At 46.0% G+C, this 142814-nt stretch overlaps 1 protein-coding gene across 3 annotated transcripts; it reads left to right on the forward strand.

Moving 5' to 3' along the window:
• The first annotated feature begins 2210 nt into the window (after positions 1-2210).
• Positions 2211-112965, forward strand: PSD3 (pleckstrin and Sec7 domain containing 3). 3 transcript variants are annotated; one of them, XM_064439388.1, is made up of 17 exons: positions 2211-2478; positions 14920-15028; positions 28106-29180; positions 30578-30970; positions 43990-44196; positions 44294-44374; positions 47568-47680; positions 50295-50353; positions 53514-53603; positions 76263-76306; positions 83998-84191; positions 86677-86747; positions 92849-93006; positions 93891-94035; positions 97225-97368; positions 103384-103524; positions 106816-112965. In XM_064439388.1, the coding sequence occupies exons 1-17, from the start codon at positions 2458-2460 to the stop codon at positions 106834-106836; spliced, it is 3066 nt and encodes a 1021-aa protein (XP_064295458.1). In that variant the 5' UTR covers positions 2211-2457; the 3' UTR covers positions 106837-112965. The 3 variants fall into 3 exon arrangements, with proteins under 3 accessions (XP_064295458.1, XP_064295457.1, XP_064295459.1); XM_064439387.1 differs by having other exon boundaries at positions 103384-112965; XM_064439389.1 differs by lacking the exons at positions 2211-2478; positions 14920-15028; positions 28106-29180; ... (4 more) ...; positions 50295-50353; positions 53514-53603 and adding an exon at positions 66868-67407 and having other exon boundaries at positions 103384-112965.
• Positions 112966-142814: the final 29849 nt, after the last annotated feature.

Here is a 142814-nt window from a genome sequence, read left to right on the forward strand (position 1 = left end):
CTTGCAAGGGGCAGCACCAGCCCTCCCCTCAAACCCAGCTTTCACTCCCAGCTGCCTCCTGGCCCGCAGCGACATTACCTCAGCTCTGCTGGAGAAGAAGGAGGTAGAGCACATCATCTCCTCAGAGACCCAGGTGCTGGGTGGTTTCTTCTTCCATGGCATTAGCCAGTTCAGATGTTGCACAGATGGGCAATCTGCAGCCTGTGCCCCCACACAGGCCTTGGGCCTCAAGAGGCACCTGAAACAGATGGGACAAAACCCTGCTGGGTCCACAATGTGCTTGGCATCTCATCTCTGGGTGGGGGAGAGAGGTGAAGCCCTCCAGCATGTCACCCTGCCCTGCCGGGGCACTGCAGTTCATGGTGTGTTGGCCACAGATGGATGGGCACAGGGCTGCATCACAGGGACGTGCTGCTCCCATGGGTGCCAGGCTCAGCACCAGTACACGAGGCAGAGGCGGATGAGGCGGTGCCTGCGGGCCCGTGCAGGGACCTCTTCCGGACCCATGCCAGCCATCTCAGGGGATGGAAAGCCAGGTTGTCATCCGACTGTTCCCAGAGGACAGTAAGGACTGGATTGGAGGGCTACAGAGCAGGGCAGGAGGCAGATCCTGAGCTGCTCCTGGGATGCGTGGATAAGCACAGCTTGCAGTGCCAGGGAGCCAGCAAGAGGCTTGGGATGGGGAGAGGGGAAGTTGTAGGGGAAAAGTGGGATGCCTTCTGAGATACAGGGTACGCCAGGCTGAGGCACCCAGGCGACACAAGCGGTGCAGCCTCCTGCAGGGTGGCACAGGTGGAAAGCAGGAGCAGCGCTGCTTGGGTAAGTACGGAGCTGGAGATGGTGAGAAAGAGGGGCTTCGGATTAGGAGGGGCAACGTGAGCTCTGCATGCTGCGGCCCTGTTGGGAGGGGCATGGGGAGATGCTGCTGGATGGAGATTAGCATGAAAGACCCCAGGGATGGGGCTGCCACCCCTTGTCTCACTGCCAGACAGGGAAAGCTCCAGGCCAGGGTGCATCACACTTTATGCCTGGACTTACTTCTATCCTGCCAGAAATTGATTTTTTCTTTTTCTCTTGTGCTGGAGAACTGAAAGGCTGAGGTTGCCCTGTGCTGGCAGGCGCGTAGCTCCGGCAGTGAGCCAGGAGGCCGATGAGGAACAAGGCAGGGCTACGCTTTCCCCTCAGCTGCAGAGATGCTGCTGTGTCCGGGTGTGGCACACTTATGTCAGTGATTTCATGGTGATGCACTTCTGCCACCAGGACTCTCCAGAGCCCTTCATAACAGCAAAGCACCTGGCACAACCTTGCCTTCCACATGACACGCAGCTTTGTTTTCCAGTCCAGGGGAAGGAGCAAACGTAAAGTGTTTAGCTAGTCCTTGTGACTTGCTCCAGATTGCTCCAGAAGCCTATCCTCAATTTTGGTGGGCTAAAAAAAATAAAGCTTTCAGCTGTTACTGAACAAAACGCAAATACACTGAAACTACAGAAACTAACATCCTTCTTTCTCCCGTCTGTCAGCTAGTTGTGTAGTTACCTGCTGTAACTGGGCCCTTGAGATTTGGGGGTATTTTCTAAGGTGCAGCTGCTGATGGGGAAGCCCCACTTTCATTAAGAAGGACAACTTGCAGAGTTCCTGGTTAGAGAAATCCTAACAATGTGACTGCGTGCTCAGAAACCTGATGATGCAAGAGAACTTCCAGTGAACTGTGAAACAAATAGAGATGAAAGATCAGTTTTGAACGTTCAGATGGGGTTACTCCAAAGACATCTGTGCTCTTTTGCCTTTTGAAGTCAAGCTGTGAAGGAAAGCCCCAGGGCTGCAAAAGGCTTTGGCTTTGCGTTTGGGTGTTTTCTTTTTATTTTTCTTTTTTCAGCGGCTGCGAGCCACACGGGCGGGATTTAGGCGCAGAGCACGGTCCGGCACGTCCTGGCTCCCGCGGGATTTGGACGCGTCCCTCCCCAGGGCCGCAGCTGTGGGCACGCGGTCTGGGCTACGTTGGTCTCCCCGTTGCTTTGCTAATCCTGAAATAATCCCTCTTTTTTTCATCCCTCCCCCCCCCCCCCCCCCATCTTTTTGAGGAGCACGTGGTGCACTCCGCACCCTTTCCCTACCCCGCTCCCCCCGCCCCGTCCCCCGTCTCCCCTCCCGGGCAGCCCCCCGCCCCCGGGCCCCGCTCCGCCCCCGGGCCCCGCCCAGGCCGCCGGGCCCGCCCCGGCCCCGCCGCTCCGGGCCCCGCCGCTCCCGCTCCCGCTCCCGCCGCGCTGGGGGCGCCCGCCGCTGCCGCCGCCGCGCTGCTCGGCTCTGCCGCCGGGGCTGCGGGCCGGCCCGGTGCGGCGCGGCTGGCCAGGGCAGGGCAGAGCCCGGCAGAGCCCGGCAGAGCCCGGCGCAGCCCGGCGCGGCTGGGCTCGGCCTTGCGGGAGGGCGGCTGCGACCCGCCGCGGCCGGCGATGGGCGATGGAAGGAGCCGGCGGTGCGGTAAGGGGCGGCGGGCGCCCGGCCGGGGCGGGGCGGGGTGGGGTGGGGTGGGGCGGGGCGGGGGCGCTCAGCGCCGGCACTTTTTTCTTCCCTTCGTTTACTTTCACCTTTTTCCTTTCCTTTATTTTCTTTTTCTTTTTTTTTTCCTCCCTTTTCCTTTTCCCCCTCTTCTTTTTCCTTTCTTTTTTCCTTATTTCCATTCCCTTTCTGTTTCCTTTTCCCTTTCCTTCTTGTCTTTTGCCTTTTCCTTCTTGTCTTTTCCCTTTTCCTTTTCCCCTTTTCCTTTTTTAATTCCTCCCTTTTTTCTTTTTTTTTCTGCTTCCTTTTTTTTCTCCTTTCCACACTTCCCTAAGGGAAGAAGAGCTCAGAGCCCACTTCTGCAGCTCCTACTGCTTGGTCCCCAGAGGCACCGGCTGCACTGGGACCCCCACCCCAGTGCTGGGACCCCCAGCCTGCATCCCGTACAGTTGGTTTTCCTTCTGTCTCACTGTAACTTGCCTGTGTAACAAATCAGCACTGTTGCTGCACTGTCAAGCCCTCTTAATCGTACCAAATTCTCAAATTAAATGAGATGATGTGAAAAAGCCAGAGTCTTTGGCTAAGAAGTAGCATTGTACTTTCTGGGGACGAGTGGGACTGAGATGAATTCCCCAAAGGTGTAAAGTTTTATAACATTAAACATACACAGGGATACTGCTGTGCAGTTGTGGTGTTATCTTTGTCCTTGATACCGGCACTGGAGCTACGCTTCTCAATGGGAACGTAAACGTAGGAGTTGTAACGAGCTTGAACTTCACATAAACTCACCGAAGATGCTAACTTCCCATACAGACGCAGTATTTCGGTGCCATAAACAACAATTACCTGGCTCCCACATGGTGCCAGTTAGTACACTGTCAGACAGAATGCATCTATGTGCTATTGAAGTGATTTGGGTGTGTAACAGGCAACTGCAATTACTACGGCTTTTGCAGATTCAGTCACGCTTTAATTCCGTCTGTGTGTAGGGCCATTAAAACAGAGAGAGAAAGTCAAATGCAGTATTTCTAATGAAACTGGTGGCTGCACACCCAGCGTTTGAAGCAATTGTAATAGGCTGCTGAGAATCATCCAAGCCCTTCTGGTTTAGCTAGCAGAAAGAAACCTCTTTCTACTCCAAAGGCTTTTTCATCAGTCATATCCTTAGTTGATGTGTTTCAGCAGATGTTACCAGTTTAATCCTAGCCCTGAATCTGACTTAGCTCTGTTGATTTACACAGACTGAGAGTTTGGCTATAGAGATATTGGTTTGGGGGTATACCTTTGGTAGGAGAGAATGTGAGGTTAAACCATGCAGGAATCCTTGTGCAAACGCTCCCCTTCAGTTATGGCCTTGGTTCACTGCAGCACAGTAAAACAAAATCCTTTGTGGTAGCGGTGATGTTAAAAACAATTCCAAGAAACTTACGTGCTGCTCTCTTCAAAACTTGACAAAACAAAAAAGTTAGGACTTCTTGATACATGAAGAAAATTCCTGCACAAATTACCTGTGTGAAAGGGGTCCTCTCATGCCATTGGTACTTGAGCAGATTATGTGATTTACTACTGCCCTTCTATGCCATCAGATTGAGAAGGAAAAGAGCAGTGAGGATCCTAATGAACATGCTAGGTTTTGTTTTTGTTTTTGTTTTTTTTTCCACAAGAATTTCTTCGCTGTCGCCAAGGTCCATAGCTGAAAGACCTGGATGTTGCTCAGAGTATTTCCCCTCCCCATCTTTCCCCCCCAGAATGGTCCTTTCTATTCTTGCCCATCTTACCAGGAAAGTTTGGCATTTTTTTGTGCAGCTTTGATTTAAGAGATGGTTTGGGGTTTGATTCCTGTGGGATGAAGAGGCAGTCTGTCTGTGGGAGTACTGCGGACCAGTGCCACGGAGCATCTCTGCAGGCAAGTGGTTGTCTCCATGGTCATGCTTTGAGGCCAGTGCTGGGAGCTTCAGCACTGGGGCTGGTGGTTGAGGTGGCACAAGTAACACCCCACATGCAGCTGTCAGTGCAGGGGAAGGATGCGTTGGCCGTGGCTGATAAACTGTGTTTGCACATGCAGCAGAGCTGATTGCTTGAAACAATCCCTGCTCCATGGTGAGACTGACTGGCAGACCTGGGAGCTGGTGTGATTTTTTCTGAGGTGTTACATGTGTTTCCTTTTGGAGTTCCTCTGTGTAGTTGCAAGGGTTCTGAGAGAGAGGAAGAGCCTGGGGTACTGCTGGGTGCTGGTTTAAAGAGCATTTAGAGGTAGCTCAGTGTAGTGGCTTAGGGAAGGGAGCCCAGGCAAGGGAGGGAGGGGGAAGCGTCTGAAGAGTAAGATTAGGCAGGTCCCCAGGGTACCGGAGAGCCATCTGCCAAGCGGCTGTGCTCCAGCAGAGGCTGGGCAAACCTGTGAAGTGCTGCCAAAACTCGAAGATCGGGGCAGTCAGCCACCAGCCAGAGTATCCTGCTCCACGTCAGCTCTGCGATGTGGGTGCTGGAGATCCCTGGGGTGCAGCAGCTGGTGGAGTTGGTTGGTAAGAGGTTTGCAGGCTGGGCCAGAGGAGGTGGGAGCAGCGTCTCTGGGCTCAGCAACACGTGCAGCCTGTTCTCCTTGAAGGGATGTTTCCTCGCAGCTGGTTCCTGATGGAAAGCTGGCCTCTGTCAGAGCAGGGATTTCATGGTCTGGCTCTCCCACCCAGACCAGCACGCGGTCTGGGGGGTTTGTCACATCCCGGTGGGATGTGGGGGTCCTTCCCTTTGGAAGTCTGGCTGAGAGGGGGTATGTGCGATAGAGAGCTTCTCCGGATCATCGCTATGCAGATGAGTGGGGGCTGCAGATGGACAACTTTGTGTCTTAAACATCTGAATCTCTTTCTGAAGGCTCTTTTCCTGTTTGTACTGAGATGAGGTTGTGGGGGGTAGAAATTGTACGCTTCCATGGGACGAAAAAGCTATTTGAGACCTGCTCTAAGTGTCTGCCCAACACTTCCAGTCTGGCTGTATGTATCCCATTCCTCTCAGGAATAGCACTGTTTGAAGTATGCTTCTGTACTGTGTTTCCAGGTGCTTTTTCTGAGCACAGCCACTCCTTGCTCTGAGATGCCTCTTGCTCTTGCACCAGCTCCTGTTGGAGGCCGCAGGCTCCTAGGATGCGAATGTATCTGTGTGTTTATTCTCTGCATTACAAAGATAAGCAAGGCTGGTCGTGGATGGGGCTTAAAAAGCAGGGTGGGGTGAGGGCTAGCCCTCTGGGTGTGGGCTAGGTTGCTACAAGGTTGAACCAGGAGTCAGAGGAGCTCAGGTATTATCTAGCCCTTGAAGCTTGAATTGCTCCTGAACTGACTACACTTCCTGGATGCTGTAAGCAAGCAAACCTGCCGGGGCAGCCGGATCAAGCTGTCCATCAGAGCAGGAGCTCTGCATTTCTACTGCCAACAAGTGCCTCAGCCACCAGCTCTGGCTGCAGGAAGTGTGTGGTGTTTGCTGTGGCTTCCTTTGATAACTGTACGAAAAGATTTTCAGTGCCGCAACCACTGAGCTAAGCCTAAGGAGACCAGGCTGGAGCTGGCTTTTGAGGATGGGCTGCCAAGGCAGAAGCACACTGGTCACTGTCACGCTTGCCAATCACTTCATGTCACAGCCACAGCAATTTTTTTGACACCTCATGAAAGGTCTGAGCAAGAGGGCATAGTCTTGAGTCTGTGATACAGTAGTTTGGGAACAGTAAGAAAGCAACCCCAATGGCACAGATTACACAGTACAAGTACATCCTTTTTGCAAAACTGATGAGTGGGGCTTGCTTTCGCTTCTTAGCATGAAATGGCACAGTGGAAGAGGTGGCTTATCTCCAAACTCTGCTCATTATGTTTTTACAACAGTTTTCAAACAGGAAGTGTCATTGGGGTAATAACTGCATCTCCCAGGCTGAACAAATGCCAAGTGTGGTGGCAGGATGCACTTAAGCTTGGGATATGGCTGCATTTCAGCATTAAAGAAAGAACCCTTACCAGGAAAGCCTTTTTCTCAAAAGAAAGCAAATTCTAGTACCAGCGAGTTCTGGTTTTCATCAGCTTTCTGGTCTGTAGGCTTGCTGTGGCCTACCGGGGAAAAAAGAAGAAGTATTGACTTCTTCACCAGTGGGGCACTAGTGCCAGCTGGCCTATGTTGTGCTGCTTGTGGTGGATGTATCACTTTTGGTGTCTTCTGCCTTCCTGCCTCAGCAGAAACTGCCTGGTGGCTCCTGACCGTGCGCAGAGCCACAGCTGCCCAAGGATGCTGGTGCGGATTTAGCTCACGCTTTCTTAGCAAGCCAACAGTCTGCTCTTGCAACAACGCCTTTTAGGCCCCCAGTGCTTGCACAGCAGGAGGCTTATGTGAAATTTGTTGATGTGTCTTCTAGCTTCTGCCTCATTTGTGCTGGGGAAAAGACGGCTCAGATCAAATTTCAGTCAAATTTCTGATCCTAATAACTTCTGCTAAATCTAGTTAAGACTCAGAAAGAACAATTTAGGTGAAAGCTGTAATATTAATTTAAATAGGTGATATGAAATAATAATGCAGGTTCAATGAGCTATGTCTAAGTTAGAGGGAGATATATACCCCTTTTTGCATGCTCTGTCGCTATGCTGGAGCTCTACAGTTTGCCCTTAATGAGGACATGCAGGTTTTTACTCATTTACAAATGTAAATTCTTCCAGTTGCTCTTGTGTAGAGTGGTTTGGTTTTGGGTGTGGTTTTTTTCTTTGGGTTTTTTTTTTTACTGTTCACTGAACTTGAGGGGCAAAGAATATTTTAATCATGTTGGGATACTATCTTAAACTTATTTAGCTGGATGTAGAGAGTGTACAGCACATGGGAAAGGATGCACCCTGCAAGGTCTCAAGGCTCAGCAGATGTTGGCTTGGATTTTAGAAGGAATTTAGTTGCTTAAAGATACAGATGCAACTTCTGGTAGGCCCATGAGGCACTTCTGAGGTATATCCAAATTTTAGCTTCCATGGCATTGAAATCCATGTGGGGCAGACCTGTAGCCTGTCTAAATGTTGTTCTGAGATACCTAAAGATGAAAGAAGCACACTACCTGCTGAAAAGAAGCAGTCTGTCAGTTTGCTAAATATACTTGGAACAGACTGAACAAAAAAAGTAAATGCAAGATGTCTACTACATGCACCACTGAATTCTCTGAATAAAAGATGCTGTCTTCATGCACTTTTTGTTTAATCAGGCCCCCATCCCGATGGTGTTCCATATAACTCAGGAAAAATACTTGCACCGTGGCTTTTAATGTTTTGGATCTTTTTTACTATCTTTATATTTTATACCTAAGAACATGGTAGTTCATGCAGTGAGCTGAAGCCTACCTCTTACTTGGCTTGCTTTGATTCTTGCACATACCTTAGAAATAATGCATAGACATCCAGAAGTCCGTACAGCACACATCAAAAATCACTGACTTGGCAAACAGAAAATGCTGAGTGACCTTTAAAGGTAAAGTGTAATCATACAGACTTTGAATTAATATGCAGTTCACATTCATGCAGTTACAGCTCAGACAGTGTCAGCCTTTGCATAATAAAGAGCATTTAATTCAGTATAACAGCTGACTGCTTCCTAACAACTTCAACCAAGCAACGAAGCAAACATTTCTTTAAGGGGAGAAAATCTCAAGTGCAGGTGTAAAACAAGACAACCAGACTGAAAACAAATGTTACCTGCAACTGCTTGATACTGCTGCTAAGGCATCCATTTTTTGTCACTGTTCCCATGCCTTTTTCTAAGAAGTGACTCTTTTGCTTTGTTTCTGAATTGAGCTTCTCGTCAGACACTGAACTTTTGTGAAGTCTGCCTTTGAGCGGGGAGAGGAGCTCTGATGGTATCTGTGGCCTTTCAGTTTTGCTCTCTGCAGCCTGACTGCTTCCCAGGAGGCTGCTCCTGGTAAACACATCCTGCAGCGCTGGGAGCGGCAGGGGAAGCCTGCGGTGCCCCGGTGCCTTTTGGTGAATTCCTGGGGTGAAGGTGTGGAGTGCATTGCTGTGAGGACTGAGGAGTGGAGCTGGCTGGACGGTACTGAGCCTGAGGTCTGACCAGTCCGGGGCCATGCCAAAGCCCGTTGAGCAGGTAAGAGTGGCTGGCTGCACCGGTTTGGACCCAAAGTCAGTTTAGCCCAGGATCATGTATGTGGTCATGGATATCAGCAGATGCCTGGGAAGAGTTCAGCCTGGAACTCCATGAGAAGGCTGTGATTTGTACGTATGTTGTAGATTTATATTCCCTGAGCTTGTTCACCCTCTTTCTCTGCTCCTGTAGGATTTTGGTTTCCATGACATTGCCTTGCAGGGAGGTCTGTGTTTTGACTACAAACTATGTGAGGAACCATCTCCTGTTTGGTGTGATGCTGCCTCCTAATAACTTCTTTTGATGTCCTCTGGCTATTGTATTAAAAGAGGTGGTGAATTACTGATTGCTCTTCGCCTTTTCCAGACCCCTTGTGACTGCATGCATCTCTGCCACGTGTATCTCAGCTGCCTCTTTCCTTCAGCCAAAAGTCTTCAATAGTCCAAACTTCTCTGCTGGACAACAGCTATATCCAATGCCCTTGCACAAGCCCTTTCCTTCCTCCCCCACCTCCCAGTTCTCCACACGTCTCCCTGCAACTCCTGAGAGGAATTAGTTTAAAACCCAAGCTGAGATTTCTTCTCTTCCAAAATCTTTGTTAGCATTAACTTTTGGCAGCTGCTGGTGAGATTTAGCCATGCAAAACTGTTCTTTTGAGTCTTAATCTATTTTACTAATGCTTTAATTTAAGAATTGCAAATATGTATATTAGCATGTGTGTGAGGAAAACACAAACATGGAGTATGAGATCACACAGAAGTAAAAACTATAAAACTTGATAGTGGTCTTTTTGTGAGCACTAGCACTCTCTCTGCTCTCTCTGTGCTGCCAGTGCACTAGCTTTCACCAGCTAGCAGGGTTGTTTTAACTCCAGTTTTCTGCATTTCAGCCAGTTACTTAGAAAGTGGCTGAAGAAAAGATCGGTGGAAATAGCCTTTTCAGAACAATTAGTATGACCTGTCAAAAAGCAGTGAGGCTTCCTAAGCTCACGCCCACACAGGAATGGTAACAGTGCTTAAAAACAAGGGCTGGCCACTAGTTGTGCCAGGCTGTTGGGGAGGTTGTCCTCCCCTGACAGCAGAGGCAGAGCTCTCAACGTGTGACTTTAAAGACTTGACGACTGTGTTGCAGCTTGACTCACGTGGTCCTTTTGCTCTGCTGCTAACTTGCTGGAGAAGGTGGTAAATCTGTGGAAACCTATCATTCCTGCCTTTCTTTTATATATTTGTTTGAAGCTAACTCCATTGCCAGTTACTGTATTTCTGGCAGTCTCTGGGGAAACTCCTGGGGTGCAGAAGACAAGACAAAGGTAGATGTTTAAACTCCTCCTGAGAGCATAAACTCACTGTATCAGGGTATATGATAGGCTGCCTAGGGACATTTGGATTTTGTGCTGCTGAATTTGTTGGTGAAGCAATGAGAATGGAAGAAGCACAGCCTGGGATTAGAAATGGCCCAGGAGTGGCTGTGAAGTCCTCCGTAGTTCGCTGTGCTCTACAGGCATCTTGCAGAGCTTTTTCCATCTGCCTTGTAGTAGTGCTGACAGCTCCATTGCGGCTGCTGTGGCATTTCCCCACCAGCCTCTGTGAAACTGCTGGTGCAGGGGCCGTCGCTGGCTGGCAGAGAGCTGACACCCGTCAGCTGCATGGCTGAGGGGGAAGGAGGTCAGCTCTGGGAAAAGGACCTGTGCACATGCCGAAGTGTGCAAAACCGGGGCTCCTCTCAGGCTGCCTCGCGATATGGCTTAGCTGCGGAAACCCTCACCCCAACTAGCCAGCTCCCTCCAGGTTTTCCAGTAAGCCTACAAGTACTGGAGTAACATTTGTTTCTGGGGGTAGAATGGTTGGATTTTATTAAGCTTACAGGGGTCCCTGTGGGGATGCTTTGACCTCTCTGTCCTGGCTCACAGCCCTTCATGAAAGGTCCTTAGACCCCTTCCTGCTAATGTTTTCCATTAGCATGACTGGTCTCCTGCTGTCCAGCATTTTAACTGACTCTTGCTCCATGAAGGCTCAAGCTTGGGCACCTGTCCCATTCTGCTTTTTCCTAAGCACCATTTTCCCAGGTCTCCCGAGAGGAGTCAGTCTGTCTAACAGCATCTGTCCTCTCAGGGGGTCTGAGAAACTCCAGACTGACATTTGCCAGTTAATTATCTGCGCCTTTGAACGCTTCCTCCTTGTTAGCTGTTTTCAAAGAAAACACATGACCGTAAGTGTGAATGATTCAGGAGGCATGGGTTCATGCTGGCTCTTTATGCTCAGACTGACCCGTTCCTTATCCCAGCAGCCGTGGAGAATGTCATCTCCTTCCACTGCTACCCACAGAGATGGAGTCCAGCTCTCCTGTCAGCTCAGCTGCAAATGGTGGTGAGAGAACAAGACTTTGGTATTCCTCAATTAATGCTCTCTGAGATGTAGGTATTAAAAAAAAACCAAAAAGAAAGGCCCCAAGAAGAAAACAGTCTGTCCCAAAATAGGCTCCAACCAGAATCAGAAGAGGATGCTTCGGTGCTTTCCTTTCCTTTCATGGAGAAAGGAGAAGCATTTTCATCAGGCTTGTGTGATTTCACCATGCCTATCTAAAAACCACTGGGATTTTTGGGGGGCAGTTTGAGGGGAGTTCGTGACTGGAGTCAAAATCAAATTCATCCAGAGAGAGACATTAGGCTTCAGGAAAGGCAGCAGCCAGCTCTCATCAGGGGCCTGCCTAAAGTTGCCTCTCAGGGTGAATTGTGGCAGTGGTTTCTCCTTGCAGCTACAGACCCTCTGCTCCAGTTCGCACACTCAGACAGCAGAGAGGAGCAGAGGAAGCATGTGTGCTTCATGTCAAGCTGACTTATCTGTCCTTGGCGGCTCCCGCTGGAGGAGCAGGATCTCTGAGGTCTTAGCATCCTACTGCTGGCTCAGTTCAGTGCTGAGAGACGGATTCAGCAGTGTCGCTTCCTGTGCTAGCCTGAAACCACCAAGAGTGCTGTGGGCACATCCTAAACAACCTCTGCTCCTTCAGCAAGGGACAAGAGCCCAGCAAGGTGGGATCTCTATTGATCCATGCCAATGCCTTGTGTGAGGTCAACAGAATCTGGGCCAGTGTGTTGGCAGGAGGTCTGAAGGGTGAGGACTGCCATGTCTGAGCTAACACAGCCTCATGAATGTTATACAAAATTCACCCAAGAGACAAATGCAGCCTCCCCAGCTCCTGACCAAGATATATGACCCAGAGAAGTAGGCTTGATCAAACATGTTCAAACAGGCAGAAAGCACTGCAAGGTGGTGAACAAATGGGCAGGAACCCGGCTGCCACTTTGCCCACAGCGTCGTCAGGCTGAAGAACAGTGTGTATGTGGCTCATGAGGAATGTATGTACAGCTGGGCTGATCTAAGGGGATTGATGCTGTGAGTGAGCATCACCCGCTCCAGCAGTGACAAACACCAGATGCATCAAAGGTGGTGGTTAAAGCCCTCTGAGGGAAGCAATTATGAAATGAGCTGACCTGGATGCAGATCTCTTTGCCCTTGAGCTGAGGGAGAAGGCTTAAGCAGGAGTTTCATATTCCTTCCAATCTTGCTTGTACTTAATCCTTGCTAATGCAGCTTGGAAAGCACTGTGGACATTTGTCCAGCCCTTCTCTGGGCTCCCTGTTTCAGGGCGTGATGATTTCTGCAAGGTTTGGGTGAGTGGCAGATTGAAAGAAGAAAAAGAGAGCAGATGTTTTCTCTCAATTTTCTGTTTTTGTGTTCTTCTTCTGTGTTTTGGGTTTTTTTTTCTTTTTATGTCTCTAAGGAAGGACAACAGTAAAACAATAGTCTTAAAACCCAGCTCTGACCTCATAGCATTCTCATTCTCTCTCCCTGTTACTTTCTCTTTTTAAAATCTCTTGTTTGGATGAAGTATCATAAATCTATCCTTAAGCCTGGATTGGGAGGCTCTGAACTGCTTTACCTTTACACATTCTTATAGTGCTCTGACAACCTAAATAGATGTTAGGTTCAGATGTTCCTATGCACAAGCCAGTATCTGTAATTCTCATCAGCAGTGTTGAGCACTTCTGAAAATGAAGTTATCCCCTTCAGACACCAAGACAAAGGTCTTGCAGTCTCCACTTAGGCACCTAACTCTGATAAATTCTGCCCTGTACACTGAAAAAACCATTAATTTAACCATTAATTTCTGCCTGTTATTTGATGATGCAGGGCGTGCTGTGACCTGGACTCTTCTTCATTGCTTTATGGTAAGGTACAGGCAAATAAAGACCCTTGGAAAATGTGTTTTCTGGCAGGGAAGCTCAGTGCAGCAGATGTCTGTGAAGCCTCGAAGAGCAGGGCTGAGGGAAGGAGGTACTGTGTCCCTGAGGTGTGTAGATCAGAAATTCCTGACTGCTCAGGAACTGGACTGCTCTGTCCATTTTACTTTCCATTTTTTTTTAATCTGTGAGTGGGATTTGGCACCAGCTAGTTGTTTAGCCAGCCCATCCCTTCGCATCCCATCTGGGTAGGCTGAATTTTTTTCTGGGTCTGTAAACTACTCCTGACCAGGCTACTGCAGACTGAGAGCCTTTTCCTGTGTGCTCTGGGTCCAGTTGTTTCTTTTCTAGTCCTTCCTGCAAAGGAATCCAACCCTGTAAAAGCAGGGGAGACATGAAGGCTTCTTCCAAGCTCGTTTCATCATGCTTGTGATAGTCATCTTTGCACTAGAAAGCCCTTCATCTGTTCATCATGTTTTTCCCAACGTATTTGGTAGGCTAGTGTTAGCAGGTCCATCAAAAGTACCTGTTGGAGTCCTAGTGATGAATAGCTGGACCAGTGAACAGTCAATAAATATATCCAAGACCCCCACGTAACATCTACTGCCCATGTATTACAGAGTGTTGGACTAAATCCTGCAGAACTGGTGCAATGCAGAAAGGTGGGAGAAGAAATGGGAGTAAAAGGCCAGGAAAACCTGGAACAAAACAGTTCTAGGGCATGAGGCAAGATAGTTATTTGTCAATATGCTCTTGGAAGAAAATGTAATTGTTAGAGAGCTGGCCTTGGAGGAATGTATGGATTTGTGATTCCATCCATCTCTGATTAAAGGGCCTTGACTCTGTGTTCCTGTGAATTATGTGTCTCCTGTACTTTGAATACATGTTTGTAGCTGACGCTTACCCTAAGGTGTTTGGTGGAACTGCATAAAAGTTATTGTCCAGGGAGGCAGAAAGTTCCATCTGGCTTCTTTTTTTTAAAGAGTATCTTTGTAAGCTAAGGCCTTTGCCGATGTGAACCATGTAATGACTTGCTATGCTGTAACAATTGACTGCCTCAAACATAGTGTATAAATATAAAGGTCACTGAAGAATTTATAGAGTTAATGATTTATTTAGTCTGTCACTTCAGACAGAAGAATTACAGGCTGTGTCTTACCCAGCTGGGAAGAAACTTAATGCTGACTGCAGACAGTTTTTCACTACAGTTTGGTGCTGGTTTGTGCCTTATCTTGGAGATTTGATTTGTCCCCACCTGTTCAGAAAACTAATTTTTATCTTAGTCCTGCAGCCATTCTGTCCTCTGAGAAGCTGGACCTTTACTGTGTCAAACTGCTTCGTATGAGTAGGAAGTGGTGGGAAGGTGCTGGTGGCACCAGGATGCTCAATCTGTCTCTAGCTGTACCCCAAGGTGCTCTCCTGCTAGCCAGGGAGACCACCCTGTGCTCCCTCCCTGCCTCCTGGCTATGGAAGCAGGTTTGACTTGTGTGGTATGGTTGTAAAAACAGGTTTGGCTATTGTCCTGGTCTAGACAGCAGTGGTCAGGCATGGGCCAAACAGGGACCATCAGACAGCATTCGCCACACATTTGCATACCTTATTCTTTTTCCCATTTTAATCATCCTTGTTGTAGCCCTTGCTCCTCCCTTTCTCTGCCTCAGTCACTTCCCAAAGAAACAGCCTCCTCAGTTTTATGGCTTTGCCTGGGTCCCGGTTTTGCGACAACCATACTCAAATTTGCTATTTCTGCTACTATTGTCTAGCCATTTTTAACCATAACTGGTATTACTGAGATGGTTGCCCAGTGCTGCTGGCCATGTGGGTATGCCAGCTAAAGTTGTGAGGGGTCAGGTGCTCTAACATCACTGATTAATACTGAAATGCTTCGGTTCCAAGGAGGAGAGGTGAGGTCTTCAAAAGCACTCTGAGTGGCCCCATGTCTGCTTTGGTTGATCTTGGTCGTGACAGAGTTAAATGAATGCTTTGAAAATCCTACTTGACAGCCCACCTGAAGGGATTTCATGTTCCTGCTGCTGGTTTCACTAAAAAGTAGATAAGCTTTGTTTATTTTGACTCTACAGGCAGAAGCACTTGCGTGGGATAATGATGTATCGGCTCATGCCCAGACTGTTGCCAAGGCCAAATATGAGTTTTTATTTGGCTTGGAAGAAGAGAAGCCTTCAGAAATGGGTAAGTGCTATTTATTACTATTGTGTGCAAAAAAAAAAAAAGAAAAAAATTTTAAAAACCACCCCAAAACCCGAATGTCTTAAGCCATTCAGGGTCTGATTTGCAGAATCTTCCCGCTAATGATCGCACAGGGGCTTGTTCACTGTGCTACGCTGCCCCTCACCAGACCACAGTGTAAGGTCCGGACCAAAGGAGCCCACTGGTTTGGCCCCAGAAAATGACAGCAGTTCCCCGTCTTACATCCCCACCTTTCTCTTTGGCTCACCCGGGGCATCTTGATGTGACAGTGGGGACTCATATGCTGGAGACACGTTGGCGGAGGGAGTCTGAGCACTTCTCTGCAGCAGAGTCGTTTCAGCCACATGTTCTGCAACTGCACGTGCTAAGACACGGCCGTCTCTGCCTGGAGGTCCTTTCAGGAATGCCCTTCGTGGTCTACCTGCTGCTCTTCCTACAGCTAGAGGTAGATAAGATTTTAATTTAGATACTTGAGGTAGTAGCTGAACTGCTCTGTCTTCTGTAGTTAGTAATTCAAGAAATCCAGGTGCAGTATCTAATGTTATGCCTAAGGATCAGTCTTGTTTCAGTTCTTTTCTTGTAAATAACAGGGTATTTTCTACCTTTTCGCAGCCCAAGCTTAGAAGAAAAGAAATGTAGTTACTATACCTATTTCTCTTGCCTTGTTGTAATTATCAAGAATCCCTGCCCTCTTTGCAAAAGTATTTCCTCAGGCTGTTCTCTTTGCACCTTGATCCTTCCTAATTGTACACTTTCTGGAATGTCACTTTTAATTAAAGAAGAGTCTTTTCTTGCCAGAGAAGGGCAGCACTTTATACAGAAACAAGCTGTGTAGCCTCTTCCACTTCCATAAGGCAGAACTGAAGTCTGAAAAGTAAGTAAATAGTTTCTCCCTGGATTTTCTAAGATTTGGTCTTCCACTTGGGAAATCCTAATTGCAGTGTGGAGGGGAAAAAACCCAAACCAACCAGCATGTCCTCATTTAGGAATTCTAAAAACTTTTCCAAATTGCCACAAAATGTGTATCAGGTTATTACATGAATCATGATGACCTCATTCCTTGTTTGGAGAGACACAGTGTGAGAGCACTGTCAGCAGGCGTTAGTACATTTCCGGAGATTGGCATTAAATAAAGTATGCTGTGTCTAATAAATCCAAGTGAATGTATTGTAATTACTAACCAAAACAATTATCAAATGTGATGGGTATTCTGAGCTGACTGATTACTGAGTCCTGAAATAAAGCCAGATATATTGGCTTATGTGTGTACTTTCCTGTATTTTTCCTGTGCTACTTCTTGCCTTGTTTCTGAACCTCCCTCTCTTCCTTTATGAATCAGAAACTACCATCAGGGGCTAACACACAGTGAAATGCGAGTGACTTCAGGGGAGAGCTTCCAAATATGTAACAGTGGTTAACATATAATATTTGTGAGTTGTACCTGAAAACGGGGTGATATTGTGCCTACCCAGACTGGCTTCATGCTGACACAGATAGATGCATCCTCCTCCAGGAAGATGTTTGACCGCAATGGATAAATGAGAGTGGTGCTGCCCCTTCTGCTTTTTTTTCTTCAAGTGAGCAGGTTTTAACTGCTTCTTAACTGGAGATAAAGGAGGTCAGGGTTCTATGCACCAAATCCTGGCTTCCTTTGATTTGACATACGTTGAATACGCAGCTATGCCTGAAATTCTCTCTGTCCTTCTCTGTGCTAGACAGGGAGGGGAAAAACACCACCAAAAATCCAAACCAACCTACTACTTTCTAAAATTGCCTTTAAAAGAAAAAAGACATGTTTTTGTGGGCCAAAGTATGGAAGATTTCAAGCAAATGAGTGACAGGGACTGGGCCAGATGTACTGGTGTTTAAACTTGATCAGGAGAACAGCTTGTCACTGTGAGCAGTAAAGTTGAACTTTAATTTATCTAACCCAAAACAGTTTCATGCGTGCCTTAGCTGGCCTCAGAAACTGAGAATTTAACACATAAGCTACTGAACGGCTTAATAAACAGGGGCTGCATCCCTGTTTATCCTTTCCCTTTCTGTCACAACCATATTACTAAAGCCCTGCTGGATGCTGTTGAGGGTACAAATATTTTAATTGGATACTGAAATACTTGCATTGGACAAGCCAATTCACAAAGACAGAAGAATAATTGGGGGTGACTGTAGCAAACACTTCTGTTTGCCTAGATGGGAGATGGCAGACTTTGTTAATAAGCTGCTGTATTGATTTTTACCTTTGAGGTTGAAGTTTGTGGTCATTTTCACAGGTGAGAGGAGGTTAAAAAAAATGAGATGCCTGTAGAAGAAGTGCTTCCCCAATGATATTAAAATGCTAATAAAGCTGCTACATTAAAAACAATTCATTGTCAATTCTCTCCTTTGCTGCCCTCAGTCTGGTTTTATCTGGGATATTTGTGATTCCTGATGTACTCATGTGCTCTTGTCTTTACTGCGTGATGCCTCTTGTCTGGCTCCTCTCCTCTCTCGTCTGTTGCCCATCCTCCTGCCTGGGATACATCACTCAGAGCAGAAGCAGGTCCAGGCCCCCGGGACCCTCATTGCATTGCGGGATGGCTCGGGGCCATATGTCTCCCTGCAGGCCCCTGCTCATGGGGCTGCTCCTCGCTACTGTAAGAGTGGGGAGGATGCACCATGTGCAGCCACGCGCCTCTGTGCTGCCTGGCTGCCTTTCTCAGTGAAACCCCAGCCTTCTGCCTTCCAGCAAAAGAAAATGTTTTTTTGAAAACTGAATTTGGCTGGGTTGGACAAGACAGCCTTGTTGACATAAAGGGTGCTTGTATATGGAAACATAGCCTCCTCTGGAACCAGCTGTGGAACAGTGATCTCTATTGAGCAGACTTCTCTTTATGCTTTGGCATGCTACAGAGTACTGATTTGTATGAATTTGCAGTTAATACATTTAAATACCAAAAAGAAAAAAAAAGTCCGGACAATGTGACGTAGTCCTTAAAAGTGCTTCCTCGGGGAAAAAAAGTGGGGGATGCTACAAAATAATTGCTTAAGTAAACATGAAAGCCAAGTACCCCATAATTCCTGTTATATGAGAAAATAAATCCAGGACAGTTGTCAGGAAGAAAATAGCTTATGAAGACTCATAACCAGTCTTTTCTCTGATGTTTCTAGGAGGAGAAAGCTTTCACCCTGCCTGTGTAACAGAGGGTTTAATCTCATCATTCACAAAAAAGCCCTGTACAAATTGTCTCTGGGTTGCTACGCAAATCTGGTCCTTCCCAACAGCTGCTTGAAGAAGCTTGTTTTTGAATTCCTGGTGAAACAAATAGCTTTTCGGAAAGCCTGTCACTTGCCGTTTTGTGTACAGTGAAGTGTAATGAGGCATCTGAGCTCATTTAATAGCTTGCTTCTGCCAAAAGAGATGGTCCCAGCTGCACGCTGCTAGTCTTGTGCTCATCTGTTTTCTTAGCAAGCTCAAAAAAGGTTTACTTTCTCCTGGCAACGTGTGCTGAATCACCTCTGCAAGGGGTCAACCAGAGCTGACACATGAAAGAAAACAAAATGCATGCTTTAACCTGTGCAACATACCCATTCCTGAACCTGAATCATGGAAATTATTGTGTTTGCTGTAGAATTTTGTTAACTTGCTTCAGGAGTGTCCTGGTTTAGCTTGGGTAGAGTTAAATTTCTTTGTAGTAGCTAGTATGGGACTATGTTTTGGATTTGTGCTGGAAACAGCGGTGATAATGTGGAGATGTTTTAGTTGTTGCTAAGCAGCACTTACACTGGTCAAGGACTTTTCCAGCTCCCCATGCCCTGCCGGGTGCACAAGAAGCTGGGAGGGGACACAGCCGGGACAGCTGAGCCCAACTGACCCAAGGGATAGTCCATACCATATGATGTCATGCTCAGTATATATATAAAGCTGGGGGAAGAAGGAGGAAGGGGGGATGTTTGGAGTGATGGCGTTTGTCTTCCCAAGTCACTGTTACACTTGATGGAGCCCTGCTTTCCTGGAGATGGCTCAACCTGCCTGCCCATGGGAAGCGGTGAATGAATTCCTTGTTTTGCTTTGCTTCCGCGCGCAGCTTTTGCTTTACCTATTAAACTGTCTTTATCTCGACCCATGAGTTGCCCCACTTTCACTCTTCCGATTCTCTCCCCTGTCCCTCCAGGGGGGAGTGAGCGAGCGGCTGCGTGGTGCTCAGCTGCTGACTGGGGCTGAACCACGACAAGGACAAAGGAAGCACACAATGGTTGATATTTTTTTGTTACAAGCAAAGCCTTTTCAAGGCCTTATGATGCTGATTTAAACAGCCTTGAGAAAATTGCCCCAGTAACTTCCTGTAAAATGAGTATCACTAACTTGTCCTTCACTATTCTGTCTTGCTTTCTGTCTTCGCTTGCTTTCTTTGTGTCAGTTCAAGTCATGCATGTCCAGCTCCACTGCATCCTCCTTGCGTTGCATGGATGTGGCACCTTCCTGATCCTCACTCTGAAAGCTGCCCTTAGACCACAATCACTCACACGTTGCATCGTTCTCACACTAGCCCAGATTGCTGACTCTAGTTTCACCCAGTGCTTCACTTTCCATTTTGATGCACCACCCTTTGTCATGTTTTCATCTCTTGGTCCTTTCATTTCCAGGCAATCCTGGAAGTATGAGCTCCTTGGTCTGGTATCTTCATCCGCAGCTCTGCTTTCCTGAAAAGGTGAAAAACTGCACTTTCTGAGGGTTGAAGGACTGCCTGATTTTCACATTCATGTTGCTTAATTAGGGTGGACAGAGCTTGTGAGGATGGGTCATCATTTAGGAACATGTCCTGCATGTAATGTTCATTTAAGGGTATGTCCTGCAACATTTACCAGGGATACATGCAAGACTGGAATCTAGAAGGCTCAGACCTGTGGTCCCTCCCTCCCCCCTTAATTAAAATTCCATCATCCTGTTGTGTGTAGTTGACTCTGCTTTTTCTTTGTTTTCGTTTCTAGTGTCCCACTGCATTTTCTGACACACTGAAGACCTACAGAAGTTTTTAAATAATAGTGTGTAATCAATATGTTTTCTTGTAGATATCCCTGATGTTTGGTGTTGGCACTGATTGGTTGGCAATGATGCAAAGAGAAGATTAATGTTTTAAATTTAAGTCTCCAGCAGTACTGTATTAAAAGGTACTTTTCTGGTTGAGTTTGTGCACTCCAAGATCACCTCTCCAGCACCAGCTCATTGACTGGCCATGCTGAGTGCTCTTCTTTCACTACAACGCAGAGTAAACCAGGTGATTTTGAGCTACTGCTTGGTTGCTCTGAAGAGCAGCAAGCTCTTACAGTGCTGTCAGAAGAGCACATCTGACTGACATGGAAAAATTAATGCCGGTGAAGTACAGTCTGCACTGTACTCTGTGTCTCGGCTGCATGAGGTGGAGCTGTCTTGCTGTCTCCCCCTTTTAATTTCTGAGTCCCACTTCCCTGGGCTGGGCAAAGCTGGGGCACGCTCCGGAGCTGTCAGGTGTGTTGTGATGGATGTCTGGGTTTCCAGTCCCAGGGAAAGAAAAGCTAAAGAGGCATGAGGCATTATGCTAAGTCCCTTGCTCTGCAGGAGGAAACTCAATGTCTTGTGACCTGCACTTGAAAGCTAGATAGTTCAAGTTATCATAACCTACAGCTGCAGGGAGGAGATTACCACATCCTCAACTTGGTAAACAACAGAGTTGTTTGAAGGCCAAGGGTTTAGTACAATTAATCATTAAAACATGGGCTGTTTGTTTATTGTTTTTTAAAGGTGCAGAATTAAGCCCTCAGAAGTTAGGAAATGTCAGCGTTAGGGCAGTAATTACCTCCCTGTCTGTGGGCTGTCAGCTGAAGCGAGAGCCATGCTGACTTGAGCGTGCAAATATTTGGAGGCCTGGTGATGCTGGCAGCCTGTTGGTGGTGTCCAGCCCCTTCAGATGCTCTGAGCACACGTGGTGTAGGCTGAGCGTGGCTGAAGCTGGCAGGGCTCAGAAATACCTTCCTGGTGGCGGTCGGGCCCTTCCCTTCTGTCGGACAGATGGAAAATGATGCATCCAGGTCAGTGGGCACAACAGGAGAGGCTCAGCCAGCTGACTTGGCTGGCTGTAGGCAGGTACAGTGGGGCACAGCTGCATTTTTGCTTGTCACTGTGGGCTCCTCTCCTCTCCTGGACTTCAGCCCCATCACCTGGTGAGATAGGCAGCATACCAACTCAAGCCCTCCATTGTGTTGTAGCCTTGATTCATCTCTGAAGCTTTCTGAAGGAAAAGATGCATGTTATCCTGCTGCTGGAGATGGCTTGATAATGAACATGGTGAAAGCATTTAATTAAAATTACATGGATAGATCCAGTTCTGGTCTGGTATTGCACTGAAAAAGTGTAACACAGGATACAGCAAGTGTTTTTCCTGTTCGCAGTGCACCACTTTAACAAGTGCCTTCTGCTCTAGACCCCTGCAATGTTTGTTTAACTCTGTCCAGCTTCCTGAGGAAGGGAATCTCACTCACTCTGTGAGCTTGCTGAAAAGTTACCGTGCAATGGTCAGCTGTGCCTTTAGCAGCAAATACTCAGCCTGGGAGATGCATGTCTTTTAAAAAGATTCTTTAAAAAGACAATATTTTAAATATGTACCATTAAGTACAAGTGGATTCAGAGAGGCTGTAAAGTCGTCGTAGATGCTGCAAGTGTCAAAGCAGTTGTGGGCTCTCGCTGCTCCAGAGGTTTGCTCTTTCAGCTGAAGGCTCTTACAGCTATCACTGTGTGTATCTAGACTTAGCTGCTTCCTTTCTAAATCACAGCAGTAGAAAAGTAGAAAATTTTGGATTCTTTCTGGATCTCTCTTTTGAATTCTGGGTTTATAACTTTTCCAAACATAAGTCTTCAACCAAAACTTGAGATTCTTGCAGCCATGTCACTCCAGGGGGTGGGGCTTTAAAGAAGAAAAGTGCGTTAAACATAGTTAAGACTCCCACACACTTTTACATCAGGAGAAGGAGCCCAGATACTCCCTTTGTATTCTCTCCTGTTCTCACTCACCCTAGCAGCTGTTTCGCTCTACTCTTTTGCTTTCCAGGGTAATGACTCTTGGGACTGAGCTATCTCATTGACCATCTGTGGCCCATACAGCAATTTGCAGTGGGTAATCCCTCACACTAAACCCTCCCCAGCACGTGCTGCATGTTAGTTTTGGACTTGGTCATGTTCTGAGCTCACTGTAGGCCTTTGAGCTGCTGCAGCGAGGTGCCATCCTTCCTTCAGCTGGGAGAAAGGTGCAGGTGTCCCTGGAGAACTCTTAATTCGGTGTGGCTGGGGCTATGCAAGTGCTCCTAAACCCGGTTTACTACTGGGAAATGGTTAAAATCTGTGGGGAAAAAAATATGCAGCTGAGTCACAGCATCACTTACCTAAGGCATTCCATCAAGAACAGAGTTAGAAGGTTTGCAATTGTAAAAACCTCACAGACACACAGTGTCCCCAGTATTTTGCTTTCTTAATGGCCAGGATTTACTTTCTTAACCTTGCAGTTTGACTCTCTTTTTTTTAAGCCATGACGACTCAGGCATCACATCATCACCTGACTCCAGGCGCTGGGACTTCGCTAGCGGAGAGATTCGTGATGAGTTTACCTGGTGTGGGCATGACTGTCCTGTGGCAGACTAATGGTTCACCTAACACAGCCTCTGGTTGCCCAAAAGCCTCAGAATTTAGGGAATTATGCAAGAGTAGCAGCGAGCAGTACTTTGCTGTTAACCTCTTCCAGTGTGCAGCAAGCTGTGGGTACGGGATTTCCTGAGTGACACACTGCCCCTGGGTGCTCGAGGGGGATTATTTTCTTCCCTGAACTGGTCAGTTGAATTTCTGGGTAACCCTGAGCTGCTGGCTGCTGCACCATTGCCTGGCTGTTCAAGCACGGTGGGTGCAAGGTGCACGCTGCCTCTGCACACTGCTGGGACTGTGTGAAACCTCCTGCTGACAGAAGCAGGGGCCTCCTCCAGTCATCTCTTTTTGGGTTGAAGGATCTCAGCCAACACAGAAACTTCTTCTGCATAGGCTCTGCCTTATCTCTTGTCCTCTCCATCTTCCCTGTGTGTTTGCTAAGGCAGCAGAGGCACTTAACCAGGGCTTATTTTCTACGCAACCCTCTCCTACCTCTTCCCTCTTGCTCCCTCCTCCCTGCCTTCACTCAGCTTCCCCATTTCCACCAGCTTGTTTTTACATAATGCCAGTGTAACTCTGCAGGGATGAAGGCCTGGCTTCATTCCCTGGGAGAAGCAAGCTGCCCAAAAGCCTGGAGTGGCTGCAAGCTGCAGAAACCCCTCTGCCCACTCCAGCAGAGTCGTTTGCAGTCCAGTTCAAAAGCATGGTGCTTGCATTATGCTAATCCCCCGGCTTTGGCTAATGAAGGACCTCCACCAGCCAGGCAGGAGCTATCGCCGCACGGAGAATGACATCATTTGGAATAAGAGCTGCTGCACAAGGCTGCCAGTGATTGTGCAGCATCCCTCCCCTCTCTTAGGGGGAAGCCGCTCTTTCTCGGCGTACGCAGGCACAGCTTTATAAGTTGGAATAGGTTTTGTTACCACAGAAGTTGTAACTCGAGGGAGTGCAGGACGAGGACACACGTGTGATCCCCCCCTCTGGCAGGCTGCAATAATGACATAATGCCACAAATCCTGCAATTTGTTCATTAAGTGCTGTCACCTAGAGATTTGTTTCCTCTTAACACATGCATTGTTTTTACTTGCCCTAATTTGTCTTGTACAAATAATGGCAAGAAATGCCAGTACCAAGAAGCCATAACCAGTGTGATGCTGCATGCAGGCGCACCCACGTGCTGCTTGTGATCGGCACAAGGAGCTGCAGAGAAATAAAATGCAAGGTGACTGGGCTGCTTTGTGAAACCTTTCAGCTCAATAATGCCAAAATGCCGTCAGGCGCCCTGTGCTCTGAAAGCAGCACACGACTCAGCATCGCCATTCTGCCCATTTCTTCCATTATGGACATGGTTAAAACAAACGGCAGCTAAGCACAGTCGTCTCCCTGGCATACCGTCAGGCAGCCTTGCTGGGGGAAATTTTTTCCCCCCCCTGCAAGCTGCCAAGGTGGACTCCTTAGCTCCTGCGATAGACTGAATGAGACTGCAGTTCCCCCATCAGTTTCATAATACTCAGAAAGCATCCATTTACATCATTGTGTGCAGTGCAGGGCAGCAGCTGCCAGGAAATTTGAAACTATTTTGATTCCAGTTGACTAGAACAGCAGCAATTGAATTAGCTGGTATCGCTATAGATAAACTGATGATCTGTGCATTTTATTTCTTTGACCAATGGGTAACTGCTGGAGCTACAGTAACCTCTGTGAGTAAGGAGACTGTTCAAGCAAATCTATCTAATTTCTCGAGCTAGCTTATATATATATATATACTATATAGAGACACTCACACCATTCTTTTGTAAAATGTACCTGTAAACAAAATGTCTGTCTATGCTTGTAACTTGTGTTTTGCTTCCTAGAATTTCCTTTTATTATGCTGTAGACAAGCTTGCTTGACATGGAATGGTTATTTACCTATGAAATATCATATCTATGCCTGATTTAAGTCATGAATTCTTTCAACGTCTAGTCATCATAAAGGCTGCCAACTGCTGTTAGGTTATATTTGCCCAGACTCAGATTCTAGCCACTCACCCCCTTTCGATCTTAGCTTTTTCTCTCTCTGTTTAATTCTTTTTTCTTTCTTTTTTTTTTTTTTCTTTGTTGAAAGAAGCCACCTTCAATGCAAAGTAGAAATTGGTGTTACCTGAGAGTGTGTGTCCTTTCTTTGTTTGTTTGGTGATGGGTATTTTTTTCCCTGCTCATCTTCAGTGCGGTCCTTAAATTTTGTTGTTGCCTTTCTAGCCTTGTTTGTAATGCAGTCATATTGGGGGATGGGGTTGGACAGGATATGCCAGTAGCTGCAGCAAGACATGATGCTGTGGTGGTGGATGGGAATAAGGGAGGAGTTTCCCTTAAAGAGCTCAAGCTCCTCAAAGCTGTGGCACCTGAAGTAGCTCTCTGAAGACTTTGCACCTTTCAGGAGTGGGAAGCAATTGGTGGTGGTTTGCCGCCAGGACTGGAGACCTCAGCAGTCATGTGCATGGTGGTACCTGCTGTAAGGGGGACAGGCTGCTGCTTTGGTGTCATATGTGGTTTTTTTTTAATCAGGCAGCAAATTGGGCAATGTTCCTGCAGGATGCTGTGAGGGCAAGAATCCCACTGACTTGTGCTCGCACGTAGTAGCAGCAGCAGTCCTTCCAGAGCAGGGCTGCTGGCACCTCACTGTAGAAAGGGCATTAAATTTCTGCTGTGAAAGTGCTCCTCTCTTGCCCAGGTGAAACATGGCTTGCAAGCATGGCAGAGAGGAATACCTGTGTGCATGCTCCCTCCTCCTGCATGTCTCTCTGTCCCTGTATATATGTGTATATCCCTTATAGCTGTACCTCTACTGGAGTCTGCTGGACTTGTCAGAGGGTAAAGTTTGCTTGGGATGAAGTTCAGGAGAAGTAAATCAGAAACTTGCTCGGGATTGCTTACCACCCTCAGCAGCAGCTGTTGGTGGCAGATGGGGACGTGCGGCCGTGCATTTAGCATTCACTGCCAGGAATAAGGCCGCCTCTGTTTCCTTCATGTCAGTTCAGAAGCTAAGATAGCAATTAGCAGAGAGAAGCCTGGCCCCTTGGCCGGGTCTGTGTGCAGTGCCTTGTCAGGGCTTGGCCTTCAGCGCATGTTGGCTGCATCCCAGCCCCATGGGGGGCCGGCAGGGTGATGCTCTGGGCTTCCTTCCAACGATGTGGGTTGGAGGGAAGTACAGGGGGTCCAGCTCCTGGGGCACTATGCATTGCCTTGCTTTGGGATGTGGCCAGAGTGTGTGGCCAAGGCAGTGGCATGGCCAAGTGCTGCCCTGTGGTGCTGGAGGCATGAGGTGATCCGAGCTGAGCCACCTCCCACTTGCAGGTCTGCAAGCTGAGAGTTGCTGTAGGTAGAATTGTATCTGCTGGGAAGGGTTTATGTTGGCATCTATAGTGATGGACTCCCTGTCAGCAGTTCTTCTCTCTTAAAAAGTCCCATCTCTGGACGCATGCTGGGAGAGCAGCAAGCACTAATGCACTGCATTAGAGCAGAGCAGGGCTGTGGGTTGGGGAGCCAGGGCCTTTTGCTGGCTTGGGCTAGTCCTGGTGAAGGTGTAGGGAAGTTGCAGCCACACAGCATTGTTCTCAGCCACCAGTCGGTCCTGGTGGAGGTGTGTCCCAATGGCAACCTGGTCCCTGTGCCATAAAGTGGGTGGGCTTGGGATGCACCCATGCACTGCGTGGCTGAGTTGTGTGCAAAGAGGGCTTTGAGCACTTAGAAAATGCACCACGCCTGGAAACACTCAGGTGGGGAGAAGGACCTCACTCTTTTCTTTGGACTGTCCCAGTGCACCCTCACCTGTGTGTTGGAAACCTTGCCATGAAGGCAGGCAGGTGATGCAGAAGCGGACAGGGTATCCATGCTCCTCACAGCTCCCTGAGACTTTGCAGCAGAGAATAGGTCCCTGCTTTGTCCAGTCGCTGTCCTCAACAGCAAACAAGTCATCTAGATGAAACCTGACCCACTGAAATTTTATTATGGAATGATTACATAAACAGCACGGAGATATCTGGAGAACCTGCTGGGGAAGAGGCTGTGGTTTGGCATGGTCCCTGTCTGTCCCTTTGATCCTGCAGCACACACAATGTGCGGTATTTACCCTGTGGCTAGATATGCTGGATAGTGAGCTGGCAGGTGTGAACTGCTGCTCCTCTTTACAAACCACTGGCAGATAGATAGCCACATTAGTTCGGTGCTGAGCTTGCATTAAATTATCCTCCCTTTCACCTTGAACTCAGCCTATCATTAACCATAGTTACATGGCTTCCTCCTCAGAAATGGCTTGTGGCCAGTGGCCAGCCTGCTCAGAGTGGAGATGGGCGTCAGTTTGCAATGCAGCACCTAGAGATGCACCCTGAGCGGGGCAAAGTGTCCAAGTGCAAGTTGGTGTCTGGTTTCAGAGCTGTCACCCCTGACGTTTTTCAGAGTAGGTGTTTGGATCTGGTCCCCCTGTTGTTTTAAAGCACTTTTACACTCCAGGGCAGTTTTTTCCAGAAGGGTGCAGCAAATGCAGCTGTTGCTGGGTTGTTTTTTTTTTTGTTCCAAAAGCTGAGTTCCAACTTGGGCCATAATATAAGGTGTCCAAGTATCTGTCATTGTGTCATCCATGACGTTCCTCTGAGGACAGCTGGTTCTCTGTTACCCCACAACAATGGGAGCCACTGGGTGCTTGGCGCTTGGAAAATGAAACTATCTCTTTTTGCTCCTGCTTTGTTTACATCAGTTGGAAAAGCAGCACAAGGAGGGGAGGGTCGGCAAGCTTTTTGCACAGGGTGAGTTTGCTGCAACAGAAAATGTGAAGTGCTCGGTATGTGTACATCACTGCAACACAACCTTCAGTTACCTGAGTTATTAAAGGAAAAGGGTAGTGCTGGCAGAAAGTTGAATTGCTCATTAATTGCTCTGTAATTTAGCTAATTGGTTTTGTCAAGGCTGTGGAATATACAGGGTGTGGCTGATTATCTTCCTAGTGTTTCATCTTTAAAAGTGAAAATGACCTAAAAACTTTTTTTTTAAATAAAAGCAACATGTATGGTGCATGCTGTAGATGGATGTCAGAACTCTGAATATCTACTTGCTTCAGCCTTTGCGCCTGGCCTGCGGCCTCAGACTATTCGTGGGCCACTGGGACCCTTTCCGAAGTGTAGCAGACATTTCTGGCATTCCTTCCTTGGCAGAGCATGCTCCCAAAGTAGGGCTGACCGAAAACTCCTATGTAAAAGGACCAGCTCTGGATAACTGCAGTGTGAGAGTGTGCAAAAGTGAGCTAAACTGAACGGTATTTTCCCTGCAGGGGAGAATGTAGCTCTTCTGTTAGGAGAGGGCTGGGAAGGGAGGTCAGGCTTTTTGCTTATGATGCGGTAGATGATAAACCCACGTTGTCTTTTTTTTCTGTGCAGGTAGTGGCCATGGAAGCAGCACTTTGCTCCCTCATACCATCATCAATGAATTTCCAGAATATGGCACTGTAGAACCAAGCAGAGATGGGCTGAGGACTTCATCACCACGCCAGGCAGAGCCTTTGACACACAGTGCAGAAAGACGGGACAGCCACCACCGGGTACCTGGCAGGCCCCTTCCTCAGCATGCGGTTCCTGCAGATGATTTGAGTCCTGATGCTGGGGCAGCGCAGCTGCACACTCCAGAAGAAGGCTTGCAACCTGCGGGTAACCTGCCAGAGATTATGAAAATCTCTCGACGGCTGGAAGCAACAAAGGTGCAAGAGAGAGCAAATACTTCTCCTGATTCAGAGACGCAAATGGAAAAAAAGAGCGTTACTGGCAGCCAAAATGTGCAGGCAGCCAGAGAACCAGTTCCAGCAGGCCAAGAAAAACCCTCAGACATGCCTCTTCCATCTGAACGAACAGCTGAGGAAAAAATGCATTTGATCGCAGGGAAAGATCTGGCTGCAATATGGACTGGAGAAAAGCAGTCCGAATCCTTGCAAACCATCAGTAATAAAGCTGAGGAGGTCCACACAGCGCAGGAGACAAGCTGTCACAGACCATCTGTGAAAAACCTGGAAGCAGCCAGCAGAGTGGAGGGGTGGGCGCATTTTGAGGAGTCTTCGGCGTACAGTCGAGGCAAAATGCAAATGGGTCCTGAGAGGAGGCTCTCTAAAGAGGCAGCTGTGAGCAAACATGTAGAATTTCAAGGGGTGGAGATTTTATGGCTGCAAAAAGCTGAGGAGCAGAGAAGAAAGAAGCACTCGCTGCTGGAGACTGTGTCCTTGGAGAGGAAGGCGTTCCCCAAAACGTCCAGCCACCCTGTGCCACCAATGGTCTCCCCGGCCTTGGTCTCCTCACCAGACAGCATTTGGACCGAGGTCTGTGAGGACCCAAGGCTGGGACTGACTGTCTCTGGAGCCAGTCCTCTGGCACTGCTCAGTGAAAGCGGGGAGGATGAAGTTTTTGTGAAGGACGAGAAGAACCGTGGCGAGGAGGAGATGGCTGTGCTAGCGATGGGCCAGGGCAGGTGAGATGGCGCTTGCGGGGGGTGCAGGGGGCAGACTCTCTCATCCCAAGCACGTGGCTTGTGGCTACTCCTGGAGGAGCTAATGACAAACAACAGATGTTTGTCTGCTGCCTGCAGCATGGTGGCAATGCTAGCAGTTAATGCCTGGTGGTGGCTAGTGCATGAAGTTGCAACTGAACCCCGTCCACACCACCTTGCTGAAGTTTGAAGTCCGCCTCAGGTTTGGAAACGTAAAGATGTCTCTTGCTCTTTGCAGAGTAATGGCTGTGTGACGAAGCAAGTGTAGTTGGGGTCTGGACGTAGCATATGATTAAATGCAGGCAGCATGCAGGCCTGGCCATATGTGCCTAGCCAAATTTTTCTGGTTTCAGGCAGAGTTTATGCAAGAACATTGTGAGCACCTCTGAGAGGTTGGATAATAAAGACGTTTTACGAAGGGCCTTCTATGTTATATGAGGGTAAATGCTGTGATGTGCTTTCTATATTACCTATCCGTGTTTATATAATTTTATCTATAAATATATTGCAAAAATATATTGCTTTTTATAAGACCATCCAGGTTTGCTCAGTTTTCTTTCCTGATGCACATCTGTTACAAAGCAAGGGGTCCCACTGGTGTGCTTTGAGCAAACTGTGCCTGCTCTGGCCTGGTGGGGTGTTTGCTGCTGAAACCACAAGATCTCAGCAAGGAAGGTGCTCCAACATCTACACCTCAGGATCCGTGAGGTTTTACTTTGGCTAGTGTGTGGGATCACTCAGGTGGGCAGCACTGATGCCTGGCACGTGCCTTGAGAAGCCCTGCAGTATTTGGTGCAGGAAAGAAGGCTCTCCACAGGGGGATGCTGTATCTTCCCCTGTGCATCTGCAAGCAGGCCAAGTCTTCCCCTTTCAAATCTGTTTCTCCTGGCTCTGGGTTTTTAATTGCATGTGTTTCTCTTTGCGTTTTGGAGGGATTTCCTCCAGCCTTTTGCTGAAGACTGCAGCCCTACGACTGCAGAGCCAGCAAACTGTCCTCTGCAGGCAGAGGCCCCATCTGGGTGCGCATCTCCAGCCTGTGCAGCCTCTGGCATGGCAGTGGTGCTAGCGGAGACCTTGCACATTTGTGAGTGCTCTTCTCCTTTGCCCATGAGCAGCTGATGTTATCAGCTAGGTAGGCTCCCCACCTGCCCCTCTCTTTTACTCAGAAGATTGTTTCCTTTTATGTCCCCAGGGAGGGAGATGGTGCCAGTCATGAACAGAGGTGGTGCAAGGAGAAACTAGCATTTTACCTGCAGTGTCCTCTCCTGCACGAAGCCTCATTGGCCTTTCTGTTGGCAAAGGTGGAAGGCCAGGACGTTCACCCAGAGGTCTAAACCTTGCCCCCGAGCTGAAATGAGCTGTTTCTGATTAATTTCCAGGATAATGGAAGAGGGGGAAGCAGCCATGGGAGGATATGAAGATGTTCTCGGGCAGAGGCACTCCGATGTCTCCACTGATCTGTACAGCTCACAGTTTGAAAACATCCTAGACAATGCATCTTTATACTACAGTGCGGAGTCGCTGGAGACGTTGTACTCGGAGCCCGACAGCTATTTCAGCTTTGAGATGCCACTTACTCCCATGATCCAGCAGCGCATGAAGGAGGGCGGCCAGTTTTTAGATCGGACATCAGCCTCGGGGCAGCCAGATGTCCTGCAGCTTCCCCATGATGGGGAGGTGAAGGGCTGTGGTGAAGGCATTGCCAATGGCTTAAGGGACGTAAGCGAAACACTCTTCAGAGGAGACGTCACGGAAATCCCTCGTTCGGAAAGGTAAAAGCAGTGGGTGAGCTTTCTGTGTGCCTGCTGATTTTTCCCCAATGTCTGATTACTTCAGTGGACTGTTGCAGAGTGTAGTTTTGCCTCTTTCAACACTGCAGGTTTTCTACACAGAATAATTTCCAGAGTAGTAGAGTGAGCTGCAGGAGAGAAGTGAGCTGTCCAAACCTGCCGTTCATTAGAAAAGTGCAAGTTTACAAAGGTAATACTTGTAGGAGATACTTCTGTCAATAAAAGGCTGGCTGGTATTGTTGCATCTCTGGGACCTGTTCCTGGAGGAGTTAGTTACCAGTTACAGTCAAACCGTGTTCAGCTCCAGTTATACCTGAAAGTTTTAGAAGCAATTTTAGGAACAATGACACCCTGTGCATATGGACGAGTCGTCCAAATGCAGTTTGTGATTTGGATGGGAAGGATATGTCTCTGGGAATAGCTCTTGAGGTCAGTGGGATTTTTGCTGGTACTTCAGCTGGGACTGGGTTTTGCTCCCACCTCCTTCATGGGATTAGGGACTGTTAGCTGCTTCTTTCATTTGTGCACTAGTTACTGATTGAGAGAGGATGGAGCACTGCAAAAATGTTAACTTCTGTTTAGGTAAAGGGAGAGATAAGAAAACCTGTTAAGAGAAGAGTCACATGAGAAGCAAACTAGGCTACGTGGTCAGAAAATACTGTGTAATTGTAGAAACTCTATGAGCAAACTTTCCTCATTGTGTGTTGTCAAAGAGGATGGGGAGAGTGAAAGGCAGCAACAGGCAAAGTGGGGGCTTGAGTCAAAAGCAGTAATCTGTGGAGGGGTGAGGGACCTTGTGAGTGACAAGGATGGCTAGGGTCTCCATACTCCAGACACAGAACTTTATCTAAGTCCCTAAACTCTTCGCTTAGATGGGGCTAGTCTAGCCAGAGCTTTCTTGGGAGTCAGTGATGGGAGGTCTTCTATCTGTTTTGTTCCTTTTATGCTAGTGTGAAAGAAGTTCTTTGAGCAGAAGTAGTTTTGCCAACTTTATGGGTTAAGATACAGTTTGCCCTTAAAAGAACAGGCAGGAGGACTTAGCAGTCTAAAATGTTTTTTTCATCAATCCTACTGGAAGAAAGGTGTTTAAATCTTAAACCCTGAGCTACTTGGTGCCAGTAAGTGACTGCTAATCTGCTACAACCGGTGTGGGATCAGAAACTGAGGTCAGTCCTGACATTTGCAGCTCCCTACATGTACTGAAACTAGAGATTGCCGTAAGACTGGGTGGTGGAGGACAAGCAGCACATACAGACCCTCCTGTTACCCTGTAGCTGCAGCATCTAGTATCTAAAACATACTGTCAAGTAAGGCTCACATCAGCTCATCAAGATAAAAGTTATCACGAAGCAAGGTGAGCTTAGATAAAGCTTAGAGACACATTAGGTGCCTGCCTAGTGTGGATTTCATTAGGAATTAAGTTAATTCTAGTTTAACAGCCATAGTAATAAACCCACAGAGGATTTAAAGATTCTTCTTTTTTCCTCCTTAATAAAAAAAGGAGAAAGAAGTGTCCCTAACAGCAGGTTTGTTAGGAAGCTCTGCTGTTGCAGTCCGCAGGGCCCTGTTAGGGATGAGCCCCAAAGGCTCGCGCTGTTGTGGCAGGTGCTGATAAGCTGTAGTTGTAGTAGTAAAGCCAGCTGCAGATGCGCCCAACAGGGTAATCCTCCAGACAGTAACCTTATTAACCATCCCCCACCCCGATATTCTAATATCATGTTTTATTGCACCAGGGTACAGGTGACTGACAGATTGTGCGTGCTATATTGTTGGAGCCAGTGATGGATCATGGTGTTATCATGTGTGGGTGAGGAGCACTGTGTGCATGCTGGGGACTGCATGAGATTTAGTCGCAGAGGGGACAAAATGGTGTGTCACTCTGATGCTCAGGTGGTCCAGAAAAAGCTGCCTGAGCTGTGGGTACTATTTCTAAGAGTTTGCATGCGTGGTTGTGGTGCCTGAAGGAATCCCAGGCTTGTTTTTTCCACTGAAAGTCCATGTGCATGATACGCGTGTTGTTTCCTACGGTGCTGCAAACCTGTGGTTGCGTTGGGGCTGTAGTTTGCCCTGCGTAGGGCCTGGCTGGTGCTGCAGAACGTCACGGGGCGCCTGCTGAAGTGGTCCAGCTCTCCTGGAGAACGAGGTGGGGAGGGGAAGCCCACCGCCCTGCCAGACCCAGGCCGCGCTCCCTGGCCCTGCGTCCCGCAGCCACCGGCAGGAGTTCGCAGGCAGCAGCTTGCCTGCGATATATCGCAGAGCCACCGGAGGTCTCTGTGCCCTCTGCGAAGCTGCTGGCTCTCCCTGCAGCCACGGGCTCCCCCGCTCGCTCTGCCCACCTGTGGTGTGAAGTCACGGGAGGGTGGGTGAAGGCGGGAGAGGGGGCGCAGGCAGGAGAGCAGCTGGAGGATCCCATCCTGTTGGGATGGAGGTAGGTGTGGGGTCTCAGCATGTGAATAGTGGCAAACGCGAAGCCAAGTGGGGGAATTTGGGATGCGGGGGGCTTGGGAGCAAAGCAATGCAATCTGGCAGCGTGGCACAACAAGAAGCATAACCCCCCTTTTCCAGGAACGGTGATGCCAACCCAAGTGAACAAAACCCAAAACCTCAGTAGCTTCCTGTGCTGTGGTATTTCAGTGACATAAAAAAATGCACGGGAACATGCATGGGGAGAGAGTACACTTCCAAGTACCAGCACTAATTTATGGGGGACACTGTGAAATACTGGCAGTTCTTCACTGCCCTGTACAGGCGGGGAGGGCAGATGTGACAGCAAAGAGTTAATGGTTTACACCTGGAAATTGAAAGCTGTGTGCCAATTAGGAACTGAGGAGCAGGTGCTCACCATGGCCATATCCTCCTGACAGCAGGTAGCTGAGCAGTGCAGAACCTTTTGCGTATCTCTGGAGGGATCCTGAGCGTAACTGGTACATGGACCCTAGATGGCGTGAGGTTTTAATGCAAAACACAAGGAAACCTAGTCTTGTAATAAGCAGGAGGGTAACATCCTTCTCCTCTTAGGAAATCATTGGCTCTGGGAGGGGTCAGCTCTGGTATGTGAAGGCCAGTCACATGCCTTCAGAATTTAAAAAAAAAAAGTGAGGAAAAAAAATGATTAGAGGCTTGCAGGCTGCAAGTTCCTATGGGCTCCTGGGTCTCTGCATGTTTCTTCCCTGCCGTCTTCCCTATCAGCTGCTGGCCGTGGCTAAACACAGTAAGTCCTGGTGAGAGCTGAGAGCTGTGTGACCGTGCCTGCTCTGACAGCCACTACTGCGCTTCCTTAGGGCAGGGGGACGTCAGCTGGCTCCTGGGTTTTTCTGCAGGAAAAGTTGGCTTGCTTTTGCAGGTAGTCCTTTCCTGGCACAGTTTAGGTGCCCTTTGTGGTGTCTGGTGAGTGGAGGAGGGGTGCTTGGGGAGAAGGGCATGCAACTTGTCTTCCTTCAGGAAGGGTTCCAGCTCTTGGTGCCTTTTGGGGAGTTAAATCTTTTTCCAGGTATGTAATGATCATCCCTCTGGGGAAAAAGCAAATTTCTGGAGCTGAAGTAGCCTTAAGATGGGTGTGGGAGACCTGGGGGAGGAAGGCGGATATGTGAGGTTTCAGAGCTGAGGGACAGCCTCAGGTGTATCAGGGCACCATGGGGTTCCTGTGAAATGTGCTGAGCCACAGGTTGCCAGTATAATGAAACTCTGCAGTAGTAATAAGGAGCTTACATTTGGGCTGTATTTGGTCCCCTTGCCTCCCTGTAATCCCTGTAGAAGTGTACTGTCCCTGTTGTTGCACCCGTGCCCCAGCTACTGCACTCCTCCATTGTCACGCCGGTGGGTTGTGTTGAGATGGAGCAAGACTCAGCCTTGGTATATGGAAGGTTAGTCTTATTTGCAGAGGCAATAAGGAAGAGTTTGCAAGGTGCTACCCAGACATCGAGCCTGAGTTTGCATTGCCTGAACTAGGTGTAATCATTTACACCAAATCAGAGTGGGAGGAAGGAGATGTATTTCCAAAGCAGTAAGATATACCTGAGGGGAAAGTGAGTTATCTTTGCTATGTATACAGTGAGCAACAGAGCATCATATTGTCTAAAAGCAAAGTATTAAGTTTTCTCAGTGATGATCCCCAGGTTTCTTTTCTACTTTCAGACTTCAAAGACAGAATTTCTTTTAATCTTTCTTTTTTGTGCATTCTTTATATCAGACTTCCCATTCCCTCTTCCCTTGTATGCTTCAGTCAAAACAAAAAATGAAAAAAAAACTTGAAACTTCTGGCATTTTTTTTCCTGAGTTGTCTTGGAAGGTGTGGTCTTTGTTGGTAGGACATCGCCCAAGATTTTTCTAAATCCGGAGAGAAAAGAAAAAAAAATCTGTATTGCAGCTCCTGATCCTCAAAAATGCTAAATATTTGCCACCGGCCATCATCTTCAAAGAATTGCTGGTGCTCAGCAAATTCCGTAAATCCTGTTTTGTTGGGTTTTTTTTCTTTCTTTTCCTACAGATGCGAACACAAATTTAGTCACATATGTATTCTTTTGTAATTTAAGGTGGGAAGAAAACAAAATCCCTAAAGCAGTCTGGTAGTTGTCAGAATAGATGCACAAGAACACAGACTGCAGTTCCGAATGGCTGCCAGGTTACTCTTAACGGTCAGGGCCTCTCCTAGTAATTCCCATAATTGTTTTCTTTCTTCTGCATATGGGTCATTTCCACCACTTTCTTAGCTGGCGCTCTGCTTATTCCTTCTTTGAGACAATAAACATTGTTGACAGATAAACCCAGTTTTGACCCTTTTCTCCAGGCTGGTTCTCTAAGTCTCCTCCCAGTGTATCACTAGCTTTGCATGCCAGTTGCACTTCTGGTTTTCAGTTTGCACTCTGGTATTTTTGTCCAGGGTAGCTTGTGTTTGATTTTCAGCGTAGATGTGAGATTCAGTACTTGCATACCTAACACATAAGCTTTATTCATTGATTTTATTAGTCTCTCCAACAGCAACCTGCTAGAACTTTTTTCCCCTTTGAAGACTCAACTTGCGACCTGGTTGGATTTTTTTGTTTAATGTGAAATCTGCCAAGATCCCTGTGTTCCTAGGCTGACTTTGTTTTGGCCTTTGGACATGTCACAGCTCATGACAAACTCTGGGACCTTGGAGAGCTAGGGCTGTCAGAAGGTGGCACTTCATATTTGCTGCTATAGATATGCCCAGGATAAGGAGAGTTATTCAGAGGAATACCACTGGTTTTCCTAGAAGAGTGAATGTGTCAAATGCATCTGCAGCCAGTGAGCAGGCAGGTGTGTGCTGGAGCCCATTTGCCTGCACATGGGCTACTGCACCTGTCAGTGGTTGAGCCACAGCTAAGCACAACATGCTGACACAGGTATGTTAAACCCAGGTAAACATGAAGTGGCACAATCTGCAGGGGTAAATTTCTGAAACCGGTGGCGTTTTGGCAGCTGAGGATTTGCCCCTTTGTTGCACAGTTTAGTAACTTAAAAAATGTTAGGCCGCTCTGATCACCTTGGTACTCCCTGCAGGAAGGTGGCATCACTTTATCAAGGTTCTGGAAATACAGCGTACGAGTTTGCTTCTGCTCTGGCTAACAAGGTGCTTGCAACATGAGTTTAGTGAGAGTTTGTAAAACTGATTCTAGTTCCTAAATAAACCATTGTTTTAGGGAAAAAAAGGGCTGCTGACTTTTCGCCTCTTCAGTTTCCAGCCTCCTCTGAAAATAAAACAAACAAAACAAAAATCCAGGAGCTGACAGAGACAGAAAAGAAAATGAAAAAAAGAAGAAAAAAAAGTGGAGCAGCTGATTGGTTCGCTGCACAAAGCGTCTCAGTATAAAGCTGTCAGCAGCTCAGCTTCTAAGCTGGCATCTGTTGGCATATCTCCATTAAAGTCAAAGCCATTTAGGTCAGGAAGCCTTCATTCACCAAAATCGAGGCATCTCTGCCAGCTCCGATTCAGTCCTGAAGTTCAGCCTGCTGTCTCATCCATTAGCCACGACTGGCTGTCAGTCAAGCCCCTCTCCACATTGTTGCTGCTTAACTCTCTTTGTCTGTCCGTCGGGATAGAGAGAGGCAGAGCTTGGCGGCTGGCAGGGAAGCATAGAGGCATTTGTAGCTTTGGATGTGACGCGGCAGCACTGGTGGAGAAGAGCAGGGCACGTACCGTGCAGACTCCTTGCTAGCACAGCTGGCTGAGCTGTGGGTTGGTTGGTGGTTGTTTTTCCTTTATTGTGGAAATCTGTCTTTTATTATTATTGATTATTCTTTTTAAGGACAGGGAGTTCATTTCGCTGCATGGTTGCAATGTAAAGCTACTGGGTGATGCTACTGCCAGCACTGAAACGCTCCATCCGCACATCTGCAGGGGAGCCTTAACCAAAAGGCGTAAACACCCATATTTTTATGCATCTTTTTGCTCCCTGTAAGGAAGACCAGCTGGACCAGTGGCCCTGTTAATATGCACTCCCTGGGACAGTCTCCAAACAGTTAAACTGAGCCCAAGCAAAGGGGGAAGTACTCAGCTGGCTTCCCAGTTTTGCTGCTGTCCTGGAGGACCCTGCAGGAGCTGCGTGGGGAAAAGTCACACTGGAGCTGAGCACAGGGATGGCTCTTGGCACTCACAGCACGCTGGGGTGGGTGGGCTCGGAAGAGAGCCCAAGGGCTCCCGAAACGCTCAGGGGCTGAGTGTTTTCTGAACAAGGTTACGGGTGTGCAATGCATTCTTCGGGTCTGGTTTTTGCTCATGTCTGGGGGCAAGTGGGCTGGATCCTGAGTGTGGGACTATCCTGATATATCCAAGAGACCAGTCTACATGTCAGTGCCTCTGTCAGAAATATCTATTGGGGGGGGGGAGCCCTTGGACACCCTCTTTGGCAGAGGCCAGGTTTTCACTCTCTAGGCATGGGGGCATTAATGTGGCAAGAGTCCCTTTGTGATTACTGACCCCTGCCACAGCAATGTAAGGAGCCTGAGGTCAAAAGGGAATCAAACCTGAAGTATTTTTAGTAAAACATTTGTACTTCAGGTGGCAAAGGGCCAGTGTGTCTGTGTAATAAAGGACACGCTGTCTCTCGGAAGGGCTGCAATCCTGTCCCTCTGTGTGGCAGGACTTCTTGTCCTAATGCTGTGATCCTGTAATGATACTGTTTGCATTTGCTGTATTGCAAGTCTAACAGATATGGCATTTTCTGAACGTGTTAGCTGTTAGTACTCTACTTATGGTCAGTGGGAATTCTTTTAATCAAAGAAAAAGGCAGGTGATTACAGGGAGCAAGAGGTTATTTTTAAGCAGCAGCATGCATTTCAGCCTCTGAAATTGACTTTGCTTATGCATTTTATTGATAACCAATAGAAGGTTGCAGGGCTTGTTTGTTTATTTTTTACTTTGCTCCTCTCTGTGTGATGTGACAAGGCTGAGGTACTTCTAATGGATCCTCAGTGGATACTCTGGGTTGTAGAAACTGTCCTCCCTTCGTGTGTCCTGGCTGATGCTGTGCTTGAGACACCCACTGAACCGAGCTGCACCAAAGTACAGCTGTGTCAGTCCTCAAAGAGGGATCTACTTCAAAGTGTGTCTTTGAAGAGAATCCATACGTAGGACTTCAAAGCTGATTGAACCATTTGGAGTAAAACAGCACAGTGAGTCATCTGCTAGGAAAGGGCATTATTTTTATTTTTATTATTTTTCTCCCCTTCCTTTCTCCCCTTCCTACAGTTGTATCTTGGAAGAGCCCTGGAGGTGGAAGTAACTGGCAAGGTAAATTGTTGCTTGATGTGATTTTGTGCTTGCTATCTCTTGGCCCTGAAGTAGCTGGTTCAGAGCTGCAGCAAAGCTGCAGCAGAGCTGTTCCCAGCCCATCTGTGTGGTCGGTCATTTGTAGCAGGAACTGACTCATAACGTCCCACTGCTGCTGGGTTTTCTTCGCTTTCTCTGGTGGAGTTACTCCTTTCAGAGTCAGGCTGTTCCAGCACAGCTTTTCAGCTCCCGTGAAACAAAATTCAGCCTGTGCTGCGATTGTTTCTGGTCAGCTCTGAAATGTGGAAGGGTGTCACTGGCTGAGCATCCATGTCTCTCTGAAAGGTTGTAGGGCAGGGATTTGTTCCCTCAGGGCAGGACTTTTCACAGAATGAAGTCTGCTCCCTGCTCCCTGCTGCAGTCTGGGCTGGTGTCAGGGGCGTCCCAGTGCTCCTTCCTTTCTGATGTCCCTGCCACTGTGCAAGGTGAGAGCTGCTGCTGAGGGGCTGTTGAATTAGAAATAGCGTGCTCTTCACAGCCAGAGTTGATGGTTATGCTTGAGGGGATGGTGTCCTCTGTTTTGGAAGCAGGAGGAGGAGGAGGCTTGGAGTGAAGGCCTTTAATAAAAAACAGGGCCAGCACAGTGATGCAGAGGGTGATTATCAGCCCCAGCATGGCTCCCCGGCGGATGCTGTACCCCTGCTAAAAACAACATTTGTTCTGGCCCTAGCTTCAGCAAGCCAGAATGCCTCTCCACCCTTCCTTATTTTTAACATTGCTGCATTTTGCTCTGATGGACTTCGCTGGCAACTGCCTGACTTAGCCTGCCTTGAAGTAAAGCTGATGTTAAAGGGTTGCAGATTTATTTGTGAGAAAAAGTTGGTATTCCTCCTGTTTCCTCCTCCTCTTTTTCCAAAAAGACCTGGGAAGGTCCCAGCCCTGTCTCATGCAAGCTCCCCCTGAAATTGGTGCATCCAGTGTGCTCTCTCTAGCTGTGCACGCCGAATGGATTAGCGTTTCTTGGGGAAGGGGATGATGTGCATCTAGGGGAGACAGTGTGCTACAGAGCATATGCTACGCTTCAGTCCAGCAAGAGCTGCAGGCACTGGCAAGCTGGGATTGCTGACATGGCTGGGCTGAGGACAGCACTTAGGCTGAGTTGTCACACCCTGTCAGCATCAACCCCAAACATCTTCTCTTTGTTAGCAGCCGGGGCAATCGGTCCATGCTAGATCTGAGCTCTTCTCCCATTAAAAAAAAAATGCTAACATGCTTTTTTTCTTTGGGACAAAACAGAGGATTTTTTCCCCATGGATTTGCTATAAAATGAAGAGCATCCCACAGTTTAAGGCACCTGAAACTGCAGGTACCCATGCTGAGGTTTGCAGTTGCAGCCTAGTAGACTGAGAGAGTGGACCACTTCTCAGTGGTCCTGAGGTGCCTGTATTGTTACCATTATTGTTACTGGCTTTGCTCTATTTTTGTCTGGAAGTTGCAGCCATTCTGCAGCCATACACATTGCTGTGGAGGGTTTCAATTTTGGTGAAACCTAGGATGGCGAGGGCAGGGAATAAGTGAATCTAGAATATTCTTAAACAGATCAAGTGTGCTAAGTGCTGACCATGACACAATTGAGATACCTTGGCATTGGGACCTAAATCACTGTAGGCCTCTAAGTTGATAATGGAATAAATGAAGAAAACAGTATAAAATGTTTCAGACTCTGCCTAGCTGTTACGGTGTGTTATGGGAAACCAGCTTTACAGATGTTACTGTCTGCCTGTGTTTCGTCCGTGAGTGTGAAGGGGTGGCTGCTGCTGTTAGAAGGTATTGAATTGAATTTACCATAGCAGCTCTTTATGGAATTGCTGTAATTTCTGCTGGATACGGTGGTCACATCCTCTCTGCATTCACTGTGTGAACCAGGGGATGCTTTGGTAGAAGGAGGGAGGATGTGTCAGGAGTGCGTTGCTGGGGACAGAAATAAGTAGGTCTAAGGACCTGGTTTCTGGCTGCAGCTCATGCACTGTGAGACCAAGGAAATCTGTTTTCTTGTAGCTTGTGTTTTCTGATAGCGGAGATTAATGTAAGAGTCTCTGGATGAAAATCAGCAGTCGTTGCTGTACAGGCAATTACCAGTAGTATCGTTACTGTCCCTTTTGGCCTTGAATCCAGGATTAGGGGTAATATAATCTATTACATTTTCAGCCTACTTTCATCAGTGGAGGTTTCTCATTTTTGTGTGATAAAGAGTAAAGCTGCTTGAGAAATCTGTGTCCAGTCTTGCTCTACATCACAAAGCCCTTTCTTGGCTCTGTTTAGCTGGTAATGCTGCTGTGGACTCTTTACGTGTAGAAACTGTAGGCTGCAGAAGACAGACCTCTCTGCAGCCTTGGTTGTTTCTAGTCCTTTATTAGAGTCCATTATAAGCACTTTACAGAGGGAGGCAAGTATTACTATCTGTGTTCAGCAGCTGGGGAAACTGAGGCACAGACAGAAAATGGTGCACCCAGAGAGACTGGGAGGTGAGAAGAGGTGTCAGCCTTTCCCCTGAGTAACAGTCCCCGGACCCTGCTAAAATGACCTGTCCAGAAGGCAGCTTGCAGCAGGTGTGCACAGGGTATCTGTATTTCCTGGGCTTTCAGTGATGTGGGCTCACCACCTAAAAAACTTGAGAACTGAAGTCTCACTTTAATGTTAACAATCTGACATTTTCCCTGAACAGGAGACTTATTTAACAGACAATCTGTATCATTGATTTGATTGCCTTCTTGTACTTTATAAGTAATTAACTGTCGGAATAACTGAAGGAAGCATCCCTTATTCTTTGACCTGTTACGTGTATAGGGACCCCCCATCAAGCTGAAGTTTTAAATGGAAGAGGTTCTTATGCAGCCCCGTCAGCTAGTTTTGGTGAGCCGGGGAAAGAGCTTCTTGCTGGGTGTTCCTCCTTCACATCCCAGTCGCTGCTCTGAGAGGCAAAACAGAAGCTGGGAGCTGCCGTACTGTTTATTTCACTAAGTGGTAGATGCTGACACTTCCTTTCTTTCTAAACTTATGGTGGTTTGCGGTAACATTGATTCTTGTAGTGTGCTGGTTCCTAGCAGGGTGCAAATGTTTCTTGTCAGCTTTGGCCATCTTTCAGGGCTATAAATATTGCCTTTAATAAAGAGCAGTGGTGAAACAGGGCTATGATTTATGAGCGAGGCTCTGCAAGTTGGCATGGCTTTCAAAGCAGCATTTGTATGTGGAAGGCTCCATAGATGTGTTAGCTCACCTGGTTATCCTTTGCTCTTGTCAGTTGTTAGAGCTGGGAGTTTGAAAACAGTTGTGCCTGATTTGAATGGACAAAGTGTTGTTTGGGGCATGTGTCAGAGGACTCTGGAATTTTCTTTCTACACAAGTTTGGAGTAGACCGAATTTGGAGAGTTTGTGACATTGGCTAGTGCTTTTGGAAAGGCTGAGGAGGCATTTCCCACAACAACGGTATCAGGAGGGGCTTTTTTGTTTTCTAGGATAGCTGGTGGTCAGTGATGTTCATGCTGTTGTAACTGCATTTACATTATTAATTCCCTACTAGAGCACTGAGACTGAGGCCCTTTTATTATAGCACTTTATTATTTACAATGAAATAAATGCAAAATCAAATCCCCAGTCTTTGTAGGAACGGTTTAGATGTCTGTTTCCCCCAGATACTTGATAAAAAAAGTTGTAACCTCAGTGTGGATGTGATACTTTTGATGTTATAGCAGCACTAGGAGGATGGAAACAAAGATGAAATGGGCAATTCTCCTTCCTGTAGGAGCACTGCACGCATTCTCTTAAATCGTGCATGGGAAGAGAGGTAGGGCACAGGTGATGATTTGTGTGGAAGGAGGCATGCAGAATAGCAAAGATTTTTGTTTTAACTTCACATTATATGAAAATCTCATCTTTAAAGGGTTAACAAGTGGCTAGTAGACTTTTCAGTAAATGGCTAGACGATTGTTACTGGAGCACAGCTATCAGTTGTTCTAACCTTGGCTTGTCAAGCCCGAAGATTACAGTGGTGTATGAAACTGTGGTATGTTGAAGTGTTGTCTTTAAAATAATTGTTAACTCATTCCACTCATATCTGCCCTGTGCATGACCCCTGCTGATCGTTCATTAGCCTTGTGTAAATGAGGATTTAGTGGAAAGAATTTCTGTATAATTTTTTTTTTAATATAAATGCTGTCATGCACACACAGAGACACACACACACACACAGAGAGCTGAGATTTTGGAAGAATTTTCATGCCGGTGTCAGAGAAAAGCTTTTCCAAAGTTAAAAGCCTGCCTGTGTGCATGGGTGTGTATGTGGGGGTATATTTCTGGTGTGGAGGGCCCTTGCCTCTTTGAGGGGAAAAGCAAAATAGGCACACAGCTCAGCCAGAGCTTTCCTTCTGTAGTAGAGGTAGGAGGAATCTATAAATGCATGATTTATGTTAAATGCCCTGGGATTGCCGTGCTGAACATCCTGACTTTGAGCAGCCAGTGAGGAAAACTATTGCCACCCCAAGGGAGCAGGAGGAAAGCAAGCAGTTCTCCAGGCTGGCTTGGGTGGCTTGTGTCTCTCTCCCGTTCCCCAAATTGGGTTCTTTGCTCTGAGTCCTGCCTTTTCTAACAGTGTCTCCCTGTGGGATGCCTGCTGCTTATGGGCGGCACAGAAGCCGCTGAGACTTCTGCGGATGTTATTTTAGATTTGGGGAGTTGTATTGTTTCCAGGACAACTGGGGAAGAACGAGGAAGGGACTTCTGCCGAGTCAGCCTGGAGCTACTGAACACCCTGGCTTGCTTGCTGCATTTTCCCCTGGAAAATGGCTAATGGCCTACTTTTACAGTGAACCTTCAAGCCAAGCAAGTGATTGGGTTAAAAAAATACTAGTGCAAGAAGCAAATGAGAAGCACATGTTGTCAGGTGCAGTTGTAGGCTGGAAATAACAAACAGCTCTCTGAAGTGAGCACAAGTTGTGGACACTCAGCACTCAGAAGGTTAGTGCAGAGCAGAATGTTTCTGGGCTAGAAAGCCCATATTTGGGTCATATTTGGTGTTTTAAGTCTCTTAACCTCTGATGAGTGCTAAATAAATGTCCCTGTTCTACACAGCTCCTTCAATTAAGTGGAATTTGCTATATTGTGTAATCTTGTCTCTGTACCATTAATTGCCTTCTATTCTAAGAGGAATTAAATCCTTCTTGAAACTGTAATGTCATCCTATTTTTCTTCTTTCCATATTCTTTCCATCTCATAGCAATGCTGAACGGCAGAGTGTGGTGTTAGACTCCAGCACTGCCATGGGGAGCAATGAACTTCAGGAGAAAGATGGCACCGGGTCCTTTGGCCATGATCTCAGCAATGGCAGCAGCACCAATTTGGAAGCAGCCAGGCGCCTGGCTAGGCGCCTCTACCATCTGGACAGATTCAAACGCTCCGATGTGGCAAAGCATTTGGGTAAAAAGTACGTGCTGACATGAAGCCTTTGGCCATGTTCTTCTTACTGATTCTGGAGGGGTTCACTCTCGAATGATAACCTTTACTTATTTGTTTGTTTAAAGCAACGAATTCAGCAAGCTTGTGGCCGAAGAATACCTTAAGTTTTTTGACTTCACAGGCATGACGCTGGACTGCTCGCTCAGGTACATGCCCATTTGCAGACCTTTACATTCTTGTTTTAGTAACAGTGCTGTTTGCTGTGTTGTCCTGATTGAAGTGGTTACCCTGTGGGGGCTTAAGGGGGTGAAGAGTGGGATGCGACATGTTTCTAGGATGGAGCTTTTCTGTTCTGTTTGGCTTGGTGTGCTGCTGTAGTCCAGAGTGTTATTGGAGTGGTGGCATTTCCTGGAGAGAGAAGTCTTTGGGTGGACCTGCTTAGAGATGGTCCTTGATGCAGAGGAGATGGAGAAAAATGGCCAGTCACTTGGTAAACAGGGGACTTTTAGTCTGCCAGGTGCTGCTGGGGAATGAAGGTGTTGCTCATAGCTGAGCCACACGGACTTTTTGGCTGATGCCTTTTGGTGCTTACTCTGCCCGACTGTAGTGCACAAAGCCAGGGTCAGGGTCTGATGTGGCTGGGCAAGCCCTCCTTGATGCATCCCTCTGAGGCACCCAAAAATGTGCAGAACAGCAAAAGCTTCCACATGGAAAATGCAATTGAGAGTTTGGTAACTGCCAGCGTGGGCGTCTGAAAACCCAGCCCTTCAATTTTCCTTCCTTTTTACACTGCAATTAGGCCTCAACAATGTTTGTTTTCAGTATTTTTTTTCTGAGGAGGCAAAACACCAAGTTTGTGTAGCAGTGGCCTGTTAGCGTGGTTGCTGGTGTTCTGGTATTTAAAGGGTTTTAAAGTGAGTTTAAATCATTTGGCTGAGGTTACTCAAGTGCGTTATTGTTTTTCTTCTAATGATGCGAAACCAGGAGGTTCACAGGCACTTGCCAGTCCCCTTGCAAATGCATTTCCAGGGTGCTGACTCCAGGAGACCATGGCAGACCCCAAGAAAAGCCCAGAGTTCTGCCTGCCAAAGGCGGTGGAAAGGAAATGCGCCTGCGGAGGAGTGAATCGCCTGCTCCTGCAGCAGGGGGATGGGAGCCCAGACAGAGCGCTTGCTCAGCACAGGGTGGGAGCAGCCGGGGTGGAGGGAGGTCTGCTGCTTGTTCCAGGTTTTAGTAGCCCTGAAGCACAATGCTAAATATACCCATCTTTTGAATTGTGAACTCCAATGCCTAATTGCTTTGTGGCACATATTTAGGAGGTCTCTGCTCCCGGTAGATCTTCTGTTAATATTAATAGTCATGACCTTCTCTAAAATATGCCCTGGCTCGTGTGGGACTTAAGACATGCCAGGGGTTTGCTGAGGTTTCAGGGGTAGCCGCAGCAACTGCCAGCTGCACGCCTGAGTGTGCAGCAGAGGCTGGGGTCAGAGCATCGTCCCAAAGCCTGGGGGAGCCAAGGCGTGCTACCTCATGCTTGCAGAGGGCGAGAGGTAACCGCCCTGTTGCTGCTGGCTCACTGACAAGCTGTGGTTTGTTAAGCATTTTGGAGCCTATGGCGGCAGCCCAGACCCAATGCTACCCCCAGGCTATGGGAGGCCACTGTGCAGTGCACATCACTGTCAGTGGCAAGTCTGGGACATGGAGAGGGTTGTTCCCTCATCATCCTGCTCTGCTTCCACACCTTGGAACCATGTTGCCCACGCATCTCCTGAGTGCATCTTTCATGTTCTCTGCCAGACCACAGGAGGGGAGAAGGTGGGACTGCTATTCCAGTCCCTCTCAGAGTCCATCCTGGTCCTCCTTGTGGGCAGAAGCTCATCCCCATGGCCCTTGGCCACAGCATCATGCTCTGAGAGCGAGGGACCTGCCTTGTTTATTTACCAAATGTGGTTTCATCAGTTGCCTCTCCAAGCTGGCTTCCAGGGCGGTAAAGATGCTGGAGAGGGGGAGAGGTGTAGGTTAGTGGTGCCTGGCATGGGCAGAGGGTGTTATAGGAAAGAGCCCGAGCTGGAGGAGGGAAGATGTCTGGTTGTCAAAGTGTCCCATGGGGGCATGAGCTAGGAAGGGAAGAGAAACCCTGTGAGGGCTCAGTTGTATCTACTTGTGAATTGGGTTATTTGCAATACATTACATGTGAAATTAAGTTATTGCCAGGCAGATCACACGCTGTATGGGTGTGAGATCATTGCAAGTACAGCCTGTATCTGACCTTAAATCAAAAAGAAAAAATTAACTTTTATTTGTGCAGGCTAGATAGATGTGAATGTTCCAGCAACATATTCCATGCCTCTCAGATCTGGTATTAGTTTCAGTCTCATGGGCTATTTAAAAATTGTCTATTAGGCACTCAATTTTGTATGCTGTCTTGCTTCCGACCCAGAAGGTTTTTGTTTACAGGCTTTTCTTAGAAGCATCCTGACAAGTGAGTGTAGGCTGATACCATTGAGGTCATCTCTTGGCTCCAGATGTGGGGATTTTGGGAAGTGCAGAAGTTCTTTGGCTGCGAGGCAAGCTTTTCTAGCAGGAGGAATAGCGGCGTGGTTAAGAGGTGGGGTGGTTAAGTTTCAGATGAAGAGTGGAAGATGTGTGTGTGTGTCCCACCTCTTTGCACAGGCTCACTGACTGTGTGTAATGAATGTGCCCAGGTGTGCACCAGCCCTGCGCCCTGGACTGTCATGAACAAGAACTCAGGAGGGCCAGGTTGCTCCTTCTACTGTTGAAGCTCATTGGGAGATTTTGCGACTCTTCTGCCCTCTTCCCCAGATGTTTTCTGCAGGTCAGATAGTCACGCTGCCCTCTGCAAGGTGACTTGACTGGTGTGGTCCTGGCCACCCTGATAGATGGTCCTCCAGAAGGAGGACTGCACATTTGGTGTGGGCTCTGAGTCTTCAGTGCACCTGCTTGCCTTCACCACCTGGAGTAGCTCCTCTGATTTGGATGGAAGTAGTGAGTGCAAACTTAAAAGGTGCAGGGGTGACAGAAATTAGAAAAGGACAGAGAACATGGATGTCTGTCATGTATAAAGAACACCCACTCTAGTTACTTCCCAAAGAAAAATATTAAAAATAAGAACAGCTCTTTCAAATTATGTAATTGCTTTTTAGTTTGTATATTCTGTGGCTGAGGCCAGTGGTAATTTAACTCCTGCTTCATTTACTGTTATGTTGGGATTAACTGCACACAGGATAATAGCCCGTTTTCCTAGAAAGGCTTCTTGGAACCAAATGTCTGGCATGTGCTTATGTACTTCTTGCTGTGAAGTGTGCTTTGTTCTGTGCACTCCGTGAGGCAAAAAAGATATTTATGACTTTAATTTCACCTTTTCTGCTCTTCTTTCAGGAGTTTCTTTAAAGCCTTTTCACTTATTGGAGAAACTCAGGAACGAGAGAGAGTTTTAATCCACTTCTCCAGCAGATACTACCAGTGCAACCCAAACACCATTTCTTCTCAAGGTAACTTTGTTTCTGATGTGAAGGTCTTTGGTTTTCTCCTTCTTCCTTCTTTCTTGCCTTCAGTAGTATGCATGGTGTGAGCCTGGGAACTGAAGGTGTGTAGTTGCCATGCGATACTTTAGAGACTGCCTGTGGTGAGCATCAGAACCTTCCATGTTCTCCACAGGTAATCATGGTAAAGCGGTGAAAAATCTATATTTATTCCGAGTCAGGAAAGATGTTTAGGCCTCCTCAGTGTAAATCCTCAGTTGTAGCATCTCCAGATTTTAGTGTCCTCAGCTGTGGTTTCTAGTCTCACTGACTTCCAGCGTGTGTGGGTACCTGTACTCTAGTGCTACGCACGTGGACAAGAACAGGTCCCTTCTCAGGAGGAAGAGAAGCTGTTCGCTTTCCATGCTCCACTCAGAGTAGTGTCCCTGCATGCACTGGCAGCAGGCATGCCAGTTCTTGCCAGCTGTGGGGGGTGAATTTTGGGTGCTCTATCCAGGCCCTGGCATGGTTTCATCTTGACTAGCTAACATCAGTTGGAGTGCTGCCTCCTTGCCAATGTTTTCAGTTATTTTGGAAATGGAAGGGGGAAACAAACAAGCACATGAATCAAACCTGAGGAAGGTGGCATGGAGAAGAGGATGAACTGTCCGCTGGCATAGCTCCTGCATTCAGCCAGCCATGCCAGTGGAGGCATGTGGCCCTGTGATTACAGCATGGGCTGATCATACGCTGAGAAAGGGAGGAAGGCTGGGAAAGAAAACAAGCATGGGCTTAGCTGTGCCTTTAGTCTCAAGTCTGAGTGAGAAGGAACTGCTACACATGGAGGTACTGCCACACTTCCTTACCCCTTGCTCTGTGACCTGCCCCCACTGCAGTGAGGTGATGTTTGTCCACTTTGCCCCTGCTCAGCTTCACTGGCTGGCATGCTGAGGAGGGGAATAGGTAGCAGTAAGACAGAATCTGCTACCGTGCTATCTCTGTCCCCTTCCTAATGCTTTTCTTGTTTCAAGACACCGCAGGCAGTCAGGTAGAATAGGTGTGTGATGTCCAGACGGAAATAATGGCTTGCACGTTGATGTGGCAGTTTTACTCTAGTCCAGAGTGCAGGAGGTACATTGCCACTTCTAGGCCTGAGTAAGCATTTAGATTAAAGAAAGTCCTGCAGACTTTGGCCAGGATTCTACATAATTTTGACGCTGTATTTCTACTGTCAGTAGTCAAGTGCTACACTGCAGAAATCTGGTGGTTGTTCATTTCGGTGCAAATCCTGGACTGCATTTGCCTTTCTTTTTCACCCTTTCCCTTTTCCACCCCCTGCATGCATTTGCAGTTTGGAAATGAGAGGGCAGGCTGCTCTAGAGAAATGCATAGATCTGAACTGGAGCACCACAGCCCCAGATTCAAGCTGCTTCAGACTTACTACTGCTAGTGATCGTGGTTCTTGCCTCATTTCATGCTCTGCTACAGTTCAGCCGCATTGCTTGGGTGCTAGGGCCTGCACAAATGTCGTAAGAAAACATGGTCTTTACCTTGGGGAACATCTTTTTTGTAATGGCTTAATCTTGCACAGGTTTAAGCTTGTGATGGTCACACTGAGTGTGAAATATATCCTCATCCCCCGTTTGTCTTCTTTCGCAGCACAGAGGGACTTGTGCATGGTCATTATTTGGACTTTGGTACAAAGATTTTTACGTACATCCCCCTGTAGTGTGTGCATGTCTCATAAATGACACTGTGTCCTTATGATACCCCTGTGAGATAAGGGAAGGTGGCACAATGTGTTTATGAACAAGAGAATGGAGAAAATGTTTTTCCTAATGTGTTCCTAAAGTTTGGAAACTGGCTAGAGGCACCTGGATTTTCAGAGGTGATAAATGGCACCATGGGAACTGTCATCTTCGTCTGGATTTCTGCGCAGCCGATACATTTTGGGTTTTGAAAGGGGTGCCTGGAAAATGAGAAGTATGAAATTGGTGTCCACTCTTGCAAATGACAGTCTACACTGACTTTCCCAAGTCTGCCACAGTAACTCTGGGGATGGAGCTAGGGATACAATCTGTGTCTTCTGGCTCATTGTTGAAGGCCTTTGCTACAGGATCACCTTAGTAATTTCTGGAGCTCTCTCTACCCGATATGGAGCCAAGGCAGCATAAATAACTGACTGAAGTTCTCCAAAATTCAGTCTAATTGAGCCCTGAATGAGGGAGGAGGCCAGAGGGGGAGGAAAACAGGATACTTTGCTATATCCACTATTCACACAAGGATGGGTGTATTTTATTCTTCTCTTTCTGCACTGAGAAGAATGAAGAAGAGGGAGCTGATTCAGGCTGTGGTATTGGTATTAGCAAGCAAAGGGTGACAGTGTGGTTTTCTGCCTAGTTTGCCTCATCCATGGGTGCTGCAAGATAGTTTTGACAGTCATTAAAAGATGAAAGAAAGGCTGTTCTGGCTTGGCAGCTGTGGGATGACCTCACTGTTCATTTATTTAATTATGTGTATTTCTTGATAAAACAGATTCTCATTAAGGGAACAGACTCTATTAGGCTATGAGGCTCAGTTTCAGCTGTTCTTAAAGGTCCAGTTGTGTGCTTGCATGTGACTCTGGTTATGTCTCTTTCTGCAGATGGAGTTCACTGTCTCACGTGTGCTATGATGCTGCTGAACACAGACCTGCATGGCCATGTGAGTATGCACAGCTTTGTGTAGACTGCTCCCATTGACACTGTGCTTGGGGGGAGTGGTCTTCCCATCAGCAGAGTCCCCTGGCTGGTGGCCTTCTCCTAAAGCACCCCTGCAGACTGTGGACAGTGAGAAGGCTGCAATCCCAGGCTGTGGTCCTGGGCAGGGCTTTCCAGCATGCCCAGATCAGTCATGTGTAAGCCTGGCATTGTGCCTAGCTTTGTCATGTGTGAGGATGCTCCTTGTCCTCAGGCCCCTGTCTTTGTGGTGTGCTTCCCATCCTTCCCTGGTTACAGCAGCTGGCCCTGGCTGGGAAGCTGTGGTTGGGATTGGCTTCCCCTTTCCAGTATGTAAAATTATTTGGGAAGGCAGAATAAAGAAGGGAGGTGAAGAGGTGCTAGAAAGGTCATGAGGGGAAGGTGATGTTTGCAGAGGACAGATCTGAGCCAAGAGGGTGGACTGGGGATGTGGGCATCCTGAGTAGGAACACTATGTTCCCCCACTGCATATCTCTCCCCACTGCCTTCCCCGGAGGAAATAGTATTCCAGTCTGAGTCATCTTAGTCACACTGGTACAGGGTGCCAGCAGCCCTAGGACATGTATTTCAGCACCCATGGTACAATATGCTTGCTATGCATTGTATTCTCTTGCTGATGGGAGGCTTCCTCTGTCTTAGAGTCAGGAGGGAGAGGAAAAAACACAGGGAGCATGGCATGATAGGATGCAGGAATGGTAGCTTCAGCCAGGTGGCTTTGGGGCTTCTATCTGGCTGAGACCCTCCACTGCACTGCCAAGGGCTTTTCTAGGATGGCCTCAGCTGGGAATGCTTACACAGCAAGGGTGGTGGATTGGGCAGCAGGGGATGGAGGCACCCTGTGCCTGTCTCCAAGGGCTGCTCAACCCCTGTGGGTGCATCTCTGTGGTGGGTGCAGGTAATGAAGTTGAGACTTGTGTGTGCTTCCTCAGAGGTTTTGACACCCACCTCCTGTTAATTGCACACCTTTGTCTGAAAATTGTAAAAGTGTGAGGGAGAAGGAAGTAGCAACAAATTTTTTTCTCTGGAGGCTGAGCCTTCCCCGACTGAGGAGAGTGTCAGTCGTGCAGGAGAGGTGAGTAGAGGTACAGGAATGTGCCCCGGTGTGCCTCTTAGCATACACCACTTCTCTTGAGTACACCTGAGGCCGCTGGCGTCGGTATCCCACGCCCCAGAGTGATGAGCAGCCAGGGGCACCTACTCTCCAGCCTGCCTGGCGTTGCAGCCCAGGAAGGGAGAGTAAACGGTTGTGCGTCAGCCTGACAGCATTTCCGGTCCCTCCCTGTGATGCTTTAGTGGGCCCTACTGTCTTCATTAGGTACTTGAGTAAATGATCTGGCTCTGACCTATCGTTGCTGCTGATGGTTTGCAGCTGAAGCTAGGATGACTCTGGCAGTCTTTAGTGTGTTGTTATATGTATGCAGCTGTAATGTTTGCCAGACCCCTGCATGTGTCTTTTCTCTCTCTCTCCCTCTCTCTGTGTTTTCCTGTAATTTTGGTCTTCCTCTTACTGCTTTACATTTTTCCACATAGGTGGTAAGTTGTGCATTTTTGACTTGGAATGCAGCCCCTTGCAGATATACACTAATTGCCTGTTTCCGAACAAAGATAATGCTCTGACCCATCCTTAGCATGGTTCTGCTAGAGCAGGAAGCAAATGAGTCACAGGGCTTGTCTATACTGAGCTCCATTTGTTGCTGACATACTGATCATAAGTGCAGACTCTTTTATTTCACAATAAGCTCAACTGCTTGTAGGGCTGTAGTTCAGCTGCTCTGCCTTCAGTTCATGCTTTCCCTTAACCTTGTAGAGAAACTCTTACTTATCCCTTTACTTATCCTTGTTTTGCCACATTTCATTCTCTTTGTAACTAAATGATTTTTGCTAGCTGTGTCTTGGAGATGCATGCTTGCTTCTCTGCAGGGAGGTCATCACCCAGACAGTGATGCTAGAGACTTTTAAGGTGTTTGCTGGTGTTCCATCTCTCCCTGATTATACCTTATGGAAGGGAAGTAGAGGATGTGCAGCCTAAGCTGTCGTGTAACTAACATTGAATGACCTGTATTACTGACTGGTGCCCTTCTTTGGGCTCCACTGCTAAGTTGGGCTCTTGCTCCTAACCCAAGTCACTGTCTGTACACAAAGCTTTTCCACTGTATTTCTGCAGCTACAACATACCCTGGCCATGGAGAAAGTTGTCTTCACCCCCTTCTTCTGCCTGGAAGCAGTGGCATCCCCAAAGATACCTTGGTCATCACAGGGCCCTGTTTTCCCTCTGCCTTTACCATGTCTCACAGCTCATCCTAGGCTGCTTCACTTCCCTCAGATTTCTCCTGGCTCCTTTTTCACCAAGTCAGTGTTGTCATTGCTGCCCGCTCACAAGGCTCCCCACCTGCCAAGCCTGGAACTTCTAGCACCCAGGGGACCAAGTACAGACACCTTCTCTGAGGTGTGCTGAAGACTGGGATCCAAAAACAGTTTAGGGCAGCCTCAAGCTTCCAAATGGAGCAGTTTGGGTCCTACATGAACATAGCTGTTCCTTTCCTGTTTGTGGCTCAGTTGAACAACTCCCACTCTGAGAATTAAACAGAGAGAAAGAAATGAGAGCAATCATATGGATATGTCAAGGTAGCCTCAGCCTGTGAAACAGAAAAGGTAATGGCTGCTCCTGGGCATCTTCAACTCAGGGCAGTTGCTGCTGGAAGGGAGCATTGGAAATCATAAGAGAAAGGTCTGGAAAGGGCCCCAGTCAACTGTTTCCTTATGCCCTACAGCAGGATCAACTAGAGCTCTTCCATCAGAGGCTGGTAGAGCCTCTGGAGACATGGGGGTGTAAGGCACCGTGCAGATACCAGGAAGCTTCATTATCACCCTCTTCATTACCCTCTAGGGTTTATCTGTTTTTCTTTTCAGATCGGGGTATGGGACTTGGGGTTCAAATGCACCTTCCTTTTTCTAACTATATTCACACAAGGATGCTTGTCTCTGAGTAATGTTGGGAATGCCTTCTTAGTGCTGCCTGCCTTGGGCTTAAAGGAGAGCAGGGAGAGGTCGCTGATGTTGCTTATTTACATCATTTTGGAAAGCAGCATGAATATGATGCTGTGTTTTTCTGCTATCCCTTCCAGAACATTGGGAAAAAGATGAGCTGCCAAGAGTTCATTACTAACCTCCAGGGGATGAACGATGGCAAAGACTTTCCGAAAGGGCTGTTGAAGGTAAGGAATGAACTGTGGAACATGGGTTTTGTTTTTAGGGAGAGATGGTTCAAAATAGAAAACCCTGCTTGCATTTTCTGAATCTTAATTGTCAAACAGGGCAAGAGACAGTCACGTTTCTCCTCCCAGAACATATATAATATATGGGGTGTTTATTCTTTTGTTTTCCCTCTTGCCTTCACTTGATTGTGATAGAGACTCTGCAGCATGGAGAGGCGAGACTGAACTCCAGGGGGGCCAGCTCCAGAGCCGTGTGCCTTGTAAACTCATGTGGTCATGCTGTCGCAGAGTGCTGTCTCCTGGTTAAAGCAGACAGAAGCAGCCAGTTGGTTCTGGCTGTTGAATACGTAGGAGCTAATCCTGAGCTTGGTGTATCTGGAAGGCGTGTGTGTTTTTTCATCAAAGGTGCTTTGGGGTTTTCACATTAGAGCAAGAGATGTAATTTCAGATTAGAATGGGTTGTCTGCCACAGGCTGCTTTGCTTCAGGTTTTGTTCATTAAGTTTGTGCCAGGAGTTAAATCTGAAGAATGGGGAAAGAGGCTGAGCAGGATGAATCTTGTTTCATTGTCAATAGTAATGAGAATGTTTCATTTCTCTTTTGTTTGATTGCTGGCATGAAACAGCAGGCTGTTTGAATGAAGAGAGAAGCGCATACACTAGAGTTCATAATATTTTTTTGGTAATGGAAATAAAAATGAGAGGTTGCTGCATTTGAGAGCTGACCCAAAGCCTACCAAAGTAAATCAAAAGAATTACTGTCTCTTTTGCGGGTTTTGTGGCAGGCCCATTGTGAAATGTGGATGTGCCTGCATAGTTACAAGTATCAGACTTCTAGTATTGGTAGTTTCTTCAGATTCTCCAGCCTCTTTGAGGAGCTTTTTGTTGGGCCCTCCTGCCTCAGTTCTTACTAAGGACTTAGGAATATAAACTAAATCCCCTTTTTTTTAGATTTAATGGCTTTATTTTTTTGAATAGGGGTACAGAGTATTCATCTGACAGCAGCAACACCTTTTTTTTTTTTCCCAGGGAATCTGATTTCTCACTCTGCCATAGAGAGATGTGTTGAGATTAATTTGCCAGCTAATTACAACCCATATTGAATAAATAGGTCTCCAGACTGTGTTTAAATAACCTTCTGAGTGTACTGATGAGAGACTTCCACTGGTACTCACCTGCTGTTTATTTTCCTGCTGACAAAATTACACAGTTGGGTCTGTATCTTGGTGTTTAGTCCTGACCTGCTAAGTCTGCCTGACTCTTTGCCAGCCCACCCAAAGCAAGGACTGGGGCTTGGGATTTTTTGGATGTAGCAGGACAGAGAAACCTTGTGTCAATGTCCTTCATCATTTGAGGCTTTCTGCCCTTTTCTGCGTGCTGTCCTGATGTCTTGGGGACAAAGCTGGCACCCAGCCTCAGTCTCTCATCTGGCTTGTCTGAAGATTTGCTGATGATCTGCCCCTTGTTTTAATTTATCAGTGGAGGGGAGTGGAGTGAGTGGCAGTAACTGTGCATTCCAATAGCTACATTGCTGTGCCTGCAGCCGCCACCCTGCCACTAGATATGTGATTACAAAGACTTAGCAGAAATTAAATTTGCATTAGTCTCAATAAATTAAATTCACAGAGCCCTCCTACAGCACGGCGCCAAAGTGCATACGGCTTGCCAGTGCATTAGGAGTGTAAGTAAGGAGCCCCGGTGAGGCTGCGAGCCATCTCCCCGCGTCCTTCCCCAGCTGCCTGGGAGAGGAAGGACCGCGTCCACAGGGTGGCAGTGTGCCCCTGTGGGAGTGACGTCCTGAGCGCCCACTGGTGAATGGCGCAGACCCGTGGGGAGGGTAGTGGGTTCTTCTGCCTCTCCGGTCTTTCTGCTTTCCCCTCGTGGCTCTGCTGCCCCCCTGTATAAAGCTCTGCAACTCTGCCAAGCCCCGGAGGAAAGCTGAGTGGTGCTGGAGGCGAAAGAAGATGGGGGGAGATATTAGCAAGTGCTTACACCTTAGCAGGTGATGTTCATCCAGGGTTTGGGAAGCTCTCTGCAGCATTTACTGTGGACCTAATTGGCAGAGTCAGGGGTGCAAATACTGCTTGTGCTATCCAGGGCAACCAGCAGACAGGCAGAGATTAAATGTTGCCTTCAGTCAATCCCATTACCCTTAGTGCTACTGAGCGCAGAGCGTGGCCCTGAGCGTTTGTTTTGTCTGGATGGGAAAACAGCCCTTCAAGGGGCAAACATCAACATGTGAGAAGGGATAGTTTTGTGTTCTGTGTTATCAGCCTTAGAAGACCTCCAACATGAGATCTGATTGCTCCTTTCCACTCTCATGAGGGAGCTATCTCTTTGTTCTATTAAGTTTTTCCCCAACAATAAGGATCCTTTGGTAAACACCATAAGTCCTTCAGGGCGTGATTATTGGTGTGTCACTGATAATGCTTTGAGAACAGAGATTTTACTCTGGCTAGAGAATTAAATGAGAAAATCTAATATGATCTTGCTCACCTTATGTCTTTCTGTCTGTTCATTAATGCTGAAAAGACTTTTGCTTTTGTACACCCATCTGCACAAAGATTCATCTCTTTTTCTTCTTCCTTGTTCCTTTTGTCAAATCTGAGGTTGCTTTGAAAGTTGGGTCCCATAAAGGCAAAAATGCCAAACTGACTAAAAAGCGTGGGTTTTCCCATGGGATCTGCATGTAGTATTCATATATTCAGTACTTTGCCAGGAAGGCAGATATATATACCTTCCCTTTTATTCCATCTTAGCTCTGATTCGACCATCTATCACGCATCCCATTAATCTGCCATCGGCTGCTAGTAAAAACTAGATGTGGAGACAGTAGCCTGATTTCCAGTTATGTACTGTCAGTACGTGCTGACCTGAGAGTGGTAGTTTACTTCAGGGTTCCTGTATGTCTTCAAACTGGGCATACTTCAAACGGCATCCAGTTCTGGGCTCCCCAGTTCAAGAAAGACAGGGAACTACTGGAGAGAGGCCAGCAGAGAGCTGCCAAGATCGTCAGGGGTCTGGAGCATCTCTCTTATGAGGAAAGGCTGAGAGACCTGGGTTTGTTCAGCCTGGAGAAGAGAAGACTGAAGGGGGATCTTATCAATGCTTATAAATTTCTAAAGGGTGGGTGTCAAGAGGATGGGGCCAGACTCTCTTCAGTAGTGCCCAATGACAGGCCAAGGGGCAATGGGCACAAATGGGAACACAGGAAGTTCCACCTAAACGTGAGAAAAAACGTCTTTATTTTGAGGGTGACAGAGCAGTGGAACAGGCTGCCCAGAGAGGTTGTGGAGTCTCCTTCTCTGGAAATATTCAAAACCAGCTTGGACGTGCTCCTGTGCCTCCTGCTGTGGGTGTACCTGCTCAAGTAGGGGGGTTGGATGAGAGGACCTCCAGAGGTGCCTTCCAACCCCTGCCATTTTGTGATTTTGTGGGGCAAATTCCTTGTAAATGAGAACCAGCATCCCAAGCTGTGATTCTTGTTGCTGGTGTAAATCAGGAGCATCTATCTCTGTGGGTCTAGCTGGTGTAGAAGGTGAGTGAGGTCTGTTAAATCCAGGCAGATTAATGGTGATGAAAGTGATATTTTTCAAAGGCAAGAAAACTTTCTGAAACTCCTGTCCTTTGACTTTGAGCTGTCAAACTCCAAGCACACAAATAATTTTGTGTTGTGTCAAGCTGTGATCAGGCAAGGTGATCTGAGTTTCAGCTTTGAACTTATGCTTTCCTGTAGCAAAGGTCCTTTTGTCCTGGTGAGTTGAAGCCCTGGAAAAAGTGCTAAATACCAAGAGTTATGACTGCCCATGTTCTAGTTAGCAAAGCAGTACTCTGCTGTGGATGGGCTCAGTGCTTGCTCCTAAGGTTGATGATGAATCACGCAGTTACCAGCATTTACAGGTGGAGATGAGTGACAGGTTTACCAGGACTGAAAGAGACAAAGAGACCCAGTTGCAGCACTCATCTCCTCAGAGTGAATGTGCCTGACATCCTGGATTAGCTTCCACAGGTGCTGCTGCAGATGGTGAGGGAAGCTGGAGGAGAGATGCAGCACCACCATGAGCGAGAGCCGAACACATCAGAAACAGTTAAAACAACTAAGTCCAATCTGTGGGTTGTTAGCCTAAGAGAGTCATGACCAGAGACCATTGTTTATTCCTATAGAAAGGGAGGCCATGGCTAGGGTCTCCCTGCTTGGAAGGGAAATGAAATCAGTCTGGGGCAATGTCAGGAAACTCATGATTACAGCGTAGGAGCAGTTTATCTGCAGGCTGGTTCCTTCTTCCTGTGCTTATGCCAGCTTTAATTTGGTGCAGTGATACCATCTTCACTGATGATGCTCTGGGTTTGCATTACATGACCATAGCTCTCTTCAAAGCTGAGCTTAATGAGATTGTCTGGAATGAGAAGAGGAGGAGAATGGCTTGGAAAGAGCCTAATTTTGGCTGTGCACGCTGGCTTAATTTCCTGTAGGCAGTGCAGTCCCCATGAATGAAGTGCTGGCCACTGTGTCTTCCTCTTGTCACCTTGTGGCAAGGTGTGCAAGACTCGACTCAAGTAAAGTGGCAGTGATGCGGCCTGCCTTTCGCAAGGAGAGAAAATGTCTGCCCTGGCCCACAGAGCCTTCAAGGAGTGGCATCTGAGGAAATGGATCCCTGCTTTGGTTAGGCAGTGTCTCGGGAAGGGTACTGTGTTGTTAGGCAGTGTGCTACGTACCACCTGTCCATATTGTCCTGCATAAGTAAATGTCCTCTGTATCTGCAGTGTCTGAGGTACCTCATCCATGGACTCAAGGGCATCACCTAACCTATGACGTGGGCTAACACTGGTGGGTGTGTTCCCCACGACATGAACACAGTGTTCATGTGAGGGGTTTGTAGCTCTCAGAGGAGTGTGTGTCTTCTGGTAGGAGGTGGTAGCTCTTTTCTGATCCATCATGCTGTTGGGGACCCTATCCATCATGATGAAGGACCTGGGATGCTCTACAGGGTCGTGGCTAGAGCCACCCCAGCAGGAGCTGCTGATGGAGGTAAGATGTCTGTCCTGTGTAAAAGATCTGTTTTCTTAAAGGCTGTTTTTTGGCTAGGCCTTATGTCCTGGAGAAGCACTGTAATGAAGTGACCAAATTAAGTGGGAGTTGCTGGTGCTGAACTCTTCTGAAGGACCAATCCCCCTTAATTTACTAAATGATCTGTATTCTTGATCAGGATTGCTGGGATATGTAATTTCCTATAGAAGATGCAAGGTAGGGTTTATCTCATTTTGCTGTCAGTTCCCTGCACTTTAATTAAGGATATTTTTTTTTGCCACTGTCTTTCTGCCTCCTGTCTTTTTTTTTAGTCTTTTTCTCTTTAAAAGCCCTCCAAAATAAGCACTCAGTTTAAAGAGCATTACTGGCACCTTGCTTCACCCATTCGAATCATTTCAGGTATTTAGCAGAGAGAAGGGAGTGAGCATCAGGTGGCTAACTTCCCCCTGCCCCATTTACGCAGAGGAAATCACACTAATCACGCTGCTGTGTACACCCTCATTGTTCTCATCTGCAGCCTCTACGCTTCCTCCATTTCATGGCTGAGGCTCTTTGGCAAGAAATTCCCACCTTGCTGGTACTGCTGAATGGAGATGGGAGCCTGATGAATTCGGGGAGACGGGAGCATGCGGCAGCATGGTAGAAGGGCCCCAGGAGGACAGCGTTGACTGCTGGAGCACCCTGTGGCTGCGGGCAGAGGAGGGGGGTGGAGGGGACCAACTGTCTGTGATCCACTAAAGAAGCCAGAGCTTTGCTCAGCAGGAAGAGGGTTTGCCTCCTTGTTTCTCCCCCAAAATGAAGTTTTTCCTGTTAAAAATATTTCTGTTGGGATAATGTTTCTGGGACAGCCATTTCTTATCTGTTTAAAATGAAAGATCTGTTACTGAAGGCCCCTTTCAGCTGCTAGGAGACAACAGAGTTAATCTGGCAGTATAAAAATCAGGGAATGCAGGATAAAACCATTATTCCTTGTCTTAAACAGTTGTTTGCAAAAGCATACTTTCCTTTTGCTCTCCAAAGGGCCACAGAGCCATAGTGACTGAAGGGAACACCTGGCTTGTCTTCACTCCTCTCCATCCTCAGGGTGAACCTTCCTGCTGCGATAACCTTTGTTTCCTTTGGCTTGCGATTTTTTGGGTGTTGTCATTTGTCCTGTCTAAGAGTAATAACCAGTCAAACAAAGCATGCCCATGCAGAACCGTTAATTAAACCAGGTTATGATGGTAGGTGCATTGCTTTGGGTCCCATGAGTAACGGAAATCCTGACATCCCCCTGATCTGTTGCAATGCAAATGCATTTTCTTTTTGTGTTCCAGGAACTTGCTTCAGTCCATATAAAGGGAAAAATCTGAAATCTGTGCACTTTTCTCAAGTCAAATAAGCCCAGGTATTTTGTCAAGAAAAGCAACATAAGATAGTAGCAAAAGCCTGATGCTCTCTACCAACTCTCTGTCCCTGAGCAGAGAAAGTAGAACTTTAGAAAAGGCTTAAAACCTAAAATTTTGTAATGGTGATGCAGGAATAGTCTGTGTGGTCTAGGGGTGGTAGTAGGGATTGCTTATTGTGCTAGAAAGCAGCCATTACAGGACAGGCCTGTTTCTGCTTTCATGATCTGCATTTCTCCGAGTTATTTTTGCTCCTCCAACCTTTCACCTCTTTGCTTTCTGATTGTTATTCAAAAGATCTCACCTAGCCCACCAGGCTTTTGTGTCAGATAGGAGTGAAACCCAAGCAGAGTCAGCTAAGAATTTCCATTACTACTAGCTGCAATTATGTGGCTCAATACCAGGCTCCTAATGAATGTTTGGGGGTTTAATTTTCATCTGTGGAGGCAAGATCTCCATAGTGTCTTGTCCAGGTTGATCAGGCAAGCGAATCATTTGATGTTTCGCTTCTCCAGCCTGTCAGATAGCCAAGGCTGTCAGTAGTCCCCTGGCTTAATGGAATTTGCTTAGCAGCTCCTGAGGATGATTGTCACTGTTCAGAGCTTCCCATTTTTTGTGCTGTCAGACTGGTAGTCTCCAGGAATGATGCACTCTGCCACTTTAAAAGAGGAATTTGGGGCTCTTTTCAAGCTGGGAAATCTCTAATACAATGTCACACATACATTTTGGTCCCTATGACATATTACTCCCACCTCTATGTAGGTAGAAAACAAATTCTGAAAAACATTCTTTGATCTTCCACCCACTGATCTGCTTGAAATTTAAGTTCTGTGCTGCAACTCGAGGGAAGGAGGAGTAGGAATATAATTTATACCATATTTAAAAAAAAAAAAAAAAGAGAGAAGAGGAGAAAACATTACTTCTACCAGTTTTAGAATTATTGCTATATAAATCTTTGGTATTCCTTCCTTCTGTTTGTCATCACACTTTTCAAATGACATTGGTCTATTCTCTCTCTGACCCACTTACAGTGTTTTCTTTCAAGAAAGACAGCTACGTTGCTCCTTAAATTGTGATTTATTTTTTCTTCTTCCTTTCCTGTGATGTAAAATGGAACATTCAGTTTCCTTCTGAGGTAACGCTTCCTTGGGTGATGAAGTATACGTAAGATCCTGGTAGAAACACTGCAAATAGGTGGCAAATCCAAGCCACTGATTTTCTGCCCTGCTCCAGGCAGCTTCTGGCAGTAGTCGTGAGGGTTAGGAAGGATTTTTCCTGCTTTTGGGGCAAGACAGCTGGCCATCACTCCACAGGTACCTATATTTGTGGAGGAAAGGGATATCAAAGGTTATGCCTGTTTCCCCCCATGGAGGTGCTCCTTCCTTGGTGCAATGCTTGCAACTGCAGGTGACACCCATGAGAAACATGTGTGGTTCTCAGCTTGGATTTTTTTTGTTTCCTCCCTTTTCCTCCCTTTTTCCTTTTTCCTTTTCCTCCCTTTTTCCTTTCTGTTGTTGTTAGTGTTTGGTGTCTGAATCAGAGGGAAGCATTGAAGGGTGGTTGTTTTTCTTTTTTTATGCACATCTCTGGGGGAGTGCTGGGTGGCATGCGGGGTTTATTTTGGTGCTGTTGACTCTAAGCACACTCACTGCAGGGACAGAGGCAGGGGTTGTTTGCAGCTGATCTGAGAGAGTTGGTAGGCTTTGCACCAGTGCTTGGTTCACCTCCCTGTGGGGTTCTATCACAGCTGTGCAGAACTGTAGGTTTTTGGTGCTTTTACGGATTTGTTCAAGGTGCTGCCGTTTTCTGTAGCTACATTTGGCAGCTTTAACTTAAGGAACTTGGTGGTCTGTGTTAGTTGGTGCCTACTATGTGACTCAATTAATTTCTGTCAGCCCTGTTGGCAGTAGATGATAGTTCCCAAAAGGAGGAATGCAAGGGGAGAAACTTTTTCCCCTGGAGACTATAGCGCTTTGCCAGGAAACACAACATGTGCAAGAAAATGAAGATGGGTAATGGCATCTCTTCACTTGCAATGCTGATCAGGATAAAGGAGGCATGGTTTCTTTGCATCCCTGTTGTTATCAAAGAGCTTGTTTTCATTAAACCTGTAGTCTCCCACCATTCTCAGCAGGGCACTTATCTTAGGAGTGGTTTCTTCTGGCTCAACATGCAGCATGGATCCCAGAGAGGTACAGAGATATCAGGATTGATTTGGTCTTCCACCAGCCAATATGGTTTGTGACTCTGCTCACTTTTAGGGGCAGATATACATCCCCTGAAAAAGCCAGTAGCGAAGATTTGTGTCTGACCACAAGCCAGCTGGTTGTGCATGTGCTTTTAGCCTGCTTCTCACGTAAAATAAAACAGGCTTCAGTTGCCCTCGTGGGCTCATAGGAGCAATGCTCATGTTTTCCTAGTGCTATGAGTTGATGTGCTTTGCTTCATGGTTGAGGTGGTATAAAAGCACATGCTTATGCAGCTACAATAGCCTAATTGACATGGGATAGCTTTGGGCTGTAGTAATTTGACCATTTTCCATTGTAAGGATTACTTTCCATATTGTAAGGGAAATCAGAGTGATCCCCAGAGATTCCTTCAGAGCCTATAGCACAGGTGTACGTACTACAATATAAACCACAAGAAAATGAAAGAGTCTTTCTCAAAGACATCAACCGGTGGTTTTTTTGCTGGTAAATTCAGATTGGGATAAAACCCAGCATCTCTGTAAATGTCTGGTAATAATGTATTGTGGTTGGTGGTGAATGGGAGTCTCTCATGGGGAAAGCTAGGTGGATAAATTTGGTTAATAATTTTGAAATTTTCTGCCAATATCCATCATTCTCCCACTATACCTGATGTTACCCTGGTAGGGTCCTGTTGACCTGGTTGCTTATGCATGTAAAAATGAAGTGGTTCCTCTGGTATTTCTGCTGTTTACAGGGATGGCAGTTGGAGGCATTTAGATTTAATCTTGATTGTCAGCTTCCCCTGGTCAGCAGACCTCAGAAATTATTATCTGAATATCACAGGAATGTCAGTTCAATAATGTTACTGTTGATCAGTTGTTGAGCTCTAGCTCTGTAGCCGACGTGTATGAGTAGCTTATCCAGCAGAATTAACTTTCCCCTACTTGTCTGTTTTGGGGAGAAGAAAAAAACAAGGACAAAGGAAGACGGAAAGCAATCTTACGAAACATTTAATGTTTTTTATTTAACGAATAGTATTTAATAGCAGCGTTAAATAGTGCGGCTTTTCTGTGCTACACAAATATGTTACTGGCTCTTGAGAGTATATTTCAGGTAATTGGGGGTGGTGGTGGTGTTTATGTATTTTGTTGGCTTTTGTTGTTGGTATTTTTGTCACTAGGATCAGGCTTGAATGACGCTAATGGATTCTTGTGGCTTTGTGTGAGGACATTGGAGTTCTTCAGACACAACAACATGGTCCTTGGGTTTGGTCCCTAAAAGCCAGTATTGATTTCACTTTGAATTCCACAGCTTTTCTTCTTTTGTTGTTGATTTGCTGAATGATGTTAGGAGGACCAAGCAAGGACTGAGTATGTTTGGCCTCGTGGGGAAACGACCAGTGGGAGGAAGAGAAGAGAAGGACCTTATTGCACAACAAGTTGGAATGGCTGCCTGTTTCCTCTGTGGCTGGTAATAGTGCCTGTGACAGGTGAAAAGTTTTTTGATTGCTTTAAAAAGGTGAGGTGGAAGGAATAGTAGAGACTCTGGTTTTCTCCTCCTGCATCTGTTTTCCCAAAGTTTCAAATTCTCCTGCTGCTTTATGGGTCGCCATCCTTTTGGTCACCCCAGTGGTGTCACTGCACTGCTCAGACTAAATACTGACTGACTGAATATCTGCATTCTGCCCCTTCACCACGACCTCTTTGCTAGCCTCTGATCAAAGGGAAGATCATGGCTTCTTGACACACCTGGAAGGTCCCATGGGTGTGGACAGCTTTGATTTTTCTGATATTGCACAGCTATATCAGCCCCTCTTTCAAAAAATCCCTTCTATCCCTCTATTTATGTTAACAACCCACTTCTCCCTCAGAAATCCCTGTTGCTCAGTTACAGACAGAAATCAGTCCTGTGTGCATGCTAATTTCTAAAATGGTGGGATTTCTCTAATGTTGAAGAGTGATCTTTCTCCAGAAGACGACAGTTACTGTGTATACAGGGCTACTGGCACAAGATTGTATTATCACTTGTAGATGAAAATCGGGCACTGATGAAATCTGAGCTGAATCCTTGAGCTGAAGACATTTAAGGCATGATCTCAGGAGGCTCTCTCTTTTGGAGAGTGTGAGCTGAGAGAGAAGTGTTTTCCATACTCCACTGGAAAAAAAATTGAACAAGATGCAGCCTGTCACCTTTGGCGTTTTGGACTGCCGCTTGGTTACAGCTGAACCCAACCTGTTCCCTCATGAATTAAGGTTCCTGTCCTGCCTGAGGATCTGCTAACCTCAGCTCAGAGGATGCTAGGTGGAGAACTGCTGCACTTAGGCAGCAGCGATGGTGCTGTGCTGTGGGCAACAGAAGAGAAATGTTGCTGTGATTCAGTCCAGCTTGTGTTCAATAATGAAATTGCTCTGCGTAATTCACATTGACCTAGGTCTGTGTGTGATATTTAGGGAATATAATTATTTCAGATGTGTTGAGGGTGCTGGGGGAGGTGGCCTTATAAATCCAGAGCAAGAATAATCTGCTAGGCAGGGGACTGGTAGGATAGGGAATGATTTGTGGCCATTTACGTAGCACCTGTCGGGACCTGCTGCTTAGCTCATCTGGAGCTGTTTGATTGCATTGAAAATTTCCTCTAAGAAGAGAGTTTCTTTGAAAAGCTTTTCCACTAGCAGGGGATAATTTCAGATGGGTTAAGTAACATAAAACCTTTTCTGGGAAGTGGCACAAGTAACTTAGAGCGTGCAATTGCTTGTTGCCAGAGAAAAAAAGTCCTCTGTTCCTTCAGGTACTACCTAGCAATGACAGGTTTGTGTAAAAAGGCTGGAACATGTCAGGGATTTGATCTTAATGTGTGAGATTGGGGTGGGCTTGCTAGACCTGACCGTTGTGGAAATGAGAATGCATTTTGCTTGTCTGCCAGGTGGGAAGAGGTCTGTACCTCAGGCAGGGCAGAGGCAGAACCTCTGGGGAATCAGAAGTTTGTCACCCCAGGAACAGTTTTTATATCGATACTTAGGTCGCTTGTTCCCTGTTCTGCTGACCCTTGTGCTTCAGCATGGTCCACAACGATTGCAATCTGTGGGTAGGGTTTATATCTGTAGCATACGTGGGGGGTAACACAAGCAACGGGTGACTGCTGGCCGAAGAGCTGCTGCATGCTGGGGAGGCAGCAATGTCTTTGATGAGTAAAAATGTACTAGACTGATTATGTGGCTCTCTAGTCATTTGCCCACTAAGGATGTAAATCCCTATCGCAAGAGGCTGGGAAGGTGTAACCAGGGGAAAAGCCCACTCGATTAATCTGCTGCTTATCTATTCCAGGGTGCTGTCACACATGTGATATTGGGTGAGCAAACTCTCGCTCTGCCTTAACATGGCTCAGCTGACACTGAATGGGAGTCATGTGTGAATGGGGGCTGGAGCCCCTTCACCCAGCCTTTGGCTGCCTGATGGGTTGCAGTGTGGGACGTTCGTGCTAGTGTGCCAGGGCAACAACCCCTCGTGCCTGGCCACATGTGCAGATTTGCTGTTCCCTGTGAGTCACAGTGCAAGTGGGACAGGAGGCTCTGTTGTCCTCGCAGACTGTGACCCTGCTGCTGCTGGCCGTGCCCTGCCTGGTGGGCTGGCGGCATGGGGCAGGTTGCTGAACCTGGTGTTAGCCTGCAGTGAGGTCCCTGTGCCACACAGTCTTCCAGCTCCTCGTGCTCCCTCTGCACAAGCTGTTTGCCTCTTCAGGGTTCAGGATGATGTCCCCATTGTCCACTTCTGCCCCAGCATGTGCCGGTAGCTGCCATGACCCAGTGCTGAGCAGAGCAGAGCTCTCTCTCTCTCATCGGAACAAGTTGCCATGGCAATGCAGTCTGCGGTGCTCTGGGTCTCCAGGAGCCAGAAATGATGGTGGTTTTGCAACATTGAGGTAAACATCTCTCTCTTCCCTTATATGATGCATCCACCTCCGGTAAGAGTGCTGGCTGCCATTGGCACCGGCCTCCCTTCGCCCCCTGCGAGGGGGAGAGTGGCTCCAGGCGCCGGGAGCTTGCCTGACCCTTGGAGCTGGCTCGAGTGGGTTGGAGCAGTGCTTCCAGCACACGTGAGCCATGGCAGTGGCCCTCCCACTGCTGGGTGGTGTGGGTTTCCCACTAGGGAGGAACAGGGTACCGCTCGAGAGCAGCATGCTAGTGGGGTCAGCCACTGGAGCGTGTGGTTTCCTCACGGAGGGGTACAGCTACAGCTCTCCTGATGCTGATGGAGGGAGAGAGGTCCCCAGCTGCTTGCTCACAGCTCTGCCATTGGTTTGCACTGGTCACCTTGGGAAAGTCACCTCTTTTCCCCTAAACCCCTCTTAGTGTGTGAAGGTGGCCTTGCTCTCCCTTGCTCCCTGGGGAGGCACCCCAAGGGATCTGGCTAATGATTGCAAATGCTTAGAGTTGTGGAAATTTGCTGGGGCATCTCTCTGGGGCTTGCCAGAACTTCGTTATAGTGCTGTGGGTTTTCACTTCTTTCGCCAGTGCTTTGGGAATCCATTAGTATTTCTCACATCCAGAAGCCTGTAGCTGGCAGATGATTGAAGACTCTTTTTACGGTGTCCTTTGTTGTTGCAGGCAGTAATGAGTATGGCAGACTGTTGCAGGCAGGGAAGTGTGGCCGTGTGAACTGAAAATGAATCTCTTGCTTGATCTGCTGGCATTTGTTCCAGCATCTTTCTCTCCACCTCTCTCCCTTTTGCTGTTGGTGTGTGTATGAAGGGGGAGTCGATGCTGGAGGGGAGTGGAGCAGGGGAGGAGTTTCTGTCAGCCTCTTTTTTTTTTTCTTTTTTTTTTTTTTTTCTCCTGTCCAGTGACGTGAGCAATGCCTGGAACAATCAGGCTGGCTCCAAACAGTGTGCCTGAAGATGCTGGAGAAAACAGCTTAGTGCGCTTTAAGCAAACACTGATTGCTTGAGCCTGGGCTCTCCAGACATATCATTTTCCAGTTCCTTTGTAGGGGATTGGGAAGTGCCATTAGCTTTCTTCTCCTGCATCCCATACACTCACTTTTGGAAATGATCGGAGTTAACAGTGTTCAGAGCACCAGCAAAGTCCGGGTGAGAGCCACAGGTTCGGTGAAATATTCCCGGGAAGAATCTCTCTGGCGACAGTCCCATCGGTCAAAATCTATGAAAATCTCCAACTCCTCTGAGTTTTCTACTAAAGAAAGCAAGGTAAATAACTAAATATTCATAGTGTTTCTCTTTGCTAGGAGTGGAGGTTGTGTTGTTGAAAAGGTTATGCTCTGCAGGAATTAAGGGCTCTGGATGATCTGCAGTGATCATAGAATTTTTGTCAGATCAGAAAAAAAAACGTCTATGCTTGAGGAGAGACTTGAAGGTGAAAAAGGTCTGGTGTGTGATAGTGATTGGGTCTTAGAGGAATGCCCTGTCACTGAGCTTGCTGCAATAGTAAACAGTGGAAACTTGCTAGTGAGAATGCTAATCGGAGCTCTGCTCTCAGGAAAGGTGCCGGAGTTGGCAAGTGATGTCCTTGGGATTATCTGTTTAATGACAATTATTTTCCATAGAAAAACAGTTTTTGTTCCTTCTCTGTAGCTCTGTGGTTTAGTAAGTGTGGGTGCTGTAAAAATATCATCTCACTTGCATGCATGATTAAATATTGCCATCAAGTATTTATTAGGAAGGTGTCACTTATGCATTTATAGGAATACATTAGTGTATTGTAATGGTTGGTAGCCCAGGCTATGCCCAGCTGCTTCACTGGCTGTGTGCAGCATCTCCTCGCCCAGCCCAGTTGTTCTGTTCGTGGGCAAACAACCCCCACTCCATGCAGTATCGCTTCTTTCCTCATTCCCCGTTCCCGCTCAATAACGGAGGGGCACCTGGGAACCCCTGGCAAGAGCTTTCATAGATGTCTCCCTCCCAAAGGTGCCCTGTGTCTCCAAGGGTTGGATGAACTTTATGCAGTGACTGAATATGCCTCTAATTTAATTCCTGTTGCAAATTGATTCTGCCTTGGGATTAGAAGATATAACCATTTGCAAAGGTGTGTTGAACAAGGCAGAGATACCTCAGAGCATCAGCCAAAGACATTTAACCATGTCTTGGGTCCATGTGCATGCCAACAAGCAGGCACATACATGGATCTTCCCGTCCTGTCTGTTTCCTAAATCTTGTATGTGTCCTAAGAGAAGCCTCCTCTGCTATGGTGAAATGATCCCAATGGTGCACAGTAGTTCCTAGCAGATCACTCTCCGCCAGTTTACAGGTTGTATGGTATTTCAGAGCCTCAGCTGCAGAGCTTTAGTCACAGAGTAATGCAAATAGAAATAAATGAAGTATTGTATTCAGTCCCGTTTCAGGAACCTCTGTTTTGAGGGTCTTACTGACCATAACCAAGAAATAGTGTACTTCTAAGGTTGAGGTAGAGAAATAGCACGGGCATCATTCTGGGCTGTTGCTACTCCAGCAAATGCCAAAGTAAAAGCTGCATCTTGCATGTGCTCTGGGACCCTGCTCTTATGATCGCTTTCACCCGAGGCATGGGGATAATTGCATGGTATCAGTGGGAAGATTTATGTATTAAAAGTGTCTGCATATGGCAGAAACTTGGGTCTTCTGTCACTGGGTGAATTGCTTAATCTCTGTACCTCTGTTCCCTCTCCCAGGCTTTGTGTCTGCTGTGTATGCGTGGTGTAATGTCCTCAGGGCAGAGATTTCTCCCAGGGATGGTGTCTGACACAGTCAGCTACTGTAGTAATGAATGCTCTATGTTCGTCCCTCTGTGGAATTCGCATTTCTGCCTCCTGAGTGCTGTAGGTTATTGTGTGAGAGATATCCACTTCTCCTCCTTCCTAGCTCAGTAAGTTGGGAAGCATACAGCAGCTTTGTTTTTATTGTAGTAGAGTGTCCTTATTTCATACAAAGGTATTTGTGTCTGTGGAGCATCTAAGATCTGTAAGAGCTGTGTTGTGGAGGGCTGAGAAGATACCTAGATGCCCATCAGTGACGCCTGCCCAATAGACAAGATGACAAGTGGCTCTGCCACTGATTGGTCTTGTGATTTTGGGCAGCTCTGTTGTTTCCATATGTCTGTTCCCCCTTCTGTTCTTTGTCTGCCCATCTATTCTGCTAAGATATCATTGATTTAGAGAACTGATTTATATTTGAGCTTTAGCTCTTCTATTGTGTTGGAAGAAGAGACCTGGAAGTTGTTGCCAATGAGTAGTGTTGCAAAGGAGGTCTTCTTATCAGTGTAAGTCTCTGAGTATATGCTTGTACATCACCTCTCATGAAATGTCTTCAGTTCTAGGCTGTGCTTTCTGGCCAATGGTGCTGTGTAGATACCCTGAGGCTTGAGCAGGCCTTGATTTGTAGACTTGTCCTCTTCCATATTTCTGTGGGTGTTTCCCCTTTTGTCTCTGGACTGCCTTGTATTTTATCTGCTCCCCATACAAAGTAATTGCAATGCTCAAGTCCTGCTTCTGTGACTGCTTCAGCTGACTTAGGGCAGGAGACACATTTAACCCATTTGTGCCTCAGAAACATACCCCTCTGATACTTTGCACTTATGTGACTCAGCCTATTTTGCTGAGCTAGAGAGTATTACATATGCTTATGCTCTAGCCAGTATGAACAAGGCATCAACATGGTGCTTGCGTATGAGGTCTGCCTGCTGCCAGTGTCAAAGAAGCTAGGTAGCCCAAGGACCCATCATCTCCCTGAAAAACATCAAGTAGTGCTTCTGTGTGCACATATATACACATATACACACGCGTATACAGGCTCCACTAGGTGATGCCTCCAGGTGTGTATTATCGGCAGGTATCATGGCCTCAGGCCAGTAGGAGAACCTGCAAAAAGGATATTGTGAATTGATGTAGTGTTGTTCTTGAGAGAGTAGGCTCAAAGCCAGGCTGCATGCAAGGTGAGTCAGAGGACCTTAGGATTGTCTGTGTGACCCAGCGTGCTCAGCAGTCTCTCCTTCTGACAGACTCTGTTTTCCTGCAGCCATGGACTGAATTGCAGAGTGCCTCTGCCTGTCCTGCCTGCAAATGCACAGGGCCAATAAAACAATTTCTGAAATAGGCTGTGTAGGTGCTCCACTATCAAGAAACACTTCTCTAGCCTTTTCTCTGTTCACCTATAATTCAGTATGCTGCCTTTGCCAGTAACATTGATGAAACACTCCAGCAAGTACAGAACAAATCTTTTCTAGCAATCCCCATGTATCAGTTTTGTAGAGGATGCGTTTCTTGTATGGCATTAATTTCTTGGCTCTTAGGAGCCTCAGCTAACCATCCTTTTCTGTTTTGTAATAATATATCTGGCACAATCTTTCCTTCCTTTTTTCTTTCTCCCCCTCCCCCCTCTTCTCCATACAAACCAGATTTTCAACAGAGGAGTTTCTCTTAGAAATGTTCTCCTCCAGTTGGTGACGCACTTGAAATTCCCTGGGTGAAATGATCTCCTTTCCTTCCCCCTAAAACATTCCTATCAACCCTATCTCCACCCACACCAAAACAACATTCATCGGTTCCATATGCTGCTGAACAGCTCTGTGCTGTTTTATGAATAATGTATGCCGGCTTGTTAGAAGAACGTTTGTTGTACAAACCAGTGGAATTCGAAATTGAGAGTGATATCAGCAGACGTGCCATGCTGTGCACTAACCCACGGGCTTCCTGGGGTACTACTCTGGCATCCTTGCTGCATCCTCGTCAGAAGGGGTAAAATGCGTGAGACATCGAGGGCATGTGGGCTTTGAGCCTGGCAAGGAGCTACAGGCACTCAGTGATCAGAGTCCTTATCCTCGCCTCGCCAGGTGTTACAGATCTGTGCATGAGGAGACGAAAATTTCCAGATCTGGATTTTGAGGGAGGGTGGGAAATAGGAGATGGAGAAGTACTGTAGATCTGTATGCAAGCAGCAGTTCTAGGGGAGGGTCAATCCTTCAGGTAATCATCTAAATAGCAAACTGGGAGTGGTACATAGCAAAGGGTTGCACCTCATCCAAACCTGGCAGAAGGCCATGACACAGAGGCATACCCAGCTGCAAAGGATGGGCACATTAACACCTATCAGGACTGCGCGCAGACACCTGTGGTGTCTGGTATCTGTTGCCTCTGCAACCTGTTCTATTTTTGTAAGGTTCTGGTACTTTTGTTTTTCCTCCCTCCAATAAACCATTTTTGGTGCAGGCCAGGGCTGGTGCCTGGCTGACTGCTGTGGTCCTGGGGCAGAGCTGATGGACCGGTGCTGAGTGACTGGGGGAGATGCTGAACTTCTGACTGAGCACTTCTGACTTCAAAGCCTGTGTATGGCTTTGCCCAGAGTTTTGACTGGGGCTTCCTTGGCTGCCTGGGGTCAACTGTGCCACTACCAGCTGGAGGTGAAGAAGGAATTTCCCCAGGCAGGGCTTCTTCTGACAGTGGTTGCAGGGGAGGGTGGCAGGGGCTTGGGTCAGAGAGCACAAGTGCATCCCTGTCCTGGGGACTGCAAAAGCCACCTGGGGCATCTCCTGTAGTGATCAGATGGTCATTCCCCAACAATGACTCCAGAAACTGGGGTACAACTGCATGTGAGCAGAGAGCCTGGGAAACAAAAACTGGTGAAGACAGTCTGGGTCATCCCTTCTGGCTCTCTGAACTTGCTTTTGGTTTTGCCTTTTTAGCTGCTTATGGCAGGCATTTCTGGCTCCTTCTCTTTTGTGCATGGAGCAGGTATAAGAAGTTCCTGCCGTGTATTCCTTTCCCCCTTGGCAGGCTGTTCTGTATAGGCTACTGTGTACAGAAAGTCAGTAGTCTGCTTCAAGAGCCAGCGCTACGTTCCCTTTTGAGCGAAGGGCTCACAGAGTGCACCAGTTCCTTTTGCATCCTGCTGGCTGGGCTTTGGGGACCCTGTGCCTACTTGTTCCCTAGATTATTTGCTGAGATGAGTATCTGGGTAATCCATTACATCTTTGTCCCCATGTGCACACCTGGTTGTGCCTTTCTTTTGTTCACGGCTTCTGCATGCAGAGGCTGAGTCACAGCATAGCTGGCAGCCGGCAGGTGCTGAGAGCAGCCTGTTTAAATGGGTCCAATGGTTTGTGCATGTGACAAGGTTTTGAGGGAGGTGAGGATGGTGAATGACCTTTTTCTTCTTGGCAGCTTTGTAGAATAAACAGGAGTTTTCAGAAGCAATTGCTGCATAGTTTTGCTTCGCTTTCCAATTGGAATAAAGCACCAACTGGTGAGAGCTTGTGAAAGTCTGGATTTTTAGTTGACCTACGTGCTTACCAAAGGGAAGATGGGGAAGGAATTCAACAGCTTCTTACAGAGCTACAGGCTTCCACTTAAAAAAGGCAGTGTAAGTTTCTTGCCCAGTTTATGAACAAACAAATCCCACAAATATATAATAAATCTAATTTTTTTTTATACTGCAGCCTGCTAAGGATCAAATTGGAGCTGTAGGAAGAGCATTGGAATTAAAATAAGCAAGGTGTCTAGGATGTTGCCTTCTATCCTGTTTTATGCAGCAGTTAATTTCTTCTATTCTTCCTTCAAAACTGCATTTGTTTCTCCAGGGAGCTTAGAGCAGTGCCAGGCCTCAGGTGTGGTACACCCAGAGATCGGCAATTCTCAGAAAAGGCAAAGTTTGTAAGGAGTAGGTTTTTGCGGTCTGGATAATAGAGCTTAAGAGCCGAAGCAGTGAAGTTGGATACTGCTGAGTGGTTGGTAGCTGGGGGTATGGATCCTGCCTATGGTAGCCTTGGGTGCCAAAAGAGGTTGAAAGTCTCTCCGCTTTCCAAGTGGTATCGGTGCAGCTTGGAAGGTGAGAGCCATGCAGTACTCATTCTGTCATTCCCTGCTGTGGTCCAGCCTCCAGTTTTCTGGCTTAGATAGCAAATTTCCCAAGCACTTCCCAGGCTAGCAGGTAAGAAGCTGTGATTGTTGTCAAACTGTAAGAGTGCTTAAAATCAGAGGGTTTTTTTGTGGTTTGGTGTTTTGTTTTTTTTCCATTTCCCAGAGAGAAAACATGAGTTAATAAAACCTGTCCTGCAGCTAGTTAAGTATGGTGAAAGTCATGTCCCTACCATAATCTCTGATCAATTTTGTTGCAATTTAGTGAGGCATTTAAGTGCTTGTCTCCAAGTTTGTTTGATTTAATAACACTCCGGAAAAATGTCTACTGAAAAGAGCTGCTGTCTGAATCAGGGCCTTGGGAAACAGCCATGAAATAAATGATAGAGCAGGTGCTGGGCTGTACATGTCTGCTACTGGTTGCAAAACATGAGAGGAGGAAATTTTTCTTCTCTAGATCATGCAAGAACCCAGTAGACATCGGGAGAATGTTAAAGTGTAAATTGCTTTGGAGAAGGAATGTAAAGCAGCTCTAAAAGGCTGGTGAGTACAGCAGTGAGTGCGCAGCCTGGCAGCAGCCTCTGCTAGAGAGGTGGGTCACAGAGCAGGCAGGAGAACTCGTGTATCTCCATCCCTTGAGAGGTGTGCTCACTGAGGTCTCACTGAACACGTCTGGTAGACACACCAAACCTGCCCTGTATACAGCTGCCCGCGCTGTGGATACTCTCTAGGGTTTTGTCTTTCATCTTTGTAAATAGCAGAGACTTTCTGAGAGGCTATATTTGATGCTCTGTGGGGGATACTGTGTCCTTCGTCAGATGCATGCCATATGACTGGTTTGCTGTCTGTTACTCCCTAAAGAAGGAAGATTGAGTCTGCCTTATTAGTAAAGATAGGGATGAGCACATGTCACCCCACAAGGCAAAACCCTGGGGCATTTGTTGTTCCCACACCAGTCTGGAGTACTGCTTTTGTATGTCCTGCTCTTTGGCTGTAGTGATCCCAAGAGACTTCCATAGCAGCAAAATTGCATATAAAGCAGTACTGCACAGGGCAGGTGTTTGTTTTCAGAGGTTGTGAACCAATCTTGTAGGCATTTGGGCCAGAGGGCAGCAAAAAGCATTTTTGATACCCCAGGCCAGGCTTTTGCTATGTTTCAAAAACTCATCCAACCAGCTGGGAGAAAAATGCTGCTTCTGAAAAAATGGGGAGGCAACTGGGGAAAAAATGCAGCCTCTTTGCCTTATGTGTGGAATTAATTTTCTAGCCCCAAATGTAAGAGGAAATTTTAATCATAGTAGGAAGAAGAAGGCAAAACAAAGAATAAGAGGCGGGCTTTGGCCAAATTGTTAGAAACATAGTGGCTCCTAATAGAAAATAATGGGTAACCCCAGGGAATCAGTGTCAGCATCGGCTTGTGAAGAAGAATTGAGGGGCATCTAATTCTGCTGGCTGCATGGTAGGAGAAATGTTAGCCCTTTCTTTTGCTTTCTTCCTGCAGGGTGGTCTTAAAATCTCTTGATAGCTCTCACCTGAAAATTAAGCAAAGTGCCTACAAACTGTCAGCAATGCCCTTTCCTTTGCCTTTGTCTGGCTGTTTGCCTTTGGATCAGAGCTTCTTATACAAGTTTGGAGAAGAGAGGATAAATAGCAATAGACAGTGAAAACCCCAGCATTGGAAATATGTCATGATATTGCTATAAGTAGCGCAGCAAAGACCTGTTAGTGGTGGGGACCTCTCTTTGCTGGCTCAATATAAGTAGGATGTGGGATGATTTCTCCTGGTGGTCATATCTGTTCTGTTGCCCTGAGAAACCTACTTCTATGGTACACTGTGACTAAAAGTTGCTGCATGTGTACCATCAGCGTGAGGCAATTTTTACCGGTATGTTTGACCTGCTTGTGTATGGTTCAGTTGAGCCAGATTTTCACAGAGCTGAATATTAAGATCTTCAAATAGACTGTGCAAGATTTGGAAAGGAACCAGTGGATCACAGCATGAGCAGTGGGATATGCTCATGGGATTCTTGTTGCAAGTTCAGCTGTGGCATATGCACAAAACTAGTTTCAATTCTTCAGTTTTCCAAATTATTTTTGTTTTGGGTCAGAGTTAAGGCTATTTAAATGCTAATGTTTCTGCTGAGCGTGTCATAGCTATTATAGTATGTGATTTTCAGGCTTGTTCATACTTGACGTGCTACTTTTTGGTAATCATGTGCATCAACAGTTCTTCTACACGTTAACATATTTTGAGGCTGTGTAGGAGTTATGTGCCAGTGGGAGTAAATCTAGCTATGTATATAAGGTAAATTACAAATGTGGATTATAAGTGTGAGAATCAGGGACATTCCATACCAAAATACTTCACTTGAGTCAAGTGGCCTATTTGAAGAACTCCATTAGCTTGTAGTAATACCAGGCATTTATCCATTGTATTCATCAGCTACTGGAGGGCTGAAATCAGATACACTTACCCAAGTGATGTACCTACTTCCTCAGAACAAATCCATCCCAACTGTCTGATATACACGCAGGCTTAAGTCAGCCTCCAGACCCTTTTTCTTTGCAGGCTGGTATCAACAACAGAATTGTGACCTTTGGTGTCAAACATACTGGCATCTTTCCTATGAATTGCAAGAGTAATGATATTAGCAGGCAGCAGTCCAAGACATTGATCATCAAGCATGAAAGCTGGTTACTGTTAATTTTCTGTTTTGCACTTAGAAATGGAATGTGTTTATGTTTGGGTGTGTGACTGGTGAAGCATTCAGGTGTCTGTGAGGCTCAGTAGCTTTGAATAGCTATTCTGGCATAGTTTTACAGTTAAGCCTATATTGTGAAATCTTGGCCCCATTAAAGTCAGTGACAAAAAAATCTCACTGACTATCGGGAATTAAATTGGACCTTGAATTTCAAGGCTGTAGTCGTGTGGCTTTTGCAAACTTAACAGGGTTATTTGAAAAAAAAAAAACAAACCCAAACCACAAACCCCAAAAACCTGCATGAGAAAATGGCTGTAATCTCAAACCCTGCATTTTGGTATTTTTTTTCCTTAAATGAGATTTCTGCTCAAGACTTTTTCATTACCATGAGCAGACATGATACTTCCTTGATCAGCGACAGCTCGCTTGCTGGTATTAGTTAGGTAATTTTCCTCAGCATGTTAATGTATGTGCAGCAGGGGTCAAACAATAATCCCATCTCATTTCTCTCCCTTTGCAGGCCCTCTACAATTCAATCAAGAATGAGAAGCTGGAATGGGCAGTGTAAGTATACTGCATAGAAATTAGGAGTTTAAATATAGTACCTGTGTCATAAACTGTTTATACATCCTGTGTCACCATCTGAGTGGGCTCCAAAGCCTACAGAAGATAGCCAGTGTATGTAATGAGTTTGCTTTTCTGTTAATGAATGACCTGGCAACACTGCCTCATCTGTTTCTCCAGCAAGGGGAGTTGTTAATGGTAGAAGCCAACTGCATTTGTAAGGAAAGAGGATGTTTCATTTAGTAGGAAACTTCAGCCTGAAAAGAGAGAAATTAAATCCTCTATTGTTCTATGACTACATAAATAAAACAGAAGTTGACTTCTGCCATTATCTTTTAGTACATTGTGTCAGGACCACTGAGTAGGAACACACGTCGTGGATTGAGTTTCCTTCTGTTGGTTTATTGTCTTGGTTTGTCTCCTGATTAATTATGGATAACTTGACAACAACCTAATATGAAAGATGATGAATTGGACAAAGTCTGATATTCCTTGTCCTTAGCTGCTTTCAACAGGCTAACACTTGTTAACTACGGAAATACTGCAGACAAGAAGGAGCTTCAATTTCTGACTGTGTTAAATTGACATTTCTCTGTGCTTAGGTTTTATGTAGTCTAGGCATGCCAGCAAATAGCAGAACAGTCTGCTTTAGATTTTGTTGCTTGCAGAACAGTTGATTTTGGTGTAAAATAAAAGAATGATGTCTTTTATCTATTTTGGCACTACAAGGTGTTTACCTGCATGCATTTTCATATCTGAAACCTCACCTTTGTGAGAACAATGTGTGTCTGGACTGCTTGCTCATGCACCTTTTGAGCTAGAAGTCCTAACAAGTGCCATAGGTCTTGCAGGCCCATTGGCTTCTGATCTTGCTTGTTTTAAGTTAATCACCTCCAAATGAATTTCTTGTTAGTGTGCACATCCTCACTTACAAGGGCTGCTGGTCCCAACTGGGATTGCAGCCCCTATTCAGAAGTGTGTTAGATAATGTCAGAGTAGTGAGGAGGGTGTGGTGGTAAGGGGAATCACCAAGAAGTGCCATCTCTGATGAGCCTCATAAGAAGCATGGTGGGAGACATTTTCCCAGACCGTGTCTTGGACCTGGAATATGCTGTGTGAATCTTACAGGTCACTACACCAGAGCTGTTTTGAAGACACTCTCACAGGTACTTTCGACCCAGCAGAATCCATTATGTGACTGTCTTGATGTCAGAATTTTCATCCAGCTCTTGGCAAGAGACCATACTGTGTCTAATACACTTGGGCAGCCTCCAGGTGGGAACTGGCTCATGCCTGGCTCTGCTCCCATGAGCTTCAGTCAAGGTGATTTATGAGATAGGTTGCCTCTGTATAGGTAGTGACTGCCTCAGCATTTACATAGTCCAGTCCTTATCTCTTGCTAATGAACTTTTGGGGGAAAATGGGAGCAGCCTGGAAAAGGGAGAAATCAGAATCCTCCTTAAATAAGGCTTTGGGATGTGGCATAAAGCCACCTTCTCCCAGCAGAATGCTCAAAGTGGTCAATGGTCCTTTCCAATCTGAAACTCAGACAGATATCTGGGACTGATGTGACAATTACTTTCCGTGCTGTGAAATAAGCTCATTCTGGGCGTAGTCAAAGAGATTGTACCTTTACCTTTAGGGCTAGCTGGAAGAGGGAGCATGAAGATGTCTTTCCTCACTTTTACAGAGGCATGTGGTTGGTGTAATCACCCCAAGGAGCCCCAGGACTGCCTGAGCTACAGGGAGGAGGCACATCACTCTTTTGCTCTGCTGTCGTGATCTGCAGAGAAATGTGGATAGGAAGGGATATACAGGGAAATGTGGATGGTCAGTTTTGCTGTGATGGGTTTGAGGAAGATCCTTTCTCATTTCCAGAGAATATCCCTTTGCTTCCCTGATGCAGTTGGCAGGGGAAGAAGTGGGAGGTAAGGCAAAGGTGGAAATAGGACTGCAAAACCCAGCATAATCTCCCTTGCTATGCTAGCAAGTTGAAGGAGGTCTTTCCTCCATCCAGAATCCCTTTGAGGATCTAAGACTCTCTTTTAGGAGCTAAGCAACATTTTAAGAGCTTCTTTGGCAGTACGTTATGTGGTGGATTAATGACTGTCAATAATTCCATAGGCAGGGGAGGGTAATGGTGATATGTCAGATGGGGAAGACTGCTACATGATTTTTATCTTACTAGTTGTGAGCTAGGTGTGTCATCATCCTAAATGGTTTGCTGTCATATTTCCAGTAGAATTACAGTCTGATCCAAAGCCCACAGAGAGGAAAGGCTACCATTGATTCCAATTTTGTAGTCAAGAGGAGTGGCACCTTAATCGGCAGATGTGCTCCAGAGACTTTCAGTAGGAGTATTCACTTATCCTTTACGAACAGGGAAGCACAAGTACCACTCGGGAAGAGAGAATTGCATTACAGTTCTTCTTCTGCAGTAGTTCCAGGTTCAAGTTCTCCAATAGGTTAAAAGAAAATCACATACCATGATCTGTAAAATAAACAGATCTGACCTCAAATTTACCCTGAATTGGTGACTGTGGGATCCTGAATGCACGCTCCTACTTGGAACTGCAGCCCCCAAATTTTTTGGTTACTTTGATTTTTTAGTTCTTTTTTTTTTGTTATTCTTAACATCCCTTTAGTCCCACTGTCCATAATGTTACGGCCCAGGTTTTGTAAATGTTTCTCATCCTTTGGCTTTTGCACTGAACATCATCAGCCTTAAGCTGAAGAAGAAAAATTAATTTGATTTCAAAAGCACCAGAGCTAAATATGTTTTGTTTGTATGATGTCCACATGGAAATGTGGTGGTGAATATTATTGTTCTCCATTGTTTATAATATTATGTCTACTTCCGATTAAAGGTGATAGGAATAATAAAATCGTCATCTTAAAACAGGCTGAAAGATGATGTAAAATTAACATATGAAATGCCAAAGTGCTGCTTACAAAATTGCAAAAACCAAATGGTTGCATTTGAGCCAGTTGTATCCTGAAAGCTTTCTCTCAGAAGAACAGTGTAGTTTTCAGGAGAATCATGTGGTTTTGACTAATTGATGATACAATTTTCTTTCCAGAGAAGTTTAGACATGGACACAGTATATTATTTTTTGTTTTTCTGGACTGCACTGAAAAATCCTCTTTCCACCCAAACTGAAATAGGTCTTTGAGACAGTGATGGTGGGAAAAGGCTGCTGCCAGACCCTTTCTGTTTCCTGTGGCAAACTGTGATGCTGAAGCCAGGGTTGTTATAAAGACATCTGTGCCGAAGCTTACCTTTTTCTAGGTCAAACCCAGGAATCTCTCCCTGTTATAATTAACTCTTCATCTCCCACGTTCTAGGATGTTTCCTGTTTGTAACTTCATGATTGGTTTAAGAGAGGGGTCAGGTGGTAATCACCTGGCTCTCCTTTCTTCTCTCCTCCCTTTGGGAAAGATGCCAAAACTCCTCTCCACTGGTTTCTCAAATGAATTTCCTAATACAGATGCTATCAGTTCCACAGATTAATATAATTATATGTTACAAATCAGAATTTTTTTTTTAAATGCCAATTTTTAAACGGACAAACCCAACCTTTTGCCATGTCATGGAAGTTTTCTATTTGAACAAATGCAGGGATGAAGCAGACTTTTAAAAATGAAGGGCTTGACCCTGTCTTTCCAGTTTATTTTCTTCGAAGTTTTCCAAGTCAGAGCCTCAAATCTTACTGTAGAGTGTACAGAAATGTTTTTGTTACTGAGAGAACCAGATGGTGGTTTTCTCCCAGAAGACAAGAATGCGACTTTCTTGTATAGGGTCTTTTTGGGGAGAGGCAAAAATGTATTTCTTCATCAAAATGGCAACACCTGCATTTTTGCATGTGTTTCAAATCTGTATGTTTAAGAATATGAGACAGACTCTTTCTGGTTGTCAGTGATGATGCATTTGTGAAAGAAAACATTGCTGTTTCAATGCTATGTCTTCAAGTGATAGAGCAAGCAGATTCTAACTTTGGTGTGCTTGTTCTTATGGGCAGGCAGTGCCCAGGTTACTGGTCTGTCTGCAGGTTCTCTTTCAAAGGGACAAGCTAAGGGAGGCTGAACTCACGCTGCTTCTTTTGGGAAACCTTGCAAATATCAGGTGCCGTAAGTAGCATCTTGGAGAACCTCTACAGGTGGCAGCCTTTTGGTATCACCAGTACCCTGCAGAGCAGAGACTCCAGTAGATCCCTCTTTCTGTGGATGGAAAGTGGGACCTGCAAGAGGGTTCACAGACATCGGCCCCTTTCAGTCGTCAGAGAGGAGTCACCATAGGATTCAATTCCAAACCCAGAGCCAGGAATGATCTCACTGTGCTTATCAAAGACAGAAAACTTCTTAAGAGTTCTGCAGACCTAAGTGGACCTAAGTGATGATGCTTTGCTAGTGAAATGAGTGTTGGAACCAACATGGGTTTTTTTCCCCAAACGCACAAGGACTGTATTGTTTCCTGTACCAAAAAAAGGAGAGACACCAAGCCTGCCCCTGACAAGGACCTGAGCTCTGCCTGTGTGACACTAGATCTGTGACTCTGAACATACCTGCAGAGACACCACCCACTGACTTTTACCTCTGCGCCACTGGAGGCCTTCATGCTGGGGATGTAAAAGAACTTGAATCATCTGTGAGAGCCCTCTGAGGATGAGGAAGCATTCGCACCCCCACGCGCTAGGGTTTCAAACAAAGATCAGTTGTCAGGTGTACCTATCCAGAGGCCAGCTGAATTTTCTGCAGCTTCTCCTCCTAAAGGCTGATGAGGAATAAGCTCAAATAGTTATATCCTTGATAAAGCCTATCCAGGACCTATCTATTCAGCCAACTTTGGAGGGTATGTAAGCAAAGTCTAATACCTGAACTGTTTTGCTACTTTGGAACTCCATCTAGTCATCCTGCTTTCTTGTTTATGCTTGACCACTGAAACAACATGGAGTATCTAAAGAAATGGGTCCCAGACCCCCTAGTTTCATTTCCACTGGTGTTTCATATTCAAGATCAAAGGGAGATAGAAGCTCCTTCTAGTTCTATTTTCTCAGCTGTTTATCCATTTTTTGTTCTCTGTAATGAGTTCCCTTTGCCTCTCTGGTTCCCTTCAATGCATCTTAGACTGGCTTGTGCATCTTGACCTCATGCATCTTGTCAGAGCACTCAGCTCTCACAAGTGCCTGAGGCTTCTGAGTGTCAAGGATGTCCCATTTTCAATGACAGATTAAAGGACCAATTAAAGGTTTGTTCAGTGCTACCAGTAGTCATGACAGCAGATGCCATTTTGTCCTTGTCTACCCTGTCTGCATTTTTCTTTTGAAGAGTTCCTGTTTAATAGCTGCCCCAGAGATGCTGAGTTTAAGAGCACTGCCCCCAGCACTAGTGGTGTCCAGGATCCTCAGGACTGCTCATCACAACACCTGTGGCTGCTTCGATAAGGGCACTGGCACATTCCTGCAGGACGGTTGATCAGTATAAGATAATTCACTCCCAAAGCTCCAAAGGAGACAGCATATTCCAAAAAAAAAAAAAAAAAAAAAAAAAGCTAAGCCATTTACTGCAGTAGGTCTCTGCTGACAAGGAGAAATCCATGCTGTCCTTGGCTGAGATCCCAGAATTCACAAGGCACTTCTCTGTGACAAATCAGCCCGAGTGCTTGTGCCCTTTGAGAGATTTTAGTCTGGATTACATACCACAGACTGCTGTTGAGAGAATTTGCTCCTGGATTGGACACATATCTAAGAAACATGTCACACAATGGTCCAGACTTGGCAGCAGCTAGTAAGTGTGGTAGGCACTGGAAGGGTGAGGACAGCAAAAATTGTCAGAAATTTCTACACATTTTCAAACAAAGCATGCATGAAGGAATCCTTATTGCTTTGACCAATAAAAAGTTTTTTTGCAGATCTCTGTTCTGCAGTGGGAAAACACGTATCAATAGGCTGAAAGATGCATGGACTGCTCTCCCTTGCAGTAATTGGGTCTTTAGGTAAAAGCTTTTTTCCTCTTAATCAGGAGACCTTGCAAGACAACACTATGACGGTATGGTGCACCACCCTGGCTATATGTCTACAAGTAAATCAAATGACTGACACGTTTGTGTGACTGTCAGGTCGAATGTCGATGTGTAGTGTCCATATCCATGCTGTTGAAAAGTCTTATTCTCTAAAAGAAGATTCTTGCCTCTATACTGCCTTTTGGGGTGGTCCTTGACTATGCTGATTCCTAAACGGTGTCTGGAAATTGTTTGGGATTGTGCTGGGCTGAGACTATGCCAAGCACAAAGTAATATGAGGTGATCAAAGTCAGATAGCTGGGAACATTACTTCGCGCTTCTGACTTCACTAATATAGCCTCTGTGTCTCTGGATATGGTTTCCTTGTTGTCAAACCAGTTTAGCTTTGTATCTTCTCAGACTGAGTTATTCCCCAGAGGACCATTTCAGCAGAGATCAGGATAATGCAGATTGTCGCCCTAGCCTGCAGTTCTTGGAGGACATTTCTTTGCATGGTCATTCTCATAAGCAGACATGGTTGCAGTGTGTCCCAAAAGGAGCTTTTGGACTGACACATGCCTTGCCAACCCTCATCTGATACATGCCTTTGAACGTATGCAGGTCATTGGAAGGTCTGCCTGAGCTTGCTCTGCCTGTGATCATCTGGGTCCAGTGAGGTGCTGCAGCTTGAAGTCCACCCCCCATTAGCCATTATTACACTCAAGTGACGATGATTTTTTCTTTTTTTAGTCAGGTGCTGGTCTTAGATGCATTGCTACCATGACTTTCAAGTGACTTCATCCTCCCTGACACACCTTTGCCAGTCACCTGGAGGGGAATGTGTGGGGACTTCAAAGGATGCAGGGCTGCTCTGTAATCTGACACTAGCTGTGGTTCCTTCAGTTACACGGTCCACACAGATTCAGTGACCTGTTGTTCTCTGAAAACCATCCTCCTACTCTTGTGATGGACACCCTTTGTTTTCTAGGTTGCCTGGTCCTTTTTGCCTGTGGCTGTGATGAGCAAAAAGGCATTTATTAGTCAGGCAATACTTGTGACGTGCTGAAGTGGGTTGCATTGTTGTCCGCAAGAGCTGTGTTGAATACATTGCCCTAATAAGCAACATTTTGAGCAGCATTTTGTTTCTAAAATACAGATAACATAATTCACCTAGTGTAGTTTTTATTTTTAAATTACTAGTTTTATGCTAGTCTGCAGAGGAAAATAAAGAAAGGGAGGTAGAGTCTGTGTTTTATATGCTAAGTTAAGGGGTAAGCCACAGTGATCTGTAGTAATCTAATTCTTTTCATCTACATGTGAACTCATGAAGAAATTTGAGATTTTTCAGGAGAGCCCAGCAGGCAAATATTTCCCATTTTAGCACTAAAGTAAGTAGAATTAAAAATAGGTGAAGTTGGAGGACACAGAATATGTGAAATCCTGCCTTTTGAGACTGTAAGAGGGAAATCTGGGCTTTTTTTTAAATCCAGCTCCTATGTCCTGTGCTGGTGAAGTAGGTGAACTGAAGCTTTCCTATAATCCCTCTATACGTTGGTACATATCTATGTTTCCCTCTAAATAGGGTCACCTATAAACAGAGAGGTATATTTTGACAAGGAGTGTGTAAGAATTACTGAAATGATACTTTGCTGGTCAGTTCCTTGTTCATGTTTGGTTTTCACTGCTTTTTAAGGGATGAAGAAGAGAAAAAGAAGTCTCACTCAGATGGTACAGATGAAAAGGATAATGGGAGCCAGACGAAGGCTGTCAGTCGGATTGGCAACTCAAATAACCCATTCCTGGAAATCCCTCATGACCCCAATGCTGCTGTGTATAAAACTGGATTTCTGGCTCGGAAAAGCCATGCAGATATGGATGGAAAGAAAAGTGAGTATCTTTCACTCTTAACATCTCATTTTCTTGTTATCTGTGCGCAATGCCACTTACAATGAGCCCATGTGCTTCTCAAGGCAAATAGCACTGCTTCATTAGGGGAAATTGCAGCAATAACAAACAATGTAGCAATTGGATTATCACACTCTCGCTATTAGGCCAGGATTTACAGTGTTCAGTCCCATTTGCAGCAGCTCTAGTGCATGAGCATAATGAGTAATGTGATACAGCAAAGCAATGTGACTTGTTTGTGCCAAAAGAAAATGAATCTCATGGTTTACAGAATAGAGAACAATATCAAGTGAATTACAGTAGCTGTTCTGTAGTAGTTTGGTAATTCTCCTTTTCCTTATGTGACACTGGATTGTTTCAAATCTCCCCTCCCTTCTGGGTCTGTCTTTAAAGAAAGGCTGTTCTTTAGCTCTACTTGGAAGATGCTGTAACCATTCCTTTCCCTACTTTCCCAGCCTTGGGTCACATACTCAGTGAAGTTCAGCAACTTTTGGTAAGGTAACAGCCAGATTTATGCCATGCAGTTCCTCCCTGCCCCTTCTTTGTAATAATCCTGCTGTGTCTCTTACTTTAATTACCCTCTTTCCTTCTTGTCCTGCTTCTGTTTCTGTTGCACTAATTATCGAAGGCTTCTGACTTGTGTGTGTGTGTTTTGTTGTTTGGACATCTTTGTTTTCTGTTGATGTTCTTGGAAAAACGAGAGGCTACTCAGAGCATCTGCATTTTCCCCGATCATTGCTGATGATCACCTACTCATGGTTCACACTATTGGGCTGAATCCTGAAGGCAAAGTCTGACTTTGTGATGGGTTTCTAGTAACTGCATCTCTCTCGTAGCTGGGCTAAGCTCTTTGGTGTTTGCATGTTTTGCTGGTATATTTTAGAAGGTACAGTTGGAGGTTGGTGTTTTCGAGCTGGAGGCTGACAGCTGGACAACTAAATCAAAACAGACATGTTGAAATCAAACTGACCTCATTCTTTGTGATGACTGGATATTCGAATAGGTTCCTCTTTATTAAACTTCTGTTTATTTAACCTTAATAAATAATTGTATCTAGTTGCCTTTATTAAATTATTTCTTTAATTATAAGTAATCAAAATTTCTCATTATTCAGTACATTGGATGTTGGCATTTTGAGGATAATCCTTTTATGAGTAATATAATTAGGGCCATGTTTTCAGAATTTTCTGTACATCTTAGAGGTCTGTCTCACATTGTCATGCAGCTCTTGAAAAAGTTACATTCTGACTTTCCAGTTGCAAATAAAATGAAACTCATTTTTTTAAAAGTTATTTAGACCTTTCCATGTTTCATTTCCTAATGGAGTTGTGGCAAGGCAGAGATCGGCTTGTGTGGGATTGCTAATGATGATGTGCCAGCATGTTATAAGTATTTTCTCAGGAAAAGAGTACTGAGGGCTAAAGCAATTAGGCAGTCTAGAGGAGAAGGATGTAAAAGGGGCCAATGGATGGAAGATGACCTGAACAAATGCTGGTTAGTAATAAGGCCAGTCATGTGAGGTGAGAATGATTAACCTCTGGAGCAAGGGACTGATAACCTCTTCACCATCACTGGCTGTCTTCAGATCAGAATGGAATGGCCTTCTGAGGGTGATGCTTTAGTCATGTATGGGTTATTAATTTCGGTATAGAGGCAAGTAGATTTTGGTCAGTGGTGTGTGCTTGGTGAAGAGTGAGCTTAGATGCAGGCTTCTGGTCTCTGGCACTGTAACTGTACAGCCAGTGCCTTCTGTCCCTCTATTGCAGCTGAATTTCAAACTGGAGCCTTTATGCTGAATCCTCCCTCCCTTCCCCACCCCCTGTTTCTAGGAACTTGTGGGCTGTTGTGTTGTCTCTGTTAGGTTCTTCAACCTCTGACTTTAGGTCTCTTCAGAGGTGATTTTTTTTTTTAAAAGGATTTTGTTTCACTCCCGTCTGCTTTCTCTTCTTCAGCTTCCCCTGTGGCTGCAGGAGGAGGGAAGGGGACCAAGAAGCCACATGACTACTCAGTGCCAACTTGGGTGTGCAGCAGTGGCAAGGGGGAAGGATGCTCTTGAGAGGCACTGCTTTCTAAGCAGTGTCCCGTTGGTGTTGAGCAGTGCCTGCCAGCCTGCTATGGCATGGAGAAAGGGTGTTTCCCTCTGAAAACTCTGCCACAGCACAGAGCTCAGACCTAGCTGTGTAGGGGCAGTGTTCACCTACCTACAAGAGCATAAAGATTGGATCTCTCTGGCCTGCTTTCTGCATTGCTGCTGTTCTCTTCTGATCCAGTCCAGGGCTGTTGTCAGGGTTGTTTTATTACTCTCTCACACAGCAGGTATGTGTAGGCACTGTGCTGAGTTGCATTGTCCTTTGAAAAGGAGAGTACAAAGGAGGTTTAACACAGGACTAATGTAGCTCTCCTGTTGCCTAGACAAAGTGTAAAAATGGATCCGAGTTAAATGGGTTTTCATTTGTTTTCTTTGCAGCTCCCCGGGGAAAGCGAGGCTGGAAAACCTTTTATGCTGTGCTGAAGGGAACAGTCCTGTACTTGCAGAAGGTAGGAGAAATCACGGTCTTTTGGAAAATAATTAAAGAGGGATAAAGCAGCAGGAGTCCTCTCCGCTCTCACAGCCCACCTCCAGGCTCTTTCCCTATGACACACAGTGTAGCTGCACTCTTTCTGCCCCTCACCCTGTTTACACACACATTCAGGCATGAATCCTTTCATTGACTGCCTGCCCATTTTCACACTTTCAAGTTCAGTTCCATTGTCCCCATCCACATGTGCACCCTATCAATTCCAGTTCATACCATTGCTGTCACTCGTGGCTATAAAAATAGCTAGTTTACCAGAAAACACAGTATCATCTGTGTGTCTTGCAGAGCTTCGTTTAGGCTACTTTTAACATTGTATTTCATGCATATGACCACCCCTCCTGTAAGGCTGTCCTCGTTTTCCCATCTTTTCATGGTATACTTTTCTGCAATGCCTGCAGGACCAGCTGCAAAACAGTTGCAGCTTGGCCTTGGTATGAATATGCAGCTTCTGTTCCATAGCACAACTGAAGGATAAAGGGATACTTCAGCCTGCCACCCCCTGCCCCCAGTCCAACACCCCCCCTGCCCCCAAAGCAAGATGAGGCTGTGGTTTCTAACAAACTTTGCTCCTGACAACAAGAAGTCTAAAAAAAAACCAAACAGGTTTCAGCTAACTTTCAAGTCTTTTGGTGCAAGCTTAAAGAGATTATAGTACAGTGTTAACTATTCTTTTGGAATGTGAAATGCGACATTTCACAGTATCACAACATATGAGTGACAACTGTCAAAATCAAATAAATAGTAGCAACCGAGTAGATTGTTAAGGTCCCCCCATCAGAGGTGAAATATTCATGGAAGAGGTGGTATGTGTCCAGACTGCCCTGTATTGTATAAGTATGCTCCTTTGAAAGCCCTTTTACATTTTCACCGTGTTTTGCACCTATCAGGAGTGCAGGTTCAAATGCATACTGCTGTTTCCTCCTCCCCTGCTGGGGCTTTCTGAAGTTGTTGGTTTCACTGGAGCCAATCTGGATAGTCTCTGAGAAGGGAGTGAGTGGTCTGGATCAAATTCTTACAGCATGAGGTTGACAAGGTGGATACTCTGGATGCAGTACCTTTTTGAGTGGGCTGAAATCCTGAAACAGACAAAACAGTCTGCTGTCAGGAGGGAAGATTTGGGCTGAAAGTTGGATGTGATGTGCTCAAAGTCAGTGCGAGAGACTAGAACCAAGTCTGCTGAATTGTAGCTGAGCCTTCCTTTTGGTCCTTTTGCTGGCAGCAGGTTCAGGTTTTACTAAAGTGGCCTTCATGGCAGGTTTGTACTTGCCCTTTCCTGGCTGAAATGGAGTCACCTGCTTTGACTCCTGAAATAAGTTATCTTTAGTGTTCACCTGAAAAGACTGCATAGTTCCCTAAGAAGTAAGGAGGCTCCTTGTCCATAACACATTACTTAATTTCTTATTTGATCTTAGAGGAGGGATAAATAAGCTTTCAAGGGACGAAATGGAGGCGCTGTATATTTTAGAGTCTTAATTAAATATGTTTATGAGTGTCACTAGCATATTAGTTTAAAACACTTTCTATTTGACAAAATGTAGAGTTGCTGATGTAGCATGCAAATTTTCTACACAATGTTGCTCTTCCCACTCTCGCCCTCCACCCTTTGGAAGCAAGGGAGTAATTTAACATCTGACTGCATCTTTGAGGAATGGAATGCATTGCTGAAGTTCTTGTTCTTATTTGTTCGTTATTTGTGTCTCTTGCACTTGTCACAGCACATGAATTCAGTGATTACAGGGTGGTTACTCTGCAAAGCTGCACTCTCCCACTTGGTCCTGAAGACATTTGCACTGAAGCCATCATACTGTAGCACCATGACAATCAAGACTTTTACTTTAGTGCCGTAAAAGGTTGACAGAGGGTCCTGATGGGAAGTGACTCATTCCCAGAGTGATGGGGCAGCTGTGAGCCTCCCCAGGGTGCCTCTGGCCCCTGCTCAGCCATAGTGCCTCATGCTGCAGCTGTGAAACATTGATTTCTTTTCAGTTCCAGAAGGTCCAGCAGGGCTTTGCTTCAGCCCTGAAATAAACTTTGCTCTGTTAGGGACATGGTATCACAAAAGTTGAGGTTGCCAGAGTTTTATAACACACAGCTAGAACAAGCTGTTATAGTGAAAGTTGCTGAGCTGTTGTTTCCCTTTGCAGTATACTAGGAGACTGAAATTAACCTAATTTCAGAAAGTTCAGCAGCATTTTAGAACTGCTTTACTTCTTTATAGAAATGCATAGCTCTGGCAGTAGTCATGGGCAAAGGATTTCCTTGCCTCTGTTTGCCTTCTCTCCTGATTATGGAGTGCTATAGGGCAGGATGCATTCACATACGCTCACGCAGACACACATTTTTCTTTTCTCTCTCATTATCTGTATATTATCTATATATCTGTGGAGGTAACGTCTGTGATGATGGTTTCATTGCACTGAGTGTTATTCAAGGAGGGAAGAGAGAAATCTCACCATTCTAGGTGCTGTATACACACAAACACATGTACAAAGCTCTGCACTATTGCTTTCTGTGTTTATCTGTAACTCAGCTGTTCCCTCAAGACACTACTGTAATATAAATATTATTTGTAGCAGCTGTGATTCCCCCAGCAGGCAGTGGGATCCCAATTCTGTTGTCATTCTGTTTGCATACCAGTCCAATTCTACTTGTTGTGACATCAAAGTCCATGTATGAGAGTGGCTTGAAAATGGTGGTCACTTGAGATTTACTGGGGAGTTTATCTGGGCGGTCATGTCTCTGTGCCCACATTTTATGGTTGGTTTTGGTTTTTTTTTCCATTGGAACTTTTCCAGTGCTAATTCCTGTGCTGCATATTGTTTTATTTTTAAATGAGTTATTTAAGAGAGTTGGTTTCTGAAGTAGTGAGCACAGAGGCCACTGGAGGGGCTTAGTGGAAGTGTTCACAATTAGCCAACTAAACATGCCCACACAGTATTATATAAAATGAGAGGTTTGACATGCTTGGCATGTTGGCCCTGTCTCTGAGCATCCTCAGGCCAAGGTTAATTTCCTGCCCTCTGTTCATAGCAAGAGGAAATTGCAAAGTAGGAGCTTGACAGAATGTCTGTTCACTAGGCTGACATGAGATGTGATGTGCATACAGAAGAGAGGTTTATAAGGAGAGGACATAAGGCTGACCTCACTTCCTTGCTAGAAATTGCTTCTGAGCAAGCAGTGCAGTACATGTACCTTTGTGTTTTGTTTGGACTCTTCTGTGACGTTTGCAACGTCTTCACTCTTTGATGTGGAACTTTATAATCTTGCAGGCTTTCAGGTATTTCTATATGACTTTCCTCAAATGTGTTTCCTTTCTTAAAATATAAAAAAAGAGAGAAAGGCCAGAATGATGTAAAGAGTTTGTGATGAGGCTTTCTGAAAGAGAATTTTGCAGCCATCACGTGGAACTGAGTGGAGATACCCACCCATGGTACACTGGCTGATAAAAAGCCAAATGCCATTCTCTGGTCTATCAAAAATGGATTTAGAAATATGCTGACTCCAGGTCAGCAGGATGTGGGAAAGTCATTCTCCAGAAGTCTGAGAAAGATGAATTCAGCATGTCATTGCGTTGTGTGCAGCACTCACATCAGCCTTCAGTTGACAGAGAGGTCACAGTTCCTTTTTGGCTCCTCATATATTTCTTGCCACTGTCTTGGTCTAAGTTTAGTAAGCTGCCTTCCATTTCAGCTCAACCTCCATGCTGAAACCAGCACATCAGAGCATGTGCTGTCCTTGATGGCACAGGAGATATGGATATTCGACTCCCCTAACATTCCCTGCTAGTTGAAAAGAGTTGGAGGCCTTAGAGGAGGAATTTTGACAGCACATTCACATCCTTTCAGCTTTCTCTGAGGCTGGCCAACTATGTGGGGACATTTCCGGTATGCTGATCAGTGCCTTTGGAGAAGCTGGCAGAGCCCCAGCTGTCAATGTAGATTGCAGCCAGTTGATCCGGTGGGATTAGCGAGGATTATCATGAATGCTCTCTGTCGGTAAGGAAGGGTTCTCAGCCCAGACTGCTTCTGGGACTGCCCAAATGTAGAGTTCTTCTGGAAAAGGTTTAGACACCAGAGTGGGTTGTGGACATTGGATGCATCTCACAGAGGAAGCTGGGAGGCAACAGGCAAGGCGATAGCTGACACTGTCTCTCAGGATTAACTTGAGGGAAGCCAGAATATCATGTTTCTGAGCCTTGCCTAAGTTCATTTCTTGGCCCTGAAGTTTTACCTGTCTCCCTGGATAACGGAGCTAGTCATTTCCCCCAAAACTATCACCAAATAAATCCCCTTTTGAACCTGTGAAGGAAGAAGCTTGACCCTGGAGTCTTGCTTCCTCCATTTTCAGGATGGGGCTGGGTCAGACATTGGACATTGGACAGCCCTTCCAGGTCTTGTCCTTCAGCTAGGGATTTTTCCCAATCTTCCTTGAAGAAGTGTGCCCTAAGCAGGAGTAGGCAGAGTCCATGATGATATGGAGATCCCTCTAAACTTTGCTGGGCCTCAAGCTATGAGAGAGGAAGGACATTTGGTTTTGCTCACTACCAGACCTCAAAAACCCTTTATGTCACAGATGTTAAGGTTGAAGATGGCCCTTTGGCCGTATGTGCAGCAGTTCTCTGCCTTTCTGCTAGGCCTGCCAGATCTGTGGTGAGTTATGCCTTTGTCTGGCCCCAGGTAGAGGTGGTGCTGCGACAGTATTGCTAGTTAGCTGCATCTCCTGTGGTGTAGTGTCTGCAGCAGCAGCAAGTTCTGGGCATGCACTAGCTGGACCTCTGTGAGGAAGGATGAGACGTGGCAGAGGAGCAGGATGCTTTGTCTTCCCTTCTGGGAGACAGTCTCCACAGCTGGTGACTCCCAATCCACTGAAACTCATCCTGGAGACCCCTGATGAAACCCAGCGTAGCCCAGAGCACAGATGCCTTCGGCAGTGGTGCAGCTGCCTGTGGCTGCACACCTGGTCTGTGTGCTGCCAGATAAGCCCTGTAAACCAACTAATGCACGTTAACCAGCTCTTCTCTGGGGTCGGTGCCTCTCTGGTTTTTAAGATAGTGCTCACCCTGCACATGCTGTGTCCTGCACCCTGTTGCCCGCTAAACCCCATCTCGTAACTCTTGTGTTCAAGTGGAGGCATCAATAGTTATCATGCCTGCAGGGAATTATTACTCTGTTTTGGATCCATCACACCCTTATCCTTGGTGGGTGTTCCAGATGAGACTGATTTCTATGATGTACTAAAGGGAAGAAATAGAGTTAATTTAGACTGCTTTGGCCTCTCCTTCAGAAACTTTGCGTATGCAGCATTGCTGGCAAGTGACATTTTCTTGAAAAAGCTCCTGGCTTTCCCAAGCCATTTGTAGTAGGTGTTCTTTAAACTGAACTTGTGGCCGCAGCACAATTGCATCCTCATCCATCTTCTGTCACTCAGGAGATCAAAGACTCCCAGGCTCGCTCTTGCAGCACAAAGGAGTTTGACTCTGTGCTTCTGTCATTTGGTGATACTGTTGTTGTGTCAAAAACCTAGATGCTGCTGTGCTTGCCATTTGAAGACCCTAAGCACAGAGATTTAAAGGAGGTTTTTATATTTGCTTTGTGGAGATTGATAAGGAGGCTTCCCCACTGTGTGAGGGCCTGCCTAGGAATACGTACTCCGAGTACATACTTTATTTGAGAAAAATAAAAATTGAGCAATGGAGATTGAGAACCCAAGCAGGAACCAGCACCTGAGCAGTGGAGGTGGGGAGCTAGCCATGAAGGATTCCTGAAATGAAGACAAATAGTCCACAGCTGTGATGATAGTCAAGTACTTCCTGTTTACCCCTCTTCCTTTCAAGCAGATAGTGGAGCTACTTCTCTCCCTTGCAGAGATTAAAAAAGAGAAAGAAAGAGAAAGGAAAAGATGTTAAAGGCAGTGGAAGCTGCAAGTGCTCAAGTCAGGTTGCATTCAGTTCATATGCTTTAATACTATTCATGACTATGGAACAAGGTTTTTCCCTAGGTTAGAGAAAAAGGAGTAGCACATGGAGAAATAAGATGCCGTTTTCCCCCTTAACTCCTGCAGGATGAATATAAGCCAGAAAAGGCTTTGTCGGAGGAAGATCTGAAGAATGCAGTTAGTGTGCATCATGCGCTGGCATCCAAGGCAACAGACTATGAGAAGAAACCCAATGTCCTCAAGCTTAAAACAGCAGATTGGAGGGTCCTGCTTTTCCAAGCCCAGTAAGTGCTTTCTTCTGATTTGTCCCAGTTGTTGAGGAAAGAAAGCAGTGCTGAAGGGTGGGTAAATTCATGCCTGGACAGGTTAAAGCAGAGGCTTAAGAGGTTCAATCTGTTTATTTGATCAGAAATAAGATTAAGTAGTGATTTGATTAGAGTACACAAGTAGTTCATGAGAAAGAAACATCAGGTTTTAAAAGGCTTTTTAATCTAGCTGAGAAAGGCGTAACAAGATACAGCAGCTAGAAGCTGAAGCCGCAGGAAATTCAATTTGGAAACAAGGCACAAACTTTTAACAGTCAGGGTGATTAATCATTGAAGCAAATGACCAAAGGCAGTCTTGGACTGTCTGTCTCCTGATGTCATCAGGTCCTAGCTGGATGTATTTCTAGAAGATACGCTTTGGTCAGAAACAAAGTTACTACTTAATACAAGAATAATTTGATTAAGTTCTTCAGGCTGTGATATCCAGACAGAACAGATGACCTGCCTTTTGCTTCTGACATTAAAAACCTGTGCAGAAGTCTTATGCATGGGCCCTTTTCTACTGAGATCCATGTGAAACCTCCTAGAGATCTGTAGTGTCCAGCGCAGCTGAGACCTTAGAACATATGTCTGAATCAGGGCATTGGATGCTCTGTCACCTGTGTCATCTGGATTGGATTAGGAAAAGGTGCATGCTAGGATGAGTTAGGGACCTAATCATGAGCCAGCCTGTGACTGAGATACCTGACACTAACCACTTCCAACGACAGACCAGAAAACTGAACAAGTCTAAGACTTGCCTAGTTCTGGTTGTTTTGATTTTTAAAATGCCATTGAAGGGGTGGGAAAGAGGTAGAGGAAGCTGAGTCAACAGGTGCTTAATATGTGGTTTTTTTCCCCAGGAGCCAAGAAGAAATGCAAACCTGGATCAACAAGATTAACTGTGTGGCTGCCGTCTTCTCTGCACCGCCATTTCCAGCAGCAATTGGCTCCCAGAAGAAGTTCAGTCGCCCACTCCTGCCAGCCACCACTACAAAGCTATCTCAGGTGAGCTGTTCTTATATAGAGGGTAGGTGATGGAGATTTCTCTGGTTGGCTGGAGACTGGACGTTGGTCCTTGGCTTTGTTTTGTGGCTGTCACCACTAGCATTCCTAGGAGAAGGAGGCTTGCATGATAAATCTCTGCTCATTTCCTGATGCAAGATGTGAAGTGCAGGGAGAGAAGGAGCAGACTTGAATATAATTGTTTTATATTTTTGCAAAAAAGAAACAATCACCAGAGTTCCTAGTACCATATATAGAATTTTCATCCCGTGGTTATGGCTCTGCAGAGGACATTTCAAATACTGTCTGACTGGTGTTTTTTTGAATTTGAGTGTTTATTGCCACTCATTTCAGAAGAAATGGACATATTCCTAGTCTTTGGCTTATTGGGGTGATAAAAGGTGATAGCTGATGCATCAGGCAAGCTTCAGTTATATTTCTCCCACAGTACTTTTCCAGACTCCAACCCTTCTCAGCTCAGGGATTTCCTGTTTAATGTATATTTATAAACTGTCTCTTACATTAATGTCTTCTGTCTCCCCTTGTGATCACATAAGATTTTACCTCTACAACATCCTGTGGCAGGGAGTTTCACAGCTCTACTACTCTGTGTCTGATGCTTGTGCCCATAGCTCTTTGTACTTTGGGAGCTGTGATGCATGCCTGCAATTCCTCCTGCACTTGCAGGAACATGATATTGATAGCGTTGATCAGGTTGACAGAGCGGCAGAGGTGACAGATCCCAATCCTAGCTGTGTACTTTATGAGTAACCTCCTGTAGCTTTTAAAGTTCTCTGCCCATGCTGGATTGCTTCTTAAATGCATTTTTTTTGCCATCTTCATAGCTTAGCAACACTCCTTAGAAACCACTATCTCATAATCTGCATTTCTCTAAGGGGGTGGGTTTTTTATATCGCCCCTGCTTTTTCCCTCTCCATGGCAGTAGCATTTCTTCTTACAATGTGGTGACCAAATTTCTATCTTCTATTCTAGGTTAAAGTTTAAAACATGTCTTGTACAGGTTAATACTAACTTGTCTCATCCTTGTGATTCTACCTTTCGCTCATGCATACCTTTTATAAAATACTGTGTGGAGCTTCAATAATTTACGCCCAGTCACCAAAAAAAAAGCTTTTTTTACTCTTCGTTGTTCCATGTGATTGTTCCATTTAGCATGTTGTTTCCTAGTTTCATTGTTTCTGCTTAATCTGGAAAGGAAAAAAAAATAGAACACAGCCCATGGTTTGTGTCTTGAAGAAGGGGAGACATGAAAAGTGGAATAAGATAAGCTGTTTTAGCTAAAGGCAGAAGAATGTTAAATGTTCAAAGCAGATAAATTCAAAGGCAAGCAGAAACATGTCTGCTTTTATCTGTCAGTGTGGAAAAGCTGCCAGCAGGCTGCTTCTCATTTGGCAGACAAAAAAATATGAATTGTCAAATCTCTATGGTTGCTGTTCAGGATTTCGTGGGCTGAATCATGATGGACAGTACTTCTTCAAAGAGCCTATTCCTGGTCAGGCAGAAGTTAGGATGCGGTGAGAACCTAACATGAGTGAGGGATGGAGGTTGCACATGACAGGTTGTGCAAGATCATCGTACCAAGTTTGCTTTCAAAAGCAGATCAGTGTCTGATCTAGGTTAGTCCAACCAAAGAGGGATGTGACAAAGCTATATATAAAGGAACAACCTGTCTAGAAAAGATCTACTAGGGTTTTTTTTTTCCTTTTTTCTGAGAATGTGCATGCACACAGAAAAGCTCCAAAGGACTGCTGCCCTGGAAATTACAAATGCTAAATTAATGGCTGCTTCAAGACCTCCTGTCACCAGGCTGTAGAACTCACTGCAACAAGCTGTCACTGGGACCAGAGATTCAGAAAATCCTAAAGAGTGATTGGGCACTAACAGAGAGAGCAAGCAGATCCAGGGTAGTTAGTTAACAGCAACAAGAATTTTCGGCAGCCAATAGCAAGTGGTTTGAGCCCTACCATGTTTAGGCGGAGGCAAATTATCCCACGTTTCTTTCTTCAGTTCTCTTGCAAAAGAGTTGAAACACAAGATTAGCTGGGGCTTAACTATCATCCTCTGTAGAAGTTTTCTCCCTTTCTGCTCTTTTCCACAGCTCCAGCTCAGGGAGCTGAGAGGCTCAGCCTCTGGTGTGACCCACATTTCAGTGCAGGCATGTCCAAGCTAGGCTTGAAGCTTCAAGCTGTGCAGCCACACCACTGGAGGACATCTACTGGCAGATATCCCTTCCTCTGAGGCTAGCTACATGCGCAGGAGCTGAGCTGGGTACCACCTGCTGTTACTGGATCTGGCTAAGTCACTGAGATCTGCGTGATCATGTCTATATTTTGGACTTAACCTAATTCAAACAGAATTTCAGATCCAAGCCTAGAAATGGCCAGAAGGCCATGCTGCAGGAGCTGGAAACCTTCTGAGTCAAGGGAAGGTTAGCTGACAGATGGACTGGAGGAAGTGAGCAGGCCTGGGATTATGATAAAGGAAATTGCCTAGAAAGGAGGAGTAGCAGCTCAATCACTTTCTCCAACTGCACAGTGGGATAAAAGCTGGTAGCAGCTTAGTAAAACGAGATACCTTTTGGGGACTGGACAGCCCTTCCTCTCCTGGATGCATTGTATTGTTCTGAACAAATGAAATCCACAGACCAGCAAGCGTTTTGTAGTGCAGAAAAGGAAGGATGGGCCCTGATTCCATGTCCTTTTTGTCCTGGAAGGAACTACTTTTACATCGCAAAGACCTGAGGCAGGGTCTTCACCTGTCTCATTCTGCCCTTTGTCTGACTACATACACAACAGCCTTAATTAATTTGCCGAAAAATGTATTAGAGCAGAAGTGTCATGTTGTCAGTAATGCTCTGCAGCAAGCTGCTTCCATTGCTCTCAGCAAGACAAGGGATGACAGGTTTGCTATCGTTCCCAGTGGCATCTGCTAGCTGATGAGTTTTTCCGCAAACTTGGCCACTTTGCTTGGGTGCCTTTAATAGAGCTGTTGAGGACAGACCTCTGGAATAACAGACCTTATCAATCTAATTAAAATTAGTTAAAGGAAAGAAGGAGAGAAAGAAAGAGAAAAAGTAATTACTTGGTATTATTGTACAGGGGTCTCTCTATTTTCCTTTGCTTACGGAATGTTTTAGATTCTGTCACTTAAGTGCCTAATGTGTTTCTGAAGGATGAACAGCTGAAGTCGCATGAAGCTAAGCTGAAGCAGATCTCCACTGAGCTTGCTGAACATCGCTCCTATCCTCCTGACAAGAAGCTCAAAGGCAAGGAAGTAGATGATTACAAACTGAAGGACCACTATCTGGAGTTTGAGGTATGTATGGGAAACATTATTATTTTTACTTTTTGGGTGTGGACGGGGTAGCTATTTTTATACTTGGATACAGTCCTAAAGTTCTGCATTTTTTACCTTCCTTCACGAAGGAGTATGTTTTCATTAGACAGATATGTCACAGTAATCCCAGAAGCAGTGATGTGACTCTTCTTTCTGATAAGGACTTCCTGCGACCTTAGCCATGAATTTCGCTCCTCATCTATAAAATGGAGGATGAAAATGTGACAGTCTGTCCTTGCCTGATGTATCTGTTTGAAGAGATGATAAAGTCTTCAGGCAGGAACTCTCTTGTGATGTAAGACTATGTGTTGCCTAGTGTGTCGGCACCTCAATCTTTATGGAATGACTGCATTCTACAGTAATGTGTTCATGATAATTGTCTTCCAGTGGTGTGTTCAGAAGGAACTGCTCTTCTAAAATTACTGTGATAGGCATGCCTCATCAGAGCCATCTGTGTTGTGTATCAGTGAGCTGGACGTCAGGATGAGCAGGAAAAAGGCAGAATTAAAGATCACAGGATTGAGTGATGCAACTTAGGCAGCTGCATGAGGAGATTGTTCTGAGTATCTGACAGCAGCTTTCATCCATCATGGTGTCTGCCACATTGTAGGGCTATGTGGGAGGAGGTCGGCAAACCAGCAGATGCCTGGTATTTTTCACCTTTGAGTTTTTTTCCCCCCAGAACTGTGAGTCAATGTTGCCTTGGGTCTGAAAGGATCCTACTCTAGATAGGCGCTACCTGGCAAGGAAGATCCATAGTCTGAAGAAGAGAAAAAGCAGATAACACAAAAGTCAGAGAGACCACCAGAGGAGATGCTGGAGGCAACATATGCCTCTAGAACTGAAGTAAGCCTCCTGCCATGTATTATAAGAGTTTCTTTTGGAGGACCTCTTTTTACTCCTGTGCTTGACTGGTTGTGCACTTTTGCTTCTGCAGAAGGTTGTAACAGCTGTGTTGGGTTTGACTTTGCTGTAGTTCTGGGCTGCATTGTGTACAGTCATCTTGAGATGTTTTGCATAGATGTTTTGCTACTGTTTTGTGTAGGGAACACGGTTGGCCAGTTTGTTCTTCCACATCCCACATACCTGAAATGATCTGACCAACAGATGAATAAGAAAGTGGTGGACAGAGCTGGCAAGTAAAGGGTACACAGTGATGTGAACAGGAGAGATTGCATAATCAATAGCAGGGCTGAAGTGAGGTGATGGGATAGCTCACATGACTGGAGTGCTGCCATGAATGGATACAGGCTTTTAGGAAAGAACAGACAGGGATGACAAGGAGGGAGGAAATCACCCTTTATGTGAGTGAGTAGCAGGCACAAATCAAACTTTGCCTAAGGAAGGGTGATGAGCCAGCTGAGAGCTTGTGGGTCAGGATTACTGGCCATACCAAGATGGGTTATGTTGTGATGGCTGTCTGCTTGGCCTTTTTTCAAAAAAACCTGGAACAAACCTTGTGTTTACAGGCCCTGGTCCTCATGGGGAACTTCAACCACCCCTATATCTGCTGGAGGGGCAATGCAGCAGGGCACAAGCGATTCTGGAGTGCATTGACAACAATTTACTAACACAGGTGACCAAGGAGAGGCGCTTTGCTGTACCTCTAACTTATAAACTAGGAAGAACTGGTTGGGGACATGAAGGTCAGGGGCAACCATGGCAGCAGTGACCACGAGATGTTGGACTTCATGATCCTGAAAGAAGAGGTCAAAGTAAGAAGTACGATCACAACCCTGGACTTCAGGAGAGCTGACTTTGGCCTGTTCAGGGCACAGCTTGGAAGAATCGCATTAGATATGGACTTGGGCGGAAGAGAGCTTTGGGAGAGCTGGTCACTTTTCAAGGATCACCTCCTTTAAGCTCAAGAGTGGCTCACCCTGACAAACAGGAAACTAGGCAAAGATGGCTGAAGGCCTTCATGGATGAACACGTTGCTCCTGGCAAAACTCCAACATAAAAAGGAAGTGTGCAGGAGGTAGAAGCAGTGGCAGGAGGAATAGAGACACAGTCCAAACATGTAGGATTGCATTTGGGAAAGCCAAAGCCCATGTGGAGTTCAATCTGGCAGAAGATGGGAAAGGCAAGATTAAGGGTTGCTACAGGTATGTTAACAGGACAGGTGGGGAAAATATGGACCCTAGCTGGGGGCCGTAGTGGGGCAGGAGACCTGGTCACAAAGAAGAGGGAAAGGCCAGGGTACTCAATGTCTTCTTTGTCTGGGTCTCCACTGGTAAGACAAGCCTTCAGCAGTCACAAGTACATGAGCCCAGTGGGAAAATCTGGAGCAAGGAACACTTATGCTTGGTGAAGGATGATAAAGTTAGGGAATATTTAAACTGGACATACACAAGTCCATGGGATCTGATAGGATTCACCCATGAGTGCTGAGGGAACTGGATGATGTCACTGCAAGGCCACTCTTCATTAACTTTGAAAGGTCATGGTGATCAGGGGAGATTCCTGAGGACTGGAGGAAAGCAAATGTCATTCCTGTCTTCAAGAAAGGCAAGGAGGAAGGTCCAGGGAACTACAGGCTGGTCAGCAGGTTCTTCATCCATGGGAAGGTGATGGAGCAAATTCTCCTGGAAATCACTTCCAAACACATTAAAGACAAGAAGGTGATTTTGAGTAATCGTCATGACTAATGTGATTGCGTTTTACAATGAGATTCTGGCGTGATGGATGAGGGGAGAGCTGTGGATGTTGTTTGTTCTTGACTTTAACAAGGATTGTGACATTGTCTCCTCTAACATCCTCGTAGACAAGCTGATAAAGTGTGGACTAGGAAATCGACAGTAAGGTGGTTTGGAAGCTGGCTGAACAATCGAGATCAAAGGGTTCTGATGAATGGTACTAGTGAGTTTTCAATACTGCACCTGGAAGTACAGAGCAAGCCACACTCTTCACTCTGTAAGGGGTCTTGTGCAACTTGGGAGAGCAGAGTTTCTTGGCTTTGGGTCCTTGATACAAAGTTTATTTTCTATCACTTCAGAAGCATGATAAGTTAGGGTGAAATGTAGGCTGGAGTGTTAGATGATTTTAGAAAGATTGATGGAGAGGGAGATTGTACTGTGTTTTTTCTATTTTCTGTCAATTTCATCATGGCAGTCTTTAGAGGAATATTCCTCAGGTATCTCAGTACAAAGCAGAACCAGGAAACAAAAGATGTCTTCTTCCCTAGTGAGACCCTTGAACAGCAATTGAACTGTGCATTTCAGATATGTGATCAGCACTGCAAGAATGCTTGCCGAGGCAGACAAGTGGTGGCACCAACTTCAGTTGTGTGTGAGAGATGGTGATTCAAGGTGCTGCTCAGCACAATTCCCACTTGGCACAGATTTTGCAGGTCGTGTTGAACTATCAATAGGTACTAAAAAAAAAAAAAGTGTGCTGTATGAAAATCCTGAACAGAAACTTTCTCCCAGTTTTGGGGTTTCCTCACCTTCCCTTCAGAAGAAAGTCCTGTCAGGGTCAGGCAAGAGCTGGTGACAGACCTTGCTGCGTGGGGTCAAAGCAAAAGGGCAAGAGGCAGGTGAGGCTGCATTTTGTACTTGGCTCTTTCACGGTGAGACTGCAGACCAGACCTTGCATCTGTGTATAAAGGGCCATGCTGACACATCTCCAGAAGCACACCAAAAGGGCCTGCGGGTCCCAAAGGAAGCAGCATAGTCCCATTATGAAGGAAGAAACCAGATTCTTTTTACATAGGCCCTTGTAATTCCTTTTTGTTTACCCACAGGCGTTCCCTTCATTCTTGTTCCTGATGAAAGACAAGTGAGATGATGTTTCCGTGTGAGGGGAGGTGAACCAGGAGGTGCCTGGTCCTTGTTCAGGAATGCAGCCAGGAGCATTTCTTCTTGCTGGTGTTTTTGCTTGTGGGCACCAAGGAAGGAATGTTTCCTCTTTGCTTGCTGTCTGAGGAAGTACTGCTCCAGGTGATCATTGCTCATTGCAGCAAATTTATGGTTTGAGAGAGGTCTTTTGAGTGCTGTCAGGTGAGAGGATGGCTACCTCATCTCCTGTTTATTATATGCATTCAGTCTTCAGAGATAATATTGTTGCAGAAGCTTTTGAATGGTTTTTAACTTTTGTGTTTTTGCTTTCTTGACAGAATTTTCCAGGCTAATTTCTTTTAAGGAAAAATTTCTACCAACTTTAATACCTAGCTTCAAATGTCAGATCACTAAAAGAGAAAGTTTGTTGCGCCTGAAATTAAAATAGAAACTTCCAAATGCATTGCTTAATTGCAGTAGAAATCACAGGCCCACAAAGTCCAGGGCAAAATGGCCATTGGCAGACATGCAGGGCAGAAACTGGTCCCGGATTTCCATTCTGACTGGTGGGTCTTGTGACGCTGGTGGTGTTTACTGGACCAACAAAAAGCAGAAGTCAATATGGCAGACAAGTCACTCTCTTCCCTGATGAATATTATGCTGATCCCAGGCGTAGAGCACTGGCTTGCCTTCACTTTTGCAGAGGTGTCCCGTTCGTTGTGTGATGAGTCATTCATCAGCCCGGTGCATCATCATCAGGGTTCTGCTTGCTGTTTCTCCATTTCCTTTTTTATTGAATGACACATCTTACCTGCTTCATGTGTTTGTCTCTTACATTGTGGAGCTGGAGCTTCAGATATGGAATTGATGATAATGCTTCTTTATTTAATTTTTAGGTGGATTCTTTTATGATCTTCCCCTATGAGGTTTTGTTTATTCAAAGGACTCTTTGGAAACCCAGTCACGTTCTCTCCTTTTTTTATCCTTTATATTCCACACTTCAAAGCCGTTACCAAGCTTTTTGACTTCCTGCCCTCGAATAAGTGCTATTACCTGAACTTTATTATTTTATTATAAATTGGAAGAATATTTCTTAAACACTTTTTCCTCTGTCAGGAACATAATAGTTTGGCAAGTGTTTTCCCGCTTTGAAATCTAAATTAATAATCAGTATGGGTGTTTATGTCCTCCTTCCTTGGCCCCCAGCCCACTGAGATGACCTTAATTACAAAGCCTGCACCCAGTCTTTAGTGGATATGTCAGGGGGAGGTTATTAAACAAATCCTGGGAGGTGGGTTGCTCTGCTCTCAGGGCCTCCTGCCCCAGCTTCTGTTTTTGAGGCTCTGCAGGGATCTTCTGTTAATGTACCCTCATTTTGTTGATTGCTGAGATGTTCTGTGCAGAAAAGATGTTGTTGTGGCACACAGAGCAAAATCTTCCTGTAGGAGAGGGAAAGCTCTGCTCCAGACAAGGAACAGAACAAGTGGGCATGGGGCACAGTAAAGCCATCTTTTTCCAGTTGAAAAATACAGGTGTCTGGACAGAGAGCAACCTTAATCATTCACCATGAGTGGCCCTATCAGGGGAACGTGCCATGCTGCTGTCATAGCCCTCTCATCTGCTCCTTTCGCAGGCTCAGTGGTGGCCAAGCTGGTACAGTCTAAGCTTAGCAGGACGCTGCTTTTGTTTCTCCCCTCTGGGCTGAGGCAAGGGAAGCAGGACCTGCTGGCAGGAGTGGAGGGTCACAGGGGTGAGCTATAGCCAACCAGAGAAGGGTTTTTGTTGTCTCTTAGTTTGCTGCACTTTATCTCCATGCCTGCGTGGGGCACATAACATTTCAATATGTGTGAGCACAGAATGTGACTCAGCGTGACTAAGGTCAGCAAGCTCTCGCTTAGTGTTGTTACTCGGAAATCACCATGCACTCCAGCTAGCTGGGAGCCACTCTTCAGCAGAGCACCAGGATTTGTGTGCTGCAGAACTGAGTGCCTCTAATTGCACAGCAGCCCCAGGCTCAGCCTGCCTGAAATCCTTTTTGTACAGTGTAATTTACATTAGCCACCATTGTTCATGTCCACATCAGGCACCATTGTTCGCATCCATATTAGGCTCCTGGCTTTCAAGGCCAGCAGAAACCATTAAGTTACCCAGACAGTCTCTCAAGTGCTTCTGCAGAATTTCTTCCAGACTCATTCAGGCCTTTCTTTTCATTTCCCAGAAAAATCGCTATGAGATTTACGTGGGCCTCCTGAAAGAAGGGGTGAAGGAGCTGCTGAGTGGAGGAGAAAACGATGCGCCAGGACTGAAGAAATCCCACTCGAGTCCCTCGTTGAATCAGGAGTCTCCAGTTAGTGCCAAGGTGAAACGCAATGTCTCGGAGAGGAAGGACTACAGGCCAGAAACACCCAGCATTAAGCAGAAGGTCACTTAGGGTGGAAATGACAACTAGGGGAACAGCCATGCAGCAAAGTACCGGTGGTCAAAATTTTTTCATTTAATAACCTGTCATTCACAAAAAATAAGTGCATCTGCCTGAATGGGGTGTTAGTGACATTTTCTATTGTATATTTTGCTGTTTCTGTGCAGATTGTGGGAGATGTCTTTGCTCCTGCTTTGCTTTGCTTTGTTAATTTATCATTTAGCAATTGAAGCATCGGGACTTTTTTGTGTTGTTCTGTTTCTAAAGGAGCTGGGGGAGGGGTAGAGCGCTGTGACGTATATTCTGTCTCTTCCCCATTTATCTCCTCCCATCGGCACGTGGCTTTCATCTCTCAAGTCACTTGTCACTTTATTTACGTGGTGGGTGGGAAAGTAACTGGACAAATGCTGCAGTGCTGTGAATGTGAGCTGTAGCTGTGAGAAGAGCTGTGCAAATGGGCAGCTGCAGAAGGTTGGCTAGAGCCTAGGGTGCTGGGAACACTGGTTTCCTCACAATGCAGAGCATGTGGGTACTGGTACTTAGCAGCAGGTGCTACAGCGAATAGTCACTGCTGCTTATTGTTATTTTGTGGACCCATGAGTGCGAAGGAGTGAAACCTGGAAACCTCTGGCAATGCTGGGATGACAGCATTGGAATAATTTGTTTGCTTCTTTCCAAGCATAGAGTCTTCTGAGTTAGCAGGCTGGGGGGTATCCAAACCTGTGCTGTCTCTGTGGTCAGGGAGATTAGGGATTACCCAGTCAGAATGAACCTGGGCTTTAAATTTATTTGCAGAGGAGGCTGCTGTAGATGTCAGCCATTAGCATTGTATTTTAAAGACAAAGGGCCTCTGTGTAGTTTTTAACTATACGCTCTCACTTAGCTGCTATATAAAGCCTTATGATATATTGTGCCCCGATGCTCCCCCTTTCAGGAGTTCCCTTGTTGGTGTGCACAGATAGGTGTTTGCAATTTCTCTGCTAGTGACAAAGCACTTTGCCTTTTCTCTTCAGGAAGGGATTCTCCACAGCTCTCTGTTTTCCTGCTTTAGCTCCCATATAGGTGGAAGAGGCTGATGCAGACTGGAGAAAGGGACAGACCTGTCCCCACTGCAGGCCAGGGTTTGATGCCGTCCTGGCTCCTCTGTGCCTGGAGGCCAGCACAAGGCAGCTCCAGGTTTGGCAGATCCTACCCTCTACCCTCAGGGAACCAGCCCACCTTGCAGCTCCTGCGTACCCTGCACCAGGCTTTCAGAGGGTAGTGCAGGACAGGGAGAGACCACCGTAGGTAGAGCTTTCCGTACCTGAAAGCCCCTGTTTGTGCCACAGGTCCCTGGGGTGGCCAGCAGTTTTTAGGCACAGGGAGTTGAAAGGTGGTATAGAAATCATTTTCCTGCTTCCCAGGTCCTGTCACCTGGGTGGCATCATGGCTCTGCAGATAGTTCTGGCTCACCTGTTACTTAACACCCTGGGTTTTAACCTCGAGGTTAATACTGGCCCACTGGCCAGGTGTCTCAGACAGGCGTCTCCCATTTTGCCTTGCCGTTCCCCTATGCGGAGTACTACAACCAAACTGGCTTTTCCCGCAGAGCACCTTGGGAGGTAATGTTGAGGGCCAGTTGAAATTTGTTTGTTGCTGTTATTTTTGTTGTGCCTAGCACAGGGCAGCCTTCCTGACGGATATAATTCTTAATTCATAAAGAAATGTCAAGATCAATGCAAGGACTGTTTAGAAGTGAGCTGGTGTTTCTAGCCTAAGTAGTCGAAGGGCCACACATCAAAAAAATTACCACCTGAGTGGATTTGTGCTCTGGCAGACTTCATGAAGGGTCCAAGTCAGTTAATACAGCTTGTTGAACTGTCAGTTCAGTGGGCAGGACAGGGAGTGATCAAAGAGAGAAGGGCCTTAATAGGCACCTCATGGCTTACCTCCACTACTGAGGACCACCATGCAACAGCTTTCCCAGTGTTGTGCTTGCTGTTGGCTGTAACATAGATGTTGCACTCTCCGATTCTGGGAAGTGTTGGAGCAAATCGATCCTTGCAGCTGCAGCCTGGCAGCAAAACCAGATGGGACTGTTTCCACATGTGATGTTGGGATGCACACACGTCTGGCATCTGCCACCGAGAGTGGCCGTCCCATGCTAGAAGTAAGGCGGACAGCCCCTAACCCTGGCAACATTGCTAAAAACTGCAATGCAGAGTCCTGAACAGAAACGATCAGCACTTCCCAAGTGCTGGGCCTTTAGGAGTTGTGCATGCTTAGAGTGGAGCAAATGTTCAGTCCTCTTCCTGAAGAAGGGAGATGCCTTTTGCTGCTGGAGTCAAAATGATGTGGTGCAGGATGCTGTATCGGGACACTCGGTGTAGGCAGGTGCATGGTAGTGCTCATTGGGAGGGATTGTTTGAATTGATCAAGTGTCATAGATCAACAGCTCGTGGAGGGGAAACAAAACCAGGAGATCCCTGCAGCTGTTGATCATGCTCTGGTGGTTTAAAACAAACAAGCAGAAGAGATAGAAGAATAAATTCATTTGGGTAATGCCGAATGCACATTTGAGAAGAAAACTTGTACTGTCTGAGATAGTGTTAGGAAGCATGCAGCAGAAACAACTAAAATGTACAGATTTGTAAATGGGCCTTGCTTGGCTGTCAGGGTGGGGTTGTGTAGATGCGTTTTTTGAAGGCAGGCTCTGGAACATGCCCAGCAAACAAACCCAACATGCCCATAATCTTGTGATTATGGAGTTCAGTGCTTTAAAAGGCAAAGAGGTGACATTTAACTTTTTTTTTTCCCCTGGCTTTTAAAATATTCTGGTTGCTGTAGACTGCAGTTAAATTGCTAAGCTCAAAAAGAAATCATTCCTGTAAAATGCATTTCCCAGCTTTGATACAGAAACTGGATAATTCCTCTCCAAAGTCATCGCAGGAGATGATTTGAAGCAATAGGAAAGTCAAAAAGTGAACTGCAAAAATTTTTTTTTTCCATTTTTCATTATTTATTCTCTATTTCCATGTATACTTGTAAACGGATTAGGGTATATATTTGAAGTATCATCTGGGCTTAGCAAATGCAGTTTTTAACTGCATTTTTTACCCATTAAACATTTGTTGAGCTTGCTGCACTCTTGGTAAGACTGCTGAGGTGTGCACATTAGTTTACTGAGACTTTGTTAGGTTCTGCTCAAGTTTTAATTAACACCATTTTGCTCTGTTGCTTTACAAATTCTAGGTATCCCAGACACCCATGTGAAAATGCACATTTCGGAGGCCAAGAAAAAAGGTGATCCTGTTGTGAATGCTTAAAGCTCCTGGACTCCCTTGGGAATAGGATCATCTACTAAGCAGTACTGTAATTTGCTTTTCTTCCCCCTGATGCTATTGTAAAGGGTGAGGGCAGGTTCTGATGCTGTCTCAGCAGTGCATCCAGCCCTCCTCTGGGACCCACTCTGCTCCTGACCTTGGTATCAGTGGAGCAGCCTGCAGCTTTCTGGGGGTGCTCAGTGCAAGCAGGAGTTGCGGGCAGACCACCACAAGCCCATGTGCGTGCAAGCCAGCCTTTGCATTGGTGCTGCAGGGAGGTGTCATCCTTCCTTGTTATCCTCCCTGCTGCAGCGTGCAACCGTCGCTCACCAAAGCCTCTGCCTGTGTGTTGAGAGGGGAGATAAAAGGCGGGAAGTAGGATGGGGGCAATGGGTCCTTGCATCCCCCCCTCTCAAGATGCAGACAGAGGTCCTGGAGAGACCCATCCTGCTCTGAAGCATTGCTGGTTGCTCCCCCTCCATGGGCTGGACTATCTCCTCCCCCCAACTTGGGGAGAAGGAGCAGGAGAGGACCTCACTGCATCTGCACCTGACAGCAGAGAGGCAAGAGAGGACAAAATTGCCTTCCCCTCTTCTCCCTCAGCAACCATAGCAGGTGAGATACTTTCCCAAAGCCAAAACCATACTCTCCTCTGTAAGCCAGCAGGATGGAGAGGTCTGGTTGAGATGGTTTTCATTCAGCAGCAGCTGCGAAAGAGACTCTCTGGGCAGGCTGTGTGTTTATGTGCGTCTTGCACATAAATCACGCATGGACCAGTGAACATCACTGCAGCTTTTTAATCCAGTATTTATGTTGTGTCTTTAATTGATGTAGAGAGATAAGTCAGCCAGCAGAGTGATTAATGCAGTGTTGCTGGGGGGGAACGCTGTTCAGCTGCAACGCTGACTCAAGACAGTTTTTCGTCTATAGCCAGCCACTTGTAAATGGTTACCAGAAGCTTTCTAAGGGCTTTTAACAGCTCATCCCTTAAGTGCTTTCCCTCTGATCCCACCTGCTCCCAGGGTTCAATCTGTCCATGTTTGGGGGCTCTCCTGGAGAGCGGTGCTCAGAGCAGCCCTGCTTTGAGCAGGAGCTTGGACTAGCAGACCTCCAGAGACCAGAATTGTTTGGTGACTTTTCACAGTTCTAGTGCCTTCTGGTAACAAGGCCGTTCCTCTGGCTTGAAACGGTCAGTAATTTTGCCCTTCTCCAGTTGGGGCATGAGGTTCTCGCTTGAGCAGCCCCTTCAGTGAGGAGGTCATTGTGGCAATGAAGAAAGTCGAAGGTGGCAGGGTTATCACTGGGCTTCTGGAGGTATTGCATGGCAATGTCGTTCTTGAAAGCGGGCAAGGCTTTTCTCTGCAGAAGACATACCACTTACCGTGTCTGCATTCTCCATCCCTAAATCAATTTTGGCCTTATCGCAGTTAGTCTGACAGCTCCTCCTCCTTTTCTGTCAAGCTGCTCCTGTCTGTCATCTTAGCACCTCAGCTGCTTCTGTATAACAGGTCTCCTTCCTTCCATGCTTGCAGAAATCCGGAAAATTTGACTGTCCCATCTTGCCTTGAGAAAACCTGCTCTGAAGCAGCGCTGTGTTGAATGGATAACCCTGTGAACAGCTTTTTCATTCTGCTTGTTGGTAGCCTATGTTTCCAGCCACAGTTATAGCTGGGAGGTGCGAGACAGAGTTTCAGACTGCCATGATCCTCTACTGTTATGCTGCAGGGACGCAAGGTCCCCCCTCCCACGCTCAGACCAGACACTTGTGACATTCCTAGTCTCCTTTCCAAAAGTCTTGGAGGCAGAGGCAACCCATGCTGTGGGGAAACTTTGAAATGCTGTTTTGCAAGGAGTTGGGTACTTTCCAAATCAGGCCATACATTTTGCAGCTTTTTGGGGAGCTGTATTTAAAAAAAAAAAAAAAAAAGCCATTTTCAACCAGTGCCCCGCCAAGCACAGAGAGATGGTATCCAGGTTGTCGGAAACACCAGCTGCTTTTTTAGAGGCAAAGGCAGTATATGCATCTTATCTCAAGCAATCTTCCAGCTTGCTACTTGTTTAAACTTTCCCCAGTATTGCTCTTCCCAGGCTCTGGGACATCATGTCTGGTCTGAGAGGGCAGTTACGAAGTCCACATTTCTCCCCAGAGCTCCCCAGTGTGTCTTCCCAGCATCCAATATCTGGGTTGCCTAGAGGGGCAAGCCAAAGAAGCTGTCTCAGAAATTTCTTTGAAAGAGCTGGACTCCAGCTTGTGCTTTTTAAAGGATATTTTTAGTGCATATAGAAGCAGTATGTCTGGCCCCTTCCCTCCTCTCTCCTAGAGCTCTCCCAGCAGCATAGGTGTAGTACAGTGAGCTGCTACACCATGTGGGGCCTGAAGACTTGCTCCAGCAAGAAGAGGCTCTGTCAGCCTCCAGAGAAATGATATCACCTAAGCCGAGTACCAGTGTACAGGACAACAATACTGTAAGAAGACAGTCAGAAAGCCAGTGCCATCCTCCATGGTTGGTCACCTGCTGGGGACTGTGTGCTCAAGTGTTACCCTCAGAGCTGGGGCTAATGAGGAAATGCTGGCTTCCTTTTCCACCTACACTGTGCTGCTTGATGAACTGTCCCTACCACCTGCTGCTTTCCTCCCTTGTGACAGCAGCATCCTCATCCAGGGGTGCCACAGTCCTGTTGTTAGGAGGCTGGTTTAAACAAGAGCAAAGAGGACAGGTCCCAGGGAAATGTGTCTGGTATGCCCTCTGGGAGCGTCTGCCCTCCTGTTGGCAACATCCTGTTGAACAGTGAAAGGAGGCAGGCTCAGCCCTGCCTGAGAGAAGGTGCCTTGCTTGCCTGTATTGTTAGCTGCAGAGGCTGTATTTTAATTATTTATTAGAGCACTTCCCTTAGCAAGCAACAGCTTTCCCAAAAGCCACACCATTCACCTAACTTTGCTCCTGTGGTAAGAAGGAGCAAATTTAGGCCAGCCCAAAGTGTCCTCTGCCCTCCCCTTTGAACAATGAACTACTCTATAAAATTATAAATGTTTAAACAATGAAGGACCTCCCATGGCATCTGCTGTTAAATCTTTGCCAAGAGTCAGCTTGGGTACAGGCCAGAGGTTTATTTGGACTGAGAAGTAGTACATCACATAGCAATGCAAGGTTTGAAAGTGATACAAAGTATAAGGGCAGGATTTTTCTCTGACATAAACCATTATAATTAGTAGCCACTCTCTAGCAGTGGTCCTGTATGTAACTCACCTAAATGAGACCAGCACAGCAAGATACTTTCTGTCTAAGCAGGCAAGGTTTCAGCTTTGCCTTGGGCCAAGTGAATATCCTGGTGTAATGACAAAGCAGCTAGCCAAGCTGCCGTGGAGACTTGTTTGATGCAAAATCCTCTGACTCCCCTGCGCCTCTTGACAGAAGAAGGGATATTGATGATATCCAGTCTGTGTCACTGCACAGGGCAAACTCGATCAGTGATATAAGTCTTAAATCACTTACACGCTTATGAAAACCTCATGCTCAGTGCTGTCAAATTCTGAAAGACTGTAGGATGAGAACAGGGGTGGGTTGTGTGGGTTTTTTTTAATTTGTACATATTCATGACAACTATGTCCTCTTACTTGAGGCTGGGATTATAACTTGACTAAGAAAACAGAGTTTTTTGGCAGTTTGAAAACTTCAAAATCACTACTCTTTGCCTGAGGTACAATCTGAGGCTTACATTACTTGGTGAACGTGTTTAAGTGATGCCTTTAGATGTGTGTATGTATTTCATAGGTATAGTATGGCTTCTGTGGCTCAGCACTCCAAAGCCTGCTGTTCTTTTCTGAGGCTTATTTTGGTCAAAGCACTTAAGCAGCTGCAAACTTTGTTAGGATGCTTGTTGTTCTAGTTGTTCTCAAATTAGATTAAACAGTCATCAGGGCTTTCGCAGATTTAGGGTATCCCTTGAGCTGCCTTGATCTCCATGTGTTTGTCCACCAGTGGCTGTCTGTTGTTCTGCATGTTGAAAGCAAAGGCATACATATTTGAGAGTCTAAGCAAGGATTACTGAGTGGGATTTTCTGCTAGCTCAACAGTGGGCTAAGTCTCTGTTGATGTCAGTCGATGCCTGAACTGGGAGCATCCATGCTGACTTCTGAAAATCACACTCTGGGGATCTAATACACAGCTTTACTTCTGAAAATGTTGACCTCGCTCTGTGAAAATTCAGCAAGGGGACATCATGTCCAAAAGTGTCCAAGCAGGACAGGTGCCTGTGATGTCTTCTGTAGATACAGCCGTACAGCAGTAGTGAGGGTTTCATTCTGCAACTGTACAGATTTCCAGAAGAATGTCTGGCTCATCAGCAGGGAAAAGAAAAGCAGCAGGGCTGAAATCTCTCTCTCGGGCGTCTCATATGCCTCCCAGAGGTTTTCCTTGGGAGGTTTAAACAAACTTTTAACAAGTTGCTGGTCTAAGTAAAAAAGACATATGGAAACCCCGTGGGTTTTCCTATTGCACTCTAGTCAGGGCAACACTAGCATTATCTGCATTATCCCTGGAAAGGGGGAGCAAAGCCTGAGGGTGGGATTCTTACCTGGAGTCATAAAACTCTTATCATGCAGTTACCTGGAAGCACTTGAGCAACCTCAGTGAAGCCATGCCTTTGTGCTTCACTGGACCATGGCCAGAGTTTATCATGTCTTGCAGGACTGAGATGAGAGTAGACTGTAGATCAGGATGAAATGAAGAGGGACATCCCCATCACCTTGCTTTGGGTGAGCTGTAATCCTTTTCCAGGCGCTAAACTTCTCTGCTGGGTTACCTGCCTCCCATGGTGATGTAGTGGGAAGATGAGGGTAAGCACTGTTGCACTGAGAGTCACAGTTAGGAAGCGTCATTTGCCCTCCACCTGAGCTGTTGAGGAGTTTTCCCTTAGGCTGAGAAAGGGGTCTGAATTTTCAGTTATCGTTGTGTGGTACCTATATGGGAAGAGTAACTCTTAGTAGTGGCAGTGCAGAAAAACATTTTGCACATGTATGTATGCACGCCCTGTGCATCTCTTGTGTGCAGACTTAATCTTACAGAGCGTGACAGCAGTCCTTGCAAGACCTTTCCTCTGGGTGGCCTCCTATCCATTTTGCCAAGTGTACGAACCTTCTTTCTGATAACTTTGAGCTCAGTTTCTTCTCATCACCGAATCGTTGAAGTGTTTTTCATGCAACACACTAGAGACACAGTCCTGGTCTCACTGCTTTGTGGTAACTTCCTAGTCTGCTGCGAAGCAGCATTGAGGTAATCACTAAATCTTTTCCAGCAGCGTGAAATTTGCTGCTCTGACTCTTGGGGCGGTCATTGTCTCAGGTTTGAGGCTGTCCTACCACTAGGGCACCCTGTTTTGTCCCTGGGAGCATGCATGGCCAGAACAGCATACCCCTCAGAGGTCAGAGTCAGAACTGTGCAGGCTTAAGTCAAGTCCTGGACCATGGGAGGTGTTTCCATGTGCTGCTGATGTCCATATGGACTCAAACATATACTTGCTTACATAGAGATGCTTTCCTGAAGCAGATTTGTCACTCTTTTCTACAGGTACCACAGGATGCCCTCCCTTATTCTGCTTCATGTAACTGGTACTAGAATGATCATTTCCTGATAAATGAAGGCACTTAATCAGTCCTCTTCCCCTTGGAAGAAGGACTTTTGGGGATATTGTTATATCATTTAAAATAATATTTTGGAATTTAAGTTTACATTGCTTTATTTTTCACTTGAGGTGACTGTATATAAATATTTTCCTCTATTTTATCATTGCTGATAAAGTAAGCCTACGGTATACAGACAAATAATTTGCCTTTGATGTATTGAAACTGTGAGATATAAAGTAGACTCCTCTCTTGTGTCCATGTTCCTGACTATAACTCTGTTCCTCTGTGTTTTTATAAGTTGGACTACATGTTGCTTACGGGCAACAGAGAGCCTGCAAGCTTCCCAATAATTTTTATGTTATTGAAATCGAGCAACCCTAGTGAAGGATCTCACATATGTATAATGATATATGTATATGTACAAACTTTAGAAAGAAATAAACCAAATGTATTTCATCTTCTGCAGTTGAATGTTTTTTATTTGAGACCTTACCATTGCTTCCTATGAGTGAGAACATGCAGGTGGCTTTACCAGCTCATACAGCAGCATCTGGCTGTCCTGCTCAGGGAAGATACAGATTAGCTGGTGCAGCCCTTTCCCCAGTGAACCCAGCCCTTCTGACTTCTGGCAGTCTGCAGTTTCAAGGTTTCCTGAGCTGGAGGGTGCATGTACCGTCTGCCTTACAGAAACACAGTCTGGACCTGAATACCTCTGCCAGGGCACAGGTCAGTGCAGTCCCACACAAATATATAGCAAAAGCTCCTTACTGAAGGAAGCAGGAGGAGCCGTGTGATTGGGGTGACCAATGGAGCCAGTGGTACTGCATGCACACTAGTCCTGTGTGAGGGCAGCTGGAGCATGTCTGTCTTCCTTTTGCACATCTGCAAGAGGTGGCTTCTCCTCTGGCTGAGACAGGGTGCGTAGCCTGCAGAGTTACCACCACTTAGCTGTGAAGAGATGCCAAGAAGAGAATTAACTGATTAAAAATGTGTTTGCCAGCACATGGGTTGGAAGAGGGAAGCTACAGCAAACAGCTGTTCAGAAAAGATTGGGAGTTGACCTCAAATTTGTATGAGGTATTTTGTTTGAGGGCACTGTCAAGGTTGGGAATTGCTGTTGGCCTGGTGGATGGGAAGCAAGGACCCATGAGAGGCAGAAAAGTTGGACATTAAAAAAAGGGGAGTGCAGAAAGACAGGGGTGGGAGTGGGCTATCCAGAATGAGAGGAAACAAGCTATACAACACACAGAAAGCAAACAGCCTTGTGCTTGCAGTTCTTGGGTTGGACATGGCTTGATGTGGGAAGATAGGACACTGTGGAGAGTGAGTAACAGGGCAAATGAGGACATGTCCAATACGTGGTGGGGCAGGGAGAAGCTTTACAACAGAGATGGGAGCTTGTATTTGGAGATGTGTTTTTTCATATCAAGATATCTGTGAATGTTTGACCATATTGAGATGATTGTTTCTTTGTATTTTTTTCCTCCTAGAGACTCTGCATGTTGCCTTTAGATGAATGGCAAGATTTCCAGCACTTGAGATAGTTATACACTTTTTTAATTTTCACACTGTGCCATGGGATGTCAGATTTTTCCATTGCTATTCCATCCTGGTTACTTCAAAGCACTCAGGGTTTTTTGTTCCAATGCATGGTCCTGGATTAGTATGTCTTTTATGAAAAGACTAAACAAAGTAGTGGTGAGGACCTGTGGGAGTATTTTAGAAAGATGTATTGAATGCCTCTAAGCCCAAATGAATGTTTTAACTGCGTCTGAATGTTCACATCAGTGCCACTCACCACATCTTTTCCTATTTTGTCTTCGTAGCTGACAAAGTCAATGCTGAGCATTTTCTGGTGATCCCTTTCTGCCTAAAATCATTAGTTGTGTCACGTTGCTCACAATGTATTAAACTAGAACAGAATGACAGAACAGGTGAAAAGTGAAAGACAGATGCATTTATATTCTCTTCATTGTCCATTTTCAGTTCAAGTTTCCAAGTACAGAATACAATTATCAAGGGAGCCTGAAAGGGCTAGCTTGTGTATGCAGGTGAAACCTCCTCAGTCACGGAAGCCACACATCTCTCTGGCTATTTATAAATAATGTAGCATGAGAGAGTGGCTTAGCCCAAAAGTAAAGCACAACTTGTTCTGAAATTGTCATGGGTATCTCTAGATTAGAAATGGAAAGAAAGTTCTTACCCAGCAGAGCACCAATGTACTACAGCGGCCTCTTAAACAGCAAGGAAAGGGCAAAAAATACCCAGTAGCTTTTAAGGTGGAGTTTGAAGGGGAATGATATAATGATGACCCAGGTTTTGTCTGTCATGCCATTGCATGTTCCAACTCTTTCCATGTTTGGTGCTAAACTGATGTTTTTCAGAAGAAACTATGCCAGCTGCTATACTAGCCATTTCTCCCAGAAAAAAGGGCCACCCTAGAGAACACAAACTACTACACCATGCCAGGTTTGCTGTCATGTTCATGTTCATTTTAGGACATCTCTTCTGGTTCCATTCCACAGCTAGTTTTTGGGTGGATCAGGTACACAGATAGTGTGGGTCTTTGTTTTTTCTGCTCTTGACAACAAGATGCAAAGACAAGGAGCTTAGCTGGGGAGAGGTGGAGGAATCAAGGCTAAGTAGACTGATTTGCCTCAGAGAGTGTGTAAGGTAATGTGTTGCTATTATGAACTGGACATTTGTGGGGAGGTTTTGGCCCCCTGTACCCAGGCAGGGTGTATCAGTAGTAGTGTATAAGGCTGAGATTGCCCCAGTAACAACTTTGGAAGCACCAGACTTTGGTACAGAGCTTGCTGAATTGGGCCAGGAAGGAAAAAGTAACAAGGGACATGTCTTAGGGAGGCACTTGGGCAGAGAAAGGGAGGTACAAGGGTAGCAAAAAGGTTGTTCCAGAAATAGAAACAACAATGAATACGGTAGAAAATCAGGTAAAGAACAGAGGATGGGGGAATATTCTGGAAGGAGGAGCGCAAGTGCTTACAGATGACAGTGATGCTCACTTGCAAACACGAGCTGGAGGGATTCCCTGTGGGGCTTTCTATCAGGTCTGTGTCTGCAAAACTCAGTGTAAGAGGGTGGGCTGCAGTGGGATAGGTTTCCACCCTGGTGGTAGGTCATGTAGGGAGGGAAAGGTGGTGGATTTGTAAGGGAATAGCAGATGTATATGATTCGTAAGATCCAAGAGTGTTAGATTAACAGCTTTATAACTGAGTGTTATAGGGTAGAAAATTGTATAATTACAGATTAGCACTAGTGGTTTGTTTGTTTGATAATCAGTATATTGATTACTTGATAGATTGACCAGTTTCTCAGTAACGTGTTGCTTAATCACCAAACACTGTAGTTTCCTAAATCAGTTACATCTTGTTTCATGAAATAACAGTTACATGGGGAGAAAGTCTCCAGGAGAGTTCCTACCTAGTCCTAACTTGCTTCAGCCATAAGTTTAATGACTTAGACAACTAGTCATTCCTATGTTTATAGGAATAATTGAAAATATTTGAATATGCAGGAGCGCTGCAACTGGCCACAAGCTAACAAGGATAAGTCTTAAGAATGCAAAAACAACAGTAGAAAGGACATATTAGGAAAGCAAGGTCTCTGAATTAAAATCTCAGGGTCAGACTTTTAAAGTGCACAAGCACTGTGTTTTCTCAAAGAAAAAATGCTACTTGTCTGCATATGTAAAAGCACTGGTGGGCCTTTATCTGTGCAGTCTTGAAATGCAGGTGAAATGTAGCATAGAGATGGCTAGAAGACTGCAGAAAGCAGAATATAGCACCAGGGACTGAAAACTGTGTGGTAAAGAAGATGTCAAGGAGGGTTTGCCCAACGGGACAGCAACCAGGAACTGTTGGAAAGCCGGAGCCGAGAAGAAAACTGAATGACACTGTAAAGCATGGGAGGCAATTGAAAAGTACACAGATTCAGCTATCACTTGGAAAAGGCAATCCATTAATAAGAAAGGAGCAGCTACCTGTGAAGTTTGCCTAATGCCTCCCTTTGTCCAAGTGCTCTTTTGATGAAAAGTTCTCATTACCCCATTGTTTGCAGAGGCACTTTGAACATTGTCAGGGCTGCCATGGGGTCAAGAGAGCGTGCTGTGTGTTGACCTTCAGGGAAAACTGCTCAGAGTTAGCCAAGAAAAATATTCCTTCCTGTGCTTTGTAGCTTGGAAGACAGCAGTATCCCTGTGCACTGTCTGCTGGATGGGCATTGGCTTTGCTGCAAAGGGCAGAACTCCCCCACCAAAACCAAGCTGAAGCCCATTTTCCCCTCACCAGTATATAGAGATTGTTCAAAATGTGTGGGTGGTTGTTTTCTTTCCCCCATTAAAACGTCTGTTCACAGAGAAATTGTCTTTCCGACCTGCCTCACATTTTGATGCTGAGCTCAGAAGTGCGCAGTAGAGATGCTCTGTCACATCTTTGTGAAGGTGAATATTTTTAGTCAGCTTGAGCAACCTTCTCCTCTCTGCCCAGGTCTCCACTGTGAAAAAGCACACTTTCTCTTTTCAGGGCAATTCCAGCCAGGACTTGTTAACCAAATGTGTGTCTCTACACGCTTGTCGTGGGTACAGTCTTCAGCACAGAAACACATCCTGTCATTTGAGAAGAAGTGGTTTTGATCAAGGTGATGACAGGGATGCTGCTATGAGGGTGGGTGTGGAGAATGCTCCTGTCAAGCCAGAAGTGCATGTGTGATACGTAGCTCTTGGTGCAGACTGCTTCCTTCCCCATCCCATCCCATCCCGGCCTGAACTGTGCTGGGCATCCCATAAGTACAAGTACTGAGACTGGGGTGGATGGAGCCAGGGCCATTACTGGCATAATTACCAGAGTAATAAAGACACCAATTACTATATGCTTGGCTTCTCCCAAACAGATGCTCACCATGGCAGGAACTTGCAGTGGGCTGTGCCTGAGGTGGGAATACTCTCCATGTCTGGGCTAAAACATCCTGCTGGGACAGTTTTGTGGGGGCCTTGCAGCCAGCCAATGATAGCAAGCATGGTATAAAACCCGAGTCCCTATTACCACAGCCATACCCACACTGCGTTTCTCAGGCAACTGCGGTGTGGGCGGCAGTTAGAGGTTGTAATTGTTTGGGGGGGGGGAGAGGCGGAAAAAGCCCATATACACACACACACACAAAAAAAAAAAAAAACCAAAAAAAAAGAAGTGCTCTTGCTGTTTAGCTGCAATTTCTGACTGCACTTTAGACAAATTATCAGAATTCGCATTCCTGTTGGCAGGGAGCCAGGCTCCCCGGCACGCTGATTAAACTGTGTGTGGGCAAAATGTAGGCAGATGATGGGGACCTGGTACATTGAAACCTTGGAGAGCTTTGTTTTCCTTTGCTTCTGCTTTTTTTTTTCTCTCCAAACTCCTTGCAGGCTAGTTCTCTTTTGGGGCCTGAACCTCCAACTTTGGGTGATGAGAAGAACTGTGAAGCCACAGAGATAGCTGCTCATGGTGCATAACCCCTAGCTGTTTGTTCACCTGCAGGTGAACAGGTAATCATCTGAGTCCAGTGGAGGTACTGGAGAGACCAAAAATGTTGTGCTACAGCAATATAAAGGGAATTTTTGCAGATGGATGGGAAAAGCTCTTCTGTGAAGGGCCCAGCCAGCCAGCAAGGCAAGTGCTCCTGGTCCAGCTTCAGCCTCCCTTGGGGCTCCATCTGGGGCAGCTCCTCTGAGGAGCATGGCTTTCCTTCAGTGAGCTACAGTGCCCTTCTCCAGTCTGGGGCACTGGGCTACCTCTGGCTGACACCACAGGCAGCACTGGAGCTGGAGAGTTTGAGACATTGGCTTTCTAGTCAACCTGCTGCTTAAATCTTGCAGCCGTAGCATTTCTACTGCCTTGTGTATGAAGACTGGGGACCATTGCATCATTCCCAGGATATGTGTCTGCCTGTCATGGTGGGCACCCTTGGTTTATACTGACTTGCTTGTTCGCTAACTTTTCATTTGGTCTCTCGTCATTTCTCTTAGGGCTTGTCAGCACACAGTCAGGAAGGTAAGATGAGTTGGCCAACCTTCAGAGCCACAGCATGCATTGGGTGGAGACACTTTTCAGGAACATAATAGCTGACCTCCAGTGTGACTCAATGTGACTTCCACATGGGAGCTAATGCCACCAAAAAGGCTTGACTGGACAGCTACACTTCAAGTGAGGAAACTCTGCTTTAAAATGGGTGAGCTGCACTGCCCTGAACACCTGTGTGGGCATCCCGATTCAGAGGAAGGTTGGCCTCCATGAAGCCTAGCTTCTGGAGCAAGGCAAGCTTAATCCCATTTTTAAATCTGAACATGCAAGCTGAATCCCTTTTTTAAATCCCACAGCAATTTGATTCACATCTTTAGCTAATTCCTCTTGAACTTTCTAAGAGATCTGGTACAAACAAGTCCCTAGAGGTATTTTGCAGCCCTCTGGGCTCTTGCTGTTCTTGTGATTCATCAGATATGTCTTGATGTTTAGCTCAGTGTGCAGTCTGACTGACAAGGCCTCCTTGCCAAACGTTAAGACCTGCAGAAGTCCTGCAGGGGCTCACATGTGCTGACCATGCAGTCTGGGGCTCAGCATCTCACGATTACAGGGAAGGGTCTGGTCCCCCATGTAAGAGCTACCTGGAGGCTGAGGTGCCGGCTCCAGCACACTCCCGCTGTGATCTGCCTCTGTGCCCAGGAGCCAGGGAGGTTTCACCCTCAGCTTCCACAGGAACAGACTAAGGCCAGAGCTATGTTTGTGCACACCAGTTCTGCCTATACTATTTAAACTGCAAACTCTCCAGGGCAGGGGCTTCGGCTGTGTACATTCAATAGTAATAAATATTAATCCTTATGATTTGCAAACTACTTGGCTTTCAGAGAATGGTATGGCTTTAATGCAAAACACAAAAAGCCTGGCACGGTGTTTTATGAGCCCTGGGGACAGTTTAACTTGTTTGAATTTGTACTTGGCTTTGAGTCACAGATGTGATCAATCAAAGGAGCAGTCTTTTCCATCTGACTCACCAAGGCTGATTCCTTGAACTTGAGGGGTTTAAATATCCACTTGATTCAAGCATTAAGGAGTTTGACCTGAAAATTCTAGATGCTGAAGGCATGGTGGAAGCAACTGACCCCAGCTCCGGCAAGGTCAAGGGAAGATCACTCAGGTGCTACAGGCAAAGGGTATCTACTGACTTTCATCAGCTAAGAATTGAGCACTGTGGGCCACAAACTGTAGATTCACTGGGGTGCCAAACTTAGAAAACTTCCCCTATAAATTTGCTCTGATCCATCTCTCATCTAAATGGCTTTAAATAAATGAAGAAAACGATATCCACCCCCAATGTAATGGGATTTTCACATTTGTCATTCCATTCCCAGGAACCCTGATTTTGCCAAAGGACATTAAAATGAAAAGGGAGAAAAAAGCCTATGCCCCTCCTTGTCCCTTCAGGCCCCTCCTGTTGAAGTACATTTTATATTCCACAATTCCTTAGCAGTCACGCCTTGAGGCCTGGTAAGTTTCTGTAGTCCTTGCACTGGTGAAATGCTACTACAGTTATTGCTGTTGCTCTTTTGGCTGTGACGGGTGTGAGAAAACACAATTTTTGGGCTGCTGGTATTACAGAACCACAGAATGGTAGGGGTTGCAAGGCACCTCTGGAGGTTCTCTCGTCCAACCCCCCTACTTGAGCAGGTACACCCACAGCAGGAGGCACGAGAGCACGTCCAGGCTCGTTTTGAATATTTCCAGAGAAGGAGACTCCACAACCTCTCTGGGCAGCCTGTTCCACTGCTCTGTCACCCTCACAATAGAAAAGTTTTCTCTCATATTGAGGTGGAACTTCCTGTGTTCCCATTTGTGCCCATTACCCCTTGGCCTGTCATTGGGCACTATAGCAAAGAGCCTAGTCCCATCATCCTGACACCCACCTGTTAGATTTTTATAGGTATTGATAAGATCCCCCCTCAGTCTTCTCTTCTCCAGGCTGAACAAACCCAGGCCTCTCAGCCTTTTTTCATAAGGCAGATGCTCCAGTCCCCTGATCATCTTGGTAGCTCTCCACTGGACTTGCTCAAGCAGTTCCACATCCTTCTTAAACTGGGGGACCCAAAACTGGACACAGAACTCCAAATGTGGTCTCACCAGGGCTGAGTAGAGGGGCAGGATAACCTCTCTTGATCTGCTGGCCACATTTCTTTTAATGCACCCCAGAATATTGTTGCCTTTCTTGGCCACAAGGGCACAGTGCTGGCTCAGGGTTAGCTTGCTGTCCACCAGCACTCCCAGGGCCTTCTCAGCAGAGCCACTTTCCAGCAGTTCAGCCCCCAACCTGTACTGGTGCCTGGGGTTGTTCCTCCCCAGGTGCAGGACCTTGCACTTGCTTTTGTTGAATTTCATCAGGTTCCCCTCAGCCCAGCTCTCCAGCCTGTCCACGTCTTCCTGAATGGCAGCACAGCCTTCTGGTGTATCAGCCACTCCCCCATTTTGTATCATCAGCAAACTTGCTGCTGAGGTTACACTCTGTCCCTTCACCCAGGTCATTGATGAATACGTTGAACAGGACTGGACCCAGCACAGACCCCTGGGGAGCACCGCTGGTGACAGGCCTCCAACCAGACTCCGTGCTGGTGATCACGACCCTCTGAGTTCTGTTGTTGAGCCAGTTCTCAATCCACCTCACTGTCCACTCATTTAACCTACACTTGCTAAGCTGGTCTATGGGGATGTTATGGGAGACAGTGTCGAACGCCTTACCGAAGTTGATGTAAACAACATCCACTGCTCTCCCTTCATCTACCCAGCCAGTCATACGATCATAGAAGGCAATCAGATTGGTCCAGCATGATTTCCCCTTGGTGAATCCATGTTGACTATTTCTTGTTACTTGTAGTATTGTCTCCCTTGGCTATCTGTGCCCCTCAGTGCTTTTATCATTGTGCTAACTGATCACATCATATTGCATCCTCTCCCCATCCTGTTGTCCTCTAGGTGGAAAATGAAGCACAAAAAGCCTAAGTAACTTGTGAGAAATTTGTGAGCAAATCTGGAAGGTGAATTCCCCTCTCCCAGAAAAGGCAGTTCATGCCACACTCCTTTTTTAGCTGCTTCAAGTACTTTGATAGCTTCATCTCCTTTATGAAGATTATCCCTTTTTGGTCTTATCCTTTATTCTTGCTCTCAGCTTGTTTAGTTCTAAGTTGCCATTAGAGAAAACTTTGCAACAGGCTGAATTTCTGCAATTATGACTAACACCTCTAGGATATGTGCTTCTCTCTTAGCTGGGTGCAGACGCCTGATTTCAGACCAAGCAGTAGAACTGGACAGAGGTATCTGCGGTCATCTGTGCTACAGTCATAACCTGAGTTCAGAGTACTGCTATGCTAAGCAATGTGTAAGCCTCCATGCCTCCAGACTGTGGCTTTGATCCGAAGGTTTATACCCAAGCTGAAATTCAGAGTTAAGAGGTTTATTGGACTTCTTGCCATTAAATGCTAATAGGGTCAGGATGCACTGGCTGGCTGCAGAGCATGAAGGTTAGCAGACAAAATAGTCAGGAAAGCCAGATAAAGAAAAGAGAACGAAACAGGCACACTGTGGCCATTTGCCCATGGTCAGAACATTGTTACTGTTAACTGTTCTTAACACTGTTGTTATGCACAATAAACAAAAATAGGGTCTGCTTGCATTGAGAATGGAGGTTAGCTCTGTCCTGGCAGTGGCTTCCATCCTGCCACTGAGAAAAGGTGAAAAAAGGAAAGCACAACTTCAAACAAATCTAAGCACTAGACCCTGTTTTCCTGCTTAAGCACAGCACAAATTATACAGCATTGGCCAAGTCTCCTTATTAATTTCACTCTATAAGCAAACATAAAACATCTAGTTTTAACATGAAATAATGAAGTTCTCTGATTGTTTTTTAACTCTTTATATATAATTTAAATTAATGTATAATTTGTTAACACAGAAATTATTAAACATGCATATGTCAGATTACAACAAAGCTAAAGAGGAGGGACAAGGATACTGAAAACCAAAGGACTTACCAAAATTATAACAAAGTATTTTGAGTGCAAGATTTTACCTTGGGTAATGAAAATAAGAAATAATCCCCAATTTTAAGGCTAGAAATTACCTTGTTGATAATGTGCTAGAGCCAGTGCTGCTCAGTTTGCAAAGCACTGGTTGGGATTATTATTACTGACACTAAGCTGTCATTATACATGAGTTGCCTGACTTTGCTGTGCGCTTCATTGCAGTGAGTCCCAGCTTTTGCAAAGTGTGCTCCAGATAATTTCACCCTGTGGTGTCCACACAGTTGAGCTAGGAAAGCCCTGATGGAAAGTTTTCAAGGGATCCATCTTGTGCCAAGGTAAACTGCTTTTCACTTGAAAAAAATGTGCCATGCTTGCTGTGACGTTGGATCCCTGACATGTACCATGTAGCTGTTATGTATTTGTACCGTTGTCAAAAAAACCCATAAGAACTCCCGACAGGATGAAGGGGTGTTGTTCTGATATCTCCTGGTGCTATACATTTACTGGCTTTCTACACGTGTCCACAGACTGCCTCCCTTGAAAGTGGAAGATGGCAAAGTATGGGTGCAGAGGGAGAGCTTTCAGGCTGAAAGCTCCCCTTGCTCCTTCATGGAGCTGAGCAATGTCTGAAATGCAAAAACTTTTTCAAGTCAGACTTCCTCTCTTACTCTTTCCAAAATACCACCGCCCCCAGTTCTGTGCATGCATGCCCCAAGAACATCCAGCTCCCACATGCTTCTGCTGCCTCACAGCATGCAGCACTCTGCTCCAAAACCCAGAGCTGCAACAGGGTGCAGTGCCTCTTTGCTGCCACATTCCTTACTGTTTGCCTGCTGACCTTCCTAGCTACCTGGACTCTATCTGCTGGTGCATGGCTGCAATGCTGTCTTGCCAAGATGTTGTCTGGTCTCATCTGAGCCCAGATTGTCAGGGTACATCCTTCTTGATCCTCCAGCTATCAGTCCTCAAATAGCCCCCCGTTAGTGGCACCCTCCCAGCTGCCCTGAGCTTCATAGGGCTGTTGGGAAATCTCCTCCATCAGCTGATGGGCAGGGAGGGGGAGTGTGACCTGCACCATGCACAGAGCACAGCAAGTCCCCTGCCATGTGCCTGCCTGTGCTGCTCTGCGGTGCTGCCAGAGGAGTCGGAGGGGTCACAGCAGCAGTGAGCAATGATCCCCAGAGGCAGAGGACAAGCTCACGTCCTGTCTGAGTAGCTGCACAGGCCTGTCTGGTATGGCAGGGATGAGGGATCGGGGTGGCTACAGCCATGAATGCCCCTGGGGAGGGAGGGGAAAAGGCTGGAGCCCCACAAATGTGCCAAAGCAGAGCTCAAAATGTGCTGCCAGCATGCAAAAACCCCTTAAACAGCCCAATAGATGGTGATGCTCTGGGAGAGAGGCAGAGGAAATCTGCCATGGAAGGGCTTGAAAGGCAGAATGGGCTTAAGGGCTGAGAAGTGGGGAAGAGACGAAACTGTGCTGTGAAGAACAACTGTGCCGGCTCAGAGAAGCCTGGCAAGTGCTCCCGGCTGTCAGAGGACAGGGGAGCAGGCAGCAGGGGAGGCTCATGAAGACTGCAGGGGCAAGGGCAACCAGGTGGTGCATGGGAGAAACACCAGCATTTCTGTCCCTTGCCCCAAGTCTTGGCCTCAAATTCTTTTGCTGATGTCAGTGTTAGCAAATCATGAATCATAACTCAGAGCTCAGAAACAGATTCCACGTTGCTTCAAGCTTCCCGCCTGATTATCTGAGTTGTGCCACAGGGTGGTGATGGGCTTGGCAAGGTAAGAGAGGGGCCAGAACTTGCTAGATGGAGCTTGATGTTTCTCTTTGGCCAAAAAAAAGTGGCTGCTATGATTATTCACCCTTTCCAAGGCTATTAGTGGGGTGTAGGCGTATAGGGTTTCAAGAAAAGCGTTACACATTTAAAAGCCAGATAAAGAAAATCAGCAACCATCTAAGTTTCTGAATAGAAATATTAATTTCTTGAGAGCCAAACACCTATTTATTATTATTGAGAAGCCAAGTACTTCTGAAAAACCTGGCTCTTCGTAGCTTCAAATCTGATGCAGTTGCAGGTGGGGACAGTTCAGTGGTGGGAGCTTTCACATGGATTAGTAGCACAATAGGCGCAGCAGCAGAGGGAACAGTTTGTGCGTTGCATCACAGCAGCTAAGAAAGGCATATGTGAAATATCACCCTCCCATCAGCAACACAGGCACACATCTCAATTCTTTCCCAACCGGCTCCTGCTTCAGGGGGCTATGCTGGGAATGCAATCACTGATTGCAGAGGAAAGGGCAGTCCTTGGTGAAGTGGTTATCATTCAAGCCTTGTGCCTGCTCCAGAAGAGCCAGGACTTAACATCCTTCCTAAGCAAAGGGAAAGGAAGGATGGAGTTGGGCAAACCACAGTGCATTTTAAACAGCTTTGATTCTGAGTTGGAGTTTTATGTTAAATACCATGATTCATCTCTATTTGTTTTGTTAAGCAGTGAGCAAGCAGAAAGTCTAGCAGCTGAAATGATGTGCCTGAAAGACTCCTAGCAGGCAATCCATCAAACAAGTATTGATTAGTACTGCCACAGGAGCCATTTTGCACAGTAAGACCTTTATTCTTTACTCTGACAAATGCTCACTTAGATGTAAATTAGACGAAGGTGTCCTTCTCTTACACTGTAGGACTGAACTGGGAATGAAGGTTTGCTCTCCTAAGAGCAGAAGTGTGGAAAGCATAGCAGAAGCCATAAGGAAAAAAATATGGCTAAGATTCCAGGGCTCCAGTAGGTGTTTTTTCCTCTTAAAAACGGAGAAGACAAAACCAAAAATTCCCCGGAGGGAGATAGCATGGTATAATTGAAAAGGCCTCTAGCGAGCTGAAATGGCCAAAGAGAGGCTTGCGTAACAGGCTCCTGAACAGCCTAGCCTCACCCACCTGCTGTGTAGAATAATGTGAAGGAAATTAAAGGTGAAAAAGGTACATTGGAGGTGCTATTATACCATTTGTTCTTGCATTGCAGGTGGAAACTTCCCTGCATTGCCCCAGTAGCGTACAATGGTTGAGCCAAGCTTTGCTCTCCCACAAAATTAATTCCTCCTTAATTTTACAAATATTTCTAAACTCAGTATAAACATCTGACTTCAATTTCCAGCCACTGATTCCCACTGTAACTTTCTCTGCTTGATTAAACAGCCTTTCAGAATCCAGAATTTTCTGTCCTGCAGAGGTGCTTTTGCACTGCAGTCATAGCCTATTTAGTTACTTCTTGAACAGCTCTCCACTTCTCTAGTACTGGGCATCTGCTCTAATCCTAGCCTGAAATGCCCATTCTAGTTTTCTCAATGTCCCTGTTTATGGGCATTTCAGGTACCATTACGGGACAGCGTGCTCAGACACAATATTGCACCTTTGGTTTCCTTCACATGAGGAGCAGAGACATAACCACACCTCTTGTCCTTCTGGGCTCCACAGTAGTCTCTGGATGAATTAGCTCAGGATGGATGACCTGTTGGGCTTTAAGCTTCCTGAGCATCTTTTTGTCTTCAACTATGAAAATGGGTGGTGATATTATTTCTGCTGGCACCATGTTGAAATAATTGTTCACTGTTTTCCCCAAAGTGCTGAGGTATGCAGATCTCATTCTTGCATCATAACTGAAACCTTCTCCCAAATTCATGAAAAATACATGGTGGTGAAACAGCCAGTGTAAACCCATGCTTGGCTGTTTGTAAAGGCTGGATGAGAGGCACCTTGTCAATTCTGCCTGGAGAGATTTCTACATGCATGATTTTCTGTCTTTCTGTAGGTGACATACCCCTGATAGCTTGCAGCTAATGCCACCTCCCTCCTGGAATTAATTAGGTGTTGCCAGATCAACAGTAAGTTCCTGAACTGGGTAGGACTGCAGACAATTGTAGTAGGTGCTATATGCAGTCTGTCAGCAGCTCAACACACCCATAAACATCAACCCAACAAGGCAACATACTGGAAAACCTCACAGGTGAACAGGAGATAGTAGGCTGTTGAGTACAACAGCTGGGCAGAGGTAATATGTGGGGAATGTCCTGGGTTTTCATCCCCATAATGCTATAATCAAGCAGACAGTGCTTAAATGTCTGCAGCTTGTGGCTAAGTGCTGACAAGAGTCACTGCCTGTCCTGGGGAGGGGTGCGTGGCAGGTAAATTGCCCCAGAGCCTGGATGGTGTCTCTAAGTGGAGGGCTTTGCTGCAGCTCAGGTGAGCGACAGCCCTGCTAGGTTGTCACGTGGGCAGTGAAAAGGAGGCTCTTTCTGCTTCTCTTCCCCCTGCATCCAGGGAGAGCTTTTGGCTCTTTCGCAGATGTAATGCTGTCTCTATTGCCCATGGAGGTCTCGGTCTGAGGCTCCTACTGTACTGTACTACCTTACTGCTAGTTCTCAACCTAGCAATATGCAAACACCTTGCTAAACTGCGGTCTCCATACAATACGGATTCAGTTTAGGTTTAGGCGACTACTTATTGTAGTCAGATGCCCAGTACATCTCTTGGAAAGGTGTTACTGAAATGAAGTAGTACATCCATGTTTCATCTGAGCATAGTTCAGCTTGCACCACCAATGCAGCTGAAGTTGTCTTAGTGCAACTAAGCTATGAGGTACATGTCCTACTATGTCCTGGAGTGTTAGATCATGCAGGAAATAATATGGCAGAGAAGGAAAATGAAGCAGTCTCTTCTAAACCACTGCCTAAATCCACTTTCTATATTGGAGAAAATATTTTATTACAATGCTTTGGCTGCACTGACTCTGAACAACTTCAAGTCTTTTGGCTTCAATGCAATTTTAGTCCTTGCCAAAGCTAAAACTGTTTAGAACCTGTGCCTAAATGCATTTTGAACTGAGGCTGGTGTGAAATATAACAATCTTAGCAAAGCTATGACTTGTACTCTTTCAGATATTATGGGGTTTGTTTGTTTGTTAGGTTTTTTTTTCCTTTACCACTAATTATTTCAGAGCAGGTGGCAGAGGAGAGGGTGAATGCATCTATAGAGACATGTTCAATATCTCAGCCATTTAAACAGCAATTAGTTGTAATCCCTTCTAATTTATTAACTTGTGCAGGGTCTGTTATCAGAAAATATTAATAAGGGCTGGACAGGGAATTCAACAGCAACAAACTATCTATATGCATTTAATTGAGTGTTCAGCTTATTAAATTGTAGTGCTAGTACAGTTTGAAAACACTCCACTGTGTAAACTGATGTGACCTCACCTATTTTACTCTGTGTTTATGGTCACAGGGGACTCTCAGTACTTTTCTGTTGTTCCTGTGGATCAGTTTTACTTCACAGCTCAGGTATTGATTTCTCCTATTAGGGGCAGGCAGAAAAATCATGGAGAAGCACAGGGCAGGACCCAACTGAGGCACTGGAGGAGGAAGACCTGTAACTATTGGTGTCTAATTCCATAATAAATTTTGCAGGAAAGGGGTCAGAAGGGACACCTGCAGTCAGACGTACATACAAGCTGCAAGGACTGACAACAGCTGAGGGTCTCATGCACCGCATGCTGCTCTGCCTCCATGGTACTACCACTGCTCAGTGCCTTTCTTTGCTATATGCCTTTCTGGGCTTCCTCCTTGCAACACCTCAGTTTTTTTCCTGTTCCATGTGGATGCCAGCAACCATTAATAAGATGCTCTAAGGCTGGTTCTTCTATATGGCTGTCTAAAATGCAACAGGAAGGATTTTCCAAGGACCTAGAAGCACCTTTACTGATTTTTCTAGCTGTACCATTGGTCAGCCCACAAGAATGGGGCAAGGAGGGTGGTGGAGGGGAGCCAACACAAAAGATGGAGCAGCCCTTTAAGATACATGATCATATGTTTCACCAGCAGTGCTATTCAGGCTGTAAGCTCTCAGTGCTCGCCATATTGAAACCTTTTAGGAACCAAGAACCCACACCTGGTGGTGCTAATATAGCACTGTTGGCTACTGCCTTAGTCCAGCTGTTTTAGACATCTCTGTCAATGTTGCCCTGCTGGCAACAGCAACAGAAGGCGATGGGATGCAGAGGCGCTGGAATGATGGTGGACGCCCAAAGGACTTGTTGGGAATAAGGAACTCTGGCGTGCTGTGGCCACTGCTGATGAGTGTCTGACTTAGAGGGGCAAACGCAGGCCCATCCTCTTGGGAGCTGGCAGGCTCATCTCTGTGTTCACCTCTGCAACAGCCTGGTCACAGCCCCAGGGTCACTGCAGCCCCTTTCCCTGTCTGTGTCCAGCTGTACTAGGTGTTTGCAAGCTGCATGGTGCAGCCTGTCCCTGTTTGAGGCTGGGGCAGAGACAGAGGGTGTGGCTGGGCGGCACAAATATCCCTTGTTTTAATCCACCCGTTGAAGGCCCTGCTCTGTGGTGACACTGAATGAAGGAGACAGAGAGCAGCATCTCCTGGGACATGGGAAATAGGCAAGGAAGAAGCCCCCTTTCTAGACCTGATACTCATTTTCTTGCATTAAAAACCAGCCAGATATCTATGTACTTTCACCCAGCCGTATTGCCAGAAGGTAGGAATGCAGGAGCTGGCCAAGACCCATGGTACACTGAGCCTTATGTATGACTCCAGCTGCAATGAGGAACAAGCGCTGCAAAGGAAGGTGTAAGAATACTCCAGTGCTTTCTGGCTCGGTTGGAGATTTCCTGGATTCTGCAAGGCCGGCCCTGTGCTGTGCTACGCTTCTGCTGCCACTGTGCTCCTTCTCTCCTCAGCACTTGTCCGGAGAAGCCCAGGAGCACAGCAGAGGCAGTAAACTTTGTCTCAGTAAGTGTGACAGCCAACACCTTCAGCAGGACCCATCCTGGTGTAAGTCCCTGCTACTGCTTGACTACCCCTTCCCCGGGGCACAAAGGAGGACAGAAAAGGAAACCTTGGCAAACTGGAGTAAAGGTCTTTTCGGGTGCAGCCAGGGATACAGGACTGGCTCTGGGGTGGGTACCTGGGGCAATACCTGTGCTTGCAAGAACTGGGGCTGGGGCTGACAAGATGGCCACAGCTACCGTTTACAAGGTCAGGGAAAGGCAGGCTGGTGGCTGCTGAAGGAAAAGCAAGGGGTCTGCTCTTCCAGGGCTTTTGGTGCAACGCCAGCTCTGGCATCCTCTTTTGTTCTGCCAGGAGACAGAGCTGACCTTCTCTGACTTGGCTCCTGGGAGTGGTCTCTCAGGATTTTGCTTCCCCTGCTTCTTGGAGGCCAGCATACTCTCTGAAGCAAGAGGAGGCTTTGCAGATGCACATTGCAGCACCCTACATCCCTGTCATGACTTCAGAGGGAGCCGGGCTGGGAAATAATCAACACCCTGGAAATACTCTCCAGTGATGCATTAACTCTGCTGTAAGCTCTTACCTTAGTGCACTTGACCTCTGTAGATGATATGGGGGAAACCACACAAACAGTGGTCGTTGCCTCAAGAATATCCTATAGTAGGGACTTCCTTAATTTAGTTACGGGCTTTTTTATTTCTCTTTGTGTGTTCTAAGCCTATTATCTGCAAATGTTTCTGCATCCATGTGTTGTTATGAGCGTGGAATTACCCTGCTGCCCATCCACTGAGCCATTCAGCATTTGAGGCATAGCCTTAAATTTCCATTTATGACTTCTCCTTCTGAAATGAAGTCCTGATCCTTCAGTCCCTAAAGCTGCATAAGATTCTTGCCTTCTTCAGAGACTTTTCCTACACCCAGTTTGCATGCATCCACAAATATTGCTTGGCAAGGGTGTAATTTCACCTCATCACCGCATGTTCACCTTCTGGGGAAGTTCAGGGGCTGCCATGGCATGCAGGCTGCATATCAACGCCAGGTCTAGTTGCTGCTTTCCCCACTCTTCATTCCCAAATGGTGAAAGCAAGTGAGTCAGCTGCTAAATGTTTCCTACAGAGCTTAACCGAGTAACACTTGTGAGGAGAAAAGCTCCTGTTTGCCTCCACCTCGCTTTCAGCTGCAAAAGACCATCTGAAGAACAGTGACAGCCTTCTCCTTTATCATCTTCCCATCGCACCAACCCACTTCAGTAGTTAAGTCTTCCATTTTGGTGCCAGTAGGTGGCATTGCTTACTCTCTTAAATGCCTGAAAGTTAAGCAAAACATTCGGCCTTGCCTTTAGTGGTACCCAGTTGGAAAGTCCCACAACCTTTCCCAACACTGCAACAGCATCCAAATACAGTGTCTAAATTTAGTCTGGAAATTAGTCTGTTTTCTAACCACCAGAGGAATGAAGTTGTGTGTGCACTTACCTGCTAGAATTATAGAGGCAGAAAAACTAGGTAGTTTTATGCTGTAACATGATGAATTTGTGAACAGGGTGGCATGGTGTGGTTACCTGTGATATTAAAGAACTGCCATGACCTTATCATTTCTACAGTGATGTGCTAATGCAGTCTGCTCAATGGAGCTGGGCCACTGGGAATTACAGCACTATCTTGCACTGGGTTGCAACCATGGTTGCAATCATGTTGTGTCACTCCATGGCACAGACTGCCAAAGATGTGGCTGTGCCATCTCTCTTCCCAATGGATAGCCATTTCCTGTCCTGGAAATAAAACACATGGGACACCGTGTCTCTCTTGTAAAAAGACTGGAGAGAGTTTTCCAAGTGGATGTTGAAAGTTCCTGGGTTTTGGCACTACAAATGCAACTGAGCTGAGAATCAGCACTCCAGGAAAGGGAACCTGGCAGGCTAGGGACAGCTATGGTGCCATCACAGGAGATGACTGTCTACAGGCTACTGGGAGAGGATGGGTGTGTGAGGAAAAAGGCAAGCAGCACAAAGGCAATTGGAAGCCTAAGTGGTGAACGCCCCCCAGTGTTGTCCTCCATCCACGAAAATATAACACAGACACATACATGCCTTCAAGGGAAACCTCAGGGTCTCTTGACCCTTTGTGGTTAAGGAGTCTCCTGGAGCACTGTCCCAGCACTCAGCACCACTGGATAAGACCTGTAAGCAGAAGACATATGAGGTCTTATATGAAGACATGTGAGGTCCACTCATGAGGGGACTAATGAAATGGACAGGATACATTAAGTGACATGACCAAGATCACCCTGGACACCTGTCTCTGAAGCAAGGGGCTAACCATCATGCCACTCATCCTGACTGATGGAAGTGGAGGTCCAAGCACAACTTTTTATCATCACATCCCAAATTAACAGCACAAGGTGTCCCATTGCAACAGCTAATGTAGTATGCTTTGAGCATGATGATAAGAGACTGCATGATTCACCTGCTTCATCTGCGGAGATGCTCTGGGCAGAGGACAGCCTGTACAAAATGTTTAGCAGCTCTCTTGAGAATAGCTACGTCCGAGTCAGCCCTGGACCACAGCACACCACAATCATGGAATGTGGGAAAAGTTTTATGAGCTGGACAAAGCCCATTGTATTTTCCTCCATCAGGTTGGTCTGCTTCTTGCTGTCAGATTGATATACTGCACATGCCAGCTCTGGAGCCAGCTCTAGCTCCAGTACCCAGGACGATCCTACCTCTCTTTGCACAGCAGGTAGAGCATTATTTTCTCAGCTACGCATGGTATCTGATACAAATGTGGGATGCCTGTGAGACATCATGCAAGCTGCCCATGGCAAAGGCAAACTATAGGCTCTTGTCTCTACAGTGATCTCCTACCATGTGCTGCCCCTATCTTCTGATTAGGGAAGGCTTGTTGGAGTGCACATTTGCTCCTTCAGGAGTTGAAATAACCCTAATGGAGGAAGCCTTACATGGTCTCTCCTGTGCAGCTGGGATCCTTGATCTACAGCACTGATGCCACCCTAGGCCTTGATGGAGTAGGAGTGGGGCTTATCTGGCACAGGAACCTCACCCATTAGCAAGACCTCAGGACACAAACAGTGACTTTAGGCCCTTTCCCTCTTCACCCATATCTGAAAAGTCCTATGTTCTACCTCATGCCTCAAACTGCTTATGATTTTGGCCCCTGAACACCAGCTGTGCAGCAAGAGCAAGGCCTGGAGAATGCATTTCCTTATCAGATGGCCATTATTAAATACCTTTCAGTTTGTATCATAATATTCCTTTGTCCCAGACTGAAGCCTCCTGAATGAAGAATATAATTAGCATCAGATGATGTTCACTGTGAATTAAAAGACTTTCGATTCCATTGTATATTAATTCCATGGCGCCTACTTAGATTACACTTTCATGATTTATTTTTAAAATGTAGCAAAGCACTGGAATCTATTCTTCTTGGAAAGTGATGTATGAGAAGCTGCGGGGCGTTCTCCTGGGTGGAGTCAGGTTGTCTTCTCACATAGTGACTTTACCATTTTTGGTTGCAGACTCTTACAGAAAATTTGAGGATGATCCAGATTCCTAAATACATGTACCCAGCACCATTTTAGACATTCCTGGGGCATCCAAATGCTCCACCCAGAATAGGCAGATCTGGTATGGCACCTGTGGGCCCACAGGGTTCACAGACTATTGACTACAAGGTACAGCTTTGATATCTGGCCTCTTTGTTATGCAGTATAGATTGGTTCTTGCATATTCACATGTCAATGGAAAAATAGTGTTGTTCTCTAACATTAGAGGACTTATGGGGGATTCAGCTTCCTGAGCTGATAGTTGGCTCATCACCTGCTTATTCTATGTTATGCCTAGAGCATCTCAGCCAGAATGGACTTGCATAAGAAGGGGAAAAAAGAACAGGAAGGGCTTCTATGGTAGGAAACCATGGGTTAAAATAAACCAGTGAATGTACAGCTTGCCCACTTTGACAATAAGAAATTACATATGCCTCTCTTTTACTTGTGCAATAAAGGAGCTGTAAGCCAAGTAGAAGGCAGTCCATGTTTCAGCAGAGCAATTTTTTTGTGTGTGTGTGTAAAAGATGCCTTTGTTTTCTTTTCTTCTGCAGTTAGGAAATTCCACTCCTCCGCCTGTGGCCATGATGGTCTTGGCTGCAAATTTCATAGGTCAGGCTGATTGGGATTGGCCTGTTCCTTTGATTGAGAGAGTCGTCCAGGGGCAGCAGTAGCCCAAAACACATGGTGTCTCCTCCTCAGACTTGGCTGGGGCTCTGCTTTGATTTTGGCAGCCCTTCCTCAACTCTGCTTTTTTGTCTTGCAGGGTGTATAGCCATGCTATCCACTCATTGGGACTGAACTAGCCCTGAAGCAGCCTCCTTGGGTACATATGGTAGCATTGCTGCAGTAACCAAGAGCTGAGAATCGTTCAGCTGCCTGAGCATGGGTGGCTGGTGAATGTGGAGGTCCTGGTCCTCGCAGTGGGTCACTCATCCTGAGGTATGCGAGTGCTTCAGGGTCTGTTACAAGACCCACGTTGGTTGTGTGGACTATGGTATGGGAAGGAGGACAACAACAAAGGAAGAATATATGACTCCTCACTTGCTCACACTGCACATACTTTTGTGTCTTGACTTTAGAGAACAAGAAGCCTTCCTGTATAATATGAAAATAACTTTTTTTTAAAGAAAATGACACTGTTGTCTTTCCTGCTACTCATGAACAAGCAAGCCTAGGATTTAGTACCAAAATGGATACCTGTCCAGACACTTTTGGGAGATTTTGGATGCTGTCACTGACTTGGGTGAAGCACGCTACTTTCTGGAAAAGGAGGGCCATGGTGGAGGAAGTGGCAATGCAAAGCCTCTGAAGGATGACTGTGCTGCAGAGGCATGTTAGCACTTCCCTTTAGCGTGGGCATCCAAAGACAATGAGAAAGCATGTAAGCAAGTGTCAGGGTCTTTATTTTTTCATTAAGTGTCTGTAGGGCCTACAAAGGCCCATCAGGAGCATGAGGATGTGCCCAGGATATACGGCTCCTTAGGAATGCTCTTGGTGCCTGTAAGCTAAACAAACCACCCAGAAGCACAAGAGGGCGTAAAATGACAAATTGTTCTAACATTTTATGTGTCCCTGAAAGGCCACGTGACTATTGGATTAGCAGCCAACGGATATCTCTTCATTAACGAGGAGACAGTGTAATAAGCTCGTTGGAACATGCCACAGACAGAGTGGCCTCGTGTTTCCTTGCAGGTCTAGTCAATGAATCCCAGAGCTCTTTTCTTCTATTTATACCCCATTAGCAAGCACCGGCGTCGACCTGAGGTGTGCCGGATGCTGCTAGTTGTACTAGGCTGGAACTTGAAGGCGCCATCTGAGGCCAGGGTCCTGCTTTCTAGGACTTTCATGTCTCAGGCACATAGTAAAAGTGTTTCAACCTCCATGAGGTCCAGTGTTACTTAAGCACAAAACCAGCTACCAGACACCCAGTTTCTTATCAAACTGCTCCATGAGCAGGTTTGAACTTGGTTTCAGGGGTTTTCTCCTTCAGTTCAGGAATAGGCCTTTCTAAGGCCATATTAGTTATTGGTAAGGAGTTGCTGTGGCTGTGTTTGGCAAGGAGCTGTGTGCTTTCGGAGCAGTGCAAGAGTGCATATTGAATAGTGCAAGAGTGCATATTGAATATGCCTGTGACTGCTCTTCTAGAAATACCAATTGGCCAAGATCCTCAGCTGTGTGGTGCTGTGGACCTCAATGTGTCTCCTGCAGAGTTTGGCAGATGAAAGACCCAAGGGAGGAAACTGAGGCATAACAAAGTGTTTGGGTTCTTTTGATGGTGCTTGTAGTCCCAGAGTGGGAAAAAGCATTACAAGATCTGTTGTTCATGACGAACATTAGCTGACCTCCACGTGCCAGGGTTTTGAGTGACTGATGTCTTTCAGATGAAGTTTGAAATTGGGATTTGCCCCATGCCTTCCTTCATCCTTCCAGGGATCATGTCATATAGTCTTTTAGCACCTTTTCAGGACTGCATAATTGTCTTTCTTATCTTGTGGGTCACAATTTCTTTAACAGCTCACCACAGAAAGGTATTGACTCTCAGGCCACATCTGTTTCTGCCTGCAGACCTGAAACGCCCGTGCCCAAAGCCTGCAGGGGATGCATCTGAGAAAAGATACAAGACAAAATTACTTCAGATAGTTTTACAATCTCAATATTGATCATGCTGTCTGAACTGAAGGTAGGAATAGGGATTACTTGCTTTAGGACAGGGATTGCTTACTTCAAGTATCTTTAAGACTTAAACTGTGTTTTATCTGCAGTGTAATAAACTGTCTATGGTCAATTTGCTGATGGTGAGAACCTGATAGCTCAAAGAGAGCTACAGGTTAAAGGTATTTATCATCCCCATTGGAATAAATTCTCTTGCAGCAAGTGACCTTTTCTGAGGCAAAAGCATATTAAGAAATATTTCTGAACTTCTTAGCTTGCATTTAATTTCAGTAAATAATGAAGAAAATTTAAAATAGTTCAGGACTAGCAATATGTTTCATAATTTGCGTAATACTGTCTTTTTCCTAACTGTACACTAGGGATGAATGGTAGGATTTTATGTCCTATTGCATAATTAACCAATTCATGCTGTTCTTTCCTGATTTTTCACAACAGTTTGGATACTTCTGTAGCATAATTACAGTCTTCTGTCTGTAGATTTTTATTTCTTCTTTTGCTTTTCACTGCTTGTGGTACAGATTTACAGGAATATACCCACTTTAACTTTCTCCATCTTGTCAGTAGACCCCAAGAGGCTTCCTCCTTTGTCTTTTGTATCTAATGACATGTGTGTTGGAACTGCAAGATCTTTTTCCCTTTTCAGTATTTTCCCTGCTCTCACCTGATGTACTAGAAATGTCCTTGGGCTCCCTGCTGAGAGAATGGAAAACCAGTAACGGATCTTCCAGAACTGTGTATATTTTTAACTGTCATGTATGAACATCCAACTGGGAACATATAGGATCCCATACTTATAGGATGGATATAGGATCCCATACATATATGATCCCATACTTTTCCTGCAGACAGTTCCCTCTGTAGTGGCTTGTTGTCTGCTTTTGATACTGTCTACTAATGCTGAGTTTCTCCAGAATAGTTCTTGGATTTGGGTGCCTGGTTTAGAAATAAACGGGTGTCAAGTGTTCCTCTAAGAAACTTTGAAATCTCTTGGCCACAGCATGAGATCTATGTCCTGACATCCTTTTTCAGATAGCATACAGTGGGAGCACTCTCTGAGTTGGATCAGGCCCTAAAACTGTTTTGTTTTCTTGTTCATCAAATCCTGTATGTCATCCAAGAAAAACAACTGGAACTTTCCTCTGGCTGAATTAGCTGAACAGCTCTTAGAGCTTGTGTTTGACTTGCTGGGGGCTGAACTGTGTTCTTGAGGGATAAGGAGCAAGGGAAAAATGTAGAAAGTGACTGCCAAAAGTTGGTGGTAGGGAACTGAGTAGGTGGGGAGATAGCAACAGCATCATCTTTGTCCCAGAGAGTTGTTTCAGTTGACTCTCTCGGGATTTATAGGACTGAACATGTGAGCAGGAAGAGCTGTGATCCTGGATGTTTGCCATGGCACTCTGGGGCTTGGAGGGGCTTAAAGCGGTGGCTGCTGCCCTTTTGCTGGGGGAGAGGAGGCAAAACATTCAAGACACATTAGACTCTCTTTTTCTGCTTATTTCTCAGCAGACCTCACAGTGTGCTGGGTCTTCAATCAACCAAAGTGTTATGAAGGTGATGTATTTCCAGTTAGGATGCACCTACATGCTTCAGCATGCTAACTGTGGGCTGGATCAGGGTATTTCTGTGTAAGGGCTTAATGCACCTTGATTGATATCCATGAGAAGGTTTCACAGGGAAGGTATCAGAATAATTGTTAGTTTCCAGCATAACACCCTCCTCCTTTTATATTTTCATATGTGGAGACAAACACTTGATATAACCAAAATGCACAAACCCAAGTAATGAATGAGAAGCCTCAGAAGGTGGTGAGGACATGCCACAGCTATATTCAAGGAGTAGTTTTACAATAGAGTGATTTCAGTCCTTGGTACACACATCAACCTGGCATCAAATACCTGTCCCCAAAGCTGCACCAACCCCCAGATTCACCACAGGGAGATGGTGTTTGCAGGTTGTAGACAAGTAACTGCTGTGGATGTTGAGTTTTATTTAGCAATCACTTCACTGGGCTGGTTGCAAGGCAAGCTCACTGCATGCAATTTCAGCTGTGTACTCCCTCCAGGGCATTGTGTCAGACAGGAAAGGCCTCTAACTTTTAAAAAAGTCATTGCTGGACTCCCAAGGGACTTAAATTGCCCTTCTCTATCCTTGGGGAAGAGCTTAATTTTCCAGTGGGTGTGGGTGTTGAGAGAGCGAGAAAGGATGGTGTAAGGTCTTGGAACAAAACATCAGGCTGGGGTTTAAGCAAGTTTGAGGCTAGAGGGGAATAGGCCTGATTCTCCTCTTGGGTTGTTAGGCAGTGATTTATTGAGATGGTTTACCCAAGTGCAAGAACCCTTACGCTCAAGTTTGATTTCAGTGGGTTGAAAGGGAAAGCCATGTTGTCAAGTGAGAACAAGGCAGAAAAGTGATCAACACAAGAAAAAGATTTAGAAAAGGGGTGTATTTATGCAATACAGATGTGTATGAGGACAGGTGAAAGAAGGGGCTTGTCACATGAGTCCTTGTCAGTAGACAAGCACTAGCAGCATCTACTTGAGCTCTAGAGTTTGCCATTTTGTTTGACAGGTCGGGTAGCAGCACGAGAATGAGATAAAAAAAGAAGGCTGGTCATAAAAAGAAATTAATAACTGAGTTTACAATTTATGCACTTTTAGTCTCAGCAGGATTTGTAATTTTAGCAAGAAATAGAGTTTTTTTCATGAAAATACTGTGTCCTGGTTTGACCATATATCCCGAATGTTTTCACAGAATCACAGAATGGCAGGGGTTGGAAAGGATGTCTGGAGATCATCTTGTCCAACCTCCCTTCTTGAGCAGGGACACCCAGAGCAGGGGGCACAGGACCGCATCCAGGCTGGCTTTGAATATTTCCAGAGAAGAGGACTCCACAACCTCTCTGGGCAGCCTGTTTCATTGCTCTGACACCCTCAAAGTAAGACACCTCCCAGGTCCTTCTCAGTGGAGCTGCTTTCCAGCAGGTCAACGCCCAGCTTGTACTGGTGCATGGGGTTGTTCCTCCCCGGGGGCAGGACTGTACACTTGCTTTTGTTGGATTTCATTATATTCCACTTGGCCCAGCTTCTGGCCTTCTAAAAGGCCAGAAGTTTTCCAGCTTCTGCAGTCGTAACACAAAAAGCTAGTGAACTGATCCTACCTGAGTTCATGTCAGGGGGAGGGGAGGCCTCCTTTGTGTTATCCAGAGGTTGCAAGAATTATTTGGCATAGAATGTAGCAAACTTCTGCATGAATGTGCTGTATTTTTAAAGAGTCGGTGGGGGGTACAGACCAGGCTACACCACTGCCTGGCCAGCCCAAAATTTCGCCTTGAGAACAGGTGCTTAAGGGAAGGCTGGCAGATACACCAGTCCACATGTCTAACACTAGTTAGCCAGCTGACACAGGGAATATGTGCTTCCAGGCACTGCATACCGGATACATCAGCTGTTACACCCTTCACATGTTCCTGGAGGCCATGCCTTCCTAGGGGTTTGTCCATGCGAATTTCATAAGTGGTTTTGGGATGCAAGAGTCCTCTTCCTCCGAACTGTTTCCTTTCTCCAGTGCCTATAGAGGTTTTGGAAACTTAGCTTTTGCAATGCACACTGTGATCATTGGGTGACAGGTGGCAAGGTAATATATCATTGTTGTAAGTCTCTAGCTCTCTACGCCAGCATCCAACTATGGTAAAAATTTTGGGGAAGGGGATTTCTCACTGAGCTTCAGAGAGCGCAGCAGAAGGAGTAACTAGGCACAGATACACACACTGACATATTTCAGCAGGCCCCCAGCAGGAAACTAATACTGCCCCCTGCTCATGTCAATCAATTCTCCCAGCCCCGTGTTCCAACAGGACAAAACTCTGCTGGCAGGTTGGGCTCAGAGGAATGAGCCAGTTCCTTTGCAAACCCTATTGGGATGAGCAGTGATTCTCCTATCTGAGGAGGTACCAGATTTCGTTACCACATGTGTAAACTCTTTGTTGCAAAGGAAGATCATCTGGCTAGGAAAAAAGCCATATAGTAAAATGTCTTGTTTCACTATAAGGAAACCTTAGACTTCACTGCTGGCTATTGCAAAGTTACTAGTAGCTGACTAAAGCTGACTTACTGTTTCTACCATGTTATGCAGGAAGAAAATACCTTTCCAGACAAAGCAAATCTGCCAATTATAGAGATGCCAAATTATGGAAAATCAGTTACGTTTTTCATGTATTTGCATTTTCAGATTACATTTCTAGATTTTTTAATTTATGCTGCTATTATAAAGCTATGGAAATTACTTTTCTGGGGGCTAGAAATATATAATTTTTGACAAAAAATATAATTTTAAATTGCTACTTTTTCCTCAGAAAAATGAAAAGTGGAAAGGGAAAGGAAATCGGAAGTGCAGAGGCAAACATTTCAAATGTCTGGGTAAATTTAAGACTAAATATATCATGTACATAGACCTGTTCTTGCCTCACTCTATAGGAAGGTGGACAGCTGACCACTTCTTGTTCTAATGCACTGCAAGGCAAATTGGAAGGGCTGGTCCTGCAGCGTTCACTCCTGCAGAGTTCATCATGCAACTATATGCATAGATCTGTACACAGACAGAGGCCTGCCAGTGTGGGCAAGTCCAAAAGAAACAGCCCTGATATGTCCTGTCTATAGCAAGTCCCAGAGATCTGGGAGCATGTCTGATCAATGACCTTTGCGATCCTGAGTTTCTAACAAGCACAAGTGATCTTCTGCAGAGATCCCCAAAACACAGACCAAGTATGGCACTGGGTTACCATTAAGAGTTATATTTTTCTGCAGGGATCAGGGAAGCTGTCATGTTTAAAGTGTACTTCTCTGGCTGGTACTGTTCCAGCAAAAGGAAAGGAGATATGTGCCTTACCCTGCCAGCTGGATGGAGTTTATGCATGCTTAGCACCTCTGAGACTGGCACTTGCACAGGGCAGAGAGCAGCTGAATTGGTCTTCGTGGATTTACGTGGGATATTTGAATAGAAAGTAGTTGGATGCAGGAGGAGATTCAGTGAAACAAAAAAACTTACAGCTGTAATACCTGTCTGAGGCCAAACAGAACTACTCCTTAAAGCCATCAGTGATCAATAACTACTCATTAAATAAAAACATATTCAATATTCAAATTTGATTTCAAGAGCTGGGTGGTCATTCCCTTTTCTACTTTTTAAAAACCAATTTGAAAGGAAGTTCCAAGCAAGAAGGTTTTAAAAAGCAGTGTCTTGCTTTCAAAAGTGTCAGAAAAAAAAGTTAGGGTGGCATAATTTTTTAATCTTGAGCAATTTAGTTAATTCAGCACAAAACTGCAAAGTACTGTGATTGAGTCATAATGCAAGTTTTCAAAGCCAAGAATTATTTAGATTGAAAATACTTTGCTGAGCTCTACTTCTGCCTCGAAAGTGAAGCCTGCAGCTGTTTCATCATGAATTATCCGTGGAGCACTGACTCCTTCCTTTACCATGCCTAATCAGCCCCAAATTTGCCTTAATCCATTAGCTTTGTTTGCTCTGTTGTCTGTCTCTGCTTTATCTTGGGAAGGAGTAAAGGTGGCAGCCAGAACCAAACAGGGCAGCGACAGTCTTCTTCAATTGCCTGCAAAGCAACTCAAAGGGTCATTCTTCCCTTTAATCAGGGTCCTGTAATGTCCCTAAAACACACGGAAAGAATTTTTTTAGAACTCCCTTATGAAAGGAAAACTCTTATATAGGAACTGGTTTTTTTCCCTGTCCACAGGTGGAAGCTCCTTTGAGGCAAACTCTTTCTTTTACAAAGCTTTCTGCTCTGCAGGCTGTTAAGGAAAAGAAATACAGAGGCCAAAACAACAACAAAAAAATCCCTGCTTGGCTGAGATGACAAACCACAATATCCAGAGACAAACCATTGAAGGAGTCAGAGGGTGGCTTTCCACTAGTTTGCTGGCAAACATAAATAAATGATAAAAGAATTATTCAGTAAATCTGATTGGAAATTAACAATCACGAGAAAAACCACGAGTAGTTTGTGAACTGTTCACTAATCCTAAACGGGCTCTCAGGAATGAGGGCAAGTCTTGTGGAGGCAGGTAGTTTATGTAAGACTCCTCTTCCAGTCCTGCAATTGCTTAGGGCTCACAGCTTGCATTACAGAAGAGTAAATGTTTAGCCTTCATGGCCACAGAGAAGAGTTTGAGGAGAAGATTGTTAAACCTCAAAGACCAGAAGGCAAATAAAAAATGCCCCAGCATTTATCTTTTGAAACAAAACAAAGCAAGCCTAGCAGTTTTTAAGCCTGACTGAGTAGCGTTCATTCTTCCTGCAGTGTGTATTTTCTACAGCTTCTTCTCAGGCCTGTCCATTCAACGCTATACCTCAACCATGACATTTTCAGAAAACCAAAGGGTTAAAACATATGTATCCAACTGCATGAACCCCTGCTTCTCCATGTGGTGGAACAGATATGCGTGGGCTCAATTCATGAACAGCCCGCCTCTCCTTTGGGGAAGGGCAGTGTCATCCCATTCCCAACATCTCCTCACATTTTCACATGGCACTCATGACAGGTTTAGGTGGCATTTCTGAGACCTGAATTCAAGATCATATCTAGGTCAAGACTGCTGCCAAAGAGAGTCTGCATTTTGTCCTCCAGGGTGCCTAAGCATCATGCAGTCAAGCATCTCCAGAAGTATCCCATGACTGGTAAATGAAGATGTCTTCAGAAAAAGCCATCTCTGTCAGGAGCAGTCTCAGCATGCGGAAGAGATAGAAACTGCCTTTTGCATAACAGCCTGTGGTACAGCAGCCTAGATGGGAAAGTGCTGTTTGGTCCTGGGCAGGAGGCAAGCTGAGGCATCCATCAGGATCTGAGTGGCAAGGCTGAGCACCGAGAAGACTGAGGTCCTTTGGTAGTCTGTGGGAAGTTTTGTGCAAAACAAAATTTTGTCAGGTTTACATCAAAATGGGCTCAGGAAAGCCTCAATACTTGGAGGAAAACAGCAGTGGAGAGTTAATAATTTTTTCTCTCTGGAGGGGAAATCCTAGCTCCAGCAACAAAGGCCTTGGTGCAGCATGGACGTGCTGTTGGAGGTGGCACCCAGCCGGCAGTGTGCTGCCCTGCCCAGTGAAACCTCATCCCATTCTGTGGTCTGGGGGCTGGTGGGTGGCTGGCGCAGGGGTCTGCTGCCACCACAAAGCAGGCACATTCCTGGGACCTTCCTGCTTCTTCAAGGG

This window comes from Phalacrocorax carbo, chromosome Z, assembly GCF_963921805.1.
Source record: "Phalacrocorax carbo chromosome Z, bPhaCar2.1, whole genome shotgun sequence".
Lineage (NCBI taxonomy): Eukaryota > Metazoa > Chordata > Aves > Suliformes > Phalacrocoracidae > Phalacrocorax > Phalacrocorax carbo.

Excerpts from the sequence above, each read along its gene's own strand:
- PSD3 (XM_064439387.1), top strand. The coding sequence starts at position 2,458 with ATGGAAGGAGCCGGCGGTGCG. Across the intron at positions 84,192-86,676 it reads AGATATGGATGGAAAGAAAA|CTCCCCGGGGAAAGCGAGGC; the intron begins GTGAGTATCTTT and ends TTTTCTTTGCAG. Across the intron at positions 86,748-92,848 it reads CAGTCCTGTACTTGCAGAAG|GATGAATATAAGCCAGAAAA; the intron begins GTAGGAGAAATC and ends TAACTCCTGCAG.